The 144,179-nt window shown below is 38.1% G+C and overlaps 1 protein-coding gene and 1 pseudogene across 1 annotated transcript; one reads left to right on the top strand and one right to left on the bottom strand.

The window, feature by feature from the left end:
* Positions 1-1,629: 1,629 nt before the first annotated feature.
* On the top strand, positions 1,630-2,536 carry LOC149199953 (uncharacterized). Its single transcript, XM_089399488.1, has one exon. The coding sequence runs from the start codon at positions 1,752-1,754 to the stop codon at positions 2,433-2,435; it is 684 nt and encodes a 227-aa protein (XP_089255614.1). The 5' UTR covers positions 1,630-1,751; the 3' UTR covers positions 2,436-2,536.
* A 62,680-nt stretch (positions 2,537-65,216) lies between these two features.
* LOC149199952 (pre-mRNA-processing-splicing factor 8A-like) lies at positions 65,217-129,565 on the bottom strand (annotated as a pseudogene).
* Positions 129,566-144,179: the final 14,614 nt, after the last annotated feature.

Raw genomic sequence — 144,179 nt, 5'->3', positions numbered from 1 at the left:
GTAAATATGGCCCATTTTTAGTTATATCTATTAAATTTTAAGATTTTGGGTGTTAACTATGGTGCCAAATCCATTATGATCTTTAGAAAAATGATCGCCAAATTAAAATGAAAAGTAAATTTTTTTTATTTAGGTGAAATTGATTTTGGGTGTTATTTATTTTCAATGGTGCTAAATCTATTTCTACCATTAAAAATTGATTGCTAAATTAAAATTAAAAGTAAGAATTTCTCTATTTAGGTAAAATAAGTTTTTGGTGTCAACTATTTTTAATGGTGCTAAATCCATTTCCACCATTAAAAAGTGATCTTGAAATTAAAATGAAAAATAAGAATTCTTCCATTCAGCGAAATTGATTTTGGGTGCCAACTATTTTTAACGGACCTAAATCCATTTTCACCATTAAAAAATGATCGTGAAATTAAAATGAAAAGTAAGAATTTCTCCACTCAGGGGAAATTGATTTTGGATGACAATTATTTTTAATGGTGCTAAATCCATTTCCACCATTAAAAAATGGTCGCGAAATTAAAATGAAAAGAATGAATTTCCCCATTGAGAGGAAATTGATTTTGGGTGCCAACTATTTTTAATAGTGCTAAATCCATTTCCACCATTAAAAAGTGATCGCGAAATTAAAATGAAAAGTAAGAATTTTCGCATTCATGCGAAATTGATTTTGGGTGCCAACTATTTTTAATAACCCTACTAAATCCATTTCCGCCATTAAAAAATGATCGTGAAATTAAAATGAAAAGTAAAAATTTCTCCATTCAAGCGAAATTGACTTTGAGTGCCAACTATTTTTAATGATCCTAAATCTATTTCCACTATTAAAAAAATGATCACAAAATTAAGATAAAAAAACAAAATTTCTCCATCCAACCTAAATTGTGGTGGGTATCCTTACACAAACACATTCAAAAAGCCGGAGTCTAACTAGCTGGAGGAATGGCCCGGAAAGTTATGGAAATTCTTGTCATATTTAGAGAAAATACCGCAAGGATTTTTGTAAATCCAAGTTATAGTTGTTAAACTTCAAAAATTTTGGGGATTATATTTTTCTCCTTTGATCTGTCCAGGCAAATGTTTACATCTGTTTAGGTTGTCAAGAACTGTCTAAGCATATGTTTTGTATATGTTTTATGTCACAACTATTTCCGTCTTTTTGGTGATGGACGGACTGCTAATGTGTCTAGGCTATATGCTATGTTCAGACTCATCTGGACTACATTCCTCTTATCATGTATGAAGGATCTATTATACACGCTCATTATAATACAATACAGCTTTTCTTTCTGAAAAAAAACTTCAAAAATTTTGGCGTCTTAGACGTTTTTGATGGTGGTGAATCCATTTCCACAATCAAAAACAAAATTGACAGACTGATTTTACAAATTTTTTTGAAATTTTTTTGCCCAAATTCCAACCCGTCCGGACAATTCCTCCACCTGGGTAGACGATTCCATTCAAAAATTCAAACCGGAGAACACTTCTAATTTATGGTCAAAACCGACGCTATCGCACCTCGCCCAGTCAAAATCAAAACTAATTAAAGATACTTCCGCAACGGGGTAGATGTATATTGTAACTAAAATACCATGGATGGCGGCCTGGTTGACCTTATCTACTCTATTCCTCCACGTCTCTCTTCTATATGACTCTGGTTATAGAATTTGTATAAAACGCCGCTTCTGCGATCCTTCCTTGCATCTTCATGCTTCCATTTGTTTACTCATAACAAATAAGGTATGGGTAACCATACCTCCTGCATGCTGGTGGGAAATAACAGGGAAACCATCCAGCTGGTTCGTTCAGATGGCAGCATTAGGATCCTTCCTGAATCCGTCAAGGCGAGCCAATTCATGCAGGAATTCCCCCAAAATTCAGTATGTCATTCCGACTCATTCTATCTCGGGCAGAAGACGCCTGCGCTTTCTCCAGACGATCAGCTGAAGGCGGGCAACATCTACTTCCTTCTGCCCGACCATTTCTTTCAGTCTCCTCTATCGCTCGTATCGCTTGCTTCCTTGATATCACCGCCGCCGCCTACAAAAGTTGCTCTTTCGCCCGCTGCCCGCGCATCCCCAGCTCTCCGCAGCATCGGACGCGCGTCTGCCCTCTGCCAGCCGTTTGAGATACAGAAAAGCGATGTTGGCGGAGGCCTTCGGATCAGAGTCTGCCCAGAGTTTGTTACAAAACTTATGGAAGATGGGAGGGTGAACGTTGATGAAAGCAAGGTTCCAGTGCCCAGCGATTTTGCAGATGCTGAGCTCTGCAATACCCCTCAATTGCAGAAAGATTATAAGCAGTTGGTGAAGTCCAGAGGGCAGTGTTGGAAACCAAAGCTTGAGAGTATCAGCGAAAAGGAGGAGAGGATTGGCCACAGGATGTTCATGAAAATTAAAAGATCGATTCCGATTAACAGTTCTTGATCTTTTTGATCAGTTAAATGTATGATTTTTCGTTTTCTTGGCATTTGTCTATATCAATTAAACCACAGATCGGCCAAATTTTCTGGCTCAATATTTTTGTACATAGCTTCTTCCTACAGTTTTTGTTCCATTGGACTTATAATCATTTGAACGTTGAAGTACTCTAATTCAGCAAAACATGAGATTGTGGCACTATACAACCCCATATGCTAATTCTTAAATTTTTTTTGCCATTTTAGGTATTTTATTTTATAGAATAGGTACAATTTCTTCTATAAAACAATGGAAATTCAAATTAGATTTGGATAAAATTGGGTTGAAATTTTTGGAAATTCCGGTTAGATTTGGATAAAACTGGGCTGAAATTTATAGAAATCCCAAGTACAATTTTAATTTGGATAAAATTTGGTTGATATTTGGATAAAACTGAGTTGAAATTTTCGGAAATTCAGGTTAGATTGGATAAAACTTAGCTGAAATTTATAGAAATCCCAAGTACAACTTAGATTTGGATAAAATTTAGCTGAAATTTTTAGAAATCCCAAATACAACTATCAAGCTTCAATATTTTTTTTTGTGCCCTAGCAGCTTTTATGATGATGCAGAATCCATTACCAGCATCAATAAAAAAATTAAATGTTCTAACAATCAGATTTAAAAAAAATATATATATCTCCAAGCAGAAAAGAAATTTGGGTCTAAACCAAATTGTGACCTCCATAAACAATACTAAACCAATACCTTCCTTTTTAGGGTAAACCAATACCTTCCTTTTTAGGGTTAATTCTCTTGGATAGGATTTCTAAAAATCTCAAGTTTCATTTATATAATTTAAATTTTTGAAGAGTTTTTAATGTGTTAGATTGATATTCAATAATTTATTTTAAACCATTAAAATTCACAATCTAGCTAAATTTAAATTTAAATTTCTTAAAAAAAAATTAATGGGTGAGATTTGGAAACAAAAACTTATTTTAAACCAGTAAAATTTACAACCTAATTAAAAATTATAGCATTTAATTTAAAAGAAAAATGCAGTAATACTCAATGTAGTGTGCTTTCAGTAGACTAGGATTACATTTGAAAAAAAATATTTTAAACCAGTAAAATTCACAATCTCATTCCGATGAAAAATACAATTCAAGTCATTCAATTTACAGTTTAGAGGGTGTCTTGAAAGATCTATCTATAAAAAAACTTCCTGTACTTTCAAATTTTTACTGTTTTTCTTAAGTATAATTGTCGGTGTTTAATACTGAGTCTTTGACTACATAATATGTTTGACCGAAAATTTAGAAAGAGTTAGTTACGTATGTGCCAAAACAAGCGGTAGCTATCATGTTGTCACCCCGGTGGAATAGAATAGACTAGCCGTTGCAGGAGGAAACGCATGGTATTTTCTGCGACACATGGCCTGTCTGTCATAACACGGTGCTAAATCGACGGCCTGTCATATTCACAGTTCATAGTCACCCCAGTCAAACATGAAATTAAGATCTCATTTGGAGCGTTTTCAGCATCACGTGGCCGGAAGAACCCAAAAGAACGCTTCAAACAACACCAACTGCACTCCTAGCCACATCCTTTGGACTCAACTTGCCAAGTTTGTGCATTATTGCGTTTTTCCCAGTTTAGATTATGTTCACTTCTAGATGAATGGACCACCATCCTTAGAATGATCATCTTGGATAAGAGGAATGGACCACCATCCTTGCAAGGATCATCTTGGTGATTATTTTCAAGATCTCTTTTGAATAGGTTGTATTTGTGGACATTAAGCCTACCCTCTGCCTGGAAACTTGAACAAACAATAAGCTTGGTGAGGATTTCATTGACAAAAGATTTGATAGAGTCCTAGTCAAGACTAATAGATGAATATGAATCATGATGATCTTAGAATGCAAACTCAAACTACAATATCCTACTTTTGGAAGCCAATAATGTTGCAAACCATAGTTACCAAGTTCGAATTCGATACGATAAAAATTCAAATGGAAAATTTTTAATTCGAAAAAAATTTTCGACACTACATTTTAAAAACTATTATTTAAATTTTTTTTTGTTGTAACAGAATATTTTCAGCCCAGTGTTTTCTAAATTTATTTTGAATTTTAGATAACATCCAATAAACTAGATAATGTAATAACCTTACAAATACAATTCACCAACAAAAAACTTCACTTCCCTTCAATACTTTCTTATTTCTAAATTTAAATCTAAAATATTTTTCTAATTTATCTAAAATCCTTCATAATAAATATAAACATTTTTAAAAATATCTGAAATTCCATAAAATCAGTTATTGCAAAATTAACATCTATTACAAATTAACAAACTTTTACAATTCAGTGTAACAGATTCTTCATTTTCCTATTTTACTGGCTTTTTAACCCATGAAAACAATAATGTTGGAAAATTATAAACTTTCCTATTCCACTGTGATTTTCCAGTTTCTCCAATCTCTTTCCTTCTTCGTGGATGCCATCCTACCACTATTTGTCTCTTTCCTTCTTCGTGGATGCCATCCCACCACTATTTGTTGCCTCTACCTAAACCACCAACCCCGGATTTTGAGGCATTTAATTTTTCATTTAACAGCTTATCCAACCACTTATCCTTGAAAATCAAATCCAATTTTATAGAATAATACGGTATTCATATCGAATTGGCCAATTTTCCAATATTTTAGCCAGATTCGAGCGAATTTGGTAACTACTTTGCAAACCACTCTTCTTGATCCTTCAAATTCAATCCTCATTGGCTTCAACACCCTAACTACCTTGACTTTGTTAAATTCACATAAGTTTCCTTCTCAATAGACCATGGTGACTTCTTGAGTGTTGACTCAAAAAATTGTCTAGTACTATGATAAGAAGAAATTCTATTCAAAAGCTCTATTCAGGTCCATCCACACTTTTTCCTTATATGCAACACTTAGTTAATTTCCCAATATGTAGAGGAACTCAAATTATATACATATATCTTTGCACATTGGTTCTATGCACTTGCTTCCACGCACCCTTTGTTCCACATACTTTATCTCTACATTTTGTTCTTTCCCATACACACTTCCACATATCATATCTCCACACATACTCATCTTTTACACAACAAAAGTTTCTCACACAACGTATTCATTTGCGCTCCTCGTCATTATTTAACATTAATTGTGGATATCACACGTTAGGAAATCATTCCACCACCTTTACTCTCTTGCTCCCTTGTCATTATTTAACATTAATTGTGTTTATCACACATTAGGAAATCATTCCACCACATTTACTCTCTTTCTCCCTTTTTCGCTCATTTTGAGGTCACTTAAAGCATCAATAAAGGGAATTTATCTCTAGGTAAAGGTAATGTGATAGAAATAAAACTTCGCTATCTACTCCCTATGACTCCTTGTAAAGCATGATCTTGCTTAGAAACTTTTACTTATTATTTTACCTTGACCAATGGAATGGTAAAAGAGAAGTCGGTGATATTAATAATTGTACTAAGGAATCAGGAATTAATAGCTAAGGCTCAATAAAGGGAATTTTCAATCAAGACATATTTCCCTAAGTACAACAATCAAATAGCTATAAGAAAGAAGAGGGAGTCAACTTGTAGTGACACATTCAATTCACTTGCTCGCAAAGATAAAAATATTCCCTAGTTGACTACATACCAGTGATATTTGAACTTGTCACCACATGAGAAAAGGAATAACATAATTTGGACCATGGGATCGACAAGAACTACATGCGTCCTTGAGGTATTTGATTTTAGAGAATAATTTATTTATGTGTGCAACATTTCAATCCAAAGACCAAAATTGTTAACCTTGGAGTAAAAAAGAGTTTGGCCCCCTTGACCTTGAAAGCATTCAAAAAACTTCTTAAGCTACTACAAAGTACAAAGCTACTAAAGTTATTAAAGCCTGATACTATTTTCAACTCCCAGGTAGGTGGAATGAATATTATTCCACAATTGATCATGCCTCTATACAAATTCCTTCTAATATTTATTTCTTAGATATTATTGTATTTGTCAATCCTTTTAGATTTTTTTCATGTCTTTCTTCCCAATCAATGGGATGATAGACTACTTCGAATGTCACTAAGTCTTTTCTTTAAGCATTATATTATTCTTTTAAAAGAGATGTTCTTTTTTCCTCGACATAACACATCTTTATTGGGTTATACTTTCACCTCACTAATTTATATAAAACTCATAAGTTTTTCATGAAAACTTATTTGGTCTGGGCCCTAGTTTCATGTCATACCTTACATGGTCTACCCTTAAGAACAATTTGAATCTAGGTCTAGAATTGGTGCAATTTTGGTATCTATTCTTGTGGAAGCATAAGGGCCAATTTCATTTTTCTCAAATATAGGAATTTTTTGTTAAAGAAGTTAGCTATCTAATAACTAGGTGAGGAACCACTTGAATTTTAAATGAAGCATAGGCCTCCCTTTCTGGAAAAACCATACATGAAGAAAGAGAGGAAAGCACACTAGCTCACATTTATGGATTTCAAGATAAGTGTAGTATACCTAGGGGGGACAATATGGGGTACAAAGGGAGGTACCCAAGGTAATAATGAGATGTAAGGATAATAAATAAATGGTCCATAGTTAATAAATAAAGTTGTTAACACTTGTTATGTAAGGGACAACAAGTAGTTAGGGAATAATGTGATAAGCCCATTGTAATAGATGTATAGTATTGAGACACCATGGTAATTACCCATGGTATTGTATGTATGAAGCCTATATATAGGGTAGAGAGTCCGCATTCAGGGACATGAAATATTATTGTATTGACAAACATATGGCTTGTGGAGTGTCCTCCTTCCTTAAGGAGTGATTGTATGGTGTTACCCTACCTCAAGGGTTTTATTTATAAAGATCTGAAGCTTTTATACTTTGTTTATCTTGGGATTATTTGGATTTATTGGATATATTTTCATTTTCATATATTTTCAGGTCAGATCTATTACAAGTGGTATCATAACACTTTCTTGGGCAAAGAAGAGGATATTTTTTTTCATTTTGTAGGAATTTTTTGGTGAAAATTTTTCAAAAACAAATAGAATATATGAATTCCTTGCAAAAATTACCCAAATTCAAAAACAAATTGGCTAAATCAGAGTCCAGATGAGGGAGATGTCGCTGATTTAAAATCAGTTGTGTTGCAACAAATTTTCTGACGACAATTCGTGGATGGGAGCTCTCTTGTAAATTTTTGCAGTTTTTGTGCAGAATTTCAGAAAAAAGATTGTTGATCTGAGCTCCTCTTGAAAAGTTACCCAATTTCCAAAAAAAAATTGGTGGAGTTGGAGTCCAAATGAGGGAGATTTCGCTCATTTAAAATCAACTCTTTTTTCAGAATTTTTTGTGATGGCGAGATAGTTGCAGCACAAATCTGAGTTTCCACAATACCTATATTGATATTTCAATCACATGGGAAGATGAAAAAATGACCATGCCATTTCCGAAAACATGTTATAATAAGGATTCTGATCCATATTGATTGATTTGTGGCCATTTTAAATTTTCGCCAAAGGAAGTGATTTTCTTCTAAACCATTACTCTATTTTTATGAGTTCTAGAGAGATATTTTTTACAAGAAAATATGATGGTCCTGCTATTGAAGAATACCTAACATATAGGAAGTCAAAATAACCAATAACTTGGGTATTTGAAACACAGTTTGATTTTAAGGATGAGGTTGCAATATGGTGGAAAACACTTAACCATGATCAGATAAAGGCACTTCCCAGTGAAGGGATTGAAAAAATTATTTTGAACAAGTTGTCTCATGCTACGAAGAAGGACAATAAGAACCATAAAGGCTCATTTCCTACTAGTCTTTCCATATTACAGGTTCATGGAAGTATTCAGAGAGAGAGGATCATTGTGTCTACCAATCCTACTTGCAAGAATAATTTTATTAATGTTCATTTGGCTAAAATATTGCAAGTCCCAATAAAACAAATGGAGCACACACATGTTGATAATGAGGAGGTGCAAGTTTATAAAGATTTGAATATTTCTCTAGATAAGTATGTGTTGCATTCTGATGTTTATGCTTTAGATATTGGTGATATGGATAATGTTTTGGGATACCTTTGGATGGAATTCATGGGTACTATCAATATACATGCATAAAATAAATTCCCGAAGTTATGGTATAAAAAGAACAAAGTTACACTACAAGGTATTTCCATCAGTAAACAGGTAGAGTCCAAGGAGGACCAAACAATGAACTCTAGAAGTAAAGACACATCAGATGAGGAATTGATGGTGGAAGTAATAACTAAAGACAAGAAACATGAGAAGGTACCACAAAAGGAACCTGATACCAATCAGGCTCGATCAGGTGCCAAATTGAAGAAAGATACATCATCAGTTAAAACTTCAGCATATCACCACTCGCATCACCTAGCCAAACAACAACTAGTAAGGTGGAAACGAATTAACAAGAAGAACAACAACTCCTAGCAAATAGATAGAGAGGTACACCTACAACACATAAACGCAGAGGAACCGCCATAACCAACTTCCATCTCAAGCAAGTGAGGCACTGGCTAGATTGAGTCTTCACCTTTCTCTGGGATGGCTAGATGCACGTGCATGGTACTAGTGGACTACTCTTTTGAGTAGATCTTATTATTTGTGTTCTTCTCATGTTTTAGGGACGAAACATGTTTAAGGGGGGTGTAATGTAGTATACCTAAGTGGGAAAATATGGGGTATAGAGGAAGGTACCCAAAGTAATAATGAGATATAAGGATAATAAATAAATGGGCCATAGTTAATAAATAAAGTGGTTCACCTGAACTATGTAAGGGACAAAAAGTAGTTAGGGAATAATGTGATAAGCCCATTATAATAGATATATGGTATTGAGAGACCATGGTAACTACCCATGGTATTATATATATGGAGCTTATATAGATGCTAGAGACTCCCCATTGAGGGACATGAAGCATTATCATATTGACAAGCACATGGCTTGTGGAGTGTTGTCCTTCCTTAAGGAGTGATTGCATAGTGTTAACCTACCTTAAGGGTTTTATTAATAAAGATATGGAGCTTTTATAGTTTGTTTATCTTGGGATTATTTGCAGTTATTGGGTACATTTTCATTTTCATATATTTTCAAGTCAGATCTATTACAACAAGCCCCTTTTTCTTCCTATGGGATAGGTGTCTGGTTGCTGAACTTTGTAGACAATATCATCCATGACTCGTTCTATTTGAAAAAAATAAAAGAAATAAATTTATTTCCTTTCTCTTTACTTTGGGAGAAGTAACTATAAAATATGCTACCCACTTGGAGGAATTCTTAGAGTTTGAAATTTTTTCAATTTAACTGAAGTAGATCCAATGCAAGGTTTCAATCCAAAAGGAATATTTTGAAGGAACCTTTCCTTAGTTAGATATTTCAATTTATTTACTAGAATTATTGAATAAATTATAGAAAGTCACATTGGCCCATCAAAGGAAATAAAAATCTCGCTCCTATTGAAATAATTATTGAATAAACTGGTATTAAATTGGGAGGGAAAAATAGAGAAAGATGAAAAAAATTCTATAAATCCCCCTCTACCTTCCACACCTTAGGCTCACCCAAGTTCGTCATCTAGTCACAGAAGAAAGGATTCTAATGTGGCTGGTAGGATGAGTAATGGTAGGCACTCTCGTGGAGGAGATGGAGAGGATCCACCTCCCAATGTGGTGTTAGAAATATCACATGTTATTGAATTATACAAGAGAAAAATCTCTAAAGATGTGTTCTCAGTGCTAAAACATCCTCCAAAATTTTTGGCGTGCACTCAATTCGTAGCCTTCCTTAGTCTTGTGCATTGTCATCACAAACTTTGAAACTCATTCCACATGTTTTCTTGAGTAGTTTTTGTCCCGTTTGCAATATAGGAAAGATGTTGTCTTTTCGCATGTTAGCTGTTGTATCATGTATACATGCCTATTCAGGTAGTTTCAAGGGGTCAACTTTGTGAAAATTAGTTTTTCTAACCATGTAAACATTTGTCACACACATTTCCAAAGTTTTAATAATTTTTGCACAAGTTTCATCACAAAGTGTATCTTAAGTGTCACACTTGTCATAAGTTTTCGTAAAGCTATCACACGGAGGGAAATGCATTGTTATGTGTCATAGATGATCTATGTTGTTGTGTCATCAATGAGTCTAAGTGTGTGATCACAGTCAAAGTCTTATCACTATTCACATTAGTCTCACCCATCCCACACTTAGTCATTTTCTGAAAAGCTTCTCGACCAAGCAACCTAGCTTCACCCAACCTCTGTGAACTGCGCATTATGTAGTCTCAACCCTCTAGATGTGACCTTGCCTCTTGTAACTGTGTAATGTGTAGTTCCTGCCTCCTGGGACTGTTGCACTACATAGTTTTTGTACTCAAGCCCTTATCTTGACTCCCATAATTGTGTAATTCCTCCTTATAGCCTCACCTTAACTACACATTGCATAGTCTCTAGCCTCAATATCATTATTGAGTTCTTGAACTATGTAACTGCATAATGGCCTAGTCTCCCTTGTCTCCCAGAACTATGCAATGTGCTCACTTGGTGCTCATCCACTCAGCCCGCCACACTGATCTCCACAATTGCATAGTTTTCTCCCTCAACCTAGCCTAAACGGCACACTGCATAGTCTCAAGGCTCAAGGCTCCCCTTGACTACTTGGACTCCACAACTCTGTAGTCATCGAGCCCTTTTCCTAACCTTCCATCTGGTTCTAACTCAGTCAATGGATCAGTATGCACAATCTTAGACTAGCGGTTTTTCGGACTGATGTCGTCTCGTCATGAGTGAATTGTAGAAACATATACCTTATCATGCCATGGCGAGATGATGAAGAAGGAGATGAAGAAGCACAACATGTTGAAATAAATTCTTGCAGCTGAGTATGCAAGTTGATCAATAAAGAGAAAGCAAAGGGGCACTAGTTTGTGATCACTATTCAATGTTCGAGATCATTGAAGACCCCTTATCACCAAGCCATGTGGGGGTGGAAAGAAACATATTCTCAAGTAAACATGCAATACACAATAGAAAAATTGGCTTGACATTGCCACATCATCAAGCAGTCTATGTCAGTAGTGTCATGTCATATCATGTCATGAGTTGTCACATGCCACACCATTGTGGTTAATGATGTAAATTATGTTTCAAAAATGTATTGCAAAATGGAATTCCAATGGACATGTATGGAATATGAAGAGTCATGTAAAGTTGAAAAGTCATAGGAAGTCAAATGGTCATGAGGGTAGATGAAGATTCATAAGGAAGGTGAAGCATCACTTCCTCATTGTTATATGTACACCCTCATTGTAAGAGAAAAGGACTTTTCACCTTGGCTCCTCCTGCAAGGTATTAGAGAGATAAGCTAGTTCTTTTGAGGAGCAAGGAGTGGCTCGAACACTCCACTATGGGAGCTAGTGGTGTTCGTTGTATACACGTGTCTTGGAACTTTTACTTATATAAGAAGCCTTATGGGCCAACATGTTCTTCATGCATGGATTATGGATATTTGTAAGGCTATTCTGTGAATGTTTGTAATTCATGTTTGCTTTCATCTATGTTAAAGTAGTTGAACTATTTGAGTTATTTTTGTACTTATCATATTGGGAATGTGTTGTAAATTCTATTATCGTTGTCGCATCCTTTTGGACTATTCCGCTAGTTATTAGACAGATCTTCCTTGTTACATTGGTTTCCATGACCATCACATCTCTGTGGACTATTCTGCTTGATGTTGTATGGATCCTTATTGTTCGTGTGTGTCTCTACTAGGGTGGTACTACTACCTCTCTCTTAGAGGCTCACTTTTCCTCCCCTCTGTAATGAAATAACTTTGACACACATATGATCGAATACTCACTAGGCACACCCCCTCTCTTTTCAAAGGCACATTTCCACTCCTCTCTCTAGATTATAGTTAGAGCTGAGGCATATATTTAAGATAACCAACAATAGAGCCATATTCCGGATTGGGCTCCTATCCCAAACGGTGTGAGATCTAATTAAGACCACATATTAAGGAGACCCTTTAAATGTTGGTGGGTCTAATATTGTTAACAATTTTGGTGATTGAAGGAGGGAAGCTAGAATTTGTGTGGTTGGTAACCTCATCAACCCTAATATTACTTCCTTTGGTCAAGGCAATAACATTTTGAGCAGCTCCCCTGTGCACATTCCTGAAGTTGGTAATTCTTCATAACTCGAGATTGTACAAGCTTGTGAAATCTCTTAAACTAGATCTGGGCCTTCTACCCCAAATATTTATTGGATTGATACCCTGAGTAGATAATCTTCCATATTTTCCAAAGAAGAAACGAACCACCCCCACCGGGATAGTGATATTCATAGTTGAAGATTTGGTTCTTGCCACACTTGAAGAGTTAGCAGATTCTGAAGAAAATCTAGAAAAACTAGAATAGCCTCCAACTTTCAATGGTGGAGATGGTGATAACGTGGTACTCTTGGATGATACTTTCTATGGGTTAGGTGGTGAAGAAGGAGAAGAAGAAAACCGATCATATTCTGATGAAGAAGGGGAAAATAATGACGAAGACATGGGAGACCAACATTTTGACTAGATGAATCAGGGCCCACTTGCACTACTGGATGTGTTACACAAAATTTTGAGGCACCCAGAGAGGCTACTAAAAAATTATGACCCTAACAAAGCAATGAAAAAAAGGGACAATGTAGATAGCTTCTACCTACACCTACAAACACTTGAGGTATGTTATGATGATGTTGCATGTAGAATATTTCCATGTATCTTAGATGGTAGATCAGTTGTATGGTATCATAGTCTTCCTCCGAACTCGATCCAGAATTGGAAGGGTTTTAAGAAACTATTTCTTAAAAACTTTTCTGATGATAAAATCCCCGCCATTCTTTTAAAATAGCTAGGAAATATCAATATGGAGCAACAAGAAAAGGTGAAATATTTCAATCTGAGGTTTAACCATATGTTGAAAAGATTTCTAGAAAAACGAAACCTTATGACTCCATCACTATCGACTATTTCACATGTAGCGTACCAACAATCATTGTGTAGTTCATGAAAAGAACTATGAAACCAACATTGGCTGAAAATTTTGAAGAGGTGACCGTATTTGAGAAGGTATTGCATGTGATTGGAGCAATCACAAATTATGAATTAACAAAGGACTCCAAAGACACAGGGAAAAGGTCTTAGGAATTTGTACGAAAGGCCAAGGAAAAGGAAGCAATCGATATTGAGAACTTGGCCCATACTATCAAGTCTCTGTCCAATGAGTTGGCAAAATTGAAACAAAGGTCAAGCGAGATCACTATGAGAAGCAGGCCTCCCATGTTCAACTTGCTGAGAAGGACTTCCAACTCGAATAGCAGAAACAACTAGTTATCCAAGTCTATGAAAATCTCGAACATTGTGTTGAATGTTAACAGTATGGGCATGGATCAATATTGTTCATTTCATCAAGAATATCATTCAAAAAAAACATTCCCACAATGGAACCACAACATGAACGCTATGGATGCGCATTTTATTGATACAATGCTTACTAGTGAGCAAACTAAGCCTGTGGAAGAAAAGGAATAAATTTTTGGGACAGAAGAGACTCCAAGCATGGGGCATGCAGTGAACACATTTAGTTGTGTACTCGCAGCTAGAAAGACAAATGCAGAAAAGATATGTTATAGATTGATCTAGATTTAAATAGGAACACAACAAATTACAGAGATAACCATATACACAAAGATGCAGTGGAAATAATACTTCATTTCATTAATGGAAAATACTGAAATATGCTTACAACCAGAAATGGAAACAAACCAGCTAGGGCGATGGTAGCTTATCTCTGAGAAGAGATGTGATGGCTACATGCCTCTGAACTGTCTTACAATGAAGCTCGAAGGCCTATTTATTGTTGAGAAACAGTGGAAAAACCCTTAACATTCCAAAACCTAACCCTAGAAGATGAAACGCTAAACTATGGGGCCCCGTTTGGGGTAAGTCGGTACATCAACTTCCCGGGGTCGTAACTTTGGCATACGATCTCCGTTTGACGCATACAATAGCTCGTTAGAAATATCTATCCGAGCACTATCATTGTTGGAACGGGAAACATCCGTCCATTCCATCGACCCATGTTGCCCTCGGATTCCCAAAAAAACGTCGTTTAGGGCCTCAAAACGGCTCCGGAAGTTCAGGACCCGAAAAACTGCTAAAAATAGTAAGTTGTGCTACAATTAAGGAAACTGACAATTCAGAGAAGTAAAATGGTGGGGGTCCAGGTGGACTTGGCAGGTGGCCACCAATATCCACCTGGATCATTCCTCCCCCCTTAGGAAGCAATGGTCCCCATTGCGTTGAGCTCCTCCATGAGATGAGGAAGCTTTTGCTGAACTTGTTCCCTGGTGAGCCACTTGCCCTGATGAAGGAGTTGGCCTGCTTTGACAACTCGATACAGTTGGATATTCTGTTGGCGAGTGTTCTTGATCTGTGTGTCCATGATCTGATCAGTTTCAGCTTGTTCCATGCAATCTGGATTTAATTCTGTGGGTTTGAGTTGTTCTGCAATGTCAGATGTGTCTAGCAATGGTGGAAAGTATGGCCGAAGGCGGTCCACATTGAACACTAGGTGCAGGCCAAGGAATGGGGGAATGCTGAGCTCAAATGCATTGTCTCCCATAGCCTTAGTAATGGTGTAAGGACCATATCGGAGTGGTCTCAATTTCTGATAGGCTCCAGTAAGGCGTTCCTTTTGCAAATGCAACCAGACTTTGTCGCCCACCTGAAACTTGTGTGGCACCCGATGTTGATCATGTCGCTGCTTGTACTTGGCATTTGATTTCTCAAGAATGTCATGGACCTGCTGGCGAATGTGTTGGATGCACTCAATGAAGCTAGTGGCCTTATCTGTTTCGGACTGGACATGAGCTGAATTTATGTGAGTAGCTGCAAGTGGCATGGCCACATCAATGGGGCATAGTGGCTGGAATCCCAAACCCACCTTAAAAGGGCTATGGCCAGTGGAGCTGTGAAGATCTCGGTTATAGCTGTGCTGAACATAGGGGAGGCTCTCGTCCCATGTGCGTGAATGCTTTGAGTTGTACATGCGCAGAATGTGCACAATCATCCTATTGACAACCTCTGTCTGGCCATCAGTTTGAGGATGGAAGGCTGTGGACTTCGTGAGTTTGGTGTCCAGCATTGACCAGAGACTGGACCAAAATGTGCTAAGAAACCGACTGTCCCGATCTGAGATGATAGACTGTGGGATCCCAAAGTGTACCCACACTCGTTCAAAGAAGAGTTTAGCAGTGGCTTCTATTGTGATATTCTTCTTGCAGGCCGCCATAATGGCCATCTTCGAGAACTTGTCGACGACCACAAAAACACAGTCATTTCCATGCTTGGTGGAAGGAAGGCCTGACATGTAATCCATGGAGATGGATTACCAAGGTCGACTTGAGGTAGGCAACGGGGTATAGAGGCCGTGCTTCTTAATGGTCGGTTTGGCAATGGCATAGGCAGTACATGATCTGATGTACTTTCCAACATCTTGTCGAAGATTCGGCCAATAGAAATAATTTTGCAGAACTGCCACTGTTTTCTCGACCCCGAAATGCCCAGCAGCCCGACTATAGTGGGCTTCCCAAATCATCTTGGCACGCTCGCTTGAAGGAACACAAAGGTGACCGAGGTGGCATAATAGGGCATCCTGAAGGTGAAAATCTGGAACATGCCGACCCTCCAAGAGTGTCTGGTATGTGTGGCCGAATTCTGGGTCGCTTTTGTAGAGAAGTGGCCAATCAGAATTCTTGTGCCCACAAGAGTTGAGCACGGTGGTTAACACCATGATCGGTGGTCGACTGAGGCAATCTGCAACATTGTTGGTGCTGCCCTTCTTATACTTGATATTCAAGTGGAACTATTGCAGGTATGTAGACCACTTCTGATGGCGATCATTCTGCAATTTCCCTTGGGTCTGTATGAACTGCAGGGGTCGGTGGTCTGTGTGGATGACCGTTTCCTTCCCCAAAATGTAATGCTTCCATTGTCGGCAGGCCTGTACAATGGAATACATCTCTTTATCATAAGTGGGGTACTTCCGTACTGTGTCTGAAAGTGTTTCACTGTGATATGCCACTGGATGTCCATGTTGAGTAAGGACTGCCCCAATAGCATAGTCAGAGGCATCTGTCTCGACCTCAAATGGTTGTTGTAAATCTGGTAACGCGAGCACTGGTGCCGTGCAGAGGCGATCCTTCAACTCCATGAATGCCTTCTATTGAGATTTAGACCAAAAGAATTTTGCTTTCGCCCCTCCCTTGGTGACTTGACTCAAGGGCCAAGAAATATGAGAAAACCCCAACACAAACCTGCGGTAGAAGTTGGCAAGACCTAGAAAGCTGCGGAGCTCTGTTAGAGTGGTTGGAGAGGGCCAATCCCGAATGACTTGGATCTTGGCTGGATCGACATGCACCCCCTGTTCATCAATGATGTATCCCAGATACTGAACCTGGGTCATGCCAAAAGTGCATTTCTCCAAATTGGCACATAGCTTATGTTGCCGTAGTGTTTGGAGAACCTGTCGGATGTGGTGGAGGTGCTCTTCCCAACTCTGGCTGAAGATCAGAATGTCATCCAAGTATACTACTACAAAGGAGTTGGTGAATGGCTGCAAGATGTCATCCATTAGCCTCATGAAGGTTGCAGGAGCATTCGTTAATCCGAAAGGCATAACCAACCATTCGAAGAGGCCCTCCTTGGATTTGAAGGCAGTCTTCCACACATTCGAGGGTTCGATTGGTACCTGGTGATATCCTGACTTCATATCGATCTTGCTGAAATATTTCACCCCCTTTAGTTGGTCTAGGAGGTCATCAATCCGCAGGATCGGGTACCTATTACGGACAGTGATCTTTTTCAGCGCCCGATAGTCAATACAGAGTCTCCACGTCCCATCCTTCTTTTGTACCAACACGATCGGGCTCCCACAGGGCGATGAACTCGGACGGATGTGACCTTTCTGCAGGAGCTCCTAAATCTGCCTCTTGATTTCATCGTTCTCCAGAACGGAGCGCCGATAAATTGGCCCATTGGGTAGCGGCGCACCTGGGGTCAGATTGATGGAGTGCTTGACTTGACAGTGCAGAGGAACCCCTGCCAGGGAGGTGAAGATGTCCTCGTACTCCTCCACAACCTTTTCCATCTGTAGTTGTCGTGCAGAGGGACCCCGTCTGGAGGCCGCGGCCACTGTCTTCTTCTTTCCTTGAGGGCATATCATCAGGAAAACAAATTTCCTGGTTTCAGAAATGATCTTACTGCATTGTTTTGCAGTAATCAAAGAGATGACGGTAGGTGGTGCTACCTCTGGTATCCTATACAACTTATTTCTCAATGTAATAATAACAGCACGGGGCCTTGATTCATACACCGCATGTCGCTTCCACAAGTATGGTTGTCCTAGTAATACATCACAAACTTCAAGGGGAGAAATGTCACACAATACCTCATCCGTGAAGGGCTTGATGTTGTATGGAAGGCGACACTATTGGCTCACGCGAAGATCTCGTCCTTGGTGAAGCCACCCAATGGTGTATGGTTGTGGATGTGTTGTGGTCGGTAAGCCCAACCGCTTCATGACCTCTGCCGAAATGAGGTTCTTTTGACTCCCGCTATCAACAATGAACTGTATCGTGGAGCCCTTTACCCACATCTGGGAGTAGAAGAGATGCTCCTCCTCCTCTGGATCTTCGGGTTCATTTTTCTGGATCTTTGCGGTCGCAACAGTGGCGCTCGGATCCGCATCAATGATCTACTTCCCTTTTTCATTCCCCTTATCAGGTTCTGACTCAGAGTCGGAACATGCATCTGATTCTGAAACCTTTAGCTCAGCCACCAGTGACTGCTTGGCCCGACACTCACTTGTGTTGTGAGTGGAGCTCTTATGGAACTCGCACCATTTTCTAGTGTCATTTCTCGGCTTCGCGGCGCTGTTCTTTGCTTGCAGCTTCGGCTGGTTGTCTTGGGTTGTCCCGCCTTGGCTTTGTCCTTTGTTCTGTGGTTTAGGGTCACCTTTCCCCTGCTTTGGATTCGCAGATCCAAAGTCTCGCTTCTTTTGTTTAAACTTCTGCTCGACCTTGACGGCATATGGGTATGCTGCGCCGAGCGAGGAGATGTTTAGGAATTGTATTTCTTCCTGGATGTACTTGTGCAGGCAGCCACGATATTTGAGTATCAAATGTTGCTCCGAATCCTTGATACCCAACTTTGTGCGAAGGGTATGGAAAAGATTGGTGAACTCCGGCACGTCTTGGTCCCTTCCCTGCCGCAGCGTGGTCCACTTTATGTATTCATCCTCATAGCTTCCAACAGGGTAGTACTGCTCCTTGATGGCATCCCGGAACGAATCCCAGGTGGGTGCGACTGAAAATAGTGAGCCAGTACTTTCATCCTTCTGCTCGCAGTAGGTTTCCCACCAGTCCTTGACATGGCGGGCTGCTTTGAGAAGAGAAAAAACAATCTTTTCCCGACTCGAAAATTCATGGACAGAAAAATAATCCTCTAGCAGATTTAACCATTTATCTACGACATCTACATCTATCTGAGCCTCGAATATGGGGATTTCAAAATTTACTTGTACCTTAAAGGGTGTGGCGTTTCCAGAGTAGCTGCTGGAAGTCGATGTGTTGCTTCTGGGTAGCCGCTGAAGGATCTGGGCAAAGCTGTCCATCATCGCGTTCCGTTGTCGCTCGAGGGCTTCTTCGAGCAAGATTTTGATGGGATCTCCTGCCCCCTCGTCTTTCTTCTCATCCGCCGTGGGAGGCCGTCAGGATTTGCGAGGCTGGTCTTGCAAAGGTTCAACCAGTTCAAGCCCTAACTCCTTATATCCCGACCTTGTTGGGGACATGCAAAGAAGAACAAAGAAAAAGCAGACCGCTCTGATACCACTGATCCAGATTTAAACAGGAACGCAACAAATTACAGAGATAACCATATACACAAAGATGCAGCAGAAATAATACTTCATTTCATTAATGGAAAATACTGAAATATGCTTACAACCAGAAATGGAAATAAACCAGCTAGGGCGATGGTAGCTTATCTCTGAGAAGAGATGTGATGGCTACATGCCTTTGAACTGTCTTACAATGAGGCTCGAAGGCCTATTTATTGTTGAGAAATAGTGGAAAAACCCTTAACATTCCAAAACCTAACCCTAGAAGATGAAACACCAAACTATGGGGCCCTGTTTGGGGTAAGTTGGTACATCAACTTCCCGGGGTCGTAACTTTGGCATACGATCTCCGTTTGACGCATACAATAGCTCGTTAGAAAGATCTATCCGAGCACTATCATTATTGGAATGGGAAACATCGGTCCATTCCATGGACCCATGTTGCCCCTGGATTCCCCAAAAAACGTTGTTTAGGGCCTCAAAACGGCTCTGGAAGTTCAGGACCCGAAAAACTACTAAAAATAGTAAGTTGTGCTACAATTAAGGAAACTGAAAATGCTGAGAAGTAAAATGTTGGGGGTCCAAGTGGACTTGGCAGGTGGCCACCAATATCCACCTGGATCATAGATCTGATCCAAAAATATATGAAAATATAATAAACCCAAGAATAACAATATAGAAATCTTTATTGATCAAAACCCTTATGGTAGGGCAACACCATACATTCACTCCTTAAGGAAGGAGAACGCTCCACAAGCCATATGCTTGTTCATACAACAATACCTCTCTTCATATCCTCCATGTGGAGTCTCTAGCCTATATATAGGCCTCATACATACAATACCATGGGTCATTACCATGGTTCCCTCATACCATCAACTAATACCATGGGCCCATTACATTATTATTAACTACTTGTGGTCCCTTACATGACATGGGTTAACCACCTTATTTATTACTATGGCCCATCCCATTATTACATTATTACCTTGGGTACCTCCCTTGGTACCCCATATTATCCCCCCTAGGTATATAACATTCCACCCCCCTAAGCATGTTTCGTCCCCAAAACATGGGAAGAACACAAATAATAAGATCTACTCAAAAGAGTAGTCCACTGATACCATGCACGTGCATCTAGCCATCCAAGAGAAAGGTGAACCCTCGATCTCACTGGTGCCTCGCTCGCTTGAGATGGAAGTTGACCGTGGCAGTTCTTCTGTGTTGATGTGTAGTAGGTGGATCGTCTCTCCTTTCTATCCATCATGTGACTACTTGGTTTCCATCTTGATGGTTGTCTTGCGGGGTGATGTGGGTGATGATATGTTGAAGTTTTACCCCACGATGGCTTTTGCTTGACTTCACCCTGTTGTGGTGCCTGTTGTGGTGTCTTCTTTTTCAATATGACTTCAACCACTGAGCCCTCCTCTGATGTATCATTACCTGTAACCTTTTCTTCTGCAGCCTCTGTTTGTATTTGATTGTCGATCATCAAGGGCTCATCATCTGATATGTCAGTCCCTTGAACATCTTCTGCTTCAGCCTCCATGTGCTCTACCTGTTTATGGATGGAAATATCCTGTAATTTAATTTTCTTCTTTTTATACCATAGCTTCAGGAATTTCTTCTGCACATTAATATTGATAGTACCCACGGATTCCATCCAAGGATATCCCAAAACAACATCCATATTATCCATCTCTGAAGCATAAAAAATCACCATGCAACACATATTTATCCATAGAGATCTTCAAATCCTTGTACACTTGAACATCCTCATTATCAACGTTTACAGTTTCAATGAGTTTTTCTGGAACTTGCAATCTTTTTGCCAAATTAACACTTATAAGATTTTGCTTGCAACTAAGATTTATAGTCACAACGATTTTCTCCTTCTGAATCAATCCATGAACCTGCAATAAGAAAGAATCAGTAGAAAATAACCCCTTACGTGGCTCATTCTCCTTTTTTCTAGCACGAGACCATTTGTCTAAAAGGACTTTTTCAAATTCTGCCTCTGAGAGTTTGGTCAACTGTTTGTTAAGTGAGAAATTCCATTTTTGAGCCTCGCCTCTCATATTAAACAACATTTGAAACTTCCAAAATTTCCCATATGTGGACTTGTATCTTTGTATGCATTCCTCAATAGTAGGACCATCATCTTTTCCTGTAAAATATAGAACCTTGCTAGAAGCCATGAAGAGAGTTTTGAAAAAAGTCACTTAGTTGGCGAAAATTTTGAAATGGCCACAGATCCGTCAATATTGCTCAGAATTTCTATTATAACCTGTTTTTAGAAATGGAACAATCATTTTGCATCTGCCCATGTGACAGAAATCCTGATTCAGACACTGGAATTTCATATCTGCGCTGCTACTCTCCCGTCGTCACCCAAAATTCTGCAAAAAGAGCTGATTTTAAATCAGCGATATCTCCCTCATCCAGACTCCAATTCGACTGATTTTTCTTTTGAAATCAGGTTTTTTTTTCTCAAATATTACAGATCTACAATTAGATTTTGCAGATCTGGTGCCAATGCATCTAGATCTACTCGGCAAAATCGCTGCCCTGAAAATTGTCTACAACCCCACTGATTTTTAGATCAGTGATATCTCCTTCATCCGGACTCTGATTCAACTGATTTTTTTTTTTGAATTAGACTATTTTTGCACAAAGAATCCAGATCTGTAATTATATTTTACAGATCTTGCACCAAAATGTACAGATCTGACCTGCAAAGTCACCGCCCCCGAAACCCTGCAAAAAAAATATTTTCTCCACTGGTTTTCCCAAGAAAGTGTTCTCCCAAATCCGCAAGTTTATGCGCTTAACGACAGATCCCGTGGTTTAAAGACGCCGGAACACATCTCTAGCCAATTTTTTTTTTTGCTAAAAATTGGAGATCCCCTGGAAAGTGCTCTGATATCACTTGTTGTAGATCTAACCTGGAAATATTTCAGAAATAGAAATAATCCCAATAAGAACAAGATCAAAATAGATATAAATGATTCACTTTATTGATCAAACCCTTAAGGTAGGGCAACACCATACATTCATTCCTTAAAGAAGCATTTCTATATTTGGATCTTATTATTCTTGGGTTTATTTCTATTATCTTATATTTTTGGATCAGATCTATAACAAGTGGTATCAGAGCACTTTCTTGGGCAAACCGTGGAGATTTTTTTTTTTTTTTTGCAGGGTTTCTGGGGCGGCGAGTTTGCAGATCAGATCTGGAAGTCCTGGCACAAGATCTACAAAATCTAATTGTAGATCTGTATTCTTTGTGAAAAAATAGCCGATTTCAAAAAAAAATCGGTTGAATTGGAGTCCGGGTGAAGGAGATATCGCTGATCTAAAAATCAGTGGGGTTGCAGACAAATTTTCGGGGCAGCAAATTTGCGGCGCAGATCTAGACGTATTGGCACCAGATCTGCAAAATCTAATTGTAGATCTGGAATCTTTGAGAAAAAACACCTGATTTCAAAAAACAAATTAGTCGAATCGGAGTCCGAATGAGGGAGATATCGTTGATTTAAAATCAGCTCTTTTTGCATCAATTTTGGGTGACGGCAGGAGAGAGCAGCACAGATCGGAAATTCCAAGTGCCTGGATCAAGATTTCTACCACATGGGCAGATGCAGAATGATTGCTCCATTTCTAAAAACAGGTTATAATAGAGATTCTGAGTAATATTGATGAAACTGTGGCCACTTTAAATTTTCGCCAAGTGAGGAATTTTTCTCAAACCCTCTTCATGGAGATGCTATATTTTACAGGGAAAGATGATCGTCCTACTATTGAAGAATACATAAAACAACAGAAGTGGGCATGGAAAAACCTTTGGAGGGATATGAAGATATGAAGAGAAGGATTATTGTATGAACTGGCATATGGCTTGTGGAGTGCTCTCCTTCCTTAAGGAATAAATGTATGGTGTTGCCCTACCATAAGGGTTTTGATAATAAAGAAATATTTCTATCTATTTTGATCTTGTTATTCTTGGGTTATTTCTATTATCATAATATCTTTGGGATCAAATCTACAACAAGTGGTATCAGAGCTATAATATTTCTGGGTTAGAGCTACAACAAGTGGTATCAGAGCTATAATATTTCTGGGTTAGAGCTACAACAAGATACCACTAAGTAATGATCTGACCCAGAAGCATAACACTCAATATAACTTAAGAAGCTAAGGGCCAACTCTGATATAAGAGTTGATGAAGCATAAATTGAAAGAAAATTTGTTAAGATAGATCAGTCTACCCGTCAACTCAACGCAGAACACTCAAAACAAGTATGGAAATGAAGTTTCAATTAAAAGTACTTCCGCAAGTAGTAAAAGTAAGCCATCACTCTGGAAGTAGTAGACAAGACAACTCCCCCACACACTTAGACAGTCTCTCCCATAGTAGATTACAACATAGTTGAATAAATGAAGAAGTCTTGCATGAATATCTCACTTTTAGAATTAACAAAGATCATGAGCCAACGAGACATGCTCCTACGCACACTCGAACAATCTGTCTCAGGTAACAATGCTTCTTCATAGAAGAGATCCAATTCTAGTAAGTCCTCTAGTTCCTTGGAGTATGTACTTAATGATTTAACATTCGATGTAAACACACTCTGCCCTCTGTTTCTATTGACATTTGAAATTTTCAATTATAATGTACACAATTGCTTTGTTGATTATGGTGCATATTTAAACATAATTCCCCTCTCTCACAAAGAAAATCAATGCAAAGGGGGATAAAAGGGATGCATAGATCATTCAGCTGAATATGACTCTTATCCATGCAATTGGTGAACTAAAAATGTGCTTATTTGCTTATCATCTGATCACCAAGTTCACCAATGCATAAACATAGTAATTATGGACATTCTAGAAGCATATGGTGTATTATTGAGTAGATACTGGTCCAACAAGTTACAGGGGTACTTTGCTATGGATTGGTCACAATTTTAGCTTTTGTATAAGGGTAGAAACAATCAGATCCAGGATAACTTAGAGAAAAACATGAAACACACGGTAGCTCCCTTATAGGGCGAGAATGAGCCAATGTATTTCACAAATATTATCTTTAGAAATTGATTTTTGGAAAATGAACTCGGACGTTATATTGCTCAACCATCCCCAGTCCGAAGAGATACATAGGTTGAGATCCTTCCTAGTCCAACTAGTGAAAATAATAATAATAATAATAATAATAGTAGTAGTAGTAATAATAATAATAATAATAATAATAATATTTGTATAGTTAGTAGTAATAATAATAATATTACTAGTGTACTACATAGAGCTTATACATATGAAATGTGGACTTTGTATTTTGATGGTTCCAAAACATAGCAGTGATCTAGAGCCAGTTGTGTTTTAATAGACCCGTGACAGAGAAAACATTCTTGTTTTTGCGAAGAGCCATCGACCTCAACATTACAGTCCTCCAAGAAAAATGTGACTCATAAATTATTGCATGATAGGTACGTAATACCATAGATTGTGTGTCACCTCACCTCAAAATTTACCAACAAGAGGCATGGTTTTTGATTTTTCATTTCCAAGCTTTTAATATTATCTTTGTTCATATAATGCACAAATAAGCTACGGAAGCATTGGAAAATGTTGTTGCTAGGTTATCACTACGTAGGAACAATTTTTCTGTAGACATTATTTATAAGCCATTTTCCCCTGATAATATAACTAATTTATGAATTTTCAATGATGACTAGTAGATACTACACTTTATGGAAAACATTGATGTATTCAAAGATGCATCTATCAATGAAGGCAAGCATAGGAAGGCATTGCAACATGCAACTAGCACAAGCAATGAAAATCTCATGTTGAAGGGTGTGGTATCATTAGAAAACTTGTATAACTTGCAGAAGCACTTCTGAGGGCCAATCAAGGAAAAGACCCATAGATCAATGTTGTCACACGAGAAAATCAATTTGTGAACAAAAAAGGATCTGATGTATGTCAATCTTGGTACTTGCTTCACACCATAGGAACGACAAGATTTTATCTGCTTATTCAAGTAGTACTGGGCTGTATTCATGTGGACATATGAAAAGCTCAAAACTTATGACACAAGAATTATCTGGCATGTAATCCCAATCAAAGAAGAGGCCAAGTCATTCCAACAAAATTTGTGGAAGGTACATTCGATGATTGAGCCTCTCATTCAAAAGTAGTTAAGGAAGTTCCTAGATGCTGATATTATATACCAAATGAAACATTCTACCCAGGTATCAAAATTGGTCCCAGTAAGGAAGAAGTCCAAGGAAATCCACTTGTGTGTTGTTTTCCATAACCTGAACCACGACTCAGATAAAGACAAAGAACACATGTCGCCTATGGAACATATACTGCAAACAATCTCAGGTCAGAGATGTTTTCTTTATTGGATGGGTCTTCGGGATAGAACCAAGTTCTAGTCTCAGAGCATGAGAAAATTAAATAAACATTTTGTACTAAGTGAGGTACATTTGCATTCAAGAGAATGTCATTTGGGTTGATTATTGTTGGTGCCACATTTCAATGAGCCATAAACATTTCATTCCATGGATTTACTGGACAAAGCGTGGCGGCCTACCTCGATGATGTCATTGTGTTTTCTAAGAAGAGATATGACCACATATGCCATTTGTAGAAAATTTTCGAGCGATCCCGCAAGTACAGGATATCCCCTTTTCCAAAAAAGAGTATTTTCACAGTGTTCAAGGGTAACATATTGGGCCAGATCATTGAAAAAAGTGGGATTAAGGTAGACCCAAAGAGGGTTAAAACAATTACGCAGATTCCCTTCTCTGTGAACAAGAAATCTATGCAGTCCTTCCTGGGGAAAATCAAATTCCTCTGTAAGTTCATCTTTGATTATGCTAAAATTGTCAAGCCAATATAGGATATGGTAAATAAGGATGCAACATATATATGGGATAGAAGGGAAAACGATGAGTTTTCCCATATTAAGCAAGCTATCAAAAAGCACTTGCTCTATACAACCCAGATTTCAACAAATATTTTCTGGTCTACACCTTTGCTTCTAACACTTCTCTTGTCATTGTACTTATGTAAAATTATGGTTAGAACAACAAGTGTCCAATCTATTTCATGAGTGATAGTCTTCAGGGACCTGATCTCAACTATCTTGCCATTGATAAATAAGATTATACAGTATACAAGGCGATAAATCACTTCCAGCCCTATCTTTTGAAAAATAATTGTATTATCTTTGTTCCATACCTAGCAGATAGATCATTGTTTGTTCAACAAGAGATGGGTGAGAGAAGAGAGAACTAGATATCCCTTTGGATAGGAACAAGAAATCAAAATGTACAATGTAGAGTGAACTTCTCCCACTATTATCACGGATTATTGGTATGAAAATGTGTACCAAATACCTTGAGCACGACAACGTGCCCACCTGTTTATCTACATGACAAAAGAGGGAAATTAGACTCAAAACATTGTCTACCAATTGGTGCATGGGGTGATTTTCATAAATCATCATAATGGAGTATTTCTTAGATGTTTGGAAGAACACAATTCAGAGAAAGTATTGCATGACCTCCACGATGGACCAGTTGGGGGACATTTTGCGGGCAACAGAACTGCGCATAAAATCATGTGGGGCAGTTTCTATTGGCCCACATTGATCAAAGATGCTCACACTTATGCTTGCAAATTTTTGACCTATCAAAGGTGTGCTAGCCGAAACAAGTCATCCGCCGCATTACAGCCTATCGCAGTGGAAGAACCTTTTCAACAATGAGGCTTGAATGTTATTGGAGAAATATTTCTGCATTCATCAAAGAAACATTGCTATTTATGCTTAAACAAGTGAATTATTAGGAATTCATCAAGTTCCTTCAAGAGAATATCATTTCCAGTTTCGACATTGCTACTTTACTTGTTTTCGATAATGCAACATAATTTTCATCGCTAAAACTCTATGCTTTTTCATTAGAAAATGTAATTATATTGAATAATTTAGCTAATTATTATCCACATGGGAACAGTCTTGTTGATTCCACAAATAACAACCTCATCCATATCAATAAAAAGACCATATTCTTTGAATAAAGGAACTAACACTCTTCTTTGGTAAATTCTTTATGGGTTGACCAAGTCATGTCAAAGCCTTCTCTAAGAACCTTCCCTTACTTCCTGGTGTATGGAAAAGAAGCCATCCTCTCGCCTAACATTTACTTGCCCGCTCTCCAAATTTATTAAGAATCCGAAGGCAAGCCATGATTATTAGTGCAACATATGATGGACACTCTTCACAAGTTGCATGAAGAAAGGTGGAAAGAAAAACAAAGATTTTCACTCTATCATAATCATATCAAGAGGTAGTTTGACAAGAAGTCTACATGGAAGAATAACTTTAGTGTGACTGACTTAGTCTTAAAGTGGGAAAAATCCCACGAGGACAAAGGAAAACACACCAAGTTTCAATCCCTGTGGATTGTACCATTCACAGTTCATGAAAAGCTTGGCCAACACATATATCTTATTCAATCACTTGACGAGCAAATTTTTTCTCTCTCAGGAAATGGCCAATACTTAAAGCATTATTTTCAATGATGATCTGGGGCTATGCCCTACACTATGTACATAGTACTTTCTTGTCTGTTTTATTTTTTTGTTTGTTTGTGTCATGTAAATAAATGTTGCATTTCAATGTTTTCCTAGCTTCTTTGTGTGTGCCTAAGTTAAAAGGGAGTCTTGTCACACTTCAACATTTGGCTAACCTTCTGTTTATCTTCCTTATGTTGGTTATATCTTTTGGTCAATGAGGTTCCGATGGAAAATTCGATCCATCCGTAAGGAGAATTTTTGTTAAACCATGAACTTGTGTCTATTCAGGCAAACCTTATTCCCACACTCGATTTTTATGTTTCGGTGTTTTCATGCCTATCCAATTAGTAGAGGAGAAGGGGGGAAATCTAAACAAGAAAACTTAAATCATAGGTCTCTATATGCTTCTCTGAAGGAACAACCTCTTTTTCTCTTAATAAGATGGGATACCTCTTTAGCCCATAAAATTAATAAGTGCCAATGCACAATCCTATAAAATAAATAAGCAAAGGCGAAAGAAGGGAAAGGATTCATGCGTAGATAGGTGAATCAAACAAGTCTGTCGTGGTACTTTCTAGGCTCACTAGAAGAGGACCAATGCTTTTGTTCCTATAGTGACTCTATCAGGGTACTTTCCAGACCTGTTGGGAGCAGAGAAACACTAGAGATGAAAAAAACATACTCTAAAAATATTAAGCTCGTGAACTTCACTACCCTTCCCAACTTGAAACTTTGTGATATTGCTGAAAATTATGATGTGTTAAACTAAGAAAGGTATAGAGGGGACCACATTTATTCATGTGGTAAGTGGGGATATCAAAGTAAAATACACAATGAATCAATACTCCCTAAAGAACCAAGACCCTGCAGAAAAGAGTTGACCAAGGAAGAGAAGTTGGAATTCTACCAGTGTGTCGCCAAGTGTTGTTGTTGCTACAACACCCTTCAAAATTTTGGCTTATGCTCAATTTCCGAGCCTTCCTTGGTCTTGTACATTGTCATCACAAATTTTGAAACTCATTCCCCATGTTTTCTTGATTTTTTGTCCCTTTTGAGATATAGGCAAAATGTTGTCTTTTCACATGCTAGCTATCGTATCATGTATATAAGCCTATTCTCGTAGTTTCAAGAGGCGACCTTTGTGTAAATGCGTTGTTGTAACCATGTAAACATTTGTCACACTCATTTCCAATTTTTTAAGCATTGTCACATGAGTGTTGTCACAGTCATCGCAAAGTGTATCTTAAGTGTCGCACTTGTCGTAAAGCTATCGCACAAAGTGTTGTGTGGAATTTTTCATCTACGGATAAACACAATTTCCCTAGATGGGTAGCTACACCTAGAAAAACAGATTTAAAGCGCTTAACCTTTTTCTATAGGAGATAAATAAGACAAGGGACCTACTTGTTATATTTTGCTTTCCCTTTGTCTCCTTTGTTTGGCTCCCATCATTCCTTCTCGAACTTAATCCACTCGACAAGCACCTGCAATCATAAACAGAGGAAAAAAATGAATCAAAGCAAGAGATCTATCTACTATAAGAAAATAAAATCAAAATAATTTACACATATAATAATCATACATAAAGACAAGAATATGGGAAAGGTGTAAAAAACTTTATTAAGTAGAAGTAAGAATTACAACCATGAAGTCCGATGCATTGCCACTCTTCCAGCTTGGGTTCCAACCAACATCACATCAAAAGAAAAACACTCTGGTAGCATAACAATACTTGCTTACAATCTTAAACCTCACACCAAGAGGATAGGAAGTTACTTAACTCATTCCCTATCCAATTTCGAGCTCATAGGAGATGATAAGTGTGGGAATCTTCTAGATGGCTCTAGAAGATAAGAATATTCCTAGAACCCTATGATGATTTCGCTCAATCTCGCCCAGCACAGGTCAAAGTGGGCCTAAGTGCTCTGGAAAGCACCCTAACATGGGCCTACCTACACTGAAGTGCACTTACCCCTGACCAAGGCTGTGCTAGTCCCCGAAGGAGGCATTTCTTGAGGGCTTCAAGCCAAGAAACTCTCAGGGAAGGAGGCATTCAAAGTGATGACTTGTATAGGGCATGTATCAACTAAATTAGGGTTTAATGAGCCCTAATAGTACTGATTTGAATGATGGGAGTGATGTGACCAAATGAATCTGTAACAGCTGCCCCCTAAAGCATGAAGTCAAAAATGTTAATGTCAAGTGATATGCTTTACGATGTGAGGAGGAGGTTTCGAAGTGGATGACCTGCATCGATTACAATACATAATATCATGATATTTTGATTTTTTCTCATGAATTGCTGAGAGAAGGCATACCCATGCTTAGCATATAAAATTTCATTACAAGTACATAGATAGTCGTCTATAGATATAGACCCATGATCAGATGACCATCAATGTAAAGCCATTGTACGGATGATTTGGTACATTTCCTGAAATCGTAGCCCAGATGGATGAAACTAGATTTGGGGTCTTCTATCTTGTTCAATCGTTCACTCAAGTATGATTCTAACCATGTGAATATATGATTTGAAGCCGAACATGGGAAGAAACCGTCTGATTACCATCCAATGATATAAGTCATTAACAGACACAAGAGAAATCACCGATAATGATAATAATCCTCAAGGTACTGAAGTATATTCTCCATGGTGTGAATGGATGTTTTGATGTCGAACACCATACAAAGACTTTCACTCGAAGGCCAATGATGTCAACCTATCGCCGAAAGCTAGAAACTTGCCATTGAGGTATGCAAGCCTCAAGGTACTGGAAGGGTGTTTCTAAGTCAACCTCTTGGATAATGTGTTGATGTTGACAAGATGCGACTCATTGTAGGAGGGTCTTGATGTATCCCACATCAACAAAAAAAATGAGTGTAATGATTTTGGAGACAGGATGTGATTGACAACACAAGGTTTAGGAATGGCGGTCATGAAAATGAAGGTTTACGAGTGTTGCAAAGGATGAATTTGAATTGAATGACTTCTCTTTAACATGTTGACTACACTGAATGAATGGGCAGCATTGACTCAAAACCAAAGTAATGGATGGTATGATAGACCAAGGTATGATGACCATCAATTAGATAACCCAACCCATACAGTCACAGTGATGAAGTGAAAGTGTCATGTTCAAGAGCTACCTGCTGCCATAAAGTAGTTTACCCCTTTTCTCATTTTTCCCAGTCATTTCTAATCAGTACCTCTTTATTTTTATCAAGCTTGAGGAGGATAACATATGCTTGTTGTATAATTCCACCCTTGGGGTGAATCCATCCCTATGTGATGTTTTAACGAGTCTAGCAAAGGTGGAACTCGGTCTTGTCATGATGGACAAGTTTGTCGCTATTTGATGTTTTAATGAGTCTAACGAAAATGACAACTCAGTCCTTTTCATGTTTAGAGAGTTTGAAAATGGACAAAAAGATAACTCCAAAGGTTATTTTGCGTGTCTCTTAAGTTCGAAAAAGTGTAAAATAATACAAGAGAGAACCTATTGACCATGTTCGATCAATGTTTTCCTTTTTCGTAAATAATTTATCTCAGTCTAGAAAAGGGTTAAACTTATACTGAGTAGATGTCATTTCCAATCCATTAACGAGCTGAAAAGGACAAGCGCTCGACAATCTTTTCATATTTTGAGAGTCTAAAAAGAGCTTAAAGAGGACTCCAAGGGGGTTCCTTTTTCGATGTTTAATAGAGCTCGAAAAAGAGATAAAAGTATGCTCTGTGGTCAAAGTACAATTCACGATCGTGCACATCAAATTCTGTAAGTCAGCTATAAATTTGTCCAAAGAAACACTAAACGGATTAAACATACCTGTTTCTTTGTTAAAAATACATAAATACGAAAGTTTACTCATTTAATGGTCATGAAATAAACATAAAAACAAGAATTTACGATGTTATTTTCACCATTTGATATTTACCATTCAGGTTGTGCTCTGACCCTATTTTTACCTCTATCTTTAACAGCTGATTGCGAGAGATTCTACGGATCATTTCTTGTGCCGTCTATACCAGGTAGGAGATCTATCCCTCCTCTTTATTTTCATGTCATTCTTTTACAGTTTCATGCAATTTTTTAGGGTTTTTAGGGGCCCCAGGGTTAAAAAAGTTCGCCATGAGATAAGCGCAAGCTTCCATGTTGACAACTACGCTAGGAAGCACACAGATAGAAGGCCAGCTGCATTGCAGTGCACTATCTCCTTGCCTGGGCTACGTTGGGCGAGTTTCACAAACTTGTTTCACCAATTTGGCCTAAAATAGCTCTAATTTTTTACATGAAAAGGATCCTAACTAAGCTTATTGTTTGATTTCAGGCTTTCATCGGATCGGAATGTCTATTACTTGGCAAGAAAGAGAGAATGAATAACAAGACATATTTGCCCTATATAAGTCGAGTACAGTTGAGGCCCTCAGAAACTGTGGGTTCCTCAAATACTTTAGGTTGTCCGGAATGAGGCAACAATCATAACTATTGCAGTTCCTAGTTCATGCATGGGATCCGACGGATTAGGATTTTCACATAAGGGACAAAGTGGTCCCTATTATGACCGATGATGTTTATTTTCTTATAGGGTTTTTGAGACATGGTGCCCCCATATCTCTTTCAGGTTCCTCCCGTGGAGGGGAATCAGTGAGGGACTATGTTCGACAATTCTCTTGACCAAGTACACAACCTATTAAGGATAGAAAGATAATCATCAAACATATTCATGATTTTCCTTTGAGGTCAATCCTTTTCACCATTACAAAGTTGGTAGGCAGTGTGACACTTCACCTGGCGAACAGATCATACATGTAGTATGCACTTGAGTGCCTTGAGCCAACTTATTCGACTGGTGTGAGGCAATACTTTCTTCACTGAAAGAACAACTAAAAAAGGTAAAGAGCGGTAAGACCAGAATTTTAGCTATGGATCTCTCTTAATTTCTTTTACCTTAGAGAGAATTCCATTGATGCAATCTCATCATGTAACAATGGGTGTAGCTGGTCCTAGAGATCGACAGATGTATAGGTGGGTTGAACTGATGGCTAGACATGTTGGTCAGATATCGATTACATTTTCTATTGCATTCTTCAGTTGGCTCAATTGACAACACATTTTCATAGAGGAGCATACATACACAGGGATGGATTTTCGTGGAGATCCAGAGTTGGGGTTACTAGTTGGCGCTCAGTTGGGTGCTATAGGTAAATTGTTTTTTTGACCAAATGTTTTTCGATTTTTAAGTTTCTACATTTTTTTTGTGTTTTGATGTTTACAAGAATAAACTAAAATTGTTCTCATGCATGTAGATGTTGGTATTGTTCGAACTATTAGACACCAACAGGAGGTAGGCAGACTAACGTGGAGAAATGTTGGGAGAGCAGTTCTCCAGGATTTGGATTTGGCCGAGACACTGATAGAGTTATAGGATCATGTAGAGGGATTAACCCTCGGTATTCCAGATGTCTGGATCGAGGATTTACCTATGAGGCTGCAGCGCCATACTATTGGTGTTCTTGGCTGTTGGATGTGGCTCTTGCAGATGATAGTTCAAGCTGCGACCTGTTATCATGAGCATCACTAGGGCTACTTAGGATGATTTTTGCATGCATTTTGACTTTTTAGGTCAGATGACCAAACATGTCTTGGACACAAATTTTATAAAAACTTTTAAAACATCTACCTATTTAACTTTCAAATTTTTTATATATTGTTATATGCAATCCTATTCAACTAATGGTGTGAATTAAAAGTTTACTTTTACATGTGTCGGAAATGTCTATTTAGCACAAAGTTCGCTAATGAATCGGATAATGTGTTAATGTTTATGGAAATATGTTGATATTGAATGTACTCAAAATGTCTTTCCAAAATACGAACTCTAAGGAATATACAAATAATTGTTGGGTTTCAGACGGTATAAACATTTGTTAGTTGCAGTACGACGAGTTGTGAGTCCAACCTGATGATGATTTGGAAAATTCCAAGTGAAATGGCATCAGAGAGAATTTCGATCAATGCACAATACTTAGAGATATTGTTCATATAAGGAATGATACAAATCCCTTGAAAACTCACTAACTTTCCACTTGGAGTGAAAATGGCCCATGCTGCAGAAGATAAGTTTTGAGTACTATGACTAGCACGATCGGTGTATCCAACAAATGGTTCCAAAGATTCCAACATCTGCAACAAATGAAAAGTGGATTAATTAATCACATAAAAACTCTAAAAGACACACTAACACAAACAAATGCAATTAAAGCATATATACAATGATTTTACTACACTCAATTAAGCATATTAACGTTTGAGGTACAACCCATTTCAGGGCTGCAACAATGGAATTCCATCATAATCCACCAACTCGTAGGCACCTTTTGCCAAAACACACTTAACAATGTAAGGGCCCATCCATAGTGGTTCAAATTTTCCTGCTCCAAGTTTATCAGCTTCCTGATCATAAAGCAAGACCAGGTCTCCTTCTAAGAAAATGTGAGGCTTGACATTTCTGTCGTATTGTGCCTTGATTTGTTTCTTATGCACTTCGTTAGCCAATGCAGCTTCATGATAGGTTTCATCCAAATGGATGAGTTCTAAGAAACGTGCTTCTTCATTGGAAGTGTCAGGTAACAGGTCAATCACGAGTTTGAGAGATAAATTTCCCATTGTATTAACAAGATTGCCTCTAGACCATACAACAATTGGAAGGGTGTGAATACAGTTGCATTTCTCACTGAGGTTCGATATGCCCACAAGGTAGAGTACAATAATAAAAGCCAGTTTCTTTTATGAAACCCTATCATTCTTTGAAGCATTCGCTTTAGGAATTTGTTGATGGCCTCAACCTATCCATTAGCTTGCGGATAATAAGGAGTAGAACTATTATGTGAAACTCCTAACTTGGAAGTTAACTCACTCATCATGTGATTGTGAAAATGCAACTCATGATCTATAACTATAGCCTGTGGTACACCAAACTAGGCAACCACGTGATTGAAAGAGAAAAGTGTAGCTGTCTCGCCACTGTTGTTTAATGTTGGCATCACCTTGGCCCATTTTGTGAAAAAGTCAATGACAACTATAATGTACCCATGCCCCCTGGCCGAGGTGGGGTTAAATGTCATGAAGTCAATGCCTCAGTTGCCGAATGGTCCAACATCGATGACAATATGCATTGGTGCGGGTGGTAATCTAGCTTTACGGTTATAAATCTGGCATGCATGACAGCTTCTAATGGAAATAATGCAGTCTTTGAATATGGAAGGCTAGAAGTAACCAGCACGAAGAATTCTCTGTATGGTAGCATAACCAGATAAGTGTCCACCACAAGCACCTGAATGGAAATCATTCAAAACTTTCTCGGCTTCCTCATGAGTGAGGCACCTTCATAAAATCATATCGATACCATGACGGTAAAGAGTGTCGCCAACAATCAGATAATCTTTGGCTTGGTATTGGATACGTCGCTGTTGCGAGCGAGAGGTATCAGGTTGGAAAGTTTGGGTCTGGAGATAAATAAGTATATCTCCATACCACGGGTCAGATGATGAAATCAGGAATAGAGACTCATCTAGAATTAATGGTTTTGAAGTTGAATCAATGGTATTCGAGGGAAGGTCGCAAAGAAGCTCGGTGAAAGCAAGAGATTTCTTTGATTTGGATTTGATGAATTCCAAATCAAATTCCTGCAAAATGACGATCCATTTTGAGTATTTTCCACACAGCAATTGACGTGACAAAATATATGTCATAGGGTTGTAATCCGAAATGACAGTGATCTTTCAGAGCAGGATATAGTGGCGAAATCTTTGTATAGCTTGAAAAACAGCCAGAGCTAACTTTACAATGTAAGAGTACTTAACTTCTGTATCATTGAGATTGCAACTCAAATAATATATCATATGTTCAATCCCATCTTCTTCTTGGACTAAAACCATTCCAATGGTTGTATTTGCAGCGGCAAGATACAGGAAGTAGTCATTTTGATAATTGGGGAATACGTTAATGAGGCTCTAATTAAGGTATATTTAAGAGCATCAAAGGAATCTTGCACAACCTGATCCCAATGGAAGGATATCCCCTTTTTCAATAGATGAGTAAATCCTTTAGCCATTTCACCATAATTGGGAATGAACCTCCTCAGAAAGTTAGCCTTCCCTTAGAGTCTCTATAACTGAAGTAGATTTGAAGGTGGAGGCAAGTCAAGAATTGCCTGAACCTTGAGTGGGTCGAGTCGAATTCCTTCCTTAAACACTACGAATCCAACAAAATGACCAGAACCAACACAAAACACACATTTGTGTGGATTTATTTGTATTTTGTAGTGTCGGCACCGCAAAAATATAGCTCTCAAATGTTGCGGGTGATCAATCCTCTTTTTTGAATGAGTAGGTAAATCATCACGGTATGGTTAAACAATATGTTTGATGTCATGGAAGGCATAATTCATTGCCCTCTAAAATTTTTCCCCTGCATTCTTCAAACCAAAAGGGAATTTCCTATAAGAGAATGTGCCCCATGGACAAATAAAAGCAGTTTTAGATTGGTCCTCTCTACAGATATTGATCTGATTATAGCCTGAAAAACCATCCATGAATGAGAATATTTCACATCCGGAACATTCATCAATAATTTGGTTGATAAAGGGAGTGGGATAATTATCTTTTGGACAAGCCTAATTAACATCCCTTCAATCGACGCACACTCATATTTTCCCTTGTTTCTTCATGACAAGAACAATATTGGAAACCCAATCAGTAAGAGGAACCAGGTAAATGAAACCAGCGTACAAAAATTTTTCAAACTCTGTTTTAATGGCAGCAACCTTCCTTGGATGAATAGGATGGAGGCGTTGTTGCACTGGTTTTACATCAGGATACATTTTGATTTCATGTCCAACTATACTAGAGTCAATTCCTTGTATCACCTCATATGACCATCCAAATATATCTCAGAATTCATGAAAGAGAGCACGTTAAATGTCAAGTTCTAATGGAGAACAAGATTTGCTAACATGAATGCTTTCTACAATGTTAGGTTTGTTTGAAATATTGATAGAAATTGTTTCTTCGATATTTGATAGATTTCACTCAAAATATACTACATCTATGAAAATAGAATTCGAAAGGAAAACAAAAACTGAAGGGTGATTAAGTTCATTTGAAAAATATTCTACATGATCTGGAATATAGGAACAATGATGATAATCTTCCCATGGTTCTTCTTCCATCATCATTGATTTGACAATTCCTTCATTAGTAGAGAATATACATGAGAAAGGATCGGAGGAAGTACCATATTCTAATGAACAATCTACCCATACAATTGGTGCAGATGGATTTGGGTTCGCCATACAAGCCAAAATGATTCATTTCTATGCAAGCTCAATAGGGCTTAGCAGCATGATTTCATTATTACTATCAACTTCAGAACTATTGGTAATCTCCCTTAAGTCAGATGAAGTGGAAGATATCATGTTGCAAGTCTCAAATTTTTCCACTTTCACCAAGTTTGATGGTGACAGTAGTGAAAAAGTACCCATTAGGGAAGGATCCTTGAAGAGACCTACACTAATGCTTTGAAGAGATAGCGGGGGTCCGTGTACTAATGGAATGCTTGTTGGAAATAATACTAAGAAGGGGGGGGGGGGGCGGGTGAATCAGTATTATCTAATCAATACAACTTTTCATTTCCAAATTCAGTTTCATATACGCTACTTCAGTTAAGGAAAACTGCGTGTATACGCAACTGTGTGAAATGCAACAATCGTATATCTAGTAAACTTATAATTCAGTTAGTTTTTTTTTAATGAGTGCATCAGAACATTATTAACCATATGAATAGTAAATAGGAGCAGTAAATCAGAACAAATCACAACACACATGAACACCAGGATGTAAGGTGGAAACCTAATGGGGGTGAAAACCACCTGCTACAATTCGTCTCTATCTTCTTTCAATTAGAAACTTATTTTTACAATGATTCTGTACTGGTGCAGTCTTGTAACACTACGCAGGCTGCTACCTGTAGAAGGCTACAACCTTCTCTCATTTGGGAGCTACAACCCCCTTAGCTCTTATACTAGCTGAGGTACTAGTATGTAGGTGCTGACCTATAGAAGGCTACAACCTTCTCTTTTCTTCCAGGGACCACGTTTCATAAATTTTCTGAATGATCCATGAATAACATTAATCAAACATCAAGTATATCTGCATCAACCAATCCCTTTTGCACCAAACAAATTGAATCAAATAATCACTTCTCTGAATTTTGTACCCAGAAAGAAGTAACAATAACCAACCACCAATTCTGAACCCAGAACCCTGCAACAATAAACAGAAGTAGCTAAAACATATTTCAAGTCTAGACGTACGCTACTTCAATGTGTACAACCTGCATTTATATGCTTCTGAATTAAGCCCAACCAACGTATACGCTATTTTTACTTACTAAAACAGCGTGTAAACGCACCTCTGATGCGCCAAACCTGCGTACAGATCTATAAAATATAGTTCACTCTTTCAAATATTCAGACATCAATTATACCCAAATTATCAGATTTATAGATCAAGTCATGTGCCAAATATAACAGATCAAAAACACACAAAGATACTGCTATTCAAGTCTTGAGTTTTGACCCATCACTAGAACTCATCCCTCTTCTTGTGCTCAGGTTCCTCCTTGATTCAGATTCAGCTATGCACCATAAACCAATCACCAGTATTCCAAATCTTGCTCTTCATAAGATATTCAATACTTTAGTCAATCCTTTGCCAAATCATCTCCTCCTTTTTATAGTATTAGGCCTTACTCAAACCATGGTCCAAAACCATAGAGAACCAATACTAGGGACCCAAAACCTGGGTTCACTACTTAGGATGCAATACCAAGGTCCAAAACCATTGGTCCATATACCATGGTCCTAAAAATAAGATTTCCCACATCTACACACTTTTTTGTGCATGAAAGTGCCTGCATACGCATACACAACTCTTGATCGGCAATCCCGTGTGCATACACGACTTCGTCAAAGGAAACTTGCATATACCTCTTTTTCTTTCATACTGAGAACCTGAACAGTGATCTGCCGTCTAAGTGAGTTGCCATCAAGGACAAAACTTGTGCCATAGTGCCAAACCTATGTCATAATGCCAAGAATCTCCCCCTTTGGACTTGATGGCAACCCCAAATCATTCAAAGTCATTCTCCCTCTTTGACATCAAGGGCAAAGGGTTATGCTTCCCCTAAGGACATGTTGAAATCTCTGCTCTGCTGTGTTGTCTATGCTCCCCCTGACTGTAGGCAAGGTCTGCAGAAAACTGATCTATAAGAAAGACCATGACTCTATGCATCATAAGCGACCTTCCTATCACCAAAGACTCATACATGCATACATCTTCCAACCAAGTGGGGATATACCACTATTGACTCATCCACCCAACCAAGAGGGGATACACCAAAAGTTTACACAAGATAAAACAAGAACATTAAATCAACCATCCTAGGCATAGTGGGGAAATCAAAGAAGGTCGTTACATGACCTTGATAAGAAAAGAAATACATCACATAGGGACGAAATATTTATAACCAAACTATGATAGTTATCAACAGCTACCATCAGCAGCATCTGTCAATCATCATTTAGACCAACAACCATGTTCTCCTTCTGAACTTGTTCCCCTAAATCCAAAACACTGTGATCTTGAACCAAGATCTTTTAGGATAATTCCAACAATGAATTATAGAGGAATATATATGCTCCCCCTAAACCTGTGCTAGATGGTCTTTGTCAGACCTATATCAGGTTCCTTTCATCTTGAGTATGGCCCACTGTTTGTCTTCAAAACAACATATACATGCCTGTACCCCCATAAATCAGCGTATGTACGCAGATCCTCCTCATGAAACTTGCGTACACCCACTTTTCTCTGAAACAGACAAGTTTCAACAGCAAGATGATGCATAGACTACTCTTAACTTCCGTCTGAGGTATTCAAATGTTTCCCTAGGCACTTGTTTGGTGAGTATATCAGCAACTTGTTCCTTGGAGGGAACATACTCTAATTTTACCTTTTGTTCAAGCACTTGTTCCCGGAGAAATTGATATTTGATAGGTATGTGCTTGGTCTTTGAATGCATGACGAGATTATTTGAAATACTGATTGCACTTGTATTATCACAAAAAATGGAGACAGGTGGAGTACAAGTGATTTGCATGTCTTGCAATGTTTGCATCATCCAAAGGAGTTATGTGCAGCAAGATGCAACAGCTACATATTCTTCTTCAGCTGTAGATAATGCAATTGAACTCTGTTTCTTGCTCAACCAAGATACTAATCTAGGACCCATGAAGAAACCACCACTAGTGCTTTTTCTATCATCCACGTTTCCTGCCTAATCTGCATCTGTATAAGCATGAAGTGTGAGATCTATACTTCTAGGATACCATAAGCCATATTCTTGATTTCCTTGAAGATACTTGAGAATTCTCTTAACAGCCCGAAGATGAGTTTCCTTTGGATTTGCCTGAAACCTTCCAACTATTCCCACTGCATGCATATTTTCTGGTCGGGTACCTGTTAGATAGAGTAGACTACCAATCATGGATCTATAGGTTGGTTGATGCACTGTTGTTGATTCATCATTTACGCTGAGGCTACATCCTATTATCATAGGAGTACATACTGGTTTTGAATCCTCCATCCCATATTTCTTCAAGATCTTCTTGAGATACTTGGTTTGTGATAGAAAAATACCGTCTTTGTTTTGTTGGACTTGTAAACCAAGAAAATATGTGAGCTCACCAAGCAGGGACATTTCAAATTCTTTTTGCATCACCAAGGCAAAGTTTTGACTCATGTCTTCTTCATTGCTACCAAAGATGATATCATCAACATATACAACAAGTATTAGCAACTTATAATTATCATTTTTTATAAATAGATTGTTGTCTATTGATCCTTTTGTAAAACCTTGTTGATGAAGATACTTATCCAAACGATAATACCAAGCCCTTGGAGCCTGTTTAAGGCCATAGAGAGGCTTTTTGAGTCTACATACAAGTTTTGGATCATTTCCAAGAATGAACCCATCTGGTTGCTCAATATACACTTCTTCATCCAAGTCTCCATTTAGAAAAGTAGACTTCACGTCCATTTGAAATACTTTGAACTTTTGAAGGCTAGAAAGAGAAAGGAACATTATTATGGCCTCAAGTCTAGCAATTGGTGCAAAAGTTTCTTCAAAGTATATGCCTTCTTGTTGAGCATACCCTTTACAAACAAGTCTTGCCTTGTTTCTAATAACATCTCCATTTTCATTCAGTTAGTTTTTGAGTATCCATTTCGTGCCTATTGCATTTTTATTGTTTGGTCTAGGAACCAACTCCCAAGTGTCATTCTTTTCAATCTGCTCCAGTTCTTCATTCATGGCCTTGACCCAGCATTCATCTTTTCATGCTTCACTTACATTTTGTGGTTCAGTGGAGGAGAGCAATGCTAGGTAGCTTGAAGCTTCTAAAATAGTTCTTCTTGTTTGTACACCTGCCTATTTCTGCCCCAAAATTTTAGTTTCTGGATGATTCTTCTGAACGTACCTACATGGAGTCTTTTCTTCTATCCTTATCTATTCTTCTGGTACCTCATGGGTTTCTTCTTCATCATGAGTATGATTTTTTTTTGAAGGATAGTCCTCATCATCTTCGAAATCTTTAGATTTTACTTGCCTTGGAATGTTTCCTTCTTCATCAACCACTACATCAATATTTTCAACAATTTTTCCAAGTCTTTTATTGTAACATTTATATGCTTTGTTATGAGGAGAGTAACCAAGAAGAATGCCTTCATCTGCTCTAGGTTCAAAGTTACCAAGGTTTTCATCAGTATTTTTGATGTAACATTTGCTTCCAAACATTTTGAAGTATTTTACTGTGGGAGTCTTATCATACCAAAGTTCATGAGGAGTTTGAGTGTTGTTCACTTGGACGTTTGCCTTGTTGAGAATAGTGACGGCAGCAAATGAAACTTCACCCCAGAAGGTTGTAGGAGTCCCAGACTCATCCAGCGTTGCTCGACCCATTTGTTGAATTGTTCTGTTCATCCTTTCTACTACTCCATTTTGCTGAGGAGTCCTAGCAGTAGAGAATTCCCTTCTTATTCCATGTTCTTCACAAAAATCGAAAAATTCATTCGAGGTAAGTTCCCCACCTCTATCAGACCTGAGGCATTTGATTCTGTGATCTGATTTGTTTTCAACCAAGGCTTTCAATGCTTTGAACTTTTCGAAAGCTTCGTCTTTATGCTTCATAAGTCCTATCCAACACATCTTCAAAAAGTCGTCAATGAACAGTATAAAGTATTATTCTCCTCGAGGTGACCTTTTCCTGGATGGACCACATACATCAGTATGAAAAAGTTCAAGTGGCCTACTAGCTGATCCTTCCTTCTCAGGGAAAGTAGTTCTAGTTTTCTTCCCAAAATGACATGATTTGCATATTGTGTTGTCTGGAATTCTGATGTCAGGGAGATCACGAACCACCTGATATTTACATGTTTTCCTTATCTGAGAGAAGCTTAGATGCCCCAATCTTCTGTGCCATAGCCAGTGTTCATCATTCTTGCTAAGATAACATTGTTGTTGTCCTCCCTTTGGTATGTATAAATTATTTGGAGTTCTTATGCCTTTAGTCACGGTTTCTCCTGTATCAAGCTCACGAACAATACATCCATTTGATCGAAATACTACCTCATTTCCTTGATCACACATCTGACTGACACTTAATAGATTATGCTTTAAGTCATCAACATACATAACATTCCTAGCTTTGACCTTTCCTTTCAAAAGAACAGAACCTTTACCTTTTATGAATGCAGGGGTATCATTTCCAAATGAGACCTTCTTTTCCTTTTCTAAGGCACTATATGGTTGAAGTTTTTCTTTATCGCCTGTCATATGTTTCGAGCATCCATTTTCGATGTACTACTGATTTTCCTGCCCTTCCGCATATAACGATATGCCACATCTTTCTGGTTGTGGTTCTTTCTTCCTCCATGTTTTGGGGCTCAATGAAGCTTGCTTCTTCTGAGTTGTTTGCTGAAACCTACTCCTGCATTCAGAATCTTCATGACCAAAGTTGTTACAGATAGAACATTCTATTTCATTTTCAAGAGAAAAAAGTTATTGTAGGTTCTTTTCATGATTCCAGTCACACTCCTTTGATTTCGTACTTCTCTGGTCATGATGATCTTGTAGGAAACACATTGAGATGCTTTATGTCCAAAGTTATGACAAGAGAAACAATGGCCATTAAAGAAATTCCTGCGATCATCAAACCTTCCATTGTAATAGCCATTCATTCTTGAGGTAAATCAAGAATGATTTACCTGTGATTGGTTGTAGCTTCTGTTCATCCTTGAAGTAGATTGCCCTCACTTTACTTGGTGATTTCTATTCATTCTTGAAGTAAATTGTCCCTGATTTACCTGGTGATCTTCATTGTGCCTTTGTTGTCAATTTTCAACCTGTTCACTTCTCCTTGCAGCTTCAAGATAACTTTTGGAGGTAGATGGCTTCTATGCTTGAGATGTTTCTTCAGTATACCCAAGACCTGTCTTGATTAGAGGAGAATGTTGCACTTTGATAATCTCATCTAAAGTTTCAGATACTTTAGCAAATCTAAGATTAATAGCTTTTGTTTTCTCAATGTCCTTTCTAAGTCCCACAATTTCACATTCTAACTTTTCATTATGTTTCTCCATTTCAGAAAGTTGGAATGTCAGAGTATCTATAATCATATTCCTTTCTTCTAAGCAAATTTTGAGTTTAGAAATTTCTTCATAAATACCTTCTTCATCTATAGCATCCAAGAAATCATCATCTTCAAAAGCCATCAAAAGTCTATAATCATTACCTTGTTTGTCTTCATCACTATTTGAAAATCCATCATTGTCTTCATGTGTGTAATAGCTCTTCTTACTTACATTCTGTTTTCTATTCCATCTAACCGATTCCTTACCTTTGTCAAGCTTATCTTTATGAGTACACTTGGCAGCATAGTGACCGACTCTTCCATAAGCAAAACATTTGAAAGGTAGCTTACCTCTGAATCTCCAGAACCCCGTTGAAAGTTTTTGACAAAATTTGATTCTTCCTCTTCTTTCGACATATGTCATGAGTCACTGTAATCTCCTTTTGTTGAGGCTTTGAATGTGCCTTCTCTCTTTTCTGATGGTTCCCCTTTTCTCATTTCCTAAGCGGTTAGGATTCCATGTAGCTGTGACATGGTAAGGCTCTGTAGATTTTGTTTTTCTTCTATGGCAGAAACTTTTGATTCAAACTTAGAAGACAAAGATCTTAGAACCTTTTTAACCAAAACAACTTCTTTTATTTCTTCACCCAAATTTTTCATAAAATTAACAATATCATCTATACGTAGGAAATAGTTAACCACACTTTCATCATTGTACATTCTGATATTTTCATATTGAATTATGAGAGTTTGTATCTTTTCTCGTTTTACCTGATCATCTCCTTCATAGCTCAGAACGATCTTTTCCCATATTTCTTTTGCGGTTTTGAGCTGCATAACCTTGACGAATTCTGATTGAGATAGAATCCCTAATAGATTATTGACAACCTTTGCGTTTGTTTCAAACTGCTTCTTACCAGCCGTATCTGTAGGAGTTGCTGATGGAAATGTGTATCCTGTTTCTACAATATCCAAGACTTCTGTACCAAGAGATTGAAGATATGCTGTGATTCTTACCTTCCAATAGACAAAGTTGCTCCCATAAAAAATTGGTGGCCTGATCGATGCTTCTTTCTCGTAATTGATCATGATGATAGATCTTCCTTCAAGCGATCAAGCCTCTTCTAAAGGACCTGCTCTGATACCGATTGTTGTAAATAATAATGAGTGGGGGGGCGGGGGGGTGAATCAGTATTATCTAATCAATACAACTTTTCATTTCCAAATTCAGTTTCGTATACGCTACTTTAGTTAAGGAAAACCGCATGTATCCGCAACTGTGTGAAATGCAACAAGCGTATATCTAGTAAACTTATAATTCAGTTAGTTGCTTTTTAATGAGTGCATCAGAACATTATTAACCATATGAACAGTAAAGAGGAGCAGTAAAGCAGAACAAATCGCAACACACATGAACACCAAGATGTAAGGTGGAAACCCAATGGGGGTGAAAACCACCTGCTGTAATTTGGCTTTATCTTCTTTTAATTAGAAACTTCTTTTTACAATGATTCTGTACTGGTGCAGTCTTATAACACTACGCAAGCTACTACCTGCAGAAGGCTACAACCTTCTCTCGTTCAAGAGCTACAACGCCCTTAGCTCTTGTACTAGCTGAGGTACTAGTACGTAGGTGCTGACCTACAGAAGGCTACAACCTTCTCTTTTCTTCCAGGGACCACGTTTCATAAATTTTCAAACTGGATCCGTGAATTAAATTAATCAAACATCAAGTATATTTGCATCAACCAATCTCTTTTGCACCAAACAAACTGAATCAAATAATCACTCTCTGAATGATGTAGCTAGATAGTAGTAACAATAACCAGCCACCAATTCTGAACCCAGAACCCTACAACAATAAATAGAAGTAGCTAAAACATATTTCAAGAGACGTACACTACTTCAATGTGTACAACCTGCGTCCATACGCTTTTGAATTAAGCCCAACTAGCATATACGCTGTTTTTACTTACTGAAACAGCGTGTATACGCACCTCTAATGTGCCGAACCTGTGTATAGATCTGTAAAAGATAGTTCACTCTTTCAAATATTCAAACATCAGTTATACCCAGATTATCAGATTTATAGATCAAGTCATGCGCCAAATATAATAGATCAAAAACACACAAAGATACTACTATTCAAGTCTTGAGTTTTGACCCATCAATAGAACTCATCCATCTTCTTGCGCTTAGGTTCCTCCTTGATTCAGATTCAGCTATGCACCATAAACCAATCACCAGTATTCCAGATCTTGCTCTTCATAAGATATTCAATACTTTAGTCAATCCTTTGCCAAATGATCTCCTCCTTTTTATAGTCTTAGGCCTTACTCAAACCATGGTCCAAAACCATAGAGAACCAATACTAGGGACCCAAAACCTGGGTTCACTACTTCGGACACAATACCAAGGTCCAAAACCATAGGTCCAAATACCATGGTCCTAAAAATAATCTTTCCCACATGTACGTGCTTTTCCATGCATGAAAGCGCGTGCATACGCATACACGACTTTTGATTGGCAATCCCGCGTGTATACGCGACTTTGTCAAAGGAAACCTGCATATACCGCTTTTTCTTTCATGCTGAGAGCCTAAACAGTGATCTTCCATCTGAGTGAGTTGCCATCAACGACAACACTTGTGCCATAGTTCCAAACCTATGTCATAATGCCAACAATGCTTCCATCAGCCTGTGAACTAGAGGTGAAGAAGGCGAGTTGGTCGATAACTATGATTCCACCCTTATGAGGGAATGCAATCGTACAAAAATACGTAGAAACCACAACATCCATAGTATAAACCCACAATCTTCCTAGAAAAATGTTGTAGTCAAGGGGTCCGTTAACAACCTCAACTTCAACATTTACTGTTTTCCTCCTAGTTCTATTTGAAAATTACTTAATATTTCATAAGGCGTATATGTGCGACTGTCAAAAGATTTTAACGTTGTTGGTGAACGTGAAAAAGGCGGTGAGCCAAGTGTTTTCCAGCAATTCATATACATAATACAAGTAGATGCCCCCTCGTCAATAATGGTTTGGTTAATAACTTTATTCAAGGAATTTTCTTGAATCAGGAATTCTACTTGTGTTGGCAACTGTGGCATATAACCCGCATGGTTGAAAACCACAAGATTGGAATCAGTTGGATCAATTCCACTAATTTCTGAAAACAGAGCCTAATTTTGGGAGGGACAATTTTGAAGCACCTCGAGTGTCGACATAGTAGAAGGTGACTGAGCCAAATATTCTACTATGTTATAATTTTGTGCAGCTCAAGCTTGAGGGTTAAATGTTGATTTATGTACAACTCCCTTAGGTGGTTTTATTGTTAAGTCTGGTGCAATAGGTGGTGGAATAGGATCAGATGAAGTTGAAGTCGAAGAGTTAGGTTGATCAGCCTAGTTATTCGACGATGATGGTTGATTTCCATAATATTTACTTCATGTTGACATGAAAACTTCAATTTTAGGCTTAGAGGTAGATAGCATAAGCACTTGGGAAGTGGAAGCATGGTTTGCAACATCCATATTTGTCTCCATTTTTGGAAAAGGATCAGTCAATACCACAGATGTACCATAAGTCTTAAGAAGCTTTGAGACTTCAGAGTGGTGAGGACAATCTCGCATAAAATTCTCATTGTTACAAACCAAACATGGGTAATGAGGTTTCCTAGCCAAAAGAGAGGAATCAGACGATTTCTCTTGAGGGGAATTATTTTGTTTCTTCTTGTTTTTCCCCTTCTTCTTGCTTCCCGGTTGCTTTTCATTCTTTCCTTTATCATATGACATGACATTGATTTCAGCAGCAAGAATGCTATTGGGTGCATTTATAGTTTGATTGGAAATCACAAGTGTTTGACCAGATGGTCTACCTTCCGTTTTTGTGCTCGAAGAACCAATCACACCATCATCGGCATGAGAGTCCTTACTCGATGGTGGAGGAGGAACAATGAAAGCTGGTTGGGGTGCATTCGGGATCTTTTCATAGAGCATGCCAGACTATGTATAAATCAAGTCCAAATATCAGGCATGAGAAATTACTTTCTCTTCTGTGACAACTCCACCTTTTGCCACATCCTTAGTGATATATGGTAGCAAGGATTTTATAAACCACTCAGCCAAAAATGATCAGGAACATAAGTTTTAACTATTCGACGATGACAACGCCACTCATGATATGATTAGAGATATGAGTAGTAGTAGTATGTTTAAAGTTGGTTAATAGTTCCATTCCAATCTCATATCGTATGGGTAACTTGAAATGGGTTAAAAATGTGGTAGCTAAGGTAGTGAAGTTATCAAAAGAAGCTCGTGGTAACTCAATGTACCACTTCGCAGCTAGACCAGTAAGTGTTCTCTGGAAAAGACATAGTCTAACTGAATCATCATTCAAGAAGTTTGATGAACACCATAAATGAAAAGTCAAGACATGGTTCGACAGGTCTTCTCCAGGGTTTCCATTGAATTTCGAGATATCAGAAGGTAATTTATGAGGAATCACAGGCCACCACGGTGCAGAAAGAATTGGGTCATTGGTGATTCGATTTAGATTTGTCAATTCAAGTGTTGCAACAAAAGGAAACTATCTATTAAGGTCAAGTTGAGCATATCTAGTGTAAGATGGGATTGCCTGGGCAATAGGCCTTTGCATACCAGCTTAAGGCATCTGCTGCTGGTAACCTAGATAAGGGTAATTTTGTTGAGAAAATCTGGCATAAGTTTGTTTTTGAGCACAAGGATACATTTGTTGTTGTCCAAACCCAACATAGGCTTGTTGACCAGGACGTAGATAAACTTGTTGCTAACCAAACCCATCATAGTCTTGTTGACCAAGTCCAGGTTGAGATAGGTATTGTTGGAATTGTTGTTGTTGATATTAGGGTTTCCAAGGCTGTTGAAGCAACTATTGTTGTTGTTGATACAACAATTTTTGATTTAACAGTTCTTGCCCAGCAATGTAAGCTTGCCCAGGTTGTGAATACACTAAACTAGTGTAAGTCTAAGTCATTCCAGTAAAAGGTAAACTAGCCTAAAGTTGTTGGACTCCAGACACAAGTGGTTGTTGTAAAACTGCTTGAGAAGGTTGAATCTATACACCTATAACTTGGGGGTCTCAGGTTGAAGGTCCAGCTTGCACATGTTGAGATACAACAATCTGAGGTTGTGACCGCGGTAAAGCTATAACAACAGGCATTCTAGGTATGGAAGAGAAACTTTTCATAGGTTGCAATGGGTACACAAGCCTAGGTTGAATGAGCATTGTTGGCTGCCACTGACAGACAATCATTCCAGGTTGACTTAAAGATGATGGCATACCGACATATGGTTGCCCCCCAGAAAATGGAGGATAAGGAGAATGTGCATATTTCTCTTCGTATGGGGGTAGTCCAGTGTAAAGAAGATATAAATGATGGCAACCAGATGAACCAGCCTGATATGAACTTGATGGGTCCAACTGTTCGATATTTGTTAATGAAGAACCAGATAAAATTATAGTAGAGGACATTGGTGAAGACCAAGGGCTAGAAGCAACACCTGGGTGGGTTCTCGATAAAGATTGGTAACCTGATGGGACAGATGGAACACCATACAATTGTGACTCAGGTGTCATAGTAAACATCAAAGAGGTTTCAACAGAAGATTCTACCATATCCATAACAAATGGTACGGTCTGGCATGTTGACTCTGCCATAGTAAAATGTCCAAATAAATTTCCTAACGAATCAACGTCTGTCTTAAAGTAATCAAGATCAAAAGGAGCAGCGAAATGAGGAGTATAAGGATACAGATAAAGTCCAGTTCCAAAATGTAATGGAGTTTCGGGTGATTCTACCTCAGGTTCCTCTTCTATCGAAATCAAACTAGGTGGAAGAATTTCACCGTTAGGTCCGTAATAGATTTTTGGTATTTGTTCCTGAGATAAAGAGGAAGTCTCGACAGTTACAGATGTCTCGGGATTTACGGTCGATCTTCTTCTAGTATGGTAACCACTTCTGATTGTTCAACCTCAAGATCCAAATGCTATGGTAAAAAAACAAGTTCAGGTTGGGATTCTTGAACAACTTCTGGTTCAGAAGTAACTTCTGATTGAATAGTGATAGGTTCAGGATTAACTTTTGGTTGAACAGATTCAGGTTCAGAAGTAATTTCTTGTTGAACAACTTCAGGTTGAGAATCAACTTGTTGTTGAACAACTTGGGTTATTGTTTCACTAGATTCAGTTCTAGTTTCCTTAGGTAATTGTGGAGATTCCACTTTAGCAACAGATTTACCAATAACTGTACGAGTAACTAGGGTGACACTACTTACTGGTATAGGTTTTTTTGGTAATTCATATCAAGAACCAGAAGTTTGTGAAGTACTGGATCTAGTCAAACAAGACCGCTTTGACTGAATGGGTGTAGCTTCGGGCGGTAAAGGCGATTTACTCGCTGCTCTATGCAAACAATGGGGTAAGGGTTGATTTTCCTCCATGATTGTTGATTGATTTTATTATAAAAAAGAAATAAACAAAAATGGGTAAGCTAGGAAAAAAGGTTTACCAAGCAACTGTGAAGTGTAGAATACCTCTCGACGAACCGACAAGTACAGGCAGGCAATCTCCCCAAAAGCTGTGTTCGATGTATCACAATGTATAAGACAGTTGACTTAGTTACCTAAGGATGGATAGAAAGCTAGTGTTGTTCTCCCATATATACCCGAAAGTACGTGGAGGCCCAATCTGCATTAGCATTGTCTAATGCAAAACCGCATAGTGAGAGCATTCCTTTATACTTTACGTACTGTAACACCACCCTATATACCCTAAGGTACATGGACGAGCTACGATATACTCATGTACGTGGAATGAGGTATCACACTCAGAATGTATCGTAGACAAGTTAGCGACAAATGCTATGTTTTATGATGCTGGAACACGTCTCTAGCCTAGAACCTCTAAATGTTTTCCACTAGGTGAAAATGCTCCATTAGGTTAATTGATGTTAATTTTAACTTGATCTTGATTAAGAATTTGCCTTTCAAGGTTCACCATGTGATGTATTTGAAATTCCTAGAATGCAACTAATATGATAAGCATCCTTTTATTCAATTTTGACAATGAAAACCTTATCTAGTAGGGATAGATAAATCATATTCTTGTAATCAAAGAACAAAGAACACATCTAATGCAATTTCCCTAAACTATTCCTATGAGCACACACAAACTCTTTCAATGCACAATGCAAGTTTTTCTTTTCAATTCCCTTAATGTTGTGATGAACAAAAGGAAACTAATGCACATACAATCAATCAATCTTTTTGCAAGAACAAATACTTTACAATAGTTTCGTTTTGAAAGAATTGAAGACTTTTATGACACTTTCTTTTGAAAAAATAATTATTGACTAGAAACTAACTTTGACAATGAATTGATAGTGATAAAGAAATCATTTAAGAAACACTAAAAAATCAAGGCCAAAGTAGGGCTAGCAAAGGAAACACAAATTGATTTCAGAGACATAACAATCATTGATCATTCAACAAGTAGAAATAGAAGGAAATTTGGGAAAAATCAAGTCAAAGGAGGGATTTTTTGACCTAAGGATGATCATCACAACCTTGAGTGGGAGACAGTGCACTTCAGAGCACTGTCCTCAAGCCAGGTGTGCTCTTCAGTGCTCTGTCTCTTGACCAGACGTGTGCTGGTGCCAGAGAGGCCATCCTAGGGGCTGGAAAGCACAATTTTTACCAAATAACACTTCAAGAAAGGTTGAAACAAGATAAATGGAAGCAATTAAATTCTACTAGGGTGTACTAGGATGAAGGTAAACTACCCTAAATAATGATTGTTCCCCGGTATGGTCACCAATTTGTTATGTGGAATTTCGCATCTACAAATAAACACAATTTCCCTAGGTGGGTAGCTACACCTAGAACAACAGACTTAAAGCAAATAACCTTTTTGTATAGAAGATAAATAAGGTAAGGGACCTACTTGTTATCTTTCACTTTCCCTTTGTCGCCTTTGTTTGGCTCTGATCGCTCCTTCTCAAACTTAATCCGCTCGACAAGTACCTACAATCATAGACAGAGGACAAAAACCAATCAAAGCAAGAGACCTATCTACTATAAGAAAATGGAATCGAAATCATTTACACATATAATCATCATACATAAAGACAAGAATATGGGAAAAGGTGTAAACAAGTTTATTAAGTAGAAGGAAGAATTGCAACCATGAAGTCTGATCCATTGCCACTCTTCCAGCTTGCGTTCCAACCAACATCACATCAAAAGCACAACACTCTGGCAATATAAAAATACTTTCTTACAATCTCAAACCTCACACCAACAATATCTCCTTATAAATTCTCAAAGTCCATCCCCTGATCACTTAGATGAGTGCTCAATTTATAGGAAAATGATGGTGGTTTGGTCATAAATGAGGGTATTGAATGGCCTTCCAAACTTAGAGTTAGTTTCCATTGAGGAAGGGATGAGAGGGTAGGAGGTTACTTAACTCATTCCCTATCCAATTTTGATCTCATAGGAGATGATAAGTGTGGGAATATTCTAGATGGCTCCATAAGATAAGAATATTCTCATAACCCTATGATGATTTCACTCAATCTCGCCTAGCATAGGTCAAAGTGGTCCTAAGTGCTCTAGAAAGCACCCCAACATGGGCCTACCTACACTGAAGCACGCTTACCCCTGATCAAGGCTGCTCTTGCCCCTCAAGGAGGCATTTGTGGAGGGATTCAGGCCAAGAAACTCTCAGGCAAGAAGACATTCAAAGTGATGACTTGTCTAGGGCATGTAGCAACTGAATTAGGGTTTGATGAGCCTTAATAGTACTGATCGGAATGATGGGAGTGATGTGCCCAAATGGATCTATAACACAAAGGGAAATGAATTATCATATGTTCTAGATGATCTATGTTGTTGTGTCATCAAGGAGTCTAAGTGTGTGATCACAGTCAAAGTCTTATCACTATTCACATCAGTCTCACCCATCCAACACTTAGTCATTTTCTAAAAAGCTTCACCATCAAGAACCCTAGCTTCACCTAGCCTCCCTGAACTACGCACTGTGCAGTATCATTCCTCTAACTTTGACCTTGCCTCATGGCACTGTGCAATGTGTATTTCCTACCTCCGTGGACTACTACACTGCACAATTTATGTGCTCAATCCCCGACCTTGACTCCCAGAATTGCATAATTCCTACTTACATCCTAGCCGTAACTACACATTACATGGTCTCTATACTCAATCTCATATTTGATCTCTTAAACAGTGAAACTACGCAATGGCTCAGTCTCCCTTGTCTCCCGGAATTGTGAAATGTGCTCGCCCAGTGCTCATCCCCTCGATCTATCACATTGATCTCTAGAATTGTGCATTTTTCTCCCTCAACCTAGAGTCTCAAGGCTGGCATTGACTACTTGGACTACACAACTGTGTACTTAGCGAGCCCTTTTCCTAGCCTTCCATCAGGTTCTGGCTCATCCAATGTATCCGTATGCACAATCTTAGACTAGGGGGTTTTCGAACTGGTTTCATCTCATCATGAGTGAGATGCGGAAACAAGTACCTTATCATGCCATGGCGAGATGATGAAGAAGGAGATGAAGGAGCATAACATGATGAAAGACATTCTTGTAGCTGAGTATGCAAGTTGGTCAATCAAGAGAAAGCAAAGTGGGCACCAGTTTTCGATCACCATTCCAGACTCGAGATCATTGAAGACCCCTTATCACCAAGCCATGTATAGGTGAAAAGAAAAGTATTCTAAAGCAGACCTACAACACACAGTAGCAACAGTGGCTTGGCATTGACACATCATCAAGAAGCCTATGTCAGAAACGTCACGTAATGTCATTTCATGAGTTGTCACATGCCACTCCATTGTGGTTAATGATGTAAATTATGTTTCGAAAATGTATTTTAAAGGGGAAGTCCAAAGGACATTTATGGAATATGAAGAGTCATGTAAAATTTAAAAGTCATAGGAAGTCAAATAGTCACAAGGGTAGATGAAGAGTCATAAGGAAGGTGAAGCATCACTTCCTCATTGTTATATATACACCCTCATTGTGAGAGCAAAGGAATTTTCACCTTCACTCCTCCTGCAAGGCATTAGAGAGATAAGCTAGTTCTTTTGAGAAGTAAGGAGTAGCTCCAACACTTCACTATTGGTGCTAGTGGTGTTCATTGTATACATGTATCTTGGAGCTTTTACTTAATTTAAGAAGTCCTATGGGCCAACATGTTCCTCATCCATGGATTATGGATATTTGTGAGACTAGCAGTTGAACTATTTCAGATATTTTGGTACTTATCATGTTGAGAATGTGTTGCAATTTCTATTATCACTATCACGTCCATGTGGACTGTTCCTCTAGATATTATAAATATCTTCCTCTGTGGACTATTACGCTTGATGTTTTATAGACCCTTCTTGTTCGTGTGTCTCTAATGGGGTGGTACTACTACCTCTCTCTTAGAGGATCACTTTTCCTCCATCTACAATGAAATAAATTTGACACACATACGATCAAACACTCACCAGGCACACTTCCTTGCTTTTCAAGGGCGTGTTTTCACTGCTCTTGCTTGTTGATAGTTAGAGCAAAGGCATATCTTTAAGATAATCGTCAATTAGACTATATTCCAGATGCAGATCCTATCCCAAACAGTGTGAGAACTAATTGGGACCACATATTGGGGAGTCCCCTTGCATGTTGGCAGGTCTAGCACCATTAAAAAGGTGCTCCACTTATTGAACAGTCAAGAGATATGGAAGTGTATAGTACCCCACTGCCTAATTAGGATACAACCTGCATGGATGAAACCTAAAGGATTATTCAAGAGATAGTAGAAGATCCCACCATCTTTGATGACAATCCATAAACCATGTAGGATGTGTGCTATGATTGAAGTAATAAAAGGCTAACAATTGAAAGGGTAAAAATTCAGAATAAAAAGGTCATTAACTGGTCGAAAAGTGATGTAAAAGTTTCTAAAATAATAACAACTACACTCTTGAAACTAAACTAGTCTACTGGTGAAGCTCTGGTCCACTCGTTTATAAAACAAGAAGATGAAAATATGATATTAAGAAAGAGAATAAACAATTTTGAACAGGAACTTAATCTAGCAACACTGTTTATGATCCCCTTAGCTAGTGAAGCACCCGAGTCTACGACAAGTACAGCCAACACACCTCATCATGTAAATACAGAGGCACTCCTATTCATTGGAATATGGTTTTACAATGTAACTAACATTAATAGGAGAATGGAAATTGTTGAATAACTATGGGAAATTTCCTACATGTGTAGATTTGGCACAAATAATTTGTTCATTCATTGATTATCTTAAAATAGATCTTGAGAATGATAAACAAAAATATTGATAATGAATTGGAAACCTTTGTGAACAATATCAACTTACTTAGAAAATCCCACATGACACAATAGAACCTCTCAGGGTCCAAAATACTAAAGAAAAAGAAATCTAGTTGGTATGCTAGAATTAAGATGTAGAGGAGGTTATTATTGATTGTGCAAAAATTGATGGTAAAAGGATAAATGCCTTTTTTAAATCCATTCAAGTTGTTGACGACCTCAAGGGCCTTCACATGATGAAATACTATATTCTCATTGAGCTAAGACATATTACATGAAGAGATATAGGTTATTAAAACTTCAATGGGTATTGAATTTGACAACTTGAATGATTTCCTAGAAGATGAGGTTACAAAGTGGTTCGTTGAATTTGTAATTTAAAATGAAGAAATGTTAGCTACAACTGCACAATTGCAAGAAGATTGTAACAACCCCAGTTAAAAATCCATGTAATAAAGTTAATAAAGGGAAAATAATAACCATGGTCACGGGACATGTATTGCAAGTTATATGTTGGGAAAAATCATAGTGATGGGAATTTCCTGTGATTAATTAATGGTTATGTAAATTGGAAAAGACATTTAAAAGGAAAAGAGGTATTAATTGACATTTTTTTATGAAAATAAATAAAAATAGGAGAAAAGGGAAATGAAAGGTCACATAATTGCGTGAGGAGGAAATTGAAGGAAACATATAGGAAAATGAATAAAATAGAGGCCTCAATGATAAAAAGGCTTATGAGGGTCCGTTCACAACCTTTTGTCATTTTCAGTTTGGATATCTGCTTCTATTCTCTCTCTCATACTCTTGCACACATAGAGTTTTCTTGGAGCAATATTGAAGGATTTTGGCATACATTGGATTTGGAGAAATAAGGCAAAGGAAGTGCAAGGGGACAATAGGACCAACAACTATGGTGGGCTTTTATTGAAGGTATTGAGTTGCATGTATGATTTCCTTGCTTTTTTTGACATGCATAACATATGCATGTGGTTGTTTGGTAATTATCTATCATTAGCATGGAGGATTGTTGGATTGACAGTGGTTTTCCTAGGCTTGCCATTTCCTAGATAGCCATTGTGTTGTGGGTTTCCCACTTGATTGTTTCTGATTGGTGCTCACGTTCTTTATGGTTATGGGTTGATTTATTAGTTCCTAAATCCCTAGTTGGACGAATTCTCTAGAAGCCCTGGAACAACTTGGGTTGAGTTACTAGTCCTAGAAGACTTGGTTGGACAAACGCTCTAGATCCGTTGGTGGGTTTAGCTACTAGTCATGGAGCCTTCATTGGAAAAATGCTCTGGAGCCTTGTGGTAGTTGTTTGTTGAGTTTCTAGTCTTGAAGTCAGGTTGTAACAAATGCTCTAGAGACCTGGAAAAATTGGGTAGAGACCAATCTGGTTGGTGTTAGTGATGTTTGAACATAAGGTGGAATCAATGGTTGAGGGTTGAGGTGGTTTGTCCTTTGGAATCCTTGGTTTGGTTTTTCTTGGTTTATTCCATGAGATCCCACATTTGTCCTTGGAATATGGCACGAGGGTGATTGGCTAAAAGAGATATTTGGTTCAACCTAATCTATGGTTGGGTGGTACTTGGAAGTCCTGATATGTTAATAAGAAAAATTTCCTCTTGTATTTTCATGAGTATTTATACTTGTTCTTATATGGCTTTAATGATTCTTATATCATTGTTATTATTCTTGTTATATGCTAGTTAGAAAAGCCTGGCTTTATGACAGACTTTAGATATGGCTCTCATTATGTTTTGACTGATAAATGAATGGTTAATGAATGCTTGACCTAATAGGTGATATTGAAACTATTGTGAGAGGGCATCCTACCTTCTTGACGATTTTCAAATAAGTATGAGACCCTTATGTTCTATTATAGATCTGACATGAAAATATAGAAACAAACCTAGAAATAACAAGATAGAAATAGATAGAAATGTTTCTTTATTGATCAAACCCTTAAGGTAAGGCAACACCATACATTCACTTCTTAAGGAAGGAGAACACTCCACAAGCCATATGCTCGTCCATACAATATTCCTTGACATCTATCAATGGGGAGTCTCTAGCCTCTATATAGGCCTCATACATATAATACCATGGGTCATTACCATGGTTCCCTCAATACCATCTATCTAATACAGTGGGCTTATTACATTATTGCTAACTACTTGTGGTCCCTTACATGATACAGGTTAACAACTTTATTTATTACTATGGCCCATCCCATTATTACATTATTCCCTTGGGTACCTCCCTTTGTACCCCATACTATCCCCCCTAGGTATACTACATTCCACCCCCCTTAAACATGTTTCGTCCCCGAAACATAAGAAGAACACAAATAATAAGATTTACTCAAAAGAGTAGTCCACTGGTACCATGCACGTGCATTTAGCCATCCAAGAGAAAGGTGAACCATTGATCTAGTTGTTGCCTCGCTCACTTGATATGGAAGGTGATCCTAGCAGATCTTTTGTATTGATGCATAGCAAGTGGATCGTTGCCCCTCTCTATTTGTCATGCGGGGGTTGTTGTCGTTGTCGCTAATTTTTTGCCATCGTGTTGGTTGTTTTCTTGCGGGGTGATGTGGGTGGTGATATGCTGAAGTTTTAACCAACGGTGTATCTTTCTTTAATTCACCACATAATGGAACTTGATTGGTATTTGGTACATGTTGTGGCATCTATTGTTGTTGCTTATCTTCCAATATTACTTCAACCATAGACTCCTCATCTGATGTATTTGTACTTGTAACATTTTCTGCTTTAGCCTCCTTGGACTCTACCTATTTTTCTGGTACCTAGTTTGATGTTTGTGTTTGGTTGTCGACCATCAAAGGCTCATCATCTGATGTGCCAGTCCCATTAGAGCTTTGTGCTTCTACCTCCATAGTATTTGTTTGGGTCTTAATGAAAATGTCCTGCAATGTAATTTTCTTCTTTTTATACTAGAGCTTCATGAATTTCTTTTGCACATTAATATTAACAGTACCCATAGATTCCATCCAAGGATATCCCAAAACAACATCCACATTATCCATATCTAAATTATAAAAATCACAATGCAACACATACTTATCCATAGAAAGCTTCAAATCTTTATAAACTTGAACATCCTCATTATCAACATGTGTGATTTCAATGTGTTTTGCTAGAACTTGCAATTTGTTTGCCAAATTAACATTGATAAAATTATTCTTGCAGCTATGATTTATAGACACAATGATCTTCTCCTTTTGAATCAATCCATGAACTTGTAATAAGGAGATACCAGCAGAAAATAACCCTTTAGGTTTCTTGGTTTCCTTCTTTCCTATAAAAATAAAATCTTTGCTAGGTTTTTTGGTTTCCTCCTTTCCAGTATCAGACCATTTTTCCAAAAGTAGTTCTTCAATTTCGTCAGTATGACATAACTTCAGAATCTCACTATCAAGTGATTTCCACCATATAGCAGCCTCATCTTCCAAATAATACCCTATTTTGTCCTTCCAACATCCTGGGAAGTCAAACTTATGAAATACTATAAAATTTTCAATAGTAGGGCCATCATCTTTTCCTGTAAAAAACTTATTTCTAGAGGCCATGAAGAGGGTTTTGAAAAAATCACTTACTTGGTGAAAATTTAAAATGGTCACAGTTCAGTCAATACTACTCAAAATCCTTACCATGACCTGTTTTTGAAAATGGAACAGCCATTCTGCATCTTCCCATATGATAGAAATCCTAATCCAGGCACTGGAATTTCAGATTCATGCTGCAACTGTCCCGCCGTCACAAAAATTTCTAAAAAAAGAGATGACTTTAAATCAGCTATATCTCCCTCATTCGAATTTCAATTCGACCGATTTTTTTTTGAACTTGGGTACTTTTTCACAAATAACCAATATCTACAATTAGATTCTGCAAATTTTGAACCAGAATGTACAGATCTAATCTGCAAACTTGCCACCCCAAAAAATGTCTGTAACACAGCTGATTTTTAAATCAGCGATCTCTCCCTCATCTGTACTGCGATTTGGCCGTTTTTTTTTTTTTTTTTTTTTTTTTTTTTTTTTTTTTTTTCAGTTTGGGTATTTTTTGCAACCATCCCAGATATGCAATTATATTCTACAAATTTTGCACCAGAACATATAGATCTAATATGCAAACTCGCTGCCCAAAAAAATCCCGCAAAAAGTAAATAAATTCTCTGCATTGCCCAAGAAAGTGCTATGATACCACTTGTTATAGATATGACCTGAAAATATAGAAATAAACCAAGAAATAACAAGATATAAATAGATAGACATGCTTCTTTATTGATCAAACCCTTAAGGTAGGGCAACACCATACATTCACTCCTTAAGGAAGGAGTACACCCCACAAGCCATATGCTCGTCCATACAATATTCCTTGACATCTCTCAACGGGGAGTCTATAGTCCCTATATATGCCTCATACATACAATACCATGGTTCCCTCAATACCATCTATCTAATAAAATGGGCTTATTACATTATTGCTAACTACTTGTGGTCCCTTACATGATACCGGTTAACCACATTATTTATTACTATGGCCCATCCTATTATTACATTATTCCCTTGCGTACCTCCCTCTGTACCCCATACTATCCCCCCCTAGGTATACTACATGTTCAGATATGTAATTATGACTTGTATATTATAAGTTCACTAAGTGTTTGATGGAATGTGTGTCATAGTTAGGTTAGGTTCTTGTCTAGGCTTTGTGTTAATGGGTTTATCCTTATTTTATTCATCGTTCTTGAAAGTTCTATCAAATCTGGGGAGAGATCTGGATTCTAGCCCTAAAAAAGTGGCTTCGCTTGCACAAAATTGGGTAATTTAGATTGTATTCGCTAGGAGGCAGGGTCATGAGAGCGACTAGAGGATTAAAATCACTCACTTGCCTTGTTATGCAAGAAGATGACATTCTAGGTCAGTGAAAAAGCAAGTTAACTCAGGGTTTGGGCACCTGGAGTGGTTGTTTGGCTCCTAGGGGTCTTGTAGCTCTTGAGGAAGGTCAGTAAGGCTTTATTTTGTTGATTCCAATCCCTTAACTATACCTAGGAGGTTGAGTCATATGATACTAACTATGCATCACACATTTACACCAATGGCTCAGTGAACCTGCGTAAGTGTGGGATGAGTGTGTTAAAGAGTGGTATGAGAGCTACCAAGTTCAACACTTGGACTAGATGGAAAAGATGTGTTTGTCGTGCATGCCTTTTTGTGTCTCTGCGTCTATTATGAATGCATTGTGAAGGTCATTGTTGCAATTGTGTCGTCAGTTATAGGTTGATGATGTTGATGTTGATGTTGATATGATTGATATGATTATGTATATATACATGTATCATGCTAGTCTGGATTAATCTTATAGACGAGATAACCTTCCTTGAACTTCACTGAGGTATGTTGATTATGTTTATGTTTCGTTTATCTAACATGGTATGTTTGCAATGGAAGAGAATCGAAGATGAAAATAAAAATGGTGAATTATAGTTCATGAGACTCTCCCTATAGATCAGATGAGAAACATGGTGATGGGTACTCTCTTGACATAGCAGACACTTTCAGAATTTCAAATTCATAGATAAGAAGTTGTAAAGTAGATAATGACATAATACTTCAGTCACAAAAGAGACTTTCCAAGGAACAAGAGAAATATGTAGAGGTCAATGAAGTTATCCTTTATATTTTTGCAGACATGCTGAGATAGGGACCGCTTAGGATCAATCATGGACAGGAGGAAGGGAATAATGAAGCATATGGTAGCATGTTTCATGGTGGGCATAAGTTGGATAGAGATTGCATGGTCAGAGATGGAATATTATTGGATACACCTGATAGGAGAGGTAGTGGACATGGGATTTACTCTAGTTCTGGTTGAAACAACTATCATGGTCATCATCACTATCACCCATATAGGAGGAGTGATAAGGGATATTTTCTGAATGAGTTCAAGAAATCCAAGCCACCTACATTTTATGGAGAAATGAAGAATTCATAAGATGAGGAATCATGGTTTCTTGGGGTAAATAAGTTCTTTCGGTTGCATGATTACTCAGAGACTATGAAAGTCAGGATAGCTACCTCCAGTCTTAAAGTTAAGGTTGAAAATTGGTGGGAAGATGTAAAGAATGTCATAGGTATTTAGGAAGAGGATCTGAATTGGAGTGAGTTTGAGATACTTTTCAAGAAGAAGTATCTATGTAAGAGATACTATGATGACAAGGAAAAATATTTATATGATTTGAACATGGGAACTATGGCCGATGAAGAGTATACTAGTAGATTTTTGGATTTGTTGAGATATGTGCCTTAAATTAAGTAGGAGAAAGTGATGATTCAAATATTCATTAGTGGGATCCTGACATCATTCAAAGACATGATTGAGTTTTATGAGCCTAGATCGTTGGATGAAGCCATAAGAAAGTTGAAACATTTTTATTAGCAATCAAAGCGCAGATCTAAGATTAAGCAAGATTGTAAGGATAACAAAAAGAATAAAGGAAAGTGGGTTAAGAAAATAGGAAAAACATAGGGTAAAAATGACAAGGAAAATGTAGCATCACATAAGAAGTTCAATGCATCGAACATAGGATATGGATTTTAGCCTAAGGAGAAGAACAAAGGTGATGGAAAGAAGACTTTATAATGTTGGACTTGTGGTGGAGAGCATCGTAGGAGGGATTGTCCACAACATCAGGGTGGCATAGTGTGGATTTACTGTGCTTAGGAGGCATAAACAGTGGGGGATGTTGGTAGAGTATTCCTCGGATTTATGCAGTGTTGGATAATAGGCAAGTGGATCACCAATCATCTATTATCGAGGTAGATGGTAAGCTTTTTGATCAAGTTGTTTTTATTTTTATTGACCCTATATCTAATTATAGTTATGTTAATCTTGGCTTGCTAGATAAGTGTGGTTTGAATAAAGAAGTGCATGTAGAGTCTTGGTTAGTAAAGTTGGCTATAGTTACCAAGAAAAGAGTTCATCATTGGGTAATATCTTGTGCATTTGAGCTGAATGGTATGTCTACATCAATGGATCTAAATGTGCTTCCATTGGGATCATTTTGTATGTTTTGGGTATGGATTGGTTGTATCTTCATAGAACTAAGGAGGACTGTTATGAAAATGAAATTGAGTGCTTGGATGACAATGGAGAACATATAATACTGTAGGGTAAGAAGAATGCTACATTAGTTAGAATGGCTACAAATATGCAGGAAAAGTGTAGTCATAAGAAAGGGTGTGTATTATTTGCAGTCCATATTTCCAGTGATAATGGCAAGGATGATGAGGATGCCGATGTCTTGAAGAGGTATCTAGTTTTGCATCATTTCCAGGATGTGTCTCTAGCAGAGATTTCAGAGGTACCACCTCACAGGGAAGTAGAATTTTCTATTGAGTTGGTACAACAACATCAAAGGCACCTTACATGATGAGCACACCAGAGTTAGTGGAATTGAAGTTGTAATTGAAGAAAATTATTGACAACAGATACATTAGATCAAGTGTATCGCCTTGGGGTGCACCAATGTTGTTTGTGAAGAAGAAGGATGGTACTCTCAGGTTATGTGTTGATTACAGGCAGTTGAACAAGGTGACAATCAAGAAAAAATACCCTTTTTCGAGGATTGATGACTTGTTTGTCCAGTTGAAAGGAGCAGCAATGTTCTTGAAGATTGATTTTAGATTAGGATACCATCAAATATGCATGAAAGAAGAGGAAATCTACAATACTTCTTTTCGGACCAAGTATGGGAATTACGAGTTTGTTTTAGTTCCTTTTGGTTTGACTAACTCTCAAACTACTTTTATTTTCTTGATGAATAATTTGGTGCATCCTTATTTACACAAGTTTGTGATTGTGTTCATTGATGATAAATTGATATATTCTAATAATGAGGAATAGCATACTGAACACTTAGCAAAATTATTGATATTTATAAGAAATCATTAATTGTATGTCAACTTTAGTAAATGAAACTTCTTTTAGATAAAGGTACATTACTTGGGACATGTTGTTTCTAAGGAACGCATAACAGTGAACCCGGAAAAGATCAGAGCTATCATGAAATGGGAAGTTCCTAAGAATGTAGATGAGGCCATATCATTTATGGGGTTAGACGATTACTACAGGAGGTTCATGAGGAACTTCATGTAGATTTCCTATCCTATTACATCATTGTAGAGGAAGGGAAAGAAATTTGAATGGATAGGGGAATTTGCAGCTAGTTTTGAGCAGTTGAAGCATTTGCTTACAGATGCTCAATTTCTAAAGATTGCAAAGCTAGATAGAGAGTTTGTGGTATGTGCAGATGCTTGTAAGAGAGGCCTTGGTAGTGTCTTTTTGTCGGAGGGACATGTGGTCTGTTATGAGTCAGAGAAATTTAATGAGCACAAGCAGAACTATGTGACTCATGATCTTGAGTTGGAAACTATTATTCATGCCTTGAATATGTGGAAACATTATCTTCTTGGTAAGAGGTTTGTATTGATGAGTGATCACAGTGGGCTGAGATATTTGTTTGGCCAACCTAATATGAATGTCAGGAAAGCTAAATAGTTGGATACCCTTAGTGAGTTTGAATTTGAGATCAGATACATTAAGGGAAAGGAGAACAAGGTTTCAGATGTTCCTAGAATATGACTACGGGCAAATCACATAGAAAATATGAGTTCATATGGGGTAAATTTATAGGATTAGATCTTACAAGGAGGACAACATGATAACATGTATAGGGAGCTTAAGCACATGTTACAATAGAAAGGTATAGGTGATCAAGATCTCTACTATCATCTCATGGAAAATGGTTTGGTCATATTTAGGGATGGGATTTATGTGCCCAAAAGAAATGAGATCAAATATCTTGTTTTAATGGAATTTCATGTTAATGCATCTTCAACTCACCCGAGATATCAGAAGATGTTGACAACTATGAATAAGTTGTACTATTGGACGAATTTGAAGAAGGAAGTGGCTAAGTTTGTGGCTATATCACTAGTACAAAATGGCTAATTAGTTACTAAAATAATGACTAAAATTTGCATATAAATGACCATTTTTCAGTTAGTGACCAATAGTGGCTAATTTACAGTATCTTATAAAGCGACCAACTTTTAGTCTTTTTTATCTTAGTCATTAATTTTTTGTCTCAATTTTATCGTCTAGTAGTATATTTAGTCATTAATTTAGTCATTTATTGCCACAATTAATGACCAAATACAAAACAAAATATACTACTATATTATCGCCTAAGAAAGCCAAGTAATTACCAAAGAAATATCACCAAAATGTTAGTCATATTATAAGACACTGTAAATTAGCTACTAATAGTAATATATCTATATATATATATATATATATATATATATATATATATATATATATATATATATATATATATAGATATATATATATATATATATATATATGCAAATTTTAGTCATCATTTGAAACCAATTAATGACCAAAGAAATATGACTAAATTTCGATCGTGTTATAAGATACTATAAATTAACTAATATTAGTCGTATATATGAAAAAATTAGTCGTTATTTGTAATCACAAATTTATCGTTTACAATAGTCATTTATCTTTTTTTGGTAGTTTCATTTTTATTATATAAATGACTGATTTAGTACTTTATATTCATTTCATTTAGTTTCATTAATAATCATTACAAATGACTAATTTAGTCGTTGTATATTCATTTTATTTATGTTCATAATTAATCAATATAAACTATTAATTTAGTAGTTTTAGATTGTTTTTATGTGTTTATTATTTATCAACATAAATTAATTAGTATGGTTATGCAAATAAATTAAAAAATTCCATACAATATGCATGTTCATGTAATATGAAAACACAAAGTTACATATGTTAAATACAATACTAAAAGATATCAAGTACAATTATAAGTAATTTTAACAAAAAAATATATTATATGAAATGTCAAATATTACAATATTAGTTTACAACTTAATATTGGTTGGACTATAATTTACATCTGAAATATTGTTTCATCACTTCAAAACATTATTTTTGTGTTGCGAAGGCATTGCAAGTGAGTTCACTAACTGTAAAGACTCGGCCATCCATCTATATGTGGGTGTCTCATGAAAGATATTGGCTTTAAGAGTATCACTAGTTTGGTTCTCTATTGGCTCCAAAATTCCTTCCACTCCACCAAGAGCCTGAATAACATCTATTCAATAATTATTCAGATTTCACATCTTCCCATCATGTTGCTGATGAGTCCACCAAAATGGATTTTGTTTCAACACCTGATACTATTTGAAGTTTGTTTGTACCTTCCAACCTTTTTCATAAGCTAGTGTATGTCTATATTTTTGAAAGGGAGTATTAATGGGAGGAATGCCTTTGTCCCATGAATCCTGTACTATCCAATCAAAAGAAGTAAGTTTTGGAAAAAAAGTAGGTTCAATATTTATAAAGAGAATCCAGTAGAAAGAATACCTCAAATTCCTTAAGATTTTATCAAATTTTATGATCTTGTGATTCTTATTGAAAAGTGTAACTGGGTTCGGTCTTCATAATGACATGTGTTATTCCGATTTTGTGTAATTTATGTGAAGAAGAAAATAAAATTGTTATTGTAATGCTTGTCTCATGGGTTTCATGAGTAAGGAATTTTATTTTTAGCAATGGCTCCCATTGTGAGCCCTTAGGATTGATCATAAAGTCGAATTGAGTTAATGTAATGTATGGAGGACCCTTATTGGGCATGTTACATTTGCATATGAGTCAATGAAAGAGTCAAATATCCCTTCAAGACCAAGTAAATCATCTCCTTCAAGTCAACCTTAAATGAAATAATGAATTTTCTCCAAAATACATGTCATCTAACCCACATTTCAAGTCAGCTTATTATGGATGCTCCAACCACTCTAAATAGGGAAACTCGGGTTCATTTCATAGACAAAATTTTGGTCAAGAAAAAATTTGTAATAGGAAGTGCAGAATCACCCAGAAAGGAGTCTCATAGTCAGTGAGAAGAATGAAGGAAGAGTGAAGGTGATTTTTGGTTTGTTCAATGGTTTTTCTTCTGTCAGACGTGTCAAGAAGAGAGGGATCATCTATTGCAAGAAAGGTCGAGAATATTATAGTAATATAAGGTAGTCAAATTGGGAGAAGGACAAATCAAGGCAAGGTTCAATTTAAGAAAGAAGGAGTCTATATCCTAAGTGAAGGGAATAAAAGTTTAAAAGTTGATAGTTTACATGTGATATATGTTTGAATGAAGTCAAGAAGCTACAAGTTTGAACCAGAGAAAAAGGGAATCCAAGATATGAAGTATAGCTAAGTTACAGTGGAAGGAGAGCAGCTGGACCAAGTGTTGAATTGGGAAAGAAAAGAGAAGAAGTGAAAGGGAACTTGTTTCTTCATCTTGGAGTGGAAAATAGGTTAAGGGTCTTGGTCTTAGTATTCATCAATCGAATCCTCTACAAGAAGAAGAATTGATTCGGGTTTTCCTCTCAAGTGGGAGAGGTTTTGGCCCTGGCTCATCGCCTACATTCTATGCCTCTTGTCTCCTTTTGGTTTATGGATTTGTAGTTATTTGATGAAGAATAACACTATAATAACTTAAGTAAAAGAAGGTCTTAATCTAAGAATTAAAAAGCATTGAAGAGAAGTTATCTAACAAATATAAATCACCTAATTTCTATGCCCTAGATTTCCTAACATGGTATCAAAGCTAAGGTGACAATCTCCAGAAAGGGAATCTTATGAAGGGACACTTAAGAACTCAAGGATATAACCTCGAAATAAAAGTCAAAAATCTACGAAGAAGTGTCAAAACCCTAGATCGAAGAAGTAATCTTGGAACATCAACAAAATAAGGCCAATACCTTAGAACTACTCAAGTTGAATAAATCTACTAATCCAAGCAACATGAAATCTATTCATGCAAGAGAAGCACTTCAAGGACAAATATCACATCAGTATCTTGAAGAAAAACCCTAGTTCAATCAAAGAAGAATTATTGGGATCCACACTTATTATTTCAATGGAAAGTATCTTAAAAGACTACTGATCCAAAGGAAGTTAGATCCAAGGGAGTTGTCATTATCAAAAGGGAAATCTCCTTTCTATTGAAGCAAGGATTTCATCTAGAAGAAGATCATCCAATAAGCATTAAGACATCTTCATCAATCATCATCAACAAAGGGACCAAGTTGAAGATTCTATCTTCACTTGACAAGTAAGTGCCTTTTCTTCTATAATCTAACCTAGTAAAATGACTTCATTTTGCAAGGAAATATATAAGTTGGTTGGGTCATCAAACTTCCTTGCATGGAAAAGGAGGGAAGACATATTCCTCAAAGAAAATGAAGTTATTGATCATGTAAATGGAAAAGGCTCCAAACCATATGAAGATAAAGCATTATCTGAATACATGGAAAAGGATCTAAGGGATTAACAGGTTCTTATGGAGTCTATCAAAGATCTCCTCATTCCCTATATAGTAGAGATGAAGACCTCAAAATAGATATATGATGAGCTAGTAGAACTATTCTCTGAAAGTGCAATAAGAAAGGTAATATCACTTAGATCTAATCTACACAAATTGAAGGTATCAAATGATGAAGGGATATCTACATGTCTCTCAAAATTATATCAAATAAGAACTCAATTGGAAGATCTAGGAGAGATGATATCTAATAAAGAAATGGTCTCCGTTGTTTTAAATGCATTAATTGACGAGAAAGGTGACCTTGTATCTAATGCCCATAAGGAGAAGAAAGTTATACCGTTCAACAACGTGTGGTTCTTATGCAATATAGGAGAAGATAGGTTGAAGGAAAAAAGTGATGAAGGACCAAGTGAAAGGGGTCAAACATTTATTAAAAGGAAAGGGAAGTTCAGGAAGCGTGGTTCTCAAGAAAACATGGCTAAGGTTCAATTCTATAGATGTGAAGAATATGGGAACTACAGGAGAGATTGTCCTAAGATAAAAAAGGAAAATACCAAAAGAAGAAGAAAATAAGCTCATATCACCGAATAAGTGGAGGAAGATGAAAATAAGAAGTATAAGAAAGAGGAAGTAAGAGATATATACTATTACTGAGACAGTCTTCCTCACCTAAGTTCTTTTCAAGTTCACGTTTTTAAATTATTTTTTTGTAAGATATGGCTACCATAAAAATAATGGGATGCATCGTGGAATCATAGAAGCATTAAAATATAGAGTTTGTGACATCATAAAGAATCATGAAGATGGTTGAAATTGAAGTCCATGGAAATCAACTATGGAAGGATATAGCTCTTAGTAACCTCATTAAAATCATAAGTAGCACTTTTGGGAAAAATGGGAAAAGCCACCCACGACAAAGGCTCATCATACATCAGAAGGAATCATCTACCTGATGGGAATACTTAAGATCCTTAATATTAAACAAAGTCTTTCGGTAGAAATCACATGAGAGAATTTTTTGGCCGACGCGTTTCAAACCAACAAGTGTGGTTCATCATTTGGTCTTGATGATGAACCACACTTGTTGCTAATGCTATACATTTGAGTTGCCAATCCAACTCTTCTTATAAGAATTGTTTAGATTGAGAATGTCCAAGTACCATTATGAATACCTCCCTAGTTAAGATAGAGTGTTGAAAAGTGTAAGTAGGTTCAATCCTCATAATGACATGTGTAATTTTCCTTTTATGTAATTTATGTAAAGAAGAAAATAAAATTATTATTGTAATTCTTGTCTCATGGATTTCATGAGAAAGAAATTTTATTTTTAGTAATGGCTCCCATTTTGAGCCCTTAGGATTGATCATAAAGTCAAAATTAGTCAATGTAATGTATGAAGGAACCTTCTTGGGCATGCTACATTTGTATATGAGTTAATTAAAGAGTCAAATAGCCCTTCAAGATGAAGCTCAATTATCTCCTTCAAGTCAGCCTTAAATGAAATAATGAATTTTCTCCAAAACACATGTTGGCTCACCCACAGTTCAAGTCAAACTATTATGAATGCTCCAACCACTATAATTAGGGTAGCTCTGCTTCATTTGAAAGACAGATTTTTAGTCAAGAAGAAGTCAGCAATGGGAAGTGCAAGAATCATCCAGAAAGGAGTCTCATAACTAGTGAGAAGAAGGAAGGAAAATAAAATGTGTTTTTGGGTCCTTTTCATGGTTGTTCTTCTATGAAACATGTGAAGAAGAGAGGGATAATATGCTGTAAAAAGGATGAGAAGAGTACGATAATCTAAGATAATCAAATTTGGAGAAGGAAAAATCAAAGGAAGTTTGAATTAAGCGAGAAGGAATCTTTATCGTAAGTGAAGAAAATCAAGGTTTCAGAGTTGATAACTTAAAAGTGCTAAGGTTTTTGAAGGAAGTCAAGAAGCTACAGGTCTAAAGCAGAGAAAAAGTGAATCCAAGATCTGAAGTATAGTTGAGGTACAAAGGAAGGAAAGTAGTTAGACCAAGTGTTAACTTGGGAAAGAAAAGAGAAGTAGTGAAAGGGAACTTGGGTCTTAGTCTTGGAGTGTGAAATAGGTCAAGGGTCTTGGTCTTGGTATTCGTCAATTGAAGTCTCTACAAGAAGAATAATTCATTTGGGTTTTCCTCTCAAGTGTGAGAGGTTTTGGCATTAACTAATCACCTACATTTTGTGTCTCTTTTCTCCTTTTGGTTTATGCATTGGTAGTTGTTTGATGAATAATAACACTATAATAACTTAAGTAAAAGAAAATCCTAATCTAAGAATTAAAAAGCATTCACAAGCAATTATCTAACAAAGAGAAATGACCTAATTTCTATGTCCTAGATTTGTTAACACTTCCTGCCTCTCTAAAGCATATTCAACCCAAACATGTTAAGAGTCTATGAATTCACTCTCCCAAGGCCATAGACCATATTTCTATATTAGCACAAAAAATTTACCTTGCACTTTTAAACAAGTTCAACTAGAGACAAATTGCCTACACTAAACTTTATGTACTGATACAAATTTGGAATAAGTTGATCTTCCTCATGGCTCATACCACTACTAAAGCATGTAAATCCAACATCTATCTACAGACTATAGCATAGGTCACTTTGTGGGATTAAAATATTTCCCATAGACAACATTCCAATCCCTCCAATTTCCATTGATCTATAGAAGATAACACGAGGAAACCTAATTTACAAAACATAAATTTTCAGAATAATATTCAAATCTAACCAGGAAATTTAAGTTTACTGAGTATTTCCTTTATGCATATTGTTTTCCTTTTACTATGAAAAGACACAAGATACCTTCTTGGAATCTTGGAGTTCAAACCAATCTTTATATGTTCTAGGATTTTATTTTCACATTTGACAAGGATATCAAGAAGATCCCGTGTATGCATTATTGCTTCATGGAAATAGCTTATGAGCCCTGCACCAATCAAAGAAGACAAAATGGTATGTAATAAAATTCTAAAATAAGAAAATGTATTCAAATTGACAATTTAAAATAGCTTGGAGCATTAGGCAAGTAGAGGCATGAAAAAGTAGTACAGTTCAGTGTGTAATAACTAGAAGCACTTACCTATTAGTGCAATATTCCATTTATTTACAATTTTGGTAAAGGTTGCTAACCTTGATGACATGAGAATATGCCTTAAACAATTCTCAAACACCTTCATGTGTTCATCATAAACTCACAAGAATGCAACAATAGTGCACTCTTCAGTCTGCTCATTTTTAAAATTCCAAACTCCATCCTTGGAGTTTAAACCAATATTTATATGTTCTTGGATTTTATTTTCACATTTGACAAGGAGATCAAGAAGCTCTTTTGTATGCACTATTTCTTCATGGAAATAGGTTATGAGCCCTGCACCAATCAAAGAATACAAAATCGTATGTAATAAATGTCTAAAATAATAAAATGTATTCAAATTGACAATCTAAAATATCTTGGAGCATCATGCAAGTAGAGGCATGAAAAACTAATACAGTTCAGTGTGCAATAACTAGAAGAACTTACCTATTAGTGAGGTATTCCATTTATTTATGATTTTGGTAAAGTTTTTTGACCTTGATGACATGAGGATATAGCTAAAACGATTCTCAAACACCTTCATGTGTTCATCATAAACTCACAAGAAAGCAACAATAGTGCACCCTTTAGTTTGCTCATTTTGAAAATTCCAGACTCCATCCTTCATATTTCTAAATACTTCTTGAGACATGCTTATCTTTGGTAATATTCAAACTTAAAATCCATACCTACACATAAAAAAACCACAGAAAAAATCACCTTTTAGCCTTTTGTATAAAACATATAACTTATCAATACATGGAAACAAATAAGCTAGCTGGGCAAAGATGATTTGCATGTAGAAAATAAACTTTGGGTTGTCTTTGCTATAAACATAGACAAAAATGTTATCCCATTCTAATGTTGTGATACTAAGAGGGAGTTTGTTCTTTATATCCCATAAAACACTCCTCCCAAGATTAACTGCAAAATACTCAAGAGACCAAACACAATTGTTTTTATATTTGAGTAATCTTAGGTGCCTTGAAATTTTACTAAAATAAAAAAAAAAAAAAAGACAAATCAAAGAAAAAACACCATTGTTTCATTAGCATTATGTGAGCATCTCTACGCCAATACTTTTTTATGTTGTAACCAACCATGTTTTCATTGTTCGGATCTAGATTTTCTGTAAGGTAGCGCTAGATAAGGTCCCTTGCCTCTTCATGAGTGAATCTAAAAAGAATGTGCACCTTTTCAATATAACAAGAATACAATATGATAGTATGCCTTGTCTCCACTTTAATATCCCTATAAGTAATAAGTTCATTTGGCATCTGTGGAGAACTAGCTATTTCACTTTCCCAATTCAAACCAAGGACCACAAGATCCAAGACCATACCATAATATTTCCATAATATTTCATAACAAAGGAGGCAAACTGAAGACCTCGACTCACCCCATATGAATTGGTATGGCTCATATATTTGTATGATTCATTAATGTTGTGTTTTATAGTGACATAATCAAAACTGTTGTGGTTGAGCACCAAATGTAGAAGCCTACAATAATTATTCATTCTGATTCTAAAAAAATAATTGAATCGAAAGAAATATTTTTAGTACTCACAAACTAACAACATAAAGCAACAAAATTACCTGTTTAATATTGTTAGATATATTTTTTCAAAGAACTTTTCAAATTTTCTTTGAAGCATCACAACACATTCACCTTCACTGGTATCCATATATCTTGCAAATTATTGATTCCTTGACACCACTTATATGCCAAAAGTGGAGGTGGCTCTAAATCTGCAAGTTTGATCAAGTTTGGAAAGAGATGGAAATTTTCACCTTCATACAAAATATATTGATCAAGATATGCATCTATAATTTTCTCAAGAGGTTCAATTTCATACAGAGGGATCAGATAGCTATACAAGTCTATAAACTCAATGCCCACTTGCAATGTGAAACACAACCAGCTATTATAAACCCAGGCAGAAAACATCTCAATGCCATTGATTTAGCATCTGGAAGTGATTAATTATACACCTTACTTATTTGAAGGCATGTTGCTTAAGCTAATAACATTTTATATGTGATAATACCTCATGTGGATTATCATATGCTTGCTAGATAAGACCCAACTCTTCCCTTTGTTATTGATTTAACCAGAAAACAACACTATAAGATTCTTTCAATCATTCAAGTGCTAGTATTAGGCATTTGGTATCATGTTTATATGAAAACGTTGGAAACTAAATGGGAGAATATTTTCTTGATTCCAGACAATGCACTGTAGTGGTATAGATGACCACAACTTCCTCAGGTGTTACATAGGGGCCATATTTCAAGTAATTATGTTTTCGTTCCTCTTAAGAAATTAACATAATTGATTAGTAATTTATAAGCCTCTTTGATCTTGAACATTACAAACTGTCCATTCAATATAGTGTAGGGGAAATAAAAGGATGTTTTCTCTACTTTTAACCAAAGACATGTGAACATTCCCAGATTTTTCTGACAAACTATCCTGTCCACAATTACACCACACCTTATATATTCCCAATTAATGAGCAACATTAGTCCACTAGTCTGTTTTTTATTTTACATAACAAAGAACCATATTCTAAATTGGCACTGGTAGGCCTGTTTTTTAAAAACTTAAGATATGACAGAGAACATAAATAAATAAAGAAATCAAATTTGTCATGCTTAATTGAAATCTCTATTACCACATGTACCTTCGAGGGGATTTTTTCCTTCTAACATCATCGGGCTTCACTCAAATGTCACAAAATGTTGTGAGATTTATTTTTATTAATGCTCTCTATCACAATATGATTGAGTATGTCAGAAATTAGATAAGGCAGTCACTAAGAGACTCAGAAATTACATAACACTAAAATAAAAGAAAGGGAGAAACAAGGATGTAGAAATTTCAAAGAAAACAACCAAATTCATCATTAGAAAATGAGCTAGGAAGAGGAGAAATAACATGCCCATTAAGGGTTGAACATATATAGAATATATTAACTCAAGCCTATTTATTATCAACATCTAAGTGATTTCAATCTAATTGATACATTTCAAACAACAAAAACATCTCTTTCCTACCAACTATCATAGAAGGAAAAAATGAAAATCACCTGGCATTGCATTAAGAACATCATGCATGACAACTGATCTAAGCTCTATATCAAAATGAATTTCAACCCTTGGTTTTTTCATAGTGTTTGCCACTCACTTTTAATGAGCACCTTCAAACTATTGTGCCAGCAAGTTTCCAAGCCACCTTTCTAGTAATGGTACTAGAGCATGTAGGAAAAATAACCATACTCTCCACATTGGAGCCCAAAATCCACATTCAGGTCCTCTCCCAATAGGCCCAGTTTTAAAGAAATAGTAAATCAAATTCTTCAGATCTTTACACATTCTTATTTCTTTCATAAGCCAATACTTGTAACCATAAATACCATTCAGCTACCCTACATGTGAAATGTATATTGTAATCTCTTTTCCAATTAGAAATCATCTACATTTCCTAGTGGAAATTGGATTTTTGCATCAACAACTAGTTTTGTTAGTTGCAAAATTTCATGACAAAAATGGAAAGCATTTCCAAAACATGACTTCTTACGCTCCTTCATTGTGAGTGTCTTCACATGATTCTGATTAAAATTGTAATCAAGATGAAAATAATTCAATTTCTTTCAGTGAACAAGAAGATTCAACACATATAATAATGTTTTCTACAACTTGAAGCCCAACCTCTGCCCAATCTAGCTCAGTTGTCTAGAAAAATTTGGTAGCTTGTTGGGAAAAAAACAAGTATTTATTCTTTTGATTTTTTAGAGGCTTATGATGAAGTTCATTGAATGCAACATTTTAGGAGTTTATGATAAATCACACAAACCTTCATTAGATATGTGGGAGGGCTGCATGACATGAAACATTTAGGGAATCAAATCCATGGAACATGCAAAACACAACCAAAGAACATGAATATGTGTCAAGCATTAGAAAAATGCATACTCATGTTCCTTATACCATTCAGAAACAAGAAGAATATCTTCTGCTCATCACATATTGAATGGGCATGGAGAAAACAATAATGAAATACCAACAGTTTATTGTATTTATGCAATATGGTGTATCGTGCAACACATGTTCCACACCTTCTAGAACAAAAAAATCATCATCATCCTCGTAAGTTTTCCTCTCATGACAATTAGTCTTATGGAAATAAATTGGATGAATCAGAGGATCAATATACGATGTTGGTAGATATGGATCTTCAATTTTTATGTACATCACCATGAGATAGTGATATACACAAAGCTTAAATTTCCTAGGTCGACTGTTGTAGAGATGAGGAAATGCAATTATACTTTGTCCAAAGTGGAGAGCGGATAATAAGCTTATTAATATCATTGAATTCATTCTAGTCTTCATCACCCTTCTCCATATCTTGGTTCAAAGGCTCAAAATTTGGTCCTCCTGTTGTTAAAATAGACATTTCAATAAACTTATGAACTTGATTGCAAAAATAATAGTTATGACAAGAGAAAACAAAATAGATGACCAAATATTGAAACAACAATTTTCTGGGCATAGACTTCATAATACCTAGGATGCACATGTTCAATGCTTTTGTTGTGTAAAATGACTCCATATCAAAGAGATAGAAATAGTTTTTATCACTCAAGTAAAAAAGTAGTTGTCATGTGAGACAATGCAAAGTTTCCATGATGGGAAGTGATAACTGCCACCTTCTATAACTAGGCCCATTTATGCTCATTGATGATGATATTTATGCTCATAAGCCTCTCATGCATGATGATGACACATACTAATGAGTTAGATTTGAAGGATAGATGCAAATTTTGAAAAAAACAAGGTTTGTTTTAGACTTGTTAATGAAAAAGGATTAGTTGAAAGAAAGGAAAGCTTAATAATTAGTCAACAATAGTTCAGACTAGGAGAAAAGACCCAAAAGTGTCCAATTCTCATTTCCAACAATTTTTTATGAAACTGAGCCAAAAAATAAAGCACTGTGAATAAGTGTAATATTACCCTTGTTGTAGATTATATATAAAATTAGATCATGATATTGCCATCCTAAACCATGCACAAAAATATGAAACGTCAACACTCTTTTGGAGGCCCAACACCCTTTGTGACAACATCATACAAGCATCATAACAATATTTGTTTCTGGTTATCTTTTCTCTTATATATCAGATATCACAACCACTTTTGTAGAGGACAAAAGCCTTCTAAAGACTTCTTTTCTAAATGACCTAATTGAAGATGAAGTGTACCTTAATCAATTGAGAGGTTGAAAAGGTCCTTTATGGGTTGAAGCAAGCAACACATGCATAGTACTCATGGGTTGATGAGTACTTACTGAGTTTGGGTTTCACCAAGACTGTTGTAGATCATAACCTTTATGATTTATATGATAAATCTATTTTGCTTGTCTTGGTCCTGTATGTAGATGATATGATCCTTACAGGAAATTTTGAGAAGCCCATGCATGATGCAAGAACAAGTTAGCTAGTGAATTTGATATGAAGAACATAGTCCTTATGCATTACTTTCTAGGTCTAGAGGTTTTTCAGGGAATAAGTGAGGTCTTCCTTGGACATGGGAAATACATAGAAAATATTTTGAAGAGATTTATGTTGTTCAATTACAAACCCTTGGCTACTGGTGTGGTTCCAAATCTGAAGTTCTATGTTAATTTAGCATCACATTTGGTATATTCTTTTTTGTATATGTAGTTGATTGGTTCCCTAATGTATCTTGTGAATACCAAGCCTAACATATGTTTTACAGTGAATACTTTGACCCTATTCATGGTTGAACTCAAGAAGACTAATTATAAACCTATTAGGCCTGTCTGTTATGCAATTAGCTCACAAAATAGAGGAAAGCGATAGATCAACGACTTAAAATGTAGCCCCTTCGAGGGGGAAATCTCCTTTACATTACAAAAATGAACAATTCTTCGATGGTACAAATGACAAGACCTACTTTCTATATATAGGAGTCTAAGTGGTCACAATATAATTACAGTCGAAATAACAATAATAATGTAAGGGCACAACAATAACAATAGTGGTTTTCTATGGGGCACAATAATAACAATACGGGGAAAACATGGGCACAACAATAACAATAACGGGTACAATGACAATAATACCAAGGGAATACACTAGTATTATAGAGACCTAACATGCCCCTCTCCTTCGAAAAAGTGTTGTCCTCAACACTTGAGTAGTTCTGGATGCTTATGTATAAAGTCTCATCCTCCCATGTAGAATCTTCTACGGGTAAGTTCTTCCACTTGATGAGATACTCTGAAATTGATTGATTTTGAACTTGTCCTGACGATGAACCACACTAGTTGGTTCGAAACGCGTCGACAAATGGTATTCCATGTGATTTTCGCCGAAAAATATCTCACAAACTTGATATGGATCACAGAAGCCTGAACTCTATAGCTATCAAGTTCTTGTTCCTATGACTGCCTCAGGTTCCAATATGATTTTTCCTTCCTCGTCAAGCTCTAGAAATATTTTTTGAACTGGGAGCTTGTCACATATAACCTTATTTAAGCATGAAACATGGAAAACTGGGTGCACTCGATAAGATGCAGGAAGTTCCAATTTGTATGCCATAGTATCAATCTTTTGCAACACCTTGTATGGACCATAATACTTTGGTGACAAGTTATTATCCTTCTTAGCTTGCTTGAGGGACATTTGTTTGTATGGTTGTGGGTGTAGAAATGCCCAACCACCTACATATAAACTTCTTTCGTTGCCTTGTTGATATGCCTATTGTTTCATTATATTCTGCACCGAAGTGAGGTTATCCTTTAAGAGTTGGAGAATTTTTTGTTGATGCTAGATGTGATATTCCACTACTTGAACCTTATAATTTTCTCTTAAATATGACATGATGGACGGTGGATGATATCCATAAAGCACCATAAATGGGGTCATTTTTTCTATAGTATGGAAGGAAGTGGTATACCACCATTCAACGAGAGGTAACCATTTGACCCATTGTGTATGTTTATCAGCTACAAAGAAATGAAGATATTCTTCCAAACATTTGCTCACTATCTTATTTTTCCCATCAGATTGAGGATGATAAGATGAGCTAAGAGGTAACTGAGTACCCAGACAAGAATATAATTATGTCTAAAAATTTCCAGTCAAAATAGGATCTCTGTCACTTACAATAACCTATGGGTTTACATGTAGCTTTTGAATTGTTTCCATAAATGCAGTAGCAACTGTACTGGCTTTAAATGGATGAGATAATGCACAAAAGTGTGCATACTTGGTAATTCTATCAACTACCTCCATGGTGACACTCTTTCCTTTAGACTTGGGTAAACCTACGATAAAATCCATTGAAGCCTCCTCCCAATGTTGACTTGGAATGGATAAAGGCTTTTTGACGGGGCTGGACCCACCAACATGTAAGGGGAACTCCCCGGTAAGAAGTTCCAATTAGACCTCAGACCATTTGGTGTAGGAGTCCCAGAAGTGGGTCGTACGGTAATGCCTTGACCACGATTTTGCACAGAGGCAAGTAAGATAACCCTGTTGGTAGCAAGGGTGTGACATATCTAGTGAGCCAAGGAAGGTGCATGATAGGTTCTAACACACGAGGTTTGAGATGAGTGCGCTCCTTGGAAACTTGTGATAGCATGGAGTTAAGAAAGGAACACATGAACAAGGATGCATCAGAACATGGAAGGCAGGTTAAATAGTAGTCCAAAGTGATGGTTAAACCAACAACACATTTCAGAAATATTCATATATACATACACAAAAAATAGCTATACATGCATGCATAAGCAAACAAATACATACATCTTTTAGAGTAAACAGATAGTTGAAATACAATACAACATATGCATGAAACATGTTGGCTCTTTTTATATTAAGAAGTGTAAGTTCTAGTCATACAATACATCCATGTCCAACCACTAGTTTTGATGCTGGAACATCATAGCCACAATTGCCTGCTCCTCCAAAGAGATGTACTAGCTCTACATAGTGGAGAAGCCAAGGCTCATTACAATATTGTCCAAGCTCTCTCTAATATAGTCTTATTGGAAGCTTGACTGATTAAAATCCTTTAAATGAGTTATGAAGTTCTATTCATAGCAAAGGGTAGGGTGACCCTTGACATTCCCCTTTGTGACAGTTCATCTACCCTCATGACTCTTCATCTACTCTATGACTGTTACATCCAACTATCGACACTTGAACTTCCACTTGAAAAGACATTACATTACAAATCACATGTGCCCATGTTATAGACAATTTTGTGCCTTACAGCAACAAGCATGAATTGTCAATAATCCAAGGGATCCAAAGTTCCCTAAACATGATGTTCCTACCCCTAGAAGAACAAGGTCAGCAAACCAACAGCTCTCAGATCAGTTCTCCACCTGAAAACACTCAAAAACAAGCAATCCTGAAATCAAAGCAGGTGCTCCACTAGGTTTCTGCGCTGAAACTCAGTTGCTCCATGGTGTACCTGCGTTGCAAAGCAAGTGGAACAAAGGCCACCTGCGCTGAGCGTGATGGGACAAGTGGCACAATGAGTCATTGCTTTGGAATCTTCCAAAAATGACACTTGGATCAGGGATTTCGCCTTGTGATGAGTCAGAGGCTCTGTTTCTCCAAGTGGAAGCAAGGTTCTCCAAGTGGACTCAAGAACTGAAGATCAACTAAAGATTAACTGAAGAGAGAGAGGACACAAGGCAGATACACATCAGTTGCAAGCTGACTCATCCTTTCTCAATTCATCTATATGTTGAGCTCTCTCCTATGAGCTCAGGAGGCTGGAATTTTGTGCAAAGTAATGATATGCTGTTGGTTTCACTATTGAGCTATTGGGTGATTGTTTGAGAGAGGTGAAGAAGAACAATTCTTTCTGCTGGGAGGTGTTGCTGGGTTGGAGCCTTCAATGGTTGTAATACTCTCAGAACCTTTACTTCTTCATTAATAAAAGCTATTGAGGTTCTTCTATGTGCTCTTGTTTCAATAATATATTGTGATGATTGCATGTTTGGTTTACACTAATCCATGAACCAGTTATGATTGCATGCCTCTTGTAGTTTCCTTCTTTGTTATTTTGCAGGATCTCATTGTAGCTGGGCAAGCAAAAGACAAGGAGCTAGGAGCAAGCGGCCAAAGAGAAGAGTTTGGATTCGACATTAAGTGCAAGGCAACGGTTAGTGCATTTCTCCATTCTCTTTTGCTTTCATAAAGAAGTAAACCTTAAGTAGTTTGTTTTACAGTTGTTGCTAAGGAACTGTCACCCTTAGAGTGGGATAGGGTCATCCGAGTCGGATACTTTTCCCTACAACAAATTGGCGACTCCGCTGGGGACCGTATCCGTTTGATTGTGTTTGTAGTATTTTGCTATTCATTTCCTGAACAAAAGAGTATCAAATCGAAAAGCTTTTGACTATATCAAAAGCGAAGTAGAGGGCAGCTACTCTAGCTCATTTCTGAGCAAGTTCATGATTTGAAGAGTTGATCTACAAGGATCATTGTAAGCTCTTAGTGATAGCTTTGCACCTTCCTAATCATCCCTTTGAGTGTGCTTGACTGATTGTTTCTGATTTGAGCAAAAACCGTGCATTTTTGAGAAAATTATGACCCGGAAACTGTGAAAACGCAATTCTCGTTTTCCAAAGCAGGTAGTACACAGGCTACCTGCTTTGCAACGCAAGTCCCGAAGGGGATACCTGCGCTGAGAGCCATATTGGCTGTGCAGCACCTGCGTTGGCCCAAATTTGCCTAGTGCATTTGGGGTTTCCTCCTTTCTCTTGCCTGTTTTCACTTAGTTTTGCTGCTAGGTGTCAGTCTTGTGCCTGTTCTGAAACCAATATTACTTGCCATCATTCTGCCTCTGTTATATAACAAAATTGTACTTGTTCTTTGTATTTCTTACTCATTTACAATTTCCCATAACAAAGAGTAAACTAGTCTTGCTTTTGGCCTCTTAGATCTGAACCTGTGTTAGGCATTTTGCTGGTCCAAAGAGTTAGCTTGTTTGCTGTCCATAGCTGATTAGTCATTTTACTTTCGTCATTATGGTTTGATTTCATGCATTTCCAGTGATTAAGCAAGTAAATCTTAAGGTGTCTTTTGATTTTGGACAAGCTTGTTTGTTTTCACTTTAAATCGAAATCAAAGTTATATAACAACTTTCTTTTTGTAACCCATCAACATTAAGAAAGGGAAAAGAAAATACATGCATTGTGCATTTTGCATTTGAAAAAGTTTGCATGATGATTTAGGAGAAAGTGCATTAGTTTGTGCTGTATGAACTGTGTGAAAAGAATTTGCCTTTCTTCTCCCTCAGTAGTTAAGATTTTCATCAGTAAAAAAAAAAAGATTTGAAAAAGCTTGCTTCTCATCTTAGGCTGCATTTAGGAATTTGTCATATACATCTCGTGGTGAACCTTGAAAGGCAAACTTTAAAAAGATCAACTTAAAATATACTGAATGAACCTAACAATGCATTTGAAACATAACACAAACACATAGAGGTCTAGGTAGAGACGTGTTCCGGCGTCGTTAAACACAGTGACTGTCGATCTCTACGAAGGTGGGTGATTCCTCCTGAGAGTCGGTGGCACTAATACGGACTTGCGCTCCCACGTACCGTCGCGTATATATTGGGAGACCCCTATAGGAACAAAGCCTTTATCCATAGGAAGCCGTGTCAGCCGCCCTACTGATCGCGATGCAGTGAACACAACATTCACGAAGATCGACCACCCGTACCGTAAAACGTATTCTGTGGTTTCGCGAAAGGTTTGGCACACCCTCTGCCTAGATCTCCAGAGCAGTTTCTTTTGGCCCTTTTCAAACTCTATAACTGAAAAGGTCCAACCGAGCATTTGTCACTTCGGGCTCGTTAATACATCGAAGGAGACTAGAGTCATCTTTAGCTTTTTCTCGACTCTTAAAACATGAAAAAGCAAAGTTGTGTCTAAAGCGTCGTTAATAAAATTCATTTTAAACGGAACATAATCACCTCCTATTCCTGCGTTGATCTTCGAAGTTAGTCTTTTGGCATCGTAAGTTATTGTAGAATCGCTAAAATCTTTTGGATAGACTCAAAATGTCTGAACAACCGTCAACATCTAGGACTGTGTCGTCCGACACAGCAACAGCAGAGCCTCCTGCTGCTACTCCAACGATGTTTGCTGGTATACCATCTGTCCTGGCAAATTGCCAACAACAAGCCGGAGTCCCATCAGGGACAACAATAAGGTTAGTTCTTTTTTCTTCATCCGGATTATCATCTGGTACTTCTTATGTTGAAACTCAACAAATCAATCCAACGTGTCTTCAAAGGCCAATCTACCCTTTAAGTACTGGATTGCCACCATATGGAGGACAGTATGCCTTTTCATTGTTCCCTCCTAGAGAACAACCATATGAGAGTTTACAACAAAGATCAGGTCAAACTGGAATTACATCCAGCGGTCGGGTACCAATGCTGCCTCAACAATCAGGAGTTGCATATTCAATGCAACCAGTACACCCTGTGTCGAATATTCCCACCACACCTGCTATGGCGAATGCGTCGCAAGTACAAGCGCTACATGTTGTAATACAACAACCTCTTGTCTCAACGGCTCAATCACAATCTCAGGGTAGTGCCTCCTTATCTGGAGCGACTCAGGCTCAAACAAGTACTGTGACTCCTCATCTTGGTCAACCATCCAGTATTGGTCAACAGCAAATGGTCCAACAACCAGAGCTGGTTCAATCTCAACGACCGCCATTCCAGCAATCATATCAAGGACCTGAGCAACAAGTCTTTGTGAGTAATGGGCAACCATGCTATAATGGTTATGCCCATCAACTTTGTCAAAGTTGTCAGCATTATGCTAGTCTGCAAAGACCCATTGCTCAGGCGATACCATCTTATCCTGGATATGCTTCACCTAACCTGAACCAACAGTTGCCCTTTGTAGCAACTCTAGAATTGCCAGATCTAAACCGACTGACTAATGATCCAATTGCTTATGCCTCTTGGTGGCCAGCGATTCCGCATAAACTTCCATCGGACATTCCTAAATTCAATGGAAATCCAGGTGAAGACCCGTCGAATCACGTCATGACTTTTCATCTATGGTGTTCATCGAACACTCTAAACGATGATTCGATAAGACTTCGCCTCTTCCAGAGGACATTGACAGGTCCAGCGGCTAAATGGTACATTGAATTGCCGAGAGCCTCTTTCGACAATTTCAGCTCCTTAGCCATGACTTTCTTAACCCATTTTCAATTACCGATAAGGTATGAAACGGGAACAAAACTCCTTACCAACTTCAAACAGACAACGGCCACTCACATATCTGATCATATACATGAGTGGCGACGTCGTCGTAGGATGGTAAAAACTTACGTTCCCGATAAGCTGTTAGCTGAATGGTTTATAAAATCGTTACTTCCGGCTATAACGGAAGATGTGGCCAAGGGGGGAGTCGTAACAGAGGAGCAAGTCATTGCTCGTGCTCAATACTTAGACTTAGTATATACTCAGTCGGGCACGCTCTACGACAAAATACCTGATGCCCCTAGACCTGAATTTTCAATTCCTCCCCCTCCTGAATCGAATACTAACTCTCACGCCAGTAATGGCGTGACTGGCAAACGCAAAATTTCTAGTCAAAATGCAAATGAGGAACTTCTTGCCTCAGAAGTAAATGCCATGTCGACCGACAAGGGCAAACAACTGGAGCAACCAGGGGGCAAGAAGATAAAGAAAAGGAAAGGGAGACCCCCGACAGGGTGTCATATATGCGATGAGGATCATTGGATGAAAGATTGTCCACATATACCTGAAGTTAAGAAACTCTTCAAGAGTTCAACAACCCCAGCAGTATTGACTGATCCGTTCCCTAATCCAAGCCAAAATCTGGTTGCCAATCAAAATGCTTCCCGATCCCAAGTGCTTATGTTGTCCACCTCAAAGCAACAGAATAATGCTTTGACAAGGAATAAAGGTTACCGGAATCCACAACGATCAAATAACAAGGCTGATAAACAACCTAGTAGTTCGACAACAACTTTGAACGAAGTTGTGCCACCCATCGTTCCTAAGCCAATAATAAACTCGCCAAAGGGAGTAGTACACAAATCGACATTTAATCCTCGTGCAAAAGTAGCACAGAATTATAATATAATAGAGGACCTGACCCAATCGTCGTCCGCTATGTCGACACCTGAGGTAGCGCAAAATTGCACCTCCCAAGAGCAAGCTTTATTATCAGCCATAGGTGGGATAGGCCCAATGGATTCCAATCTTGTGGCCTTTGATCATAAAGGATATGACCCTCAGTTACCAGCTCAAAAAGATTTCCTTATTAAAGTGAAATCCCTCAACAAAACTGTTCATCGAACAATTATTGATGAGGGGGCATCTACATGTCTTATGTCGATGAGTTGCTGGAAAAATTTAGGCTCACCACCCTTGTCGAAATCGTCAACGACGTTAAAAGCATTTGATGGACGATCATACACTCCATACGGGATTTTAATTAACTTGCAAGTTGAACTGGGGGGCAAAACAGTAGAAGTTGATGTGGAAGTGATCGACGGAAACCTCGAGTACAACATCCTACTGGGAAGGCCTTGGATATATGCCATGGCTGCAGTTGTGTCGACCTACTACAGGAGAATTGTATTTCCTTTTCAAGGAAAAATTACAATCGTCGACCAACAAACATTTCTCCCCAACAGTTCTCAAGTTACGGGAAGCAGCACAATGATCCATGAAAGTAATCAATCACTCCAAAATATCAGAGTAGGTCTCCTAAAAGACCCTGCCTTAATGGGTACTTTTGCCATACCACCGGCGAGTAATCTGGCGGAAGTAGCCACAGTGGAAACCTACAATATGAAATCTTCTATATCCAACGGATTCAGAAGATTCCTAAATATTTTGTCAGCATGGATCGTCGCCCTAATGGAAATACTGTAAATACAGTGGACCCCGAGGACGGTTCTTATCTCGTGTCAACCTCGTTAAAAAATGAAACAAGGAGTCATGAGGATAGTTCTTTTACTATGTCAACCTCATTAAAAAATGAAACAAATCCCCTTTTCAAAATTCAAAGGTAAACCTTCATTCCAACCACCAAGTTGAATGCAATGAAGCTTGGGGGGCACCCTCCTTTGACATGCGTTATTATGATGCTGGGGGCATGCATAAAATCGAGCAGTTTTAGCAATGTTCATGCTCGTTAAAAAATAAACGCAAAATTCGAGCAGTTTTTGTACGGAGTTCATGCTCGTTAAAAAATAAACATAAATTGTGAGCAATCTTTCCCTAGCAGTTCAAGCTCACTCAGAAAAAATGAACCGGTAAATAACATTGAGAAAAGTAACCTTTGAAAGCCATATTAAAAGCCCTTAGTCGTGTTTATATGCCATCACCTCCATCCGTTCATTTGGCCAATCGTTCATCTCCATATATGTGTTTACCCATTTTGAGGAACAGCTGTGAAGAGTGATTTCACTTAGCCATCCTTGTGACACTACCGTGATTGGAGAATTCCAACCTGTACCTGGAATCTGCTGCTATCCCTGTTCATCACTCGTTCCTCAAAAGACGAGTCTTCTTTGAGCTCTTTTCACTGACTCGTAAAATATGAAACGTTTGCCGAGTTTTGGCCTTCCAGCTCGTTAAAAGGACCGGAAGAGCTATCCCTCCTCTAGATTTTAATCTTTTTGGACCTGAGGGATTATTGCACAAAAATATCGAGCGCTTGTTTTGTTCGGCTCGTTAAAGAAATCGAAAATTCATCCCTTCTGTATTGTTTTATACTTTTTCGGAGTTAAGGGATTAGAAGACGAAAAAGGAATTTTGGAGTTAACTTTTCTTACCTTTTCAGACTCTCTAAAAATGAAAAGGACCGAGTTTTCCTTGTCGTTAGACTCGTTAAAATGATTAAATAGCGACAAACTTGTCTTTAGACGAGAACGAGTTTCCCTATCGCTAGGCTCGTTAAAACATAGCGATGGGCTTGCCCGAAGGGCAGGTTATAGAACAAGCATATGTTATCCTCCTCAAGCTTGACAAAAATAAAGAGGTACTGGTCAGCAATGACTGGGGAAAAATTGGGAGAACCTCACAGCATTAATGGTAGCAAGTCGCTCTTGAACATGACACTTTGTCCTCCGTATCACATCGGGTTGGGTTGTTTCATTCACCGGTCTCATAACCATGGTCCTCGCCACACCATCCACAAATGGGGTAATGCTACCGATCCATCACATCAGTGTCGTTATATGTTCAAGAGATGTGGTTCTGCAAAGAGTCAACCGTGTCCCATCCATTGCCATACATTATCCTTCATCCACTTCATGACCGCCACCCTGAATCATACATCACAGTTTGTTTTCACCTCGTCACAATCACTAGCTCCGTTCCGTGTCACTGATGTGGGATTCATCAAGGCCCTCCTTTGACGGATCGCTCCTTGTCGACATCAGCTCATTATCCAAGGAGTTGATCTAGGAACACCCCCTTCAGTACTTTGAAGCTTGCATGCCTCAATGGCAAGTTTCTCACTTCCGTCGACAGGTATACATCAATGACCTTCGACCAGAAGATTTTGCATGGTGGTCGACGCCAAGTCCTTTATTCCCACCATGTGGATTGTACTGCCGTACCTTGAGGGTCATCATCCTTATCGGTGATTCCTCTCGTGCTTGTTAACGGTTTACATCATTGACCGGTAATCAAGCGATGTCTTTCCATGTTCGACTTCAAGAAATTCTAACATGGATCGACTTGTACATCGAGTGAAGATCGGAAGAGATTGAAGACCCCGGATCTAGTTTCATCCATCCGGGTTGCGATATATATTCAGGACATAAAGACATTTGATATGTACATCATTACAGCAGATGACCATCCTTCTCAAAGGATGATAATTTCAGCAGAGAATTATCAGTCTACAATCAGACGATCGTCTGTTCTATGTACCAAAATGTATTTATAAAGCTGAGCATGGGAATGCCCGCCTCAGCTAGATCATGAAAATGTATGAAAAATAATGTATTGTATTGTATCTTATTATAGGACACTTCTCAGCAGATTGAATGAACTTCGGATCCTCTCAATAAAGCATTTCACCCGATAAACGACCTCATACTTTAGGGGGCATCTGTTATAGACAATTTTGTGCCTTACAGCAACAAGCATGAATTGTCAATAATCCAAGGGATCCAAAGTTCCCTAAACATGATGTTCCTACCCCTAGAAGAACAAGGTCAGCAAACCAACAGCTCTCAGATCAGTTCTCCACCTGAAAACACTCAAAAACAAGCAATCCTGAAATCAAAGCAGGTGCTCCACTAGGTTTCTGCGCTGAAACTCAGTTGCTCCATGGTGTACCTGCGTTGCAAAGCAAGTGGAACAAAGGCCACCTGCGCTGAGCGTGATGGGACAAGTGGCACAATGAGTCATTGCTTTGGAATCTTCCAAAAATGACACTTGGATCAGGGATTTCGCCTTGTGATGAGTCAGAGGCTATGTTTCTCCAAGTGGAAGCAAGGTTCTCCAAGTGGACTTAAGAACTGAAGATCAACTAAAGATTAACTGAAGAGAGAGAGGACACAAGGCAGCTACACATCAGTTGCAAGCTGACTCATCCTTTCTCAATTCATCTATATATTGAGCTCTCTCCTATGAGCTCAGGAGGCTGGAATTTTGTGCAAAGTAATGATATGCTGTTGGTTTCACTATTGAGCTATTGGGTGATTGTTTGAGAGAGGTGAAGAAGAGCAATTCTTTCTGCTGGGAGGTGTTGCTGGGTTGGAGCCTTCAATGGTTGTAATACTCTCAGAACCTTTACTTCTTCATTAATAAAAGCTATTGAGGTTCTTCTATGTGCTCTTGTTTCAATAATATATTGTGATGATTGCATGTTTGGTTTACACTAATCCATGAACCAGTTATGATTGCATGCCTCTTGTAGTTTCCTTCTTTGTTATTTTGCAGGATCTCATTGTAGCTGGGCAAGCAAAAGACAAGGAGCTAGGAGCAAGCGGCCAAAGAGAAGAGTTTGGATTCGACATTAAGCGCAAGGCAACGGTTAGTGCATTTCTCCATTCTCTTTTGCTTTCATAAAGAAGTAAACCTTAAGTAGTTTGTTTTACAGTTGTTGCTAAGGAACTGTCACCCTTAGAGTGGGATAGGGTCATCCGAGTCGGATACTTTTCCCTACAACAGCCCATGTGAGGAAAAATGTCTTGAGCAAGCCATGCAAGGCATCACTGACGCTTGGTCTGTTGTGATGAGACCAACTCTTTGACATTCTTGTGATGGTGAAGGTGGTCAGCTGATTCCAAGCTTGGTCATTCGTGATGGTGTGCATGCGCTCCATGTTGACATCTTGCTGAAGCAAACTCTTGGCTCCATTACATCCGGGTGCATTGGTGTGGCTCCTCCATTCAACTCATATGCTAGCATACACATGGTCTTCTTGGGTGTAGCAAAACTGGAAACACACTGATGCATAGTGTCCATGCTGATCTTCCAGTGCGTGTTGGTGGTCATGCGCATCAATTATCAATTGCATGTTCAGCTCTAGTCAGACTTGCTTCAATTATTTTCCTTGGTGATTGTGTTGAATGGGTGGGATCTCATGCGTATGCACCATGATATTCATGTTTTTGAATTCCCTTGCATGCAATCAACAACACTGCTCACCATGTGTGCTCCATGTAAGCTGCTAGGATGGATCTATAACTTGTACGAGCGCAGTTTCATCTGTGAATGCATGTTGTGCCCGATCCTGTACCTATTCCTGCTGTAATTCATTCTCTCGTATATGCAACTCCTATTCCTCCTTGAGTTTCTACTTCAGCACATGCAACTCCTTCTCTGTTCCATTCTGTGTCTTCGTGGGATCACCATGTTGCACCATCACCTCATAGCCTGAGTCTCCAAAGTTGCTTTCATCACAATTGGATCTTCTTGAGCTTGCAACTTTGTTCTACCTCTATGTTGTCAAAAACCTTCCTCTTCCATTTGTGGCATCCAGTATGCTGCCTTCAATTGCTATTGATGGTGTTGCTTGTTGTGATGCTACTGCCATCATATATTTATGTCCTTGTCTACTAACAACTTGATGTCTTCATGAGTAGGCGAGTTCATAGACACTTGATTGACTGCATCCTCAAGTGTTCTCTAAATGATGTCTTCAACTCTTCTCTCCTCGAAAGCATTGTACCTATGCTGCTGAGAGGTAGATCAACACCTGCGATACTTGGAGACATGGCTACACTCATGGCAAAAAAATTTCCAATCGAAAACCAAAATGAATTTGAGCACTGACTTACAACATACCTGTGTGACTGATCATGAAGGTTATGCAATTTCCACCGGGATATTGGGAGACTAAATTCCAAAACTACGCAAGTTATAGTCTAGGATGTCAGGAGGCTGACTGACTACTGGAATTTTGCAATGCACATTCCATCTTGGCCTGCTTAGGACTGAAACTGCATAATGCACAATTTCAATCATCAGTGACATGCAACCAACAAACTACATTGTGCAGTTTCTAGGGCCAAGTGGACACTACCTCCAAGAATTGCACAATGCAAGCCTAGAGGTCAGCACCTAGCTAAATTTTCACAATTTCTAGAGGGAAGGAAAAGCCTTCACTTCTGAAAATGTGCAGTGCTAGCTAGGTAAGGCATGATCTAGGCCAAGGCAGCCCAGTCCGACTGACGGGTGACTAAAAACATGAGAAGTGTGAATGCATGATGAGATGAGTGTAAACAAGAGTGAATGATCATTCAGGCAAACAACAAGTGCATGATTTAGGAAACGGGAAGGCATGCATGTGTGTGAAGCGAGTCGCCGCAACGGCGACCATCCTTCCAAAAATAGTTTCATCCATGTGACATCAGTGAGATGTTAACAAAAACTGAAGCGGTGCTAGTAAAATCTAGTACGTATCAAAACAACACCAAGAACTCACTGAAATCAAGAAAAAAAAATTCATCTGAAGCAAAACACCAAAAGCACCAGAAAACACAGCGTGAGACATGAAAAGAGGGCTTACCCCAAAACAACTGAGTTGAAGGTGCGAATGAATCCTAGATGTAATGGGGGATGTCATAGCTACAAGATTGATGTGAGAAATGAGATCTGCAGTGTCCGGTTCATGATTTTCGATAAATCTGAGGTTGCGACGTGCATGCCACCAATCTAGGGAAAATAACACTTGGCGGGAGGTTTCTAGGATGATCCTTGCATGTAACCTCCAGCTGCTAAAAATAGATCCCTGAATCGAGGGATGCCTTTGCATGCTACCTTGGGAGGAGCAGTCCATGCATGAAAACCAGTTTTGCTCGGCCCCAGAGGGAATTGGTCAACTCAACTACAGATGCAATAGTCTGCTTAGCTAGGAGGAAAAAGCGTGCATTTCTATGAGGAATCTGGGTTGGATGCCTAGAGGGATTGTGCAATTACTAGATAGAACAATTGACTGCTACCTATAATTTTGAATTTCTTGGTTGAGAAGCCCTATTGGGAGGAATTGCGCAATTTTCTCAGTGAACAGTGACAGGCAAAATTGCGCAATTCTGGAGCCCAGTAGGCTATGAGAAAGAATTACGCAATTTTTGGATGGAAGGCTAGTTTCCCTCTCGAATTTTGCAATTTATTGAGGGAGTTGCTTAGCCTACAGCTGGACCAAGTCTGGTGAAATAGCCTATGAGGGGGATGCAACAAGCTCTGATGGACAGGCTCTCATTCTGCAAGAAAATCATCGAAGCTTGTGTACTTGACAAGACAAGACATGTTAATGTGAAAGGTTGTAGGGAGGCTCCAAAACTGTTGGGTCCCTATAATACTAGTGATTACCCTATTGTTATTGTATTTGCATCCCTTATTAATATTGTTGTGCCCCTATTATCCCCATATTGTTATTACTGTGCCCCATAGAATCCCTCTATTGTTATTTTTGTGGCTTTATATTATTATTGTTAGGTTCGTTGGGTTATATTGTGACTCCTTAGACTCCTATATATAGAAAGGAGGTTTTGTCATTTGAATCGTCCATGAATTGTTCATTTATGTAATGTAAAGGAGGTTTCCCCCTCGAAGAGGCTGAATTCTAAGGTGTTGATCTATCTTTTCTATCTTTTCTTGAGCTAGTTTCATAACATTTGGTATCAGAGCTTTGGATTCTAGGGTTTTGCTGCTCCAAACAGGTCATTGTGGAATTTTCGCTATAGCATTTTCAGCGACGTTCCAAAAGTTAAAAAAAAACCCATTTGAGAATAAATCGCGCTGAATCTCGGGTCTAAATTTCAGAGTTGTTCGCGCTATATTTGCGGAGATATGAGCCGAGGAAGTAGGTCTTCTTGCAGACTCCTGAATTTCTTTCCAAATAGGTGACCTGGGAAAATCGTCATAAATTTCTCTCTGAGCATCTGATTGAAATTTCGTAAGAAGGTATAGAAAGAGGACGGATTGTAGTTTCTTGTATATAGTTTTCAGAGCCAAAGGTTGAAACAGTGACTCGTGGCACGTCGTACAAGTTTTCTCTACTGAACTAGTCTATAATCAGGTCACTGTGGGAGATTTTGCTTAACTCTTCCTTGGAGAATCCAATTTGGATCAGATTGGTGGCATTGGAAAGAGGACACAGAGGGCTATTTAGGTTGCAATTTTAGTACTAGATGATCTGAAAGTACAGAGATACATCAGAGGCAATATCGAGCTGCTACAAATTGAAGAAAGGTGTGTAGATTATTTTAAATTTTTTCTTAAGATTGGTTTGAAAATTTATTTTGAAGGAATTCAAAGGGCATAGTAGAGCATTATTATCAGTAACGGATGCACCGAGGAAATAAAATGCAAACACCTAGTAAGCAACCTGAAAGCCCTAACATGACTCATGAAGAAGAGGAAGAAATGCTACATGATATATCAAAATTACAAGAACAAGTGCACGCTCACAAAAGCTAAGATAAATGGCGTGGAATCTAAGATAAAGGGCATGGAAGCTGAGATGGATGATTTGAAGATAGATTTGAAGAGAGACATGGCATATTTGAAGACAGATTTGACAAATTTTCTATAAAAAATACTTACTAAATGGTGGAAAGGTTGTAAAGGAAACTCATGATGTGAACAAAAGAAATGTTAATCATGATTTCATAGACTCTAATGCGGGATCGAAGACCCACCATATTCCAAAAATCGATATGAGGAATTTTGATGGCAAGGATCCTGCAACATGGATATTACAGATGGAGCAATTTTCGATCTCAATAATGTGCAAAACACACAAAAGGTACGTATTGCAACTTTATATTTGGAACCAAATCAGTTTGTATGGTATCAATGGCTTTTCTCTCGTAAACAAATTATCACTTGGGCAATTTTTGTGGAAGAATTAATAGCACATTATGAGGATACAAAAAGCAACACTTTTTTTAGCCAATTGATAAGTCTCAAACAAAAGGGTTCAATAATGGAGCACATTGAGGAGTTCCAAAAATTGAACATAAGGGTAAAAAATATTCTATAGGAGCATAGGATTGATGTGTTCATAAGGTATTTAAAGGATAATATCCAACATGATGTTCGCCTTTGGGAACCTAATTCATTAGAGAAGGCATTCAGGTTAGCAAGAAAAATGGAAAGCAAAATTATGGCAACCAGGAAGCATACCACTCACAACTATAAATATGGAAGTGTTGTTGCTCCTAGTCTTCAACAACCTATAAGGTTGACACCACAACAATTGGAAGAAAAAAGAGCAAAAGGGCTTTGTTACAGTTTTGATAGCAAATACACTAGAGGTCATAAGTGTGTTGAGAAGAAATCATTCTACATAGATTGCGAAGAGGAAGAAGAAAAGGAGCAAGAAAGGTCAAAAGAAGAGGATATCCTTGGGTACAATAGCTTTTAATTTTCAAGAACTTTTCATGAAATGTTCTGTGGAAGGAAAGGAAGTTGAATTAAGGGGTATTACAGGGAAGCCAAGAAAGGTAATCAGCTCTAACGGTATGACAAAGCTTCTAAAAAAGGAACAAAGGGTTGTAATTGCATAATTATGTTCGCTAGATGTTTCCACATTGGAATCATCTATTTCTCTAGATCTCCAAAAAGTCTTGAACAATCATTCCAAGGAATTTGAGACTCACAAAGGTCTCCCACCTATTCGTGATCATGATCATGCTATTCATCTGATTCTAGGAAGTGTTCCTCCAAACATTAGGCAGTACAAATATCCCTATGCCCAAAAGAGTGAAATTGAACGTATGGTTGCAAAAATTCTAAAGGCTGGTATAATTCAACGGAGTCAAAGTTCTTTCTTTGCTCCAGTAGTATTAGTGCACAAGAAGGATGGATCATGGCACATGTGTCTAGATTATAGGGAGCTCAACAAGCTCACTATTAAAGATAAGTTTCGCATTCCTGTCATTGATGAATTACTGGATGAATTGCATGGATCAATTTACTTCACTGAGTTGGATCTTCATTCAGGATATCATCAAATCAAAATGAAGACTGAAGACATTCTGACAACAACATTTAGAACTCATGAGAGTCATTATGAATTTTTGGTCATGCCTTTTGGCCTTACCAATGCACCTTCAACATTTCAAGGTTTGATGAATTCCATTTTCAAACCATTCCTTAGAAATTTTGTGTTAGTATTTTTTGATGATATACTAATCTACAGCAAGTCTTGGAAGGATCATGTTGAACATGTTGACAAGGTGCTACAACTATTGGAGGAGAAACAATTATATGCAAAAATATCCAAATGTTTCTTTGGAGTACAAGAGGTGGAATATCTGGGTCATATTGTATCTCATGAAGGAGTTAAGGTAGACCCTAGCAAAATTAAAGCCATTAAGGAATGGAAAATCCCCACATCCATAAAGCATCTGCTAGGATTTCTCGGGTTGAAAGGGTATTATCATAAGTTTGTTAAGGATTATGGGAGAATAGCAGCGCCTCTAACAACATTATTGAAGAAAGATGCATTTTCATGGACTCCAGAAGAAACAAAGGCCTTCGAACATCTTAAAGAGGCAATGTGCCAAGCACCGGTCTTAGCTACACCAGACTTCACAAAAACCTTTATTGTGGAATGTGATGCTTCAGGAAATGGAATTGGTGTTGTTTTAATGTAAGAGGAAAGACCCATTACTTTTGAAAGTTGTCCAATCAAGGGAAAGTTTTTACACAAAGATATTTATGAGAAGGAAATGTTGGCAATACTCCATGCACTTAAGAAATGGCGACCCTACCTAATGGGAAGACACTTCAAGGTAAAAACAGATCATGATAGCCTTAAAAACTTTTTAGAACAAAGATTATCCTCTGAAGAGAAACAAAAGTTGGTCACAAAGATGTTGGGTTATGACTTTGAAATCATCGACAAAAAAGGGAAGCAAAATGTGGTGGCAGATGTACTCTCAAGAAAGGATGAGGACGTGGAAGCATTGTTGTGTACCATTTCTATTATCCAACCAAATTGGATAAACGAAGAAAGGGAGGAATAGAAGAATGATGAAGAAGTGTGGGTGCTTATTCGAAAGTTACAACAAGATTCCAGTACATCTGATACATTTAGGTGGAAAAATGATTCTATATGGTACAAAGATCGCTTATACCTCTATAAGAATTCCCAACTAAAACAAAATATTCTTATGGAAATGCACACTTGTTATAGAAATTTTTGTGCCTTACAGCATGAAGCATGAAATGTCCATAATCTAAGGGATCCAAAGTCCCTAAACATGTTGTTCCTACCCCTAGAGGAACAAGGTCAGCAAACCACAGTACTGAATATCAGTTCTCCACCTGAAAACACTCAAAAACAAGCTAATTCTGGATCATGTCAACTGCTCCACTGAGCATCTGTGCTGAATGTCAACTGCTCCACTGTGTACCTGCACTGAAGGTCAACTGCAAAGAAGGCTACCTGCGCTAGGCGAGTTTGGACAAGTGGCACAGTCATTCCTCAAGGTGTCAATGCCCAGGAAGCTTCCAAAATGACACTTGGATCAGGGAATTCGACTGGTGATGAGTAAGAGGGTCTAGATCTCCAAGTGGAAGCAAGAACCTCCAAGTGGACTCAAGAACTTAAGAATAACTGAAGTGGGAGAGGACACTAGTCAGCTTCATGCCAAGCTCAAGCTGACTCATCCTTTCTCCAAAACTCCTATATATAGAGCTCTCTCATGAGGTCTAAGGAGGCTGGAATCTTGTGAAAGTAAGGAAGTGCTGTTGGTTTGAGTTTAGAACTATTGGGTGATTTGCTTGAAGGAGGTGAAGAGGAGATTTCTTTCTGCTGGGAGGTGATGCTGGATTAGGCCTTTTATGGTTGTATCACTTCCTAAACTTTACTTCTTCCATTAATAAAGCATTCGAGGTTCTTCTATATGCATGTGTCCCAATGGTGTATTGTCATGCTTGTGTATTTGATTTATTCTAATCCTTGAATCAATTATGAATGTATGCTTCTTGTAGTTTCCCTCTCTTGCCATTTTGCAGGATCTTGGTGTAGCTGGGCCAGTGAAAGAGGAAGGAGCTGGGAGCAAGCAACAAGGAGAGAAGATTGGATCAATCATTAGCGGAAGACATCGGTTAGTGGATCTCTTTCTCCCCTCTCTTACATCTCATAAAGAAGTAATCTTGAATAGCTTTGCTTTGATTGTTGCTGAGGTACTATCACCCTTAGAGTGGGATAGGGTCATTCCGTATTGGATACTTTTCCCAACAACAAATTGGAGACTCCACTGGGGATCGTATCTTGTTGGTTGTTTGTGTTTTTTGCTATTCATTTCATAAACACGGGGAGTACCGAATCGAACTGCATTTGGAGCTTTCAAATGCAAAGCAGAGGGCAGCTACTCTAGCTCAGTTTCTGGGCATGTTTATGATTTGAAGAGCTGATCCACAAGGACTCTGAACAGCTCTTAGTGATAGCTTTTCATCCTCCTTTTCATCCCTTAGTGTGTACTTGATTGATAGCTTCTGATTTGGCCAAAAACTGTGAATTTTTGAGCAATCTGTGACCCGGAAACTGAGAAAAACGAAAGTTTATCTCTTCAGTGCAGGCACTATGAAGGCAGTCTGCATTTCAGCGCAGATCCCGAAGGGGCTACCTGCGATGAATGTCAAACTGACAGTGTACTACCTGCGTTGAACCAGTTTTGCCTTGTGCTACTGGGGTTCCCTGTTGTTTATTGCCCTGTTTTCATCCTTGTTTTTGCTGCCTGTTATCAGTCAATGTACCTATCTGAAACCAACTTTCCTTGCCACTATTCCGCCTCGGTTGTATAAAGAAACTGTATTTGTTCTTTGTGTATTTCTTATATCATTTGCAGTTTCCCATAACGAAAGTGAACTAGTCTTGCTGTGGCCTCTTAGTTCTAGACCTGTGATAAGTGTCGTTTTGATCTTAAGAGTTAATTTGTTTGCTGTTCATAGCTGATTGAGCTTTTACTTTCGTCATATGGTTTGAATTTATATATTTCTAGTGTCGAAACAAGTATATCTTAGGGTGTCTTTTGATTTTGGACAAGCTTGTTTGCTTTCACTTGAAATCGAATTCAAAGTTATACAACAACTTTCTTTTTGTATTACACCAACATTAAGAAAGAGAAAAGAAATACCTGCATTGTGCATGTGCATTTTGACAGCTTGCATGTTGATTTAGGAAAAAGTGCATTAGTGTGTGCTCTATGATCTGTGTGAAAAGATGATGTCTTTCTTTTCCCTCAGTAGTTAAGATTTTCAAAGTTGAAAGATTGAAAAAGCTTGCTTATCATCTTAGACTGCATTTAGGAGTGTTACCATACATCTCGTGGTGATCCATACAGGCAAACTGCTAAACAAGATCAACCTTAAAATAAATTGAATTTACATAACAGCGCATTGAAACATAACGCAAACACATAGAGGTCTAAGCTAGAGATGTGTTCCGGTGTCGTTAAACGTGATATCTTAGCGTTGAGTGGTTGGGTGATTCCTCCACAGTGAAGCGATAAGTATCAATACGGACTTGTGCTCCCACGTACCGTCGCGTATATATTGGGAGACCCCTATAGGAACAAAGCCTTTATCCATAGGAAACCGTGTCGGCCGCCCTACTGATCGCAATGCAGTGAACACAGCATTCACGAAGATTGACCACTCGTACCGTAAAACGTATTCTGTGGTTTTGCAAAAAGTTTGGCACACCCTCTACCTAGAACTCCAGAGTAGTTTCTTTTGGCCTTTTTCAAACTCTATAACTGAAAAAGTCCACCCGAGCATTTGTCACTTCGGGCTCGTTAAAACATCGAAGGAGACTAGAGTCATCTTTAGCTTTTTCTCGACTCTTAAAAAGTGAGAAAGCAAGTTGTGTCTAAAGCGTCGTTATAAAATTTATTTTAAACAGAACATAATCACCTCCTATTCCTGCGTTGATCTGTAGGTTGAGAACATGGAACGCACCAACCAAGGAATTCCACATGATGGAAATCCTAGTCCTTTCTCCTCTTGGGGAGAAGTTGGTGCGCCCCACATGGCCACATTGTCGCTTCCAGGACTGACAATTGGCCTGCCAATTTGGCTTTTCTCAACCAATGTAGTTCAGAACACCATGATTCCTGAACAGTCGAGTCAACAGTTAGATCAGTCTAGAGCTTCCCACTAGCCTTCTACTTCCTATAATGCTTCCTCCAATCCTTCATCTTTGCAAGGTAGAGCCGGCAAAAGCCAAGCTCCCATGGAGAAGAAGGAGAAGAAGAAGAGAGAGAAGAAGAAGAAGGAGCCTAAGGCGACTGGGGGCAAGCAACAGACATCTGACAAAAATCCACACACAGCACAGACCGGGCCTAAATCGCCATGTGTTATATGTAGAGGAGACCACTTCCATAGAGATTGTCCCTGTATTCCCCGGATACTAAGGGACTGGTCCCCTCGGTTGCACAATTCGGGAGCATCAACCTCTGATAGCCATGTTGAATGCTTACCGTCAACCAGCGAAAGTGAAGGTTCAAGACAAAGAGGGGGAGCAAGATCCCCCTGCAGACTGTGTGAAGGTGATCACGCCATCCACCGTTGTCCCTTCTTAGACGAAGCAAAGAGAGTTTTGGAAGATCTTCCGGTTTCACCGTTGAGACTTCCTCCTGGATACAAAAAACTCGTGCCAAGTCCTTCGTTGGTTGAGATTACAGCTGGCCCACTTAAGTGGTCAGCTGAAGCGTCAGTCATTGAAAATGAACCTACTGAATCCAGACCAGATGAAAGTCTTAAGGTCGAAACGGCAGTTGACCCGGTTCTCCCTTCAGAGGTTTCATCCTCAAATGACACCGTCACTGAAGATTCATATTCAAATGACACCCTCATTGAAGAGAATAAGGATGACACCATCCAGATTCTTTTCATCAACACCGACTTTGATGAGCATCAGGGCAATGCACCCATTCCTTTATCGCAGGAAGGAACATCGTCAGGGTCATATCCGGCCGTGTATTCGGTCCCACCACCAAGAAACCTAGTTGTGTCCTTTGATTGGAACCAACTAGGCAGACCCCGGTTGCCAGCCAGTATACCATTCAGAATCATAGTCCAAATTTATAGAATGGTAATGGCTGGCACTATCATTGATGAAGGGGCGTCTGTGAGTATCCTTTCCTCTATTTCTTGGAAAGCACTGGGTTCCCCGACGCTTTTGCCTGAGATAAGAAATCTCTCTGGTTTTGATAAAGGAACCAGTCGACCATTAGGGATCCTCCCCAATGTGCCTGTTACATTGAAAGGGAAGACCGTTCAAATGAACGTGATGGTCGTTCAAGGACCCTTAGACTATAACCTACTCCTTGGACGAGACTATATATATTGCATGGGAGCAATAGTCTCCTCACTCTTTAGAGTAATGTGTTTTCCACACGAAGGAAGGGTGGTCAAGCTCGTAGACCAACTTTCGTTTCCAGGATCACGCATCGCAAATAGTCACATGCCAACCCTGAATGGTCTATTCAATCAAGAAATGTCTCCACCCCCAGTCCTCCTTCCCGATGAGTGCGAGTGATTCGGAAAGATGGGACTGGAACCCAGGGGGCATGCATCCTGGTCTGCTTTGGGCAGAAAAAACCTTGGGTATAAGATAGAATTTCCGCGGGAGAGTATGACTAGTCCGTACCCCGTCCGTGGTTGGAAGAGGGGTTGTTCTAGAATAGGATTCTTTTGTCAAAGTTATGTGTTTGACAACAGTCATTCACCCTTGTCTATTTCATTAGACATTGCCGAGGAAGTGTTCAGTTTGAAAGATTAACAGAACAATCTTTGGGTAATCTGAAAGAGGTAAGCCTCACCCTTTAAAACAAATGTTTTGACGGATAAGTAGGGGCAGCCTTGAAATTGTATTTTATACCTGGGGGCATGCAAACCTTTTGGAGTGCAAGCTAAGAGCGGTTATTTATTTGTTTTTGGGATTAGCCGTTTCCGAACTTGCATAAAGAAAGGATGAGAGGGAGCATAGCTTTGGTAAGGCACAAGCTCTATAAAAAATGGGATCTTACAGGAGACATTTCTTATCTTATGACTGGTATATCGAGCAGTTTTACCGCGGAATTTATGCTCGTTAAAAAATAGAAAAGCGAGATCCGAGCAGTTTTAGCACATAGTTCATGCTCGTTAAAAAACAAACATAAGATTGAGCAGTGTTTTGGCGCATTTAAGCTCGTTAAATAAAAAATGAACCTATCCCGGTAAATAACCATTGTGATCGTAAATTTATTAGCCATAAAAAGCCTTGGTCGTGTTTGCACCTGCCACCTCCATTCCATTTGGCCGATCGTTCACCTCCATATGATTGTTTACCCATTTTGAGGAACTGTTGCGAAGAGTGATTTCACCTAGCCATCCTTGTGACACTGCCGTGATTGGAAAATTCCAACCTGTACCTGGAATCTGCTGCTATCCCTGTTTATCACTCGTTCCTCAAAAGACGAGTCTTCTTTGAGCTCTTTTCTCTTGACTCGTAAAATATGAAAAGTTTGCCAAGTTTTGGCCTTACAGCTCGTTAAAAGGACCGGAAGAGCTATCCCTCCTCTAGATTTTAATCTTTTTGGACCTAAGGGATTATTGCACAAAAAGGTCGAGCGCTTGTTTTATTCGGCTCGTTAAAGTTATCGAAAACTCATCCCTTTTGTATTGTTTTATACTTTTTCGGACTTAAGGGATTAGATGACGAAAAAGGAATTTTGGAGTTAACTTTCTGTACCTTTTTAGACTCTCTAAAAATGAAAAGGACCGAGTTTTCCTTGTCGTTAGACTCGTTAAAATGATTAAATAGCGACAAACTTGTCTTTAGACGAGAACGAGTTTCCCTATTGCCAGGCTCGTTAAAACATAGCGATGGGCTTGCCCGAAGGGCAGGTTATAGAACAAGCATATGTTATCCTCCTCAATCTTGACAAAAATAAAGAGGTACTGGTCAGAAATGACTGGGGAAAAATTGGGAGAACCTCAAAGCTTTAATGGTAGCAAGTCACTCTTGAACATGACACTTTTCCTCCGTATCACATCGGGTTGGGTTGTTTCATTCACCGGTCTCATCACCATGGTCTTCGCCAAACCATCCACATTTGGGGTAATGCTACCGATCCATCGCATCAATGTCGTTATATGTTCAAGAGATGTTGTTCAGAAAGAGTCAACCGTGTCCCATCCACTGCCATACATTATCCTTCATCCACCCATGATCGCCACCCTGAATCATATGTCACAGATTGTTTTCACCTCCACTAAAATCATTAGCTCCGTTCCATGTCACTGATGTGGGATTCATTAAGGCCCTCCTTTGACGGATCGCTTCTTGTCGACTTCAGCTCATTATCCAAGATGTTGATCTAGGAACAACCCCCTCAGTACTTTGAAGCTTGCATGCCTCAATGGCAAGTTTCTCACTTCCGGCGACAGGTATACATCAATGACCTTCGACTAGAAGATTTTGCGTGGTGTTCGACGCCAAGTCCTATATTCACACCACGTGAATTGTACTGCAATACCTTGAGGTTCATTATCATTATCGGTGATTCCTCTCGCGCTTGTTAACGGTTTACATCATTGACCGGTAATCAAGCGATGTCTTTCCATGTTCGACTTCAGCGCAATTCTCACATGGATCGACTTGTACTTAGAGTGAAGATCGAACGAGTTTGAAGACCCCGGATCTAGTTTCATCCATCCAGGCTGCGGGATATATTCAGGAAATATAAAGACATTTGACATGTACATCATTGCAGCAGATGATCATCCTATTCAAAGGATGATAATTTCAGCAAAGAATTATCAGTCTACCATCAGACGATCGTCTGTTCTATGTACCAAAATGAATTTATAAAGCTGAGCATGGGAGTGTCCGCCTCAGCTAGATCATGAAAGCAGAATGAAAAATAATGTATTGTATTGTATTTTATTACAGGTCACCTCTCAGCGATTGAATGAACTTCGGATCCTCCTGATAAAGCATTTCACCCGATAAACGACCTCATACTTTAGGGGGCAACTGTTATAGACATTTTTGTGCCTTACAGCATGAAGCATGAAATGTCCATAATCTAAGGGATCCAAAGTCCCTAAACATGTTGTTCCTACCCCTAGAGGAACAAGGTCAGCAAACCACAGTATTGAATATCAGTTCTCCACCTGAAAACACTCAAAAACAAGCTAGTTCTGGATCATGTCAACTGCTCCACTGAGCATCTGCGCTGAATGTCAACTGCTCCACTATGTACCTGCGCTGAAGGTCAACTGCAAAGAAGGCTACCTGTGCTGGGCGAGTTTGGACAAGTGGCACAATCATTCCTCAAGGTGTCAATGCCCAGGAAGCTTCCAAAATGACACTTGGATCAGGGAATTCGACTGGTGATGAGTAAGAGGGTCTAGATCTCCAAGTGGAAGCAAGAACCTCCAAGTGGACTCAAGAACTGAAGAATAACTAAAGTGGGAGAGGACACTAGTCAGCTTCATGCGAAGCTCAAGCTGACTCATCCTTTCTCCAAAACTCCTATATATAGAGCTCTCTCATGAGGTCTAAGGAGGCTGGAATCTTGTGAAAGTAAGGAAGTGCTGTTGGTTTGAGTTTAGAACTATTGGGTGATTTGCTTGAAGGAGGTGAAGAGGAGATTTCTTTCTACTGGGAGGTGATGCTGGATTGGGCCTTTTATGGTTGTATCACTTCCTGAACTTTACTTCTTCCATTAACAAAGCATTTGAGGTTCTTCTATATGCATGTGTCCCAATGGTGTATTGTCATTCTTGTTTATTTGATTTATTCTAATCCTTGAATCAATTATGAATGTATGCTTCTTGTAGTTTCCCTCTCTTGCCATTTTGCAGGATCTTGGTGTAGTTGGGCTAGTGAAAGAGCAAGGAGCTGGGAGCAAGCAGCAAGGAGAGAAGATTGGATCAATCATTAGCGGAAGACATCGGTTAGTGGATCTCTTTCTCCCCTCTCTTACATCTCATAAAGAAGTAATCTTGAATAGCTTTGCTTTGATTGTTGTTGAGGTACTATCACCCTTAGAGTGGGATAGGGTCATTCCGTATTGGATACTTTTCCCAACAACAACACTCCTCCCTTAGGAGGGCACTCAGGATTTTTAAAAACTTACCACAGGGTTAAGAAGGAATTTGTTTGGGATGGCCTTAAATCAGATATTCAAAAGTTTGTGGTGGAATTTTTGGTTTCCCAACAAAATAAAGCTGAAACAATTATGACCCCGGGTATATTACAACCTTTATCCATTCCAAGCCAACGTTGGGAGGAGCTTTCAATGGATTTTATCACAAGTTTACCCAAGTCTAAGGGAAAGAGTTTCATCATGGTGGTAGTTGAAAAACTTACCAAGTATGCACACTTTTGTGCATTATCACATTCATTCAAAGCCAGTACAGTATCTACTGCATTTATGGAAACAATTCAAAAGCTACATGGAAACCCGAAGATTATTGTAAGTGATAGAGATCCCATTTTAACTGGAAATTTTTAGGACAGAATTATTTTCTTGTCTTGGTACTTAGTTAGCTCATAGCTCATCTTATCATCCTTAATCTGATGGGAAAAATGAGATAGTAAACAAATGTTTGGAAGGATATCTTCGTTGCTTTGTATCTGATAAACAAACACAATGGGTCAAACGGTTGCCTTTGGCTGAATGGTGGTATAACACTTCCTTCCATATAGCAACAAAAATGTCCCCATTTATGGCAATTTATGGATATCAACCACCATCCATCACATCATATTTAAGAGAAAATTCTAAGGTTCAAGCAGTGGAACATCACATCGAACATCAACAACAAGTCCTCCAACTCTTAAAGGATAACCTCATGTTGGCATAGAATATAATGAAACAACAGGTAGATCAACATCGTAGCGAAAGAAGTTTTGATGTAGGTGATTGGGTATTCCTATGGCTACAACCATATAAGCAAATGTCCCTCAAGCAAGCTAAGAAGGATAATAAATTATCACCAAAGTATTATGGTCCGTAAAAGGTGTTGCAAAAAGATTGGTACTATGGTATACAAATTGGGGATTCCTACAGCTTCTCGATTGCACCCAATTTTCCATGTTTCAAGCTTAAATAAGGTTACAGGCGACAAGCTCCCAGTTCAAACAATATTGCCAGAACTTGACGAGGAAGGAAAAATTATATTGGAACCGGAAGCAGTCACAGAAACAAGAACTCGACAGCTATGAAATCAATCAATTTCGGAGTATCTTATCAAGTGGAAGAACTTATTCGCTGAAGATTCCACATGGGAGGATGAGAATTTTATACAGAAGCATCTAGAACTACTCAAGCGTTGAGGACAACACTTTTTTTAAGGAGAGGGGCATGTTGGGTCCCTATAATGCTAGTGATTAACCCATTAATATTGTAGTTGCATCCCTTATTAATATTGTTGTGCCCCTATTATCCCCATATTGTTATTAATGTGCTTCATAGAATCCCTCTATTGTTATTTTTGTGGCTTCATATTATTATTGTTTGGTCGGCTGGGTTATATTGTGACTCCTTAGACTCCTATATATAGAAAGGAGGTTTTGTCATTTGAATCATCCAAGAATTGTTCATTTATGTAATGTAAAGGAGGTTTCCCCCTTGAAGAGTCTGAATTCTAAGGCATTGATTTATCTTTTCTTGAGCTGGTTTCATAACAAAAATGAAGATAAGGAAAAAATTTAGAGGGTGGTTGTATCCACTACAACACTTTGCAACACACTGGTAGAACTCTAGCTCTTTTAATGGACCTTGTTCATGAAAAGAAATTCTAACACCTCTGGAAGTATTATTTAGTTCTCGGGTCTTCTTAGTTTCAACACTGCTTGATTGTAAGATGTAGCATTTGCCAAGCCCTTGGTCGGTCGACACACATTCCAAGCTAATCCAACGTAGTTGTTTTGATTGGGGTTGAGGAGTATATGATGCAGAAGTAGTATAGTCGTCAGAGTCTTAGTTTCATCTCTAGTGTTGCTCTACTGCCAACAGGCCTGGACAGTACCCCAACGGAGCCATGCAGGAGCATGAGCATGGATCTGCTGCCAGCGAGCCTGGTGAGTACCCCGGCAGAGTTACTTGCATCACCTCTTTGCGCAGGAAGCCTTTCTCTTCTTTTGCCTTATTCATTTTTTACTTTTTCAAACTTTTTTCACTTTTTCATTTTTTTCATTTTTCATCTTCATAACTGTGCATAACACTTATTCATTTCAAAGGTGGAAGAGGGATCCCGACTTATTGAGAGTAGGAGAGGTTGTTCCTTCAGAGAAGTAGTTTATGTATATTTTTGATGTGCTTGTTAAGGTTTTCCCCCTCACCTTACTCTCCTTGACTGAGTTGACAAGGATTAACCCAAAAACAATCAACTAGAGTAGGTGATACTTGTTAGCGCTGAAGTGTTTTTTTCACACCAAGGTTCACTTTGAACAATACGTATTTTCCATTGATGTATCATGGACTGATGTCAACAATTTCTTACAGAAGAGAGCGGACAAGAGATAAGAAAATGTTGATAGTTGTACAAGTCCTCTTGTACTTTGCGAAGCTTGTTTCAAGAGTTTCACATGTTCCATGTGAAAATAACCTACAGAAAATAACAAGAAAACAAACCAAAAAGAAAAGAAAGAAGCAGAAGCAAATGCGGAAGTAAAGTGAGAAAGAAAAAAAACAAGAAACCAAACAAACACAAAAAGAAAGAAGCAAACATGTATGCAAGCAAACAACTCAAAAGAAAATGCTACTCCTACTCCTAAGTGAACAGTGCATGGGCCATCTCACATGAAGTGATACTTCCAATGAAACCACCGGTGCATTGGTTGATGCATGTTGGTGAAGGCATGGTTTTCGAACATTGTTGTTGTGCAAACCAACAAGCATGAAATATATAACGATGAAGACGAACACACTATGAGCTTACAAGCGACCATAGAACAAAGATGAGTGAAAGTGCATGACATACACTCTATGGACTTGCCATGGTGTTGTGCTACACTGCATGCAGATGTTGAGTGTATGCATTCTCTTGACTATGACATGCATGCAAACATGAGAAAGGTAGACCACTTACGTTGTGCATGCGCACTTGCTATGTAAGATTCCTCCAATGCATGAGCGATGGGGTCATGTAGTTCGAGTGGAGGAAGTGAAATATAGGTGTTTGGTTGATATTCAATGCAAAGAAGAGAGTGATGAGGAGCCTTGAGTGTTTCAACAATTTCTTGGCTGGAAGTGAAACCAAACTCAAGAAAGTGAAGGCCTGACATAACCATTAGCTCTGGCTGAAGCGCCTAGATAGTCTACGGGGTTTTGGCTTCGTTGACCAATAGATCATTGTAGACCAATGTCTTAGACATATTAAAAATGATTGAATCAACATCATGATCAGATGAAAAGGTAGAGAGATCATGACAACCAATATCAGAAAGTTCAAGATGTTTGTCGGTGTCGTCATGATTTGATGAATCAGGTAGAGGGGTAGATCGGAAGTAAAGATGTTCACCCTCTGTGTTTTCAGAAATGACAGATGATAGATTTGATGGATTTCTGGAGGAAGACATGTCCTCTCTGCACTATAATGATAGACTAACATCCAACATGTCCTGTGAACAATTAGAAGTAGAAACATCCATAAATGAGTTTTCATAGGGGAAATCAGTATTGGCAGAATCAAAAGGGATGTCAGGATAAAGTGGATGAGGCGCAGATAGAAGGGTGTCATCCTTCACCACGAGTTATTCTTTAGATTCCCGCACACACTCATCATGAATGATGCTGCAGGTTGGTTGCATAACTCCAACTCCGTCGACAACTTTATCCTCGTTCATAGGAGGTGAGGAGTTTGGAATGGAAGAACACAAGATAGTACAATCCAGAGGATCAACAGAACACAGGGACAGAGGTTGAGGGAATGAATCCACATGACAACCAACATGCTTGCAAGCCAAATCTGTGCAGATCTCAAGATAAGTTGGGGTGGGAGGATGTGACAGTTCAACAGATGTGTGTGCATGATCTCCCACATCACTCCACGGTGGTGGAGCTATTTGATGAGGTGAAGGCAGACAAAGACTTGTTACAGTAGTTGTGCCTGCCTATGACTGTGCAACTCCATCACTGAAGTGTACTGAGCAGGGTTCAAATATGAGAAGAATATAGTCAAATATCCCATAAAGAAATACCCAATCAATTTCATCTTTGGGAAATCAGTATGCAAGATTACAAAAGTGTGTGTAAAACTGATCAACAGATTCATCGGGTGCTTTTCATAATTTCAGAATTTCTTGATTGAGTGCTTATGGTTAAAGTGAATGAAAGCATGGTTTATCTCTGCGACTAGATGAGCAATAGAATGAATAGATTTTTTAGGAAGCATGGCACACCAGTGCATTGGGTTCCCTCAAAGCATGTAGATGAACAACTCACAACTCATGTATTCTTCAAATATTCCATGTCTTTCACATGAGCCAACAACTTTGACTGCGTGCCTAACCAAGGCTACATGGCCTCCACCAGCATATGTTTTATGTGACAAGTTATTCGAGAGCTCTTCCATGATAATGAAATCATTTCCATATGACATACACTTCGGAAGAGAAACTTTGTAGTTAGTCATGATAGATATGAAGAGATTCAAAACATATGTGAGTACTCAGCTTGTCATATGGCCCTCCTTCTAGTGTTAAAATATTGAAGCTGATAGACTCGCCAACATGTAAGGGGATCTCCCCGGTAACAAGTCCCAATTAGACCTTAGACCATTTGGTGTAGGAGTCCTAGCAGTGGGTCATACGGTAATGCCTTGACCACGATTTTGCACAGAGGGAAGTAAGATAAATCTGTTGGTAGAAAGGGTGTGACATATGTAGTGAGACAAGGAAGGTGCATGAGAGGTTCTAACACACAGGGTTTGAGATGAGTACGCCCCTTGGAAACCTATGATAGCACGGAGTTAAGAACGGAACACACGAGCAAGGATGCATCACAACATGGAAGGAAAATTAGCTAGCAATCCAAAGTGATGGTTAAACCAACAACACATTTTAGAAAGATTCATACATACATACATAGAAAATAACTATACATGCATGCGTAAGCAAACAAATACATATATCGTTTAGAGTAAATATATAGATGAAATACAATACAACATATGCATAAAATGTGCTGGCTCTTGTTATATTAAAAAGTGTAAATTCTAGTCATTCAATACATCCATGTCCAACCACTAGTTCCAACAGTGAAACGTTACAACCACAACCGCCTGCTCCTCCAAAGAGATGTACTAGCTCTACGCAGTGGAGAAGCCAAGGCTCGTTACAATATTGTCCAAGCTCTCTCTAGGATAGTCCTATTGGAAGCTTGGTTGACCAAAAGCCTTTACAATGAGTTATGAGGTTCTATTTATACAAAAGGGTGGGGTGACCTTTGACATTCCCCTCCGTGACAGTTCATCTACCCCCATGACTCTTCATCTAGTATATGACTGTTACATCCAACTATCGACACTTGAACTTCCACTTGACAAGATGTTATATTACAATGCACATGGGCCAATGTGTGACAAAATGGCTTAAGAAAGCTATGCAAGCCATCACTAACACTCGTTCTATTGTGATGAGACCAACTCTTTGACATGCTTGTGATGGTGAAGGTGGTGATCTGATGTCAAGCTTGGTCATATGTGATGGCGTGCATGTGCTCCATGGTGACATCTTATTGAAGTGAACTATTGCGTCCATTGCATCTAGGTGCATTGGTGTGGCTTCTCCATCCAACTCATATGCTAGAATGTGCATGGTCTTCTTGGGTGTAGCCGAACCGACAACACATTGATGCATAGTTTCCATGGTGATCTTCCAATGTGTGCTGGTGGTCATGCACATCAATTCTCAACTGCATATTCAACTCCAGTCGGACTTGCTTCTTGTCTTTTCCTCGGTGAGTGTGTATAATGGGTGGGATCGCATGCGTGCACACAATGACATGCATGCTACTGAATTCCCTTACATGTGATCAACAACACTGCTCACCATGTGTGCTCCGTGCCAGTTGCTGGGATGGATCTATTACTTGTACGAGCACAGTTTCATCCATGAGTGCATGTTGCACCCGCTGCTGTACCTATTCCATCTACAACTCATTCTCTCATCTATGCAGCTCTTGTTCTTCCTTGAGTTGATTCTTCCGCACATGCAACTCCTCTATTTTGTTCTTTTTCTTCACGCAATCTCCATGTCGCGCCATCACCTCATAGCCTGAGTCTCCAAAGTTGATTTCATCACAAGTGGATCTGCTTGGTTTTGCAACACTCCGTCTCTATGTTGTTAAAAACCTTCCTCTTGTGTTCGTGGCATCTGGTATACTGCCTTCAACTATTGTTGATGGTGTTGCTTAGTGTGATGTTACTACCGTCATATCTTGATTTCCTTGTCTACGAAAAACTTGATGTCTTCATGGGTAGGAAAGTTCATAGACACTTGATCGACTGCATCCCCAAGTGTGCTTTGAACGATGTCTTCGACTCTGCTCTCCCGGAAACCATTGTACTTGTGATTCTGAGAGGCAAATGAACACCTATGATACCTGGAGACATGACAACACTTATGGCAAGCAATCTGTCACTAGAAAACCAAAATGAACTTGAGCACTGACTTACAACATACCTATGTGACAAATCATGAAGGTTGCACAGTTTCTGTCGGGAGGTTGGGAGACTAACTACCAAAACTGCGCAAGGCATAGTCCAAGTTGTCAGGAGGTTGACTGAGTGCTGGAAATATGTAATGCACAGTCCAACTTGGCCTACTGAGGACTGAAACTACACAATGTGCAATTTCAGCTAGCAGTGACATGTAACTAGCAAACTGCAGTGCACAGTTTTTGGGGCCAAGAGGACACTGCCTCAAATAATCATGCAATGCAAGCCTATAGGTCAATGCCTGGTTGGATTTCCACAATTTCTAGAGGGAAGGCAGAGCCTTCGCTTCCAGAAATGCACAGTGCTAGCCGGGCAAGGCACGGTCCAGGCCAAGGCAGCCCAATCCGACTGACGGTTGACTCAAAACATGAGAAGTGTGAACGCATTATGAGATGAGTGCAAACAAGAGTGAATGATCATTCGTGCAAACAATAAGTGTAGGAATTAGGAAATGGGAAAGGCATGCATGTGTGTGAAGCATGTCTCCGCAATGACGACAATCTGTGCAAAAATAGTTTCATGCCTGTGATAGTAGTGAGATGTTAACAAAACCTAAAACGGTGCTAGTACAAGATAGTATGTATCAAAATGAAAGTAGCACTCACTAAATTCAAGAAAATAACATTCATCCGAAGCGAAACACAAAAATTGCTAGAAACACAGCACGAGACATGAAAAGCGGGCTTACCCAAAAACAACTGAGCTGAATGTGCCGATGACTCCTAGATGCAATGTGGGATGTCGAGCTACAACATCGATGTGAGGAATGATGTTTGCAGCGTCCAATTAGTGAGTTTCAATAAAATCAAGGTTGGAACATGCATGCCACCAATCTAGGGAAAGTGACACTTGGTGGGACGTTTCTGAGGTGATCCTTGCATGTAACCTCCAATTGCTAAAAATAGATCCCTGAATCAAGGGATTCCTTTGCATGTTGCCTTGGGAGGAGCAGTCCATGCATGCAAATAAATTTTGCTCGACCTCAGAGGGAACCGATAAACTCAACTGCACATGCAACAATCTACTCAGCTAGGACGAAAAAATGCACATTTCTAGGAGGGAGTTGGGCTGGCTGCCCAGAGGGATTGTGCAATTTCTGGGTAGAGAAACTGACTGCTACCTAGAATTTCGCAATTTCTGGGTTGAGAAGCCCTTCTAGGAGGAGTTAAGTAATTTTCTCAGTGAACAGTGATAGTCATAATTGCACAATTTTGGAGCCCAACAGGCTGCCAGACAGAATTGCACAATTTCTGGAAGGAAGGCTAGTTTACCTCCATAATTGTGCAATTTATTGAGGGAGCTGCTCATCTTGTAGCTGGACCAAGTCTGGTGAAACAACTTGTGAGGGGAACGAAGCAAGCTTTGATGGACAGGCTATCATTTTGCAAGAAAATCACTGAATCTTGTCTACTTAATAAGACAAGACATGCTGCTATGAAAGGTTGGTAGTGAGGCTCCAAAACGAAGCTAAGGAAAAAATTTGGAGGCTGGTTGTATCCGCTACAACAAGGTTGTAATAGGATTTGGGTCCTAATTGTCTCAACTTTATTTTGTTGGAAAACCAAACATTCCACCACAAGATTTTGAATATAAGATTTAAGGCCACCCGAAAAGAATTCCTTCTTAACCCCGTGGTAAGTTTTTAAAAATATTGAATCCCCTCCTAAGGGAGATGTGTGAAATTCCCTAAAATATTTTGTTTGATTTGTGAATTCTTACAGAGGTATAAGCGATATTTGTACCATAAAGAATCATTTTTCCAGCTAAATGTATTAGATGCAATGGGATCTTGCTCCAACTTTTGAATGAGTGCGCATACTTCTTCGCCATTCTTCCATTCATCTGTTGTTTCATTTATCCATTCTCGTTGGATAAAAGAAATAGAACAAAGCAATGCTTCTACATCCTCATCCTTTCTTGAGAGTACATCTACAACAACATTTTGCTTCCCTTTTTTGTAGATGATTTCAAATTCATAACCCAACATCTTTGTGACCCATTTTTGCTACTCTTCTAAAGATAATATTAGTTCTAGAAAGTATTTAAGACTATCATGATCTGTTTTTACCTTGAAGTGTCTTCCCATTAGGTAAGGTCTTGATTTGTTAAGTGAATGTAGTATTGCCAACATTTCCTTCTCATAAATAGCTTTGTGTAAATATTTTCATTTGATTGGATGACTTTCGAAAGAATTGGGTCTTTCTTCTTGCATTAAAACAACACCAATTCCATTTCTTGAGGCATCACATTCCACAATAAATATTTTTGTGAAGTCTGGCGTAGCTAAGACCAGTGCTTGGAACATCACCTCTTTAAGATGTTCAAAGGCCTTCGTTGCTTCTGGAGTCTAAGAAAATGCATCTTTCTTCAGTAATGGTGTTAGAGGTGTTGCTATTCTCCCATAATTTGTAACAAACTTGAAATAATACCCTGTCAACTCGAGAAATCCTCGCAGATGCTTTATGGATGTGGGGATTTTACATTCCGTAATGGCTTTAATTTTGCTAAGGTCTACCTTAACACCTTCACGAGATACAATATGACCCAAATATTCCGCCTCTTGTACTCCAAAGAAACATTTGGAAGTTTTTTCATATAACTGTTTCTCCTCCAATAGTTTGAGCACTCTATCAACAAGTTGAACATGATCCTTCCAAGATTTGATGTAGATTAGTATATCATCAAAAAATACTAACACAAATTTTCGAAGGAAGGGTTTGAAAATGGATTTCATCAAACCTTGAAATTTAGAAGGTGCATTGGTAAGGCCAAAAGGCATGACCAAAAATTCATAATTACCCTCATGAGTTCTAAATGTTGTTTTCAGAATGTCTCCAGTCTTCAATCTGATTTCATGATATCCTGAACGAAGTTCTAACTTGGTGAAGTAAATTGCTACATGAAATTCATCCAATAATTCATTAATGACAGGAATGGGGAATTTATCTTTAATAGTGATCTCGTTGAGCTCCTTGTAATCTTGACATGTGCACCATGATCCATCCTTCTTATGCACGAATACTACTAGAGCAGAGATAACTTTGACTAGGTTGAATTATACCAGCCTCTAGCCTTTCTACAACCATACGTTCAATTTCACTCTTTTGGGCATAGGGATATCTATAAGGCCTGATGTTTGGAGGAACACTTCCTGGAATCAAATGAATAGCATGATGATGATCACGAATAGGTTGGAGGCCTTTTGGAGTCTCAAATACCCTAGAATGATTTTCCAAGACTTTTTATAGATATGGAGAAATACATGATTCCAATGTGGGATCCTCTAGCGAACATAATTGTGAAATTACGCCTCATTTTTATTTCTTTAGGAGACTTGTCATGTTGTTAGAGCTAATTATCTTTCCTGTTTTCCCTGTGATAACCCTTAATTCAACTTCATTTCCTTCTGAAACAAATTTCAAGAAAATTTCTTGAAAATTAAAAGTTATCATACCCAAAGATTGTAGCCATTAGACTCCTAGTACAACGTCAACACCACCCATTGGAATGGAAAGCATTGGACTATTCAACACACATTCTCTTATGGATAGCTCGATATTATGGCACTTTCCAGAGAAATTTATGGTTCCTCCATTTGCAACCATCTCTTGACACTCTGGTGTTGGATATAGGAAGCAATTCAATTCCTTGGCTATCTTACAATGATAAAATTATGGGTACTGCCTGAATCAATCAACACTATTACCTTTTCCTTCTTAATATGTCCTTCTCTTGATAGTTTGAGGAGCGGTAATTATAGCCAATGCATTACAAGATATGGTTAGATTCATTTCGTCTTTCTCTAGGGTTTCTTCCTGGTGTGTATCCTCTTATTTTTATGTTTCTTGTTCCTTTTCTTCTTCCTCTTCACACTCTATGTAAAAAAATTTCTTCTCAGCACACTTATGACCTTTAGTGTATTTGTTATCACAACTGTAACAAAGCCCAATTGATATTTTTTATTCCAATTGTTGTGGTGTCAACCTTGTAGGTTGTGGAAGGCTAGGGGAAACAACACTTCCATCATTATAGTTGGGAGTGGTATGCTTCATTGTTGCCATAATTTTTCTTTCAATTTTTCTTGACAACCTTTATGCCTTCTCCAATGAATCAGGTTCCCAAAGGTGAACCTCATGTTGGGTGTTATCCTTTAAATTCCCTATGAACACATCAATCCTATGCTCCTTTGTAATATTTTTTACCCTTATATTCAATTTTTGGAAGTCCTCAATGTGCTCCACCATTGAACCCTTTTGATTGAGATTTATCAATTGGCTAGAAAAGGTGTTGGTTTTTGTATCCTAATAATGTGCTATCATTTCTTCCATAAAAAATTCCCAAATGACAATTTTTTTACGAGAGAAAATCCATCGATACCATACAAACTGATTGGGTTCCAAATATAAAGTCGCAATGTGTACCTTTTGTGTGCTTTGCACATTATGGAGATCGAAATATTGCTCCATCTGTAGTATCCATGTTACGGGATCCTTGCCATCAAACTTCCTCATATCGATCTTTGAAACATCGTGGGTCTTCAATCCAACATTAGAGTCTATGAAATCATGACCAACATTTCTTTTGTTCTCATCACGAGTTTCCTTTACTACCCTTTCGCCATTAGTAAGCATTTCTTGTAGCAACTTTGTCAAATATATCTTGAAATATTCCATGTTTCCTTTAATTTTTGCTTCTATACCATCCATCTTAGCTTCCATGCCATCCATCTTAGCTTCCATTCCATTCTTTAAGCCATCCATCTTAGCTTCATTTACTTTTTTTGAGAGCGAAATTTGTTGCACCTAGTCTCATAATTTTGATATATCATGTTGCATTTCTTCCTCTTCTTCATGTGTCATAGTAGATATTTTAGGTTGCTTACTAGGTGTTTCCTTTTTATTTCTTTGGGTCATCAATGAATAATAATTATGCTTCACAATGCCCTTTCAATCACTTCAAACCACTTTCTCAAACAAGGCTTACAAAAAAAAAAAAAACTAAAAACTACACACCTTTTTTTTTCCACTTTGTATGAGATCGTTATTGAAATTCCTGTAACTCTATAATTTCGGACCTCCTAGTTATGAAATTGTTTCCTGTGATATCCCTCTGAGTCTTCTTTCCAACCCCACACATCTGATTGCAATTGGATTCCCAAAGAAAGAGTTATGCTGAATCTCCTGCGATGACCTAATTATAGATTGGTTCAGTAGAGCGAACTTGTATGACATTCCACGTATCAAACAATACCCAACAAACTAACTTCCATCTAAATTCTTTCACTTTTTATGAAATTTGAATCAGATGCTCAGAGATAAAGTTATGATGATTTTCCCAATATGACCTATTTGAGATCTATTTCAGGAGCCTACCAAAACCCTAACTTCCTGAGTTTAGATCTTTGAACATTAAGCGAGACAATATCTTAAATTTGGTCATGTGGTTCATCACACTTTCTTCTCAAATGGGTTTTAATTTTCACTTCTGAAGCTTCGTAGAAAACAAGTTATAGCGAAATGTCCATGATGACCTATTTGAAGCAGCGAAACCCTAGAATACAAAGCTCTAATACCAATTGTTATGCAACCAAATCAAAAAATAAAAGAAAGAGACAGATCAACGACTTAAAACATAGCCTCTTTGAGGGGGCAACCTCATTTACATTACACAAATGAACAGTTCTTAGATGATACAAATGACAAGACCTCCTTTCTATATATAGGTGTCTAAGGGGTCACAATATAATCAGAGCTGACATAACAATAATAATTTAAGGGCACAACAACAACAATAGTGGGCTTATATTGGGCACACTAATAACAATATGGGAACAAAATGGGCACAAAAATAACAATAAGGGGTACAATCACAATAATAATAAGGGAATACACTAGTATTATAGGGACCTAACATTATGGATACTTGAAAGGCATGGTTAAGTATGGATTGAAGTATGTGGGAGATGGTGAGTTAGTGTTGAATGATTTTGTTGATAGGAAAGAATGATAACACTAATCACATTGGAAATGATTATCGGATTCAACATGACTTGAATTTGTACAAAACTGATTAGTATGAGAACTCATTTTCTGGTCAAAGAAAATTCAACAAAAATGTAGTATTTTTGGTTGCACTACACTATATAGGAAATTGATCCTAGCTGCATGAATCTCTTTCATACTAAAATTAAAATAACAATTTATGTACCTTGTACTTGACAGTAATTGTTTATGTAAAATCTATGTATTACTATTACTTTTAGACTCAGGTTTAGGTAGTTACTAGTACATAATTAATCAAATATCATTTTAGTCATTTTCCGACTATATATATTATAATGACACAGTTGAATTCTTTAGTAATTTTATAAATTTTTAAGTGAGGAATTGTCACTTGTTATATAGTCATTGGAACTTACAAGTGGTGGAATTTGTAGGATGGCTATGCAAGCTGAAATTTATAGTGTAGTTATGTATAGAGTGGGAGCCAAATGGTAATAATATCCCACTGGAATCTAAATTAAAGTTGTTGAATCTTGCTCAATTCACATTTAGATTGAAAGAATGGAACATTATAAGGCATGGAAATGGAAATTGAGTAACCTCTGGAAGTAATTTTGAAGATACAACAATGACAAAATTGCTAGACAGAGTTTCACAAATAAGATTAGATGCATTTAATTTATCCTCTAATGACCAAAAAAGTAGGTCAATGAAACTCAAAAGTGTAGGTCATAGTGCAGAAGCAACTAAAAAGTTATAAATAGAAAATAAAATAAACTAAATGACTGAAAGGGAGAAATACAAAAGGCATGAGCATATACAAGAAGAGGGGATCTCAACATATGTCTCACTACAAGCTCTTAATCCCCTAGATAGTTTTAATAAAAAGTGATTGTCAAGGCTTACCTCACTTGACCTCTCATAACAATTATAACAACAATAGAGTCAATTATCATTAATAATGACACAGTATCAGTAACCTTGATCTGAAAGACTAGAATTTGTTTTTCCAATTCCAGCCATAGGATGTCCTTTTAACAACACCAGGTAATGAAAGTAAAGAACAATGAGTAGCAATAGGGTGATGATCAAGAGAAGATCTTAGATTTCCAATACACAAATCTCAACAACAACTTATTTTTTCTCTTCTTTCTTAATTTATTATATTAGTGAAGATTGCCTTCACATGTTTGTAGTGTTTTAAATACTAGCTAAACCAGAACCAACATGTTCAACCAGTTCAACCCTAAAAGTCACTGGACTAGATGTGGATTCAATATGAAATGAGTTGATAAAATTGGCAAGGATCCAGAAAACCAAAAAATTGTAAAAATCGAGACAATATCAACAAAAATCGGCAAGGCCAAAAAATCACGATTTAATGATTTCTACGTAATAAAATCAAGATGTTTGCAACATTGGTTGAGACAACTAGTTACCAGACTAAGCCAATCCATACCCACGAGTGTAGATAAAAAGGGAAATTACAAAAAGGAAAAAAATACCTCCAAACCCTAAGTGAAAATTATATAATGATACCCCCTATTTTCCTCACACCTTTCTCTTTGATCAATTGTGAATGACTGGCATCTACAAATCTACAGTGAAGAGATTTTATTTAAAAAGAGATTAATCATGAAAATCATTGGTATGTAGTTATTGATTATAGGTTTTAGCCAGTAGTGAGATTTCTTTTGGACTCCAAACATGATTTAGAGCCTCGATGTTTATGTATTTTGTTTCAAATATGTATTACACTCAATGCCATTTTGTTACATTTACCCTTACATGCTATATAGAATATAGTAACAAAAATGTGAAACCTTTACGCATTTGGTGTCTAATAGTTTTGATTTACATTGTTGTACATGAATATATAATTTATATGACAATTTTCATCCTTTATGTATTTTTAGTAAATCAGTTTGTTAGATGGTTCTAGTCCATTTTCAACCTTAACCAGTTTAAATATCAATTCCAACTTCTAAAACATTATTTATTTGTCTTGATCAATACATTTGCAGTGTAGTTCCTTGAAGCCAATCAAATATTTCATAACACATATCTTCTTAAATCTCATGGATATTCTAAGAATTATGTATTTTAGTTAGTGTTAAACTAGAATAAATTCATAGATTCATATATAGACAGGCATCATGAATGAACAATCTTCAAAATGAATCAACATTCTCGTTACCTAGACTCTAGGGTGTTGTTTTTAAAAAAAATGTGAAGGCATTCAAAGCTTTGTTGTTTTCTTAATGATATTTTTTGTCTTTAAATTTGGATATTGGTTTATTTATCATATTGTTGAAATATTCAAGAACATTCATGTGAATATATCCACACAAGAGAATGTTGGAAACCACACTACAAACCTTATGCCATAGAAAGATAGTTGAATTCATGCCATTAGGCTCCTACTTCCCTTTCCATAATCCATTGGAAACACAGGAATAAAGCTCAATCAGGACCTACATATAAATGGTGTTTGATCAGAGGGATTCCACCTAATACCATGCATCAGAAAATGGTGAAATATCAAGGATGCTATTGAACCAATATTTTCATATAAATGATGTTTGATCAAATAGATTCCATAAACTAGCATGCATTAGAAAATGGTGAAAGCCCAAGGTTGTTGTAAGAGTTACACCCCATATTCAAGGTTTGCATGTCTAGAACAAGAATATCACTAATTACTCAGGTTGAGCGATCCAATATGGTTTTTTGATAAAGCTAAAGTGGCTAGGCAGATTGAAGGCCTTTTCAACTAAGGTTTAATGTTATTACACTAAACCCATGATACCACATGCTTGAATCATAAATATCCAACAAAGAAGATATGTGGAAGGGTAGTCAATACTATCATAAGTAGCACATTTCACCTTGGAAAACTCCCTAGAATCATAGTCACCTAGTTTGTGTTTGTTTGAACATCAAATTCAAAAAATATAACCCCATACAAAATTTCAATAAAATTCACAATTAAATTCAAATATATCTATATAAAAAACTTACATATAATTTTTTCAATATACCATATATCAAAAAATAAATATATTAGATTTAACATTTATAAACGTGGTACATATAACTTAATAACTAAAAAAAAAATATTGATATGCTTTATTTATTACAGATTCAAAGATATGTTTAGGCCAAAGAATATATGGATATAAATTCACTAAAGATAAGCATTCAAGAAACTTGTGTTGAAAGAATTGGAACTAAATGAAAAAAGGTGAGTCTCATTATATAGCACAAGGTTTCAATAAGTGGCACAAATACGGCACAATTCATAATCTTGGAAAATTGGAGGAGCATGTTAATGGACAAAATGTTACTGCCGACAACAAGCATATAGAAAAGGACTTGACTCACATTATCCCAATGTAGAGTTTTCAAGAAACAAGAAGAAAAACCCCTCTTTGACCACAGGTCTATAATAACATGCCAAACAAATGATAGCATGTCACATGGATTCAGCCTCAAATAATAACCCCTTATTGAATTATATCAAGGGAAATATACAACAATTCAATTATGAATACTACTTGTTGAAATCCCTCCATGGTTCAAAGCTTGCTCCAAAAGCTAGGGATGAGAGACAAATGGAAGACCACGAGTATGGAGAAGACCCCCACCATCCCATTTTCTTGAAGTGAATAAATAACATGAAGATTCTTAGGCCCCCCTCTCTATGAGGATTTAGCTTATATATTTTATTTCTAATGTTCTAATAACAGAGGATTTAGTGGCAAGGAGATAAGTTATATCCAACATTGGCATGTCTTTCTTCTATTATATTTAGTGGTGAATTACCCAACTATACTTAGTATTTTTTATATTATATTACGAGACAATGGACAAGGGCCCAACACTAGTTCCTTAAAACTTTGTCTGACTTGGCTCGATGGGCCAGTTCGGGTACCAAATAATCCATACTCATCCAAGTAGAAGCATGATGACCCCATACATAATCCAAGAAATAATTTAGTATTTAATTAAAAAACTCAAAAACCAAAGCATTAAACTGAGAAAATTTCTATAAAGATATCTCCCATCCCTCTATTTGTCTCACACCTTTCTCATAGAGCATTTGTGATTATTTGGAGTTTTGAAGAAGAGCTAAAACCTTGAAGAACAATGTGATGCTTGAGCTCAGTGTTGGTTTGGAACTTGTTTGAAGTTGTTTGCAATAGATTTAGGTACTGTAATCAGGAGGCTATAGTGCATATTGAATCTTGGAGGAGTTGTGGACCAAATTCTTGTGCCCACTGCCCATTATTCTCATTTCCAGTCATGTTTTCCCTCTCTTTAAATTGAAAATGTAGATACTCTGAAATATGTCCCTCTTTTTATTTTTTTTTCTCTTCAAAATTAAAATATGTGCCTCTTTAAATTACATTTGGGATATCAATTTAGGTAGTTAGCATTGCATAACAATTAGCAAGTGTGTTTTCATTGATGTCAATCATATTAGCATGGATGTATGTTCTAGGAAAGACAACATTGATGTCCACTAGGCTAGTATTGATGGTAGCAGATGTTAGAAATGATGTGCTTAATGGGTCAAGATTAAGGGGAGTCCCATGGTTGGTTCAATGATCTATAGAGAATCATCACAATAATATGCTTATCAGAGAAGCCATAAAATGATGGTTATTATGGTTGGGAGTCTTAGAATTTGGAGGAGAGTATTCCTCAAGAGATCGATTCATATACTCTTGGAGTTAGAATATTTGGCTAGTGCTTGGAAATATATTTCCAATGGTATGTGGAATTCCATGAATGGATGTCAGGATAAAAGTAAATTGACAACCAAAGTAATGACCTTGAAGTCCTTAGGAGGAGGTTGAATTTCGAGACCTCAGAACCCATGCAGATATTGGAGTGGGTTGAATCTTGGAAGGCCAAATTTCAAAGGTCAGAGCCTCAGGATATTGGAGCAGGAAGAATATTAGGGAACATGAAGATCACCAAAACATTGAATATTGGAAGGTTGACATATCAGAACCTGAGAGGTTCGGTACATTGGAGTTTTGGGATTTCATAAATCCTTGCAAATTCAATTCTTTCAAAAAGTGTGGAGGGTTGTGGGGACTAAGAAATACAAAGGAAATTGATTGCAAACAAAGGACCGAGGGACCCTTTCTCTCTCGTCAGAAAGGACACATGGCAATAGTTGATTGGTCTTCTCAAGAGCTGACAGTGGTATATTATGTCAACATGACATGGCAGTATGAAGGACACATGGAAATTAGCTTCAACGGTATTGGGTGGCCTACAGGGGAAAATATGGGTGACACATGTCACCACTATAGAGACACCATGTAATGATATTGACGAGAGCATGACATCATTTTGGAGGTTAGGATTTTGTAACTTCTTCGTAATTTTATTTTGGGGAAAGTCTCAATAGAGCGAGCTCCGATGTTGATTGGAACTTGGTTGTGGAGACCTAAAGAACCAAGGGAATAGAGAATGCTTAGCTCCTAAGTGCTATGGAGCATTTTGGACCCTGGAGATTTCGTAGCTCCATTCTAATTGAATTTTGATGAAAGTTCCAATGCCTACTAGCTCTTATGTTGGTGGCACTCAAATGTGGAAGCCCAAAGAACCAAGGCTAGAGAGAAAATACACAAGGTGATAAGACCCTTGCGGGATCCTAAAGACCTTAGCATGTAATTTTGATGATGTCGGTCACAACTCCCAGTCCCATGGAGGAAATGTGATAAGGGGCTAAAGGCCATTTGGAAGCTCACGATTTCGAAAGGTCACTTTAATAAAAGCTATGAAATGATTGGGCTATGAAACTGAAATACAGAGGAGCATGAAGCCACTAGTCACAACATCTGGTCCCATGGAGGGAAAATAGGAAGGGTCTACGAAAAAGGGGCTAATGGCCATGATCGAGATCTTGTAATATCGTAACTTCTTCTTAATAAAGTTATGAAATAATTGGGCTCTAATATTGCATCACATAAGAAATAAAGGATGAATGAGTCATAAATGAAGTAAATTTTCTTAGTAAGGTTGGTGTTGCAGGAGTAATGGAAACAAAAAATATCGGTGAGTAAAGGTAGCGAGGATCATAATTGGATGACTGATTTAATGTAGCTTGTCATGAGCTAAGTAGTAAGCCACCTTTGATCTCCCCATGCATGCCTTATTAAATTAAATGAAGAATAGAGAATCCATGCCAAAGTACCTGTCAAGATTTATTTCTCATCATGGAGACTCTCAGGAGCCCATTCCCATTGTTTAATGTGGCTAAAGAGACCAGGAAGATTGATGCAACAAAAACATGGACAACAACACAGAGGTACACTTGATTAATGTGAATGGCATAATTTAAGCAATGGGACACAATAATGAGATGGAGAAACCAAACAGGATTATACTCGGTCACTGTGAATGGAAGAGTGATGGTTGACAAAGACAACACAAGAGTGAAACAAAACCTAGGATTGAAGTTGATAAATTGGGGGGAATGCATCAAAATTTCTAGTGAGTTGTGTGGAGAGATTTGTGGGTGTGAGTACATTGTTGAGGAAAGGTTGATTGAGCTTGTTCTACTATGTGAGAGTCCAAAAAGAGTCTGTGAATAGAAGAGGCTGAGAAGAGCCTATGGAACAGAAGGGGGTGAGTGTTGAATGTGTGTTGTTGAGAGCAGAGAGTCAGGATCACTATGATGTTGTGGTGTGGGAATATTGTTGAGAGAGTTGTGTGTTAGTGGGCTATGAGTTAACTACGAGCTATTGCTAATAATGCAGAGGATAGAATGTTGCATGGGCCAAGGGAAGAGAAGAGAATAGAGATGATATTAGGAAGAGTGGCTGCGAATTACAATGAGCATTAGGCTATCTTTTGAGTGTGGGTTGGAGCCTATATATAAGAAGTTTATTCTTCCATCTCTAGTGGGTGTCTGAAGAAAGCTTGGGGGTTGGTGCCTCCTGCAAGTTGGTGCTTGCAACAAATTCTTGAAGTTGATGCTTCACATTGTGCTTCTAGTAAGCTAATTAGGCATCTGCAAAAGGAGGGAGTTGGTGCTTCCTACTAGTGGGTGGTAGCAAGCAATCAAAGGGAGTTGGTTCTTCCTATGATTGGTGGCTCACAAATAGATTAGTGTAATAGAGTAAATGCTCTTATTTTACTTCAATAACAAAAACAAGCTTAGGTGGTTTTTTCCTATAAGGGTTTCCACATTAAAACTTTGTGTCATACATGTTCTTCTCAAGTTTTGTACGGTTATGTTGATTTATATGGCTACTATTATGGTTTGTTAATGGTTTCTCTCATTTAAGTGGATGCCACAATTGGATGAGTAAAGAAAAATTGGAATAAAATTTTAAATTAGTCTTAATACTTATACACCCACCCCTCTTAATATTAACATGGTTTCCAACAATTGGTATTAGAGCTAAGGTTCCTTTAGGAATAAATTAATCTCTACAAGGTAGATCAAAGGGAAACAATGGCTAATCAAGTTTGGGTAATAGTAGAAGGAGTCCCATTTTTAAATGGATTAGACTATGAGCTCTGGAAGATCAGAATGGAATCCTACTTGATGGTATTCAATGAAGACATTTGGATGTTTGTGATATATGGAGAGATGAATGAGTTCAATACAGAAGCCAAGGGAATCATCAGGAAAGGGCTATCTAAACTAGATGTTGAGGAAGTAAGGCACTATGCGATAACTAAGGAAATGCTAGACAAATTATGATTTCTACATGGAAAGCATTGCAATGTGGCTCAAGAGAAGGACGATTAACCTTGTTGCTTAATTAGTGAACCAAAAAATTGAGTTGTTGGTGACAAGAAGAAAAGGAAGAAAAAGGAGAAGGGATCTAAAAGGAAAGATGCTCAAAATATTGAAGATAGTTATTCCTATGAGAAATATGTCGATCTTCACTCCAGGTATGTTGAAGAAGAAGACCTGGATGAGAGGACATGTGACTCTGAAGGTAAGCTATTGCTTTGTGATAAATGTAAATAAATAGGTCATTCATTATCTAGATGTTCATGTGAATCACTTGAAGATAAAGATAGCCATGCATATAGTAGTTGTAATGAAGATAGACCCAATTTAGTAGCAATATAAAATGAGGCGTCCTATGAAGAAGAAGAGAGTATATCCCATGAATAAAATAGGGGTATCGCTGGGAGTGATGAAGATGGAATAGTCCCCATATCTATGGAGGATTCCATGGATATAGAGATGGGTTCAGATATCTATGGTGGCTCACCTAGCACCTCCTATAGTGAAGAAAAATATCTAGATGAAATAATCTATTTTAGGAAGAAGATTATATCTTCTCTAAAGGAGGTCAAGGACCTATTAGAGGAAAATATCAAGCAAGAGGAGAAATTAAAAATTTATGAGCTTGAGAATGAAGAGTTGAGAAAAAAAATATTCAACCCTAATCCTCAACGAGAAGAAGCTAGCAGCCTGAGTGGCACGTTAAGTGCCTCAACATCAGAAGCTTAGGGAGAGGATGAAAATATTGGATGAGATGCTTGCCAAGAAAAGATCCCCTCTCATCAAGTTTGGATTAGGTTTCAAAGAAGAACCAAGATCTAAGGAGGAAAAGGCTGAAGGGTCAACCACCCATGTAAAGGAAGTTGGATGTTCCAACAAAAATAGAGGAAAAGAAGTTGTTGAACTTTAGTAGTAGGAAGGAAAGCAACAACAAGAAGAGAAGAAAAGGAAATAACATAATGGAAAGCAACAACCATGAGGAGAGCAGCAGAAGAAATCCAAGAAGAAGTGAGAAGGAATGCAAGGCAGTAATGCAAATTTCCATGGGAGGAACATGAAGAAACAAAAAATTTCCTTTCCCCCTCAAGGAAAAAGCCTTCAAAGAAAAGGTAAATTCTGTCATTAAAAGCATTTTCATGGTTATTGTTTTTCTTACAATAATTTTGGACATAAATCCATGGATTGTAGATGACATGCAAGAAAACAAGATATGTTGGGTAGAAACAACCGAAGAATGAACAAAGTGGCTTGGAGAAGGCATGTTGGCAATAGTAGAGGTTGTGACAAGATTGCTGGAAGATATGGAATTTTCTTTGCCCCATTCATAAGCCATATTAAATGCTAAAATTGTAGCAATGTTGTGAACAAGAGAGCAAGCTACATACATGAGAATAAAAAGAATGCTTCTTATCATATGCATGCGAATATTGCAGCTCGAGATTTTAAGACAAGAAGAAACAATGGAGTAGAGGAATACAAGTTTGTCTTCAATGCTCAGTATCAATAGAGCAAGATGAAAAGAGGAGGAATAAATCATAAGAAAAATAGTAAGAATGGTCCTCTTACTCTTGTAGTAGACTCATTTGTAAGGAATAAAGGAAACTAGGAATATTTGGGTGAAGAAGGAGGAGTTGAAGGAGAGGATATCTCTAGAATTGCCTAGCCAAGAGAAAGCCCAAACATGGGCAAAGATGAAGCTAGAAAGAAATGATCTTGTGAGGACTCGACCAAAGAAGGTTTGGAATAAAAAGAAAGATGATTTTCTCAGGGGGAGTAGATCCTCTATTTTTCTTTAGTAAAATAAGAGCATGGCCTCAAGGCAGGCCAAATAATTCAGATGCGGGCATAAAATCTCATATGAATGAGATGCATCTGAACAATGAAGGTATGACCAGGTCCCCTTGTTGATTACAGTAATATATTTGTTTATTTAAAGTGTATCAACATTGAAAGAGAAATAGGAAACAACAACCAACATGGTTTCAAGGGGAATACACAACAATATTGTATATTGTGAGAGAAGAAAATGAGTTACAACATAAGTTTGTAATGGAAAGAGTCCCAAAGTCAAGTTAGGTCCATAGGATTAGTCCCCACGTAGATGCAAGGGAGAGGATACAGAAGATCAAAGAGAATTGTCTCAAGGGGAGATTCTTTGATAGTAGTAGTAGGCAATAATTTTCATCCTCGGGAAGAAATATTACACAGAGAATGAAAGGTTTTTATATTTGGTGAAATACCGTTATTTCATTTAAGTTGTGAATTTGAATTTGCCTAGCAGTCTTGTGTTCATGAAGTGAAACGAGTATAATATTTTGTCCCTTAGTCTTTAGTTGTTATCACTATGTAAATTGATGGTCTAGGTTAATATGGAGTATCCTTTTTTTGTAAGTGGATATTCCTTTCTTAGAAAGAGATACAAGAGGTTTCTTGGTATAACATCCAATTTGTATCAATTTCTTGGTGCAATTGGTAATATTTAAGCAGCAGTCCCTATTGTAGAAGTATGATCTCAAGGGGAGAAGTTTTTAAGATCCTCAATAGAAGTGAGCATAGAGGTTGAAGCAACAATAACAATGAGGAGTAAGCCCAATGCATCACTAAGGATTGGTAACTGCAACAACAACAATACCATGATAAATTTTAATTGGTATCAATTTATTTTAATTGGTAGAAAAGATGCATTGGAAGAGAGAGTATTCAACTAGCAAGGTGTCAAAAAATGGAGGCATTCAAATAAGAGGCAATATATGTTCAAGGGGAGAATATCACATATGTCCATTTTTATACAAAAGAAGAAACTATCAGTCCTTGAACATAAGTCTGCAGAGCATAATGCACATCAACGGCTAGACCCTCGTTCATTCACAGTCGGTGATTGCTTGGGGAAGAAGAAGCTTGTATCCCTTTTCCATTGATGTAAAAGGGGGAGAGAAGCTTCTTATATAGCACGTTGTAATGGACCAAGAATGAGGATTGTCCATAAATGTGGAGAAGTGAAGAGGTGTTTCCATTAATGCCAAAAGGGGAGATCGGTGGAAAGTTGGCATTGTCTGTCTTGATAGTGGAAATTGGTATGTTGGAATTAATGTCAACAGTCATGCTAGGAGATCAAGTTGGGCTTTTGGAATTTCCTAACATTTAGCAAGTGTGTTAGCATTGATGTCAACCAGATTAGCATGGATGTATGTGTTAGGAAAGACAACATGGATGTCCACTAGGCTAGTAGTGATGGAAACATGGATGTATGTACTAGGAAAGACAATATTGATGTCCTTTAGGCTATTAGTGATGGAAGCAGATGTTAGCATTCATGTGCTTGATGGTTCAAGCTCAGGGGGAGTCTCATGGTTTCTTCAATTCTCTACAGAGAATCATCACAATAACAGGATTATTGGAGAATCCATAAAATGATGGCTATGATTGTTGGGAGTCCTAGACTTTGGAAGATATTATTCCTCAAGAGAACAATTCATATACTCTTGGAGTTATCACAATTGGTTAGTGCTTGGAAATCCTTTTCCAACGGTATGTAGAAGTCCGTGAATGGGTCCCCGGATCAAAATTTATTGACAGCCGATGTAAGGATCTTGAAGTCCTTAGGAGGAGGCCGGATTTTGGACCGTGGTTTTTAGGATCGCAGGACCTAGGAGAATATCAAAGTGAGATTAATCTTGGAAGGAAAAATTTCAGAGGTTGGAGCCTCTGAATATCAGAGCAGACGAATATTGGAGTAGGCAGAATATGAGGGAGCAAGCATATCATTAAAACCTTGAATATCGAAAGGTCGACACATCTAAACCTTGTAGGTTCAATACATCAGAGTTTCAGGATTTTGTATCTCATTGAAAATTCAATTCTTTTGAAAAGTATCGAGGGCTGTAGGGAGTGATAAATACAAAGGATTTTCTTGTAAACCAAGGACAAAGGGACCCTTTCTCTCTCCTCTCATAGCACACATGGCAATAGATCATTAGCCCTCAGAAGTTGATAATGGAAGATAATGTCAACATGGAAGTAGGGAGCACATGTGGCAGTCAATTTCAGTAATATTGCATGGCCTGATGGGGTAAATTTGGGTGACACATGTCACCACTGAGGAGCTGCCATGTGGAGATGATGACGAGAGCATGATGTCATCTCAGATTTTGGAAAATCAAAGGTTGGTATTTTGTAACTTCTCCATAATTTCATTTTGGAGAAATTTTGGATACATGGAGCTCTGATGTTGATTGGCACTTTTTCATGGAGACCCAAAGAACCTAGGGCATAAAGAAGGCTTAACACTTAAGTGCTATGAAGTATTTCAGACCCTGAGGATTTCGTAACTCCATTATAATTGAATTTTGATAAAATTTTCAATGCTTTTTGGTGGTGCTTGGTTCAGGAAGCGCAAATAACCAAGGGCGGAAAGAAAATACGTAAGGATATAGGTCTTCGGAGGGATCTCTAAGGCCTTAATACCTAAGTGTTATGTTGATGATTATAAATCCTGATCCCATGGCGGAAATGCGATACGGGGCTAAGGAAAAGGGGCTAAAGGAAAATAGAAAGCTCATGATTTTCTAAGGTCACTTTAATGAAAGCTACGAAATGGTTGGGCATCGAAACTGCAATACTGAGGAGTATGAAGCAGCTGGTCATAGCACCCAGTCCCATGGAGGAAAAACAAGAAGGGAAGCAAAAGGGGCTAAAGGATAGGATCAGGATCTTGTAATATTGTAACTTATTCTTTATAAAGTTACCAAATGATTGGGCTTTGATATTATAATGGAGAACAAGTACATGATGAATGAGTCGGTAGAAAAGTAAACATGCTTGGTAAGGTTGGTGTCATAGGAGTAATATTGACTACAGATACCATTGATTCAAGGTACCAATGATCACAGTTGGACGGATGATTTAACGGATCCTGTCATGAGTTGAGAAGTAAGCCGCCTCTGATCTCCCCATGCACACCTTATTGAATTAAATGAAGAACAAAGAAGCCATGCCTGAAGTACCTGTCAAGCTTTATGAGCCATGAACAAGCATGGAGAGCCTCATTGGAGTGTGCAGGTGGGTTGAGGATTCATTTCTTAGCATGGAGACATTAGGAGCCCATTCCAAATGTTTAATGTGGATGAAGAGATCAAGCAAATTGATGAAACAAAAACATGGACATCAATTCAGAGCTACAATCGGGAAATTTGAATGGAAGAATTCAAAAAATGATACACAATAGTGGGATGGATAAACCAAAAAGGAGTAAGCTCGGGTAGTGTGAATGACAGAGTGATGTTTCAAAGAGACAATGCTGGAGTGAAACAAAACCTAGGATTGTACTTGAGCAATTGGGAGGAATGCAACAAAATTTCCAGTGAGTTGTGTGGAGAGCTCTATGGGTGTGAGTGCGTTGTTGAGGAAACATTGAGTGAGCCTATGTTGCTGTGTGAGAAGTCGAGAAGAGCCTGTGAATAGAAGAGGCTGAGAATAGCCTATGGAACATAAGGGGAAAAGTGTTAAATGTGTGATGTTGAAAGCTGAGGGCTAAGATTAGTATGATGTTGTGGTGTGGGCAGGTTGTTGAGAGAGTTGTGTGTTAGTGGGCTGTGAGTTAACAACTAGCTTCTACAGAGAGTGTAGAGGATAGAATGTTGTGTGGGTTAAGGTCAAAGAAGATAATAAATCTTATATCATGGATAGTGGCTTCGAGTTACAGTGAGTAGTAGGCTATCTTTTAAGTGTGATTTGTGTTGACACCTACTCATGGGGATTGGGTGAACAGTTGTAAAATATTGTAAATAATAAATAATGGAAAAGGAAGGGTCATCGGGAGATGAAACTCAAGAGTCACTCCCTGATGTATATAACTATGAGAAATCTAAATGAATAAACAAATTTCATTTGAGTTACCTCTTGGACTGACGTGATATCAGAGCCAGTGCCATTTTGGGCTTCCCTCCCTAGTTTGTAACTCCCATTCTACCTATTCTCCCTTTATTCTAAATTTTTGCAGACTTACAAATCACTACTGTGTGTTGAATCCTGTTGGCAGAGTCCTCAGAAAGCAGTGATACCACGACTACAAAAATTCAATGAGGTGAATCAATACCACTAATTTCAGAGGTCCAACTGTGGAGTGGCATGAGAAAGGCAACGGTATTCTACCTATATGTTAAATATTTGTTGAAGACTATTTTTTTATATAACTGTGTGTGATAATTGTGCCTATGTTAATCATGGCAGCACTGAATGTATCCTGGAAGGCATGATATGATCTCCAGGTAGCATAAGTTCTCACTGTGATGTTAATACTGGAATGAGGGAGGATGAAGATAACTTTTTAGTTACTTCTCTACTGCATTTGTTGATTTTTTGGCATGGTGTTTTTTTTCATATTGCAAATGATTAGCATTTTCTGTGTAGTTTAATTTCTCCAAGCAGAACTCACTTATTTATTCACAAGTTCTGCAACACTTTTATCTGACATACGATGCTCAATTCATATACTTTAAAATGCCATACATTATACCCGCCTCCTCCCATAATACGTTGTCATAATACCCACCTCCTTGTAACGCCATACGATACCTGCCTCCTCCCATAGCGTATGTGCCTCAAACACATTCTTAATGAATCCACACCCAGAAAGCTCAACCTCAGCCTCTCCATACGCTCTCCATACCTCTACACAGTTAAACATTGGTTTCTCCTGCTGCTTATAAAACTCCACATCTCTTTGTTCGCGTTCATCATCCAATCCTTCTACCAGAGGAAGCTCATCAGTAACCTGGGCTATTATTATCATTTTCACCATTAATCCCTACAAAATCCTGAATTTAGCTCCAGCTTCGTTCGGTGATTCAAATATGAGACCATGCCAGATTTAAATATATTTGAATAGGAAAGCCTCACGCATTTTGGGTTCCTCCAAATCGGCACTTTGAAAGACAAGATTCACCTCTTTTTTCATATATCAAAATCATATTTTTTAACTATTAGGAGTAAAATTTTGGAGAAGAAGTATTTTTTTTCCATAGTACAAATTTTATAATGCATTCATTGATATCTATTGTAGGAATGGTTCTCAACAGGAAGGAGAACTATCGAGAATGGTCACGGAAAATCAAACAAACTCTAATTTTTAATGATTTGTGGAAAGAAGTGTGTGTTGGTGAAGGAGACAAAGAACTAGAAAAGCCTACCTTAGACAAGGAATTTTCCATTTGGGAAAATAAGAACAGCAAGGCTTATGCCTTGATTTCAAAATTAGTAAATGAATAGGTGAGGTGCCATGTTTCATGTTTTTCAAATGCTTTCGAAGCCTTAGAAAAACTAAAGGAACTCTATGACTCACACTCTGCAGTTGAAGTTTTTCAACTCATGATTAAATTGTTCAACCTTGAATTACAAAATGATGATCCTCTTGCTCTCGCATCAAAAGTAAAATCTATTATGCATGATATCAAAGTCATTAATGTTGAACTGGATATTCCTCTGATAGATTTTTTCAAGATACTTTATCCCACTTACTAAAATTATCTTGAGTCGTTACAAGCAAATGGAAACCTCAAAGAAATTACCTGTAATTCCCTTATGAATAAATTTGCTGAGACAGAGAAAGCTTTCGGGAAGAAGACAACTCCTTATTCTTCTAAAGAGGTTGTGTTTATTGCACATAGATAGAAGAATCTTGCTCAATATTCTTCTAGAGGAAGAGGTGGTCGAAGAGGAAGAGGAAGAAGAAATTTCAGAGGCAAGGGGGGAAGACACTCTCAAGGAGAAAAGTCATATTCACATTGCATACATTGCAATAGAGATGGATCACATGATGCATCCACATGAAAGTTACCTTGGGACAAAATTAAGTAGGAAATAAATCAACCCAAAGGTAAAACTAATGACAAAGAGAAAGGTAAAGAACCTGAATTCGCTCACTATGTTGTGGCACATTGTAATATTGGAGTAAATCAAGACTTATTTAATGCTTCACTTTCTTCTTGGGAAAATGATTTCTTTCTTGATTCAGGAGAAAATTGCCACATGAATTTTAGAATATATTTTTTTGAATAATTTACTGACAATGTTCATGGAGCAGCATACTTTGCAGACAAATCAAAACTCAAGCCATTAGGTCTTGGCACAATCAGGCTTAAATTGCCTGGTCTTCCAGAATTTATTCTTCATGATGTTTTATATCTCACACAATCGAGGATAAACTTACTATCCTAGATCCACATCCTCTAGCAAGGACACTCCATTCATGCATTTGATGGTAAGATTGAGGTGAGAAAAGCATCAGATCACTCACTTGTTATGACAGAGGTAGAATAAGAAAGGCTTCTCAAGCTGCAAGGTACCTCTGCTCATCCACAAAATTTTTCATGCCATTCTCATTATGATGAAGGTAAATTTCCATCAAGTTTATTAAGGCATGCTATATTTGGACACTTGAACTATGACAACCTCCGCTTTTTGAAGAAAAATGTTGTTACTAGTTTACCTACAATTCCTAGGAAACTTAAGCAATGTGATGCTTACATTGTAGGAAAGCATAGTGATGCAGGAGCATTCAGCTCAGCAATTTCATTACATTTTAGTTAACTTAGGGGGTCTTGTGTTTTCAAGGAAGTTGGTGTGGAGTACTAAAAGGTATGTTTTTGATGATCATTTCAATAGCTTTTCAGTGGAACTTGTGAACCTTTTTACATCATGAACGTGGAAAACAATAAAGAATTATAACAAAACATGTGGGATTAGTATGCAAGACCTAACCGCTGATAGTTGTCATTCTCCTGTGCAGGAAGGGGTAAAAACGAGGAGCTGCTGTTCCAAAGAAAAAGATAAGAACACGGTAACTGTTGTCCCTTTGACGAAGGACCGAGTGCAAATGAGGCTAAGAAGGTTGAAGCAAACCGGTCCGGAAAAGGAGGAGAAGACACCAGCTCGACGGAGGAGAAAAGAAGTGATTAAGGATTAACAGTTTGGTGAATCCCTCAGGATCTTTGATCCTGAGGGATCGTTGCTTTATTTGTCTTATTGCTTAGACATCTCCACCGTTACCCTTATATAAAGGGATGTCACTGTTAGCTTTGGGGGATGATGCTTTTATGTAACTTTTTGTTAAAGATCGAACTTTGATCATCGAGTCTCGTTGAACTTGGCTCATTGTACTTTTTGTTTTATGCATTAATATAAACTTGGTGATTATCTTATCTCTGCTTCTGGATTAACTTAAAGCAGTGTACCCTTGGAGGCTAAGGACCCGGCCCCGGAGGACACTTGCTTCTGTATCACTACGATTTGATTTCTGAGTGGTTTGCTTATCGTCATTATTTGGTAATCTGATATGCTTTATAAGTTTACATCATATGCTCTGTTAAGATTCATTCATTAAGGTTTTTACAGACAAGAACTGTTGTATTGACTCTGCATTATATCACTAATCCTTTCAGAGTTGATTGAATATTATTAGTCTTGACTGAACATTGTTACTATTTTGTTACAGAGCTCTTATGTTGTATATTCGTGTTATGGAATTTATCTGAAAGTTGTGTTCTTTACGATTCAGGAGTAATGCTGTTCCATTTTGAAACGCAGTTGCATTCTTGTTAATGACAATTGAAGCTAGATTAGATTACTCTTCAAGCGTGTTGTGTGTGCGTATGATTTACAAAGGCTGTTCCATAACTTATTAGTAATTAATGTTGTTCCATTAGTGCGTGCTGCTTGATTTTCCCGGAGAATGAAAGATTGTTGTTTGATTACTACGAGTGCATTGGAGTTAGTAGGATAAAGCTTGATTACTGCTCGCGAGACTTAGTTGTTTGATTGCTGTTCCATTTCAGAATTGTTGTTCCATTTTAGCATTGTTGTTCCATTCCAGATTTGTTGTTCGATTTCTTATTTGCTGTTCCATTTTTCTACCTGCCGTTTCATTTACTCGCATTTGTTATTTTGGTGTGAGAGACGATCTGTGGCTATAGTGAGCCTCGACATTTACTTTATAGCTCCCAGACCTGTGGTCCATGCTCTAATTTCCTTTCCATCAGTTTCCAAAGGGATGGGTTATTGCTGTCGAACCCTTGACTGATAAGTTGCCTATCTTTAGAGTGTGTGATTTATTCATTTGAAGTAACTTAGTTATAGACAAGCATCCGTTTACTCTTGTATTTTTGTTAAATGTTGTACTACTAGCATTACTCTAACAAGTGATAGCCTTAGACTTAGTCACTCTTTGGAATAACAAAACGCTCCCGGATTGACATATTAATGTGAGGTAATTAGAGGTGAAAGAGACCCTTTTTATACCTCTACATTTCGGCACCATTGTCGGGGAAAGAGTGTAGACATTTGTCTTTTCAGAGAGTGTACGAACCTGCTAGGGAAGAGTTGGATCTTAAAAACGGAAGGTAAGAACCTGCGTGCGGAGCATGTAAAAGCCCTACTCCATTGTCCGCTTTCCTAATAGATTTGTTGTTGCTTTCTTTGAATAGAATTTAGTAGTTCATTTGAGAGCATGACTAAGCAGAAAAAACCAGAAAAGAATATTAAGCTCCCATCCAAACCCGAAAAAGCTAAGGGGTCGGTGACCCTTGGCCGAACGACCTTCATAGACGAAATCTATAAGAAAACAGAATCTCAACCATTAGTAGGCCCCAGGAAAATCATTTCTAAACAACCTACTAGTTCCCTTCAGGCCACAGGATCGCCATCTGTAGCCTTTGCTGAGGTGCATAGTCAAACTGAAGAGCAGGACTTTCAAGAAATTGAAAATTCTACTCCAAAATTGTTGCAGGAAGGGAATTTCAACAACTTTTGTGAAGGAGAAGGAGAAACAGGGGAAACCGAGGAACGAAAGTCTCCCATTGGAACAGATCAGCCATTAAATAGCCCAGATAAGGGGAGCGCTGCTAAAATCATTGTTGAAGGAATCCAATCTCCTCAGACATCAAGCATTCCCCTTATCCCAGATACAGGAAGTGCTATTAAAACCATCCTAGCCAAAATCGTTCCCTCTAAACCTAGGAATACCCTCCTAGATATCCTAGAAGGTTACTGGCATATATTCGATCCTATGTCTCAGAACTAGCTAAATACTCAAACCTCTACATTACAATATCCTATAGTGGATTCTGCAGCAAATGCACCCATGAAAGCTATCCCTCTTCAACATATCCCTACATTTCACTGTCTCACAACAGAAGATCCGAATGCATTTTTATTCGAATTCGATGTGTTGTGTAGGGGATATGATTACACCACCGATCCCCAGAAATTGAAATTATTCCCCTCTACATTAAAAGGGGCTGCTTTAAGATGGTTTATGGGACTAGGTGGTGGGGTCATCAACAATTGGGATCAAATAAAAGAATCCTTCTTAAAAAAATATCAGGATTATTGTAGGTCTAGATAATTGAAAGACGAAATATTCCAAATGACATCCAAACCGAATGAAACATTAGAGGAGTATGTGGAACATTTTCAGTACAATTTACAAAGATCTCCTTATGCATCACTACCTTTACCTGATAATGTGTTAAAAACTGCATTGATAAGGGGCATGAAGGAACAGTGGATTGAAACATTAAACATCATGGGAAAAGGGGATATTTATCAAGAGAATTTTGCTGACATCATTGATTTATGTATCAGGAATTCGAGAGGCAGCACAAGAATAAAACCGGCAGAATATGATCGGTTTGCAAGAGACAACGAAATATCAACAGAAGGAGTAACATGTGTAGAGATTGGAAATTTATTAGAAAATTTTAAAACTGATAGTCTAGGGACACTAACTACACAACTTGATATTATGCAGGCCAAACAGAAGCAGATGGAGGCAGAACAAAATTTGGCGATCTTTTGTCCCCGATGTAGGAAAAAGCATAGTCACAAGGAGTTTCCACTGGATACAGTCCAAACATGTGCCATCGGTACAAAAGATCATCTTACCGAAAGCTGCCCCTCACTTCCTGGATTAAAAGCAGTATATAAGGAAGTGGAGGAAGAACCAGAATCGGTGTACTTGATCAACCAGCGCCGCCAGTGGCAGCCGAGACAATCTGGTACGTTTCCAGACCCAACTTCTTCTTTTCAGCCTCCACAATATAATGCTCAACAATATAGTATGTGGCAAAGTCAATCCCAACCCCCATTTTCAAATTGGTCACCACCGTCGTTTCCTTCTTCAAACCCATGGCTGAATCAGGCAATCCAATCTGGTTGGCCGAATTTCCCTTACACTCCACCATATTGGAAAAATAGCCCATATCCTCCACAATGGACTCCCCCTACTTCACAAAGTTCACCCTGGCAGAAAACTGGCAAAGACTGATGCATCGGCCAATAGGAACTATTCCGCTCCCTCAACCTACTCTGCCAGCTTTACAACAAAATCCCCAGTCTAATCTGAGACCGCAACTCCCAGCCCAACCCAACCCCAATCCAAATAACAGACCAGTCCAATCTCTTCAAATCATAGAATCACCATAAATAGGACTCGACCTGAGGGAGTGTAATAATCTTCAGTTACAATCTGGACGTATTATTGAAACTGAGGGAGATAAAACAATTCATATTGAAGATCAGTTATCAAGAGAACGCCAGTTGCAACAAGAGGATGTAAATAAGCATCAGACTCATAATCAAGAAACCACATCCTCTCCTCCATTCCCAAAACTATTAGTCATACCTCGACCTTTACAGTATCCTGACTTTGACATTCTGGGAGAATTACAAAATCTGTACATAAAAATCCCATTCCTCCAAGCCATTCAAGACATTCCTATATACGCAAAAACTATCAAAGAATTGTGCATAAAGAAACCAAGGAGGAATATAACAACTAATCCAAGAGTCCAAGTAGTCGGCACTTTATGTGATTTACTATCCGGGAAAGAAACACCCATTAAATATGAAGACCTAGGAAATCTAATTGTAACTGTTCAAATTTATGGTCAGACCCTGTCTAATGCCTTAGTTGATCTAGGAGCTGCAATCAATATTTTAATAACCACTACCTATCAAAAGCTCAGCATTACATCTGTAGAACCCACCTCTACTTTGTTAGAATTGGCCGACCAATCTGTGGTTAGACCAGCGGGTACTCTACATGATGTCATAGTCTCTGTAGATTCCTGGGAATATCCAACCGATTTCCTGATAATTAATCCAAAAACCCGACTTGATGGACACCCGCTAATCCTAGGTAGACCTTGGCTTGCCACTGCCGATGCTTACATTGGTTTTCGGCAAGGAAATATGACCATAACCAAAGGACCTGATATCAAGAATTTAGTTCTATACCCTCCAGCGTAGCCAAGTGTCACAATAATTAAAACTAACAAGCACCCTGTATCATACCTTACTGATAACATTAGATATCCATTAACTATACAAGAGGCACTTGATTTTAAAGATCAAACAGAAGATGATGCGATTAACAACTTCATTAGTCAAACTGAATCCAGATCCTACACACAGTGTCACATGATAGAAGTAGCATTTGATAATGAATTAGAAGAAGATCCTTTGAAAGATAGACATGATCAAACAATACCTATTACTTCTGTTGCAAATAGTAAAATTGTGGAAATTGAACCGGGAAAAACTTTAAATATCAATGCCAACCTCACACCTGAACAAGAAACGAAGCTCATTCATCTGCGAAGAAAATATCAGGAAGCATTTGCATGGGATTACCCTGATATGAAAGGAATCGATCCACAATTGTGTACACACCACATTTATATAGAAAAAGATGCTAGACATGTTCGTCAACTGCAAAGAAGACTTAATCCTCATCTAAAGGATGTGGTAAAAGCTGAACTTCAGAAACTTTTAGATGTCAATTTTATTTATCCTATTTCTAACAGTAAATGGGTCTCTCTGCTTGTGGTGGTACCAAAAAAGAATGGGAAATGGAGAATTTGTGTGGATTACAGGGAACTCAATAAAGCAACACAAAAAGACCACTTTCCTCTCCCGTTCATAAACCAAGTACTAGATACTTTAGCAGGAAAGAAATTCTTTTCTTTCCTGGATGGCTTCAGTGGATACAATCAGATTCAGGTTGCCCCTGAAGACCAGGACAAAACTACTTTTACTTGTCATTGGGGAACATTTGCCTACCGAGTTCTACCTTTTGGCCTATGTAATGCTCCTGCCACATTCCAAAGGGCTATCCTTAGCATTTTTGCAGATTTAATAAATGATGGACTTGAAGTATATATGGATGACTTTACACCATATGGAGATGATTTTGATCCAGCACTAGACACCCTAGAAAAAGTCCTACAACGCTGCATAGCTACCAGACTTTGCTTAAGCCATGAAAAATGTTACATGATGATGACTGGAGGACTTATTCTAGTACACTATGTTTCAGTAGCCGACATTCAGGTAGACCCGACCAAAATCCAAATACTTTTGCTTATTCCCACTCCTACTACTCAAACAGAGGTACGCAACCTTCTTGAATTTTCTGGTTATTATAGACGATTTATATAACATTATTCACACATTGCTGCACCTTTATATGCACTAACTGGTAACGTTGATTTTCCTTGGACAGAAAAATGTGAACGTGCTTTCAAGGATTTAAAGAAGCTTGTATCCACAGCCCCAGTCCTTCGAGGACCAAACTAGGATTTGTCGTTTCAAATATCATCTGATGCCTCAGATACAACCATTGGTGCAGTCCTTGGGAAAGAAGAGGATAAAAAACCATACGCTATCTATTACATCAGCAAAAATTTATCCCCTGCTGAATTAAATTACACTGTTACTGAAAAAGAATTCCTAGCTGTAATACACGCTGTCAATAAATTTAGACATTATATTATAGGCTATCCTGTTATCTTGTATACAGATCATTCCGCCATAAAATATTTAGCAAATAAGCCTATCAAAAATGCCAGAATAACTAGATGGTTGATTTGATTGCAGGAATTCGATATCACAATCAAGGATCGGCCTGGCAAAGAAAACCCTGTAGCCGATTTTCTCTCAAGAATGCCAAAGCCAATTGATGCAGCAACGGTTGAAGATCAATTTCCAGACGTAAATCTGTTTGCTGTTGCCGTTCAAACACCCTGGTATGTTGATGTTGCCAATTACCTTGCAGTAGGTAAAATACCAAAACACCTAAACCCTAATGAAAGAAAACAGATTGTTCAGAAGAGTACTCTGTTCTCGTGGATTGGGGGCTATTTTTTTCACATAGGGGCAGACATGCATATTAGGAGATGTGTTCGAGAATATGAAATCTTTGACATCCTAAAACCCTGTCATGATGGACCATGTGGGGGACACTTCACTGAACGTAGAACTGGACATAAAGTGTTACAGACAGGGTATTATTGGCCCACAATTTCCAGAGATGCAAAGAAATCTGTCCAAGCCTGTGACAGCTGCTAGCGAGCAGGACGTCCTGGTCAAGCTGACAAGATGCCTCTGAAACCACATTTAGTCATTGAACCATTTGAGCGATGGGCTCTTGATTTCGTTCAACCCATCAACCCCTCATCAAATCAGAAAAAATATATCTTGGTGGCAACAGAATATGTCACCAAATGGGTTGAGGCAGAAGCATTGCCAAGAGCCACAGAGGACTCTGTCATACAGTTCCTGTTCCATCTATTTGTACGTTATGGCCTTCCAAGGGAAATAATTACAGACGAAGGAACACAATTTGCTGGGAATAGATTAGCTGCAACACTTAATAATTATCATGTCCAGCATAAAATCACTACTCCATATCACCCACAGGCGAATGGACAAGTAGAAAGCAGCAATAAGGTAATAGAATCAATCCTAATGAAAACCATTGCATCACATAGGCGTGATTGGGCTGTCCGACTACCTAAAGAACTCTGGGCTTATAGAACAACATGGAGAATCACCATTGGTTACTCACCTTATCAATTAGTGTTTGGAAAACAACCAATTTTTCCTATAGAATTTGAAATCCAAACATTACGAACAACATAGGAAGTTGGCTTAGATCTAAGCGAGGCACAGATTAATCGACTACAACAGATCAATGAATTGGACGAAATCAGGCTCTCGGCACAACAAAATACAACACTGATTCAACAGCAGCGAGCTAAATGGCATGATGCGCTCAACAAAAACAAAGTCTTCCACGAGGGAGACTGGGCTCTGTTGTACGACTCTCGGTTTCAGGACTTCCCTGGGAAACTCCAGACTCGTTGGTTGGGACCATATGAAATCCAGAAGGTACATGATAATGGGACCCTCACTTTAATCACCATTGACGATTCTGGATATGCCTTCAAAGTAAATGGCCACCGAGTTCGTCTCTATCGTAAACCACTCACTCGGGAATCCTTCTGCCAGCAGCTACGCCGAGACACTGATATGGAGATTTTAGGAGAGGAAGAGAAGTCTTCCTCACCTGCAATTCATTAAGGAATTCATTTATTTTTACAATTTGTACATAAGTTTTTTTCTTTAAGTCGTTCTTGTACATATGCTTGAACTAAATATTTTCTTGTCATTTTTTTTTTGCTGCTCCTTTTCTCCCTCAAGATTTCGATTTTTGTCGTTACATTTATAAAGGAATGGCATTTGCGTATTTTGCTGTTTCTTTTCAAAAGGAACAACATTCTTGATTTTTTCGCTGTTCCTTTTCAAAAGGAACAACATTCTTGATTTTTCTGCTGTTCCTTTTCAAAAGGAACAACATTCTTGATTTTTCTACTGTTCCTTTTCAAAAGGAACAACATTCCTGATTTTTCTGTTGTTCCTTTTGAAAAGGAACAACATTCTTGATTTTTCTGCTGTTCCTTTTCAAAAGGAACAACATTCTTGATTTTTCTGTTGTTCCTTTTTTAAAGGAACAACATTTGCTTGTTTTTCTGTTCCTTTTCTAATAGGAACAACGTCTTGATTTTTGTTGTTCCTTTTTCAAAAGGAACGGCACTGCGGTGTGTTTGTTGTCCCTTTTCCAAAGGCGCAACATATTTTTGATTTCTGCTGTTCCTTTTTCAAAGGAACGACACTTTTGCGTCTTTTGCTGTTCCTTTTTCAAAGGAACAACATTTTTCATGGCTGCTGTTCCTTTTTCAAAAGGAACGTCATTTCGAGTGTTTTGCTGTCCTTTTTTTCAAGAAAGATAGCATTTTTTTTATTTTCTGCTATTCCTTTTTCAAAGGAATGGCATTGGTGTGTTCTGCTGTTCCTTTTTCAAAAGGAACGTTATTTGCACTTTTGAGACCTATGCTCCTTTGTTGTTCCTCTTTCCAAAAGGAACACTTCCAGCATACTTTTTCTCTCCTTGTGAAATAGCTTATCCCTTTTGCTAATCTAAATTGAGGATGCTTCTTGCTCCTGTTCTTTCAAAGTCTTTTAGAGACAGCTATGCACTTATGCAATGAACATAAAATCACAACATACTGAAATCAGCAAATTATAAATCGTTATCTTTATAAGGCTCTGTATTGGTAAGAGGACAAAAGGAAGGACATACTTATTCATCATCTTTTGTTATTATTCTCTTACTAATTTTGCCTTGATTGGTTATCTTTATCATGACATCCCCTTTAATCCTCTTTGATTATTGTTTAAGAATAATAGCAAAGGGTTTATATCTTCCTATTGATATGATAAGACTTCTTCCACCATTCCTACTCTTAAGGAGTGTTGAACCATCCTTTGTGTATAAATAAGGAAAAGTGCTTTATGAAAAAGAAGAAAGTAAAAAGATGAATTATAAGTTGTCAGATGCAGGATAGGGGGTCTCATCAAGAGCCAGCCTACCATGATCATGAGGATGGAAGTGAAGTGGCATTCCCACTATGGCCACCACACCAGGGATATGGTCAAAAAGGTATATCAAATAAACAAACCTTGGAACAGGAGGTCTCATCACGAGCCGGCCTGCCCACTCTTCGCTCCCTCCTTGTGAATGGCATTATGGCTAACTGGTTACCAATCCAGCATAATGACCTACACTTTGACATTACATTCCTTAATATGCACATAAAGGATCATGGTTCCAGGGGTGAAATAAACAACTCTGCCAAGGTTATGGACACATGTTGGCAGTAGAGCACTGTTAATGGTATTGAAGTCACATTGGTTACATCAATAGGTAAGATACTAATACTCTTTTGTTTCTTATATCTTAGGCACTAATCATACATTATTTCCCGACTTATATATCGCATGAACATTTATTACCACCAATCATGGAAAAGGAGGTGACAATGACCACTTGATATTTGGCAAGTACGACAGACGTCCTATCCCCCAGCCTCACATCATATCACAGCAGCCTCTTACGTAATATGCGATCCAACTTTATGCCTCGATTTCGGTAATTCGTTGTTTTTCTAAACATGGCATATTTTCATACGTTGTTCCTTTATGACTTGGTTGCAGATCGGGTGCTGCTCCTTTCTTTGACGGCTGGGACAACCTATCACATTGTGGGGGGGGAGGTTAACCTCATTATTCCCCGGGTTATGTGTCAGCTCACTATTCGGGAAAGATAGTGTACTAGGGAATGGCACTGCTTAACGGCATGATATTTCTATTCTTTTTACAAGTTGCTGTTCATAAGCCATTTCTGTTGCATACTCTGTGTTTTTTTCAAAATCTTTCGATTATTACCCCCTCTATGTTTCAAACAGCACAAGCAGTTGTTGTTCCATTGAGAATCCACAATGAAGCCATGGGAGGTAGGGCAATTCGAAGGGAACCTCAGGAGTTGACAGTCTCCACTGCTGCCCGGGAGATCCTGGAAAGAGCAGGGTGGCTGACTTATCTTAGTCGTTTGTAGGAGCCTAATGAAACAGTGGTGATTGAATCCCTACAGAATCTACAAGAGGATCACTCCATAGTAAGGGGGAAGAAGATAGCGGTCACCGACGATATAATCGCAGAAGTCTCGGGACTACCAGCCGCCGGACCTGTATGGACACTAAAGAAGGAAAGATTACAGAAGATCATGGAAATTTTCCAGGACAAAGGCTAGAGCTTGACGATTAAAGGGAAGGGAGTTCTGCCAGCAATGCTAGGAGAACCCTGGGTAGAATTAGCAAGAACCGTGCAAAGCTACATCACCTGGGAGGGGAGAAAAGACGTGGTAAGACCACGACATCTTAAACTCTTAGCTGTTCTAAAGCAGAAATGCTCTGTAAATATGCCTACACTTTTGAATTCATTACTTCATGACATTGCACGAAGCCTAAAAAAGGCACAACATGTAGAGTCAGTTGTCAGCCACCATGGGTTAATTCGATTAATAATTAGTCATGGCCTCACCCAGCAGCAAAGCAGCTGGGAAGAGCTAATTGCAATAATTGAGGGGAGGGCGACAGCACCATCCCCAAAACATAAACATACTACAAGAACACCAGAACATCCGGAAAAATGCAGAGAATTAGTAAAACAAAAACATGTTGCTAGAACATCTTAACGACTAGAAACATGCCAGGAATCGACAAAGCGTAAGCATGACACCAGTACGCCCGAATAGCCAGAGAAACGCAGAAAATCAGTTCAGTTAGCTCGGATACGAGGAAGGCTGGAAAAGCTCCAGGAAAGCACTAGCCAGCCAGTGGAAATTAAGGACGAGCAATCCTCACGGCCAGAAGAAGAAGAAGAGCAAGCTGAAGGAGAAAAGAAAGGAGAGGCTGAGGAGGCCGAGCAATCTGGAGAAGAAAATGAGGAAGAAGTTGAGCATTCTGAAACAGAAGCTGAGCATTCTGAGGCAGAAGCTGAACAATCCAAGCAAGAGGAGGAAATGGGACAGTAGGTAGGTAGCCCACCACAGGACCCAGTGGGAGAAGATGAATTGGCCGCAGTTTTGGCCAATATGGGTGAGTATGGCCAACCTTCCACTCCATCAGACCTCCACGGCAAACCCCAAGAAGAAAATGCATCTAAAAAACCACATGTAGAAGAGGCAGAAGAATGAAATTTGCCTGTTCATGATGAAGAGGAGATAAGAGACACTGAACGGGAAGAATCTGTTCCCAAGGCACCAGAGGAAATTCCGAAGGAAGTAGGAATAGAAAAAGAAGTTGCCCAAGAAGTGACAGAACCAGTTAGGGTTCCTACCCCAGAATAGCCAGAACAGAACAACAAAGAAGCACCCCGGAGAAAGATCCAGGGACTAGTCACGGCCCAAAATGCAGCAGACGGCCTGCTGTTCCTTCTAATAAAACGCTGGAAATTAGGGAATTACGAAAGGAACAACGGAGATTATTGAGCATAATAGCCCAGCTCCACTAGCAGATCAGGATCTTGAAAGCAAGGCAGAGGGTAAGGAAGACCGCAGGGAAGAAAAAGGGGACCACTGCAGTAAAAATCCGTAAGATAAAAAGGCGGAGGACCAAAAATCGCCCTGTTGTTCAAAACCCTGTTGAAGATCCAGCTACTGTTCCAAATGATGCTGAGGAACAAACTGCTGTTCCATTTGAAAAGGAACAGCAGCAAGTTGATATTCATGTTAAAAAAGAAACGGACAACAAGAAAATTCAGACGGAGGCACCACCCTCAGGGGTGATAAGGGTTCTGAACTCGAAACAATGCAATAAGAAAGTTCAGGTAAAACTCCCGGCCTCCACTGCTGCATGGAGAAGAGATCCAAAGATAGTGACCTTGCGCAAGGGATTGAAACAGGCTCAGGAAGAAGCAGAAAGGCTTAGAGAGTAAACAGTCCCTCGCAAGAAGTATGAAGAACTACAACAGCAACTAAGGAATGTCAATCAATCCGAAAGCCAGGCCTTTGAAGGGTGGTGAAAGGAACAAGAGAAAGTTGCAAAGGTAACTCGTAGGCTAGATACTGTTATCAAGCAGATGGATACCTTGTGTTATTTATACAATGACATTTTAGCATGTAGGGCCCCTACCAAAAACTATGCTCTGCTTTTACTGGAATGGTACTTACAATTAAAAATAAAAGCTGTTAAAGTAGGCGCCCCTATACAAATTAACACTGTCAATGACTTTATAGACTGTTGTAAACATTATGGAGTGAAGGTCCAGAGATTGCTGTGTGAATTCTATTTGCATAACCTCGTGCTAGATCAGGAGACTGAACTGAACCCTGGCCCTTTTGTTGGAGACATCCAATTGCAAGCATTCATCTCATTCGGGGTTAATCAGATTAAATGGCTCAAAGCCTATAATACTTTCCAGAGGCAGGAAAATGGCCTAGACTTATGGGTAAGGGCTGAGCCTAGAGACCCAGTACAATTGTGGAAAGCACATAGAAACCTCATGAGAACTCCGAATGTCATTGAAACATTAGGACCCATGCACGAGGCCCTCATTCGACAAAGTTTAGAATATTTTCTTTCTATCGAAGACCTCGCCATTGATGCAACCAAATTTCGGTACCAAATCTCTAATCCAAACATCCAACTCAGGGAGCCATTTAAGTATGAGAATTTTCA

This window comes from Pinus tabuliformis, chromosome 2_1 (genome assembly GCF_031772625.1).
Source record: "Pinus tabuliformis cultivar Carrire ecotype Pingquan chromosome 2_1, CPIR1, whole genome shotgun sequence".
In the NCBI taxonomy this organism is placed as follows: Eukaryota; Viridiplantae; Streptophyta; class Pinopsida; order Pinales; family Pinaceae; genus Pinus; species Pinus tabuliformis.
Note: the sequence above shows the minus strand (reverse complement) of the source record. Positions and strands in the feature narration are given on the sequence as shown.

What these genes read in the sequence shown, in the direction of transcription:
- LOC149199953 (XM_089399488.1), top strand. Translation starts at nt 1,752, where the DNA reads ATGGGTAACCATACCTCCTGCATGCTGGTGGGAAATAACAGGGAAACC.